Source organism: Juglans microcarpa x Juglans regia, chromosome 6D (assembly GCF_004785595.1).
Source record: "Juglans microcarpa x Juglans regia isolate MS1-56 chromosome 6D, Jm3101_v1.0, whole genome shotgun sequence".
Taxonomy (NCBI): domain Eukaryota; kingdom Viridiplantae; phylum Streptophyta; class Magnoliopsida; order Fagales; family Juglandaceae; genus Juglans; species Juglans microcarpa x Juglans regia.
The window spans coordinates 28,669,883-28,812,311 of NC_054604.1; the positions used below are offsets into that span (position 1 = coordinate 28,669,883).

The window sequence follows — 142,429 nt, forward strand, 5'->3', positions numbered from 1 at the left end:
TCATTCATAGATAAGCAAATTAATATCCTATAACCCCAATTTCACCCATTGCATTGTCTTCTCAATGAGAAATTCTATTTGCAGTTTTCACTTAGAGATTGTATATGCAGACCCTTTATTAAATGAGAAAAAATATTATTTTAAGAGGGACATTTTTGTAATTTAAAAAAATTTTAAAGATAAAATTATCTAGACTTACATTACAGTCCCCAAAATAGAGACTGTTTGTAGTATTGCTCTTCTCAATACCCAATAGAATTCTAAAAAAGTCAAACCTTTTTTACTCCACAAATAATCTGGAAATTATTTTAACTTGAGAAATGTTGTTCTTCTTTCACAATTAATTTTGTCATTATCAGTGATACCTGTTGGTAATATATTTTAAGTGACATAGTATTTAATTGATAGTCACTTAAAATTCTAATATTAATAACTATAATTGTGGATAAACAAATTTAAAATAAAGAATAGCAATGACATTTGTAACTTTGATAATTATATATAAAACGAAATCAATGGATCTTAATTTGGACATTAAGATTGTTGGATAATGATACAATAAAAAAAATGAAATGTATTTTTTTTTAAATGATATTTCTCATTTTTAATTTTTTCATCTCCATTGTAATATTTATATAATCTTCGTTTATTTTCATAACACATATCATCTTATCTCATCTAATGATTACAATTTTTTAAAATTTTTTTATAAAATAAAATAAATAATTTAATTTTTTTAAATTATAAAATAATAATAATATTAAAAAAATATATTATTTAATTTTTAAATTTTATCTTAACTTATAACATTTCATTTCATTTACAAAAATAAATTAAATTAAATAAATTCACTTAAAATACATTACTTCAATAAATATTACCTCATATATCTTAATTTATATCATTTCATTTCATTTATAAAAATAAATTAAATTAAATTAATTCACTTAAAATACATTACTTCAATAAATATTACCACATATATGAAAAATATTATAATATGTTGTACTAAAAATTGTGGCTAGTTTTCATTGGGGACAGTGACACTTGCACTCCGTTGGCCCAACCAAAAGTAGGTGGTACAATCGTAATTATGAAGTCGTCGGCACCCAAACCAAGTACGAACAAAGACCAAATTTACGAATCGAACAGACAGAGAGAGAGAGAGAGAGAGAGCGCGCGCAGAAACGAGAGGCAACTTCCACTCTCGGACCGTGCCTCTTCTTCTTCGTACCAACGCTCATACCGAGGCAAAGTTCACCTATTTTTTTGTTTGTTTTTTATTCTTATTGTATATTTTATCTGTTTGATTTTTGTTTATGGTGTTTTCTACTATTCTTTGCCTCCCCTAATGGGAACTTTTGTGGATGAGGCCAGGGAGAGAGAGTGTGTATTGCGAAGCAAAAGTGGAAATCCCTATTGGATTCTGGAGTTTGACCAAGGTTTCATCGTGACCCTGGTGAGACAAACTCTCCCTTTTTGATTGCAAATGTAGTTTGCGAGGTGATTTCTGTGTTTTCTCCAAAACAATCTTTTGCGGATTTGATTTGAATGCTATGCTTTAGAAGTTAAAGCCTTTGCAGGAGAGTCAATGGGCGGTTGTTATGCTTAGTCTCCGTAGTTTCGTCATATTTTTCTGCTGAAAATATTAGATTGCTGCAAGAGACCTATGCTGGGAAATTCTGTTCTCTAATTCACGGAGTCGAGAGTCTGAGTGGTGTTATATTTTTAGCTTTTAGTTTTTTTCTTGTTTTATCTTGAAAACATTTGTTCCATATACTGAATTTAGAACACAATGGCGAGTCTAAATTTTTTTTCCTATTTTTGGTGGGAATTAGGTTATAATGGGTTGAAAGCAAAATATGGGGAGTTACTCTGAAGAGGAAGATGATCAATTTTATGATTCACGCGAGGAGATCTCTTGTGTATCGGATTGGGGACTGGATTTCTCCGAGGACAGTAGCTCCGGTATTGGGCACATAGATAGTGTTTTGGGTAGTTTTTGGAATGAGATTTGGACTAAGAACCCGGAAAGTGTCCAAGAACGCCGACATAGATTCTTAAAATGGATGGGCTTAAGCTTAGATTGGGATTCTGTTATGAGAGAGGATTTGGGCGGTGAACCGGACTACAGAATTGAAATGGGTATTGATAGAGTCGTGGAAAACAGTGGGGCGGTACTGAGAACTTCAGGTTTTGAAGAAGGGTGTCCATTAAGTAAGTGTACCATGTCAGATGAAGTGTCACAGACGTTAGAAAATGGTGTTTCAGAAGATAGTATTATGTGTACAATCAGGAATTTGGATGATGGAACCGAGTTCCTTGTGGACGAATTGGATCACAATGGAATGCTTAGCAGACTACGTGAAGTGCGTTCCAATCGATCAGTGAGTTTTGAAGAATTTCAGAGAATTTTTGGGCCATCTCCTTTGGTTCAGCAGCACTTGCGGAGAGAAGTTGACGAGGCAAGATATCTGGTTAATGCAAAAAAGAAAGTGAAGAGGGATTGGCTAAGGACACTAGGTGCAGCAGCCTGTATTGTTGATACTGCTTCTTTAAATCCTGGTGATCTGGAACCAACATTAGAGATGGGGATGCGAAGAGTTCGGGTTCATCCTTGTAGAAAGCGTTCCAAGGAACTGTCTTCCCTTTTTGCTGGACAAGAATTTCTAGCACATGAGGGATCAATATTGACAATGAAGTTCAGTCTTGATGGGCAGTACTTGGCAAGTGCAGGGGAAGATAGAATTGTTCGTGTGTGGAAGGTGATTGAAAATGAGAGATCAGACAACTTCGATTTTCCAGAAATGGATCCTTTGTGTGTATACTTCACAATGAATAATCTTTCTGAATTGGCTCCTCTTGAGATGGATAGAGGAAAACTAGGAAAGATGGAGAAATTGAGGAAATCATCAGATTCTGTTTGTGTCATTTTTCCACCAAAGGTCTTCCAGATATTAGAGAAGCCTCTACATGAGTTCCAAGGACATAGTGGAGACGTCTTGGATCTCTCATGGTCCACAAAAGGGGTTAGTATAATTTGGAATTATGCAAGTATACTTGGACTTCTTCATCATCTGTTTTTACATTGCTAGCATATTGGATTCCTGAACTTGATGAATATTAAAGCCTTTTTCATCTTTTTTATGGTTGCCACAGTTTCTGCTGTCCTCCTCTGTTGATAGGACAGTTCGTCTATGGCAAGTGGGATGTGACAGATGCCTACGGATCTTTTCTCATAATAATTACGGTGAGTGTCTTGCTGATTGTTTACTAGTATCTTTTACATGTACTTTTTTAACGTTGTGGTTTGTGTTAGCTAATCTCTATTTTTTTAAGTAAAATATATTTTATTAATACGTGTAGACTAATAGGCATAGCCTAAGTACACAGGATTTGTACTAGAACATCTAGTTAAAAGTAGATACAAGAAAATTAGTTATGAAAAAATAGATACAAGTAGATCATGAAAGCTAAGCCGATTGAAATCCATAGCAATTGCCCGGAGAAATAAAGTGTTGAAAGAGGTAGATAGGTGTTCACTTTGTATAACTCCCGCGTACTTGGGCTACGCCTATTCTCTTCTATTAATAAAACTTTACTTTACCTATCAAAAAGAAATAAAGTGTCGAAAGAGAAACTTCTGAGTTCTTCCATTGAGTGTTCCTTATCTTCGAAGTTCCGGTCATTCCTTTCCTGCTAAATGCACCACAGTAGGCATGCAGGAATCATTTTCCATGCTGCTGCGATTTGCAGGTGTTAGCTATCTATATTGGTGTGATCTCAGTCTGTTCTCCCATTTTGGTTTGAATCATTCACACTAATCCTTATGTTTCTATGATTGATGCAGTAACATGTGTTGATTTTAACCCTGTGGATGATGATTACTTCATAAGCGGTTCAATTGATGGAAAAGTTCGCATCTGGGAAACTGTTGGCTGTAAGGTTGTTGATCATATTGATACCAGGGAGATAGTCACTGCTGTGTGTTATCGGCCTGATGGAAAGGTCTGGTGAATTTTGTGTTCTCTCTGTTTTTTTTTATAAGTAACGGATTATATTTTGTGTTCTCTTAACTTTTCACTGTGAATATTTAACATGAAATTCTCAAGCAACCAACTTTTACAGGGAGGAATTGTGGGCACCATGACTGGGAACTGTCGTTTTTATGATATCATTGGTATGTATAAGACCAGGCTAATTTTTAATTTTTCTCTCTTTTCTGAGCAAAATCTATTTCTCTCTCAATAGTGTATAATGACACATATGGTTATTAGTCTTATGTCTTGGATGGGAAAATGCTATTAGAAATAGCTAACTGCAGTAAACATGTTACACAAGACAGATGCTAATGCTTAAAAAACTAGACACTAACATGTACCGTTTTCTTTTCCTGGATATACCAAAAAAGTGGAAATATATATATATTTTTTAATCTCTGCAGCTTATTAAGCTTTGTAGTCTGTGGGTAGAGAAAGAAACAATGTTTGCACAAAAAATGAGATGTGAAGTTTATTTGGTTAACCCTTATTTACTCTTTTGTCAACAACTACATGATGGGATGGTTGACTCTATATCAGATTAAGGAAATGTTGCACTATTGATTATTTCTGTTATCTTTATTTTTATGTTGCTTATTAAGTTGTTTTAGGTATCGTTTGGATTCGAAGATGAGTTAAGATGGGTTGTGAATAGTAGTGAGATGAGTTGTGAATAGTAGTGAGATTTGTGAGTTAAAGTTGATGAATAATAATGAATAGTAGTGAGATGAGTTGAAATAAGTTGAGACGACTTGCGAATACAAACCGGGCCTAAGTGATCCATCATGAGTTTCTGGGAAACAAGAAGGGTTAAAATAGGAGAACAGACTGAGATCACACCAATATAGAGCAACCAACACAAACCACAGTGGTGAGCTAGTATATCTAAAAGATACAACCAAACAATTATCAAGAGGCTAGCCTTAACATTTCTAGCATTTTTTATTTTTTAAGATGCATTAGTGGCAACATGTAGAAATATTCATGTTTTTTTGATCGGCACCGGGTGTCCGAAAACAGCATCCCCACTAATCTTGGGATTGAACAAGCTCTCTCGGCAAGGAGTTTCCCACAAGTGCACCTCGGGTAATTCAAGGAGAAAATCCCCTAGTCCGATAGCCCTTAGAGATTGTTTGCACCCAAGAGGATTCAAACCTTAAAAATGTTCATGTTGGTTGTCGTGATTATTTTAAGTACATTGTCTGCCTTAAATCAATTGTTTCACTTCCCATCTATTGTTGAGACCAAGACATGGGATGATTTAGGAAATCTGTCTGTGCAGATGTGTGGACTAGGGTTTTGAAAACATGAAGAAGAAGAATAAGAGCGGTTTCTTTGGAGAGTTTATATTGGGAAATTCTGGATGGCGGTGCCCTTTCTGGTACTATCCTAGGCTAAGCTCCAAAAAAGCCAGCTTATGGCCATTCTTTAGCGAGCCTAAGCCACTGGAAAGCACTAGTAAGCAGCTTTGTAAGCCACTGTACGAGCATCCCAAAGTCCAGTAATCTCGACGGAGATTAGGATGAGCTTTGATGAATAAAAGAAGAATTGGTAGAAATCAAACCAATTTTCAGACAAAGAACTTTAAGGGCACTCTTCCTAATCCCAGTCTGAGATAGAATAAGATCCGCTGGGATGTTTGGGATTTTAAGGCTTGTTTGGCAGCTGTTTGGTTGAGGAAGTATGTGGGGTTTTATATTTTGAAATATATGGAGAAGGATATAATTTGGGGTTTGCAAAGGAGAAAAGGAGAGAAGTTTGTTGCTGTCCAGGGGCTATGTGAACTCATGTAAATGGTAATAGCGTGCCAAGAAGTAGAAGAAAAGGAGGGAGGGAGGGAGAGATTAATCAACTATTTGTCATTTGAGCAAAATCAATGATATTCTTTTTGATAATTTAAACTTTATTTATGCTTGAAAGAGGTGTTGCCCTAGTACACAAGACGTATACATGAGATACACCGTGGTAGAAAAAGAGAAAAGAGCATAAAAAATAGAAAAATCGAAATGAGCAAAGATCCAGTATTACAGGGCTTCAAAGAAGTCTTTGAGCTTCCTGTGTACTTCCGGTATACTTGGGCATTGCCTATTTACGTGGATTAATAAAACTTCTTACTTGTAAAAAAAAAAAAAAAAAAGGTCTTTGAGCTCATACACTATCTTCTCTCTATCTTCGAAACTCTGATTTTTTCTTTTTCTCCATATGCATCACAACAAACAAGACTGGACAATCTTCCACAATGCTTCGCTTTGAGAAAACACTAGTCACCTCACAACGCAAGAAAAGATATCAGTCTGACCCAGTTCTTCTACACGTGAACTAAAGGTGTCGGTGTGGTTTTGGTCCAAAACCGAAACCGCACTGACTTGCTGAAATTGGGATCATCTCGACCGAAACCGGCCGGTGAAGGAGAAGAAAACCGTCGAAGTCGGTCTCGGTTTTCTTCCAGTCGGTTCACTAGCGTCGTCGGTGGCAATGAGGGAGAGAAACACAGTGATTCACAACAAAAAACTAGAAATCTTACAACAGATATCATTGATCTTACAACAAATATCATTGATTCACAACAAAATCAACAAAATACAAAACAATAGGCAAATCTGTGAGAGAAAGAGAGAGGGAGAGAGAACGATGCCGTTTGCTGGAACTGGGAACGGTGGAGAGGGATGGCTGGAGGCTGGGCTCGCTACTGCTGAAGGCTGGGTTCGCTGCCTCTAGAGGCTAGACTTGGAGGGCTCGAAGATACGCCGCTGCCGTTGTAAAGAGAGAGAGAGAGATGAAGAATAAGAGAAGACGCAGGGATGGGAGGGGATTAAACCTAAGTCTGAAACGGCGTCGTTTCAAACTTAAGTTTAATCTTTTTCTTTATGGTTTCTATGAAACATAAGTGAAATGGCGTCCTTTTTTTTAAATATATATAAAAATATATATATAATTATATCGGTCGGTTCACCGGTTCAAACTGGGATCGAACTGGACCAATGTTGGTTTCTTCAAATTCCAATCGCATCCTGACCTGTTCTATCGGTTCTATTGGTTCTATCCAATGTGAGATTCTCTCTAAAATAGTTGTTTACACAAAGAAAGTCACTCTCAAAAGGTCCTTATTTAACCAAATGGTCTTCGATGGGATCGAGAGATCATTATAGGAAGATGAAATATTGTGGAATGATTTCACTTCAACCACCCTAAGTTTTGTAGGGGCCCAACAAAGCTTGACCTCACCACCCTATCTCAACCGAATGAAATACAAGCGATTCAAAACGAACTAATAAACCCCATGTTCCAATCTTGTGCCGCTCTGATAAAACTAGCATCTATTCCCACCAAGGGCGGTAGGTTGCCTTGTTGCACATGACCTATTTAGGTCTCCGTGGGAGCACCTTTTAAGGAAAACTATTTTTTTTTAATAAGAAGTAATTTTATTAGAAATGAATGTGTAGGCAAAGCCCATATATGCATGAAGTATACCAAAGAAAACACCTAAATACATTCTAAGAAACAAAAAGCGACAACAGAAAATCATGAACAGAAGCTCTGTTCATCACTAAAGTAGAAAACCAAAGCAATAAAGAGTGCACAAAAAAGTCCCAAAGTTGCTCCAAAGTACGCTGCTTGTCGTTAAAACATCGATGATCCTTTCCATCCAAATGCACCACGTAAGACACAAAGGAACCATCTTCCAAACCGCATCCACTTGAGAACAACGATGAAGCCCATTCCAACACGCAAGAAGACCAACCACTCTCAAAGGCATCACCCAAGCCAAGCTGATTCTACAAAAAATGCCATCCCACAAGCCCTTGGCACTTCACAATGCAAAAGTAAATGATCCACAGTTTCCCATGCTTCTTACACATGAAACATTAATCCATAACTATAATACCCCCCTCTTAAATTTTTCAACGTCAAAATCTTTCCAAGAGAGACAGTCTATATGAAAAAAGCAACTTTGGAAGGCACGTGAGACCTCCAAATGAAAAGTTAACAGCTTATGGTACTAGTGAACAGTGAAATTTTTGCTCCCCTTGGACTTCCAAACATCCTATCCCCATCATTACCATCAAGCCTCAAATTAATGAGTATAAAAAGCTGAAGAAAGCTGAAACTTCGTCAATCTCCCAATCCTGAACAGCTCTAATGAAGCAAACATCCCACTGAAGCGAGCCATTACGACGAACAAGCAGATCAGATACAGGGGCATACTGATCTGAAGCCAACCGAAAAATAGCCGGAAACACCCTATTGAGAGCTCGATCACCACACCAAATGTCAAACCAGAAATGGATCCTAGATTCCAACAGCATAACTAACATGGCGAGCAAAACTCTCCCAGCCCTTTCTAATGAACTTCCAAAGACCCGTACCATAAACCCCGTGCTTCATTAGAACACCAAACGTTAGGAAAACTATTAACATTCTCATTAAGATCAACAGAGAGCAAGTTAGATTTGGCCAGATTGATCTTTAAATCATAAATGGCTTCAAATCATAAGAACATAAACCTTATTTTGGAGATGGTCAGCATTTGCATCTTAGACAATTGAAGTGTCATATGCAAACAACAAATGAGAGATTAAAAGCTCAGCTGCATTCCTTGATCCCACAGAAAAGCCCATCAAGCTTATTTATAAAGACTTAATTGACTATCCCTTGACCTATTAGGAGTTGGACTTCTAATTTTACTATTAAACTACAGTTCCAATAAGGCAATAATAGACTAACCTGGATTCAAGAAAAAGAAAAAAACAAAACAAAACAAAAACCCAAGATGCTTTAAAGCTCCTCAGAAGTGCTGGACTCAACTCACTAAAATACCCTTGATTTACTGGAGTTGTGAAAAGCTCTTTATCTATCCTTCATTTCAAAACTAACAATAAGTTTTAAAATGAACAAGAAGTCAAAACTGATTCGACCCCACACTATTCGTGGCTCAATCTATAAATTCATACAAATCTCACATCCATTAGACATTGTGATGGGTTCCATGCAACAAAAACTCTATATTATCAAAATTGGGTCGTACAAAGTGACTTTATTTATTCTTGTTAAGCATGCTTTTTGGGAAATGGTTATGAAGCTCAACTTGAAAATATTGGGAGATGAGAATACTGAGACAGTTTCTGACCAGCATAATATTAAACATGTTACAGTAATTCCAATTATGTATGGAAAGGGTGAAGATACCCTCTTTTGGCCTTGCATGAAGTCAGTTCAGTATATGCATGTCAATTTTTTTTCCAAGGCTGCGTCAGATAAGATGAATTGGTTGATAGCATTCATAGGCTGAAATGCTTCTTGGTGGGTTTTTAACTGCAGGACATTGGTGCTCTATCAGAATCGTACATTTTGAAAATTTATAACCTCAAAAATATAGTTCTCTCTATGTAAATGGATATACTTATTTTGGATGTACCATTAATTTATGAATTCTATCTGGTTCGAAAAAGATTACGTCATCGAGTGCTAGCTTATCTTGTTTTTGTTTGGTTTCAGATACTCGTCTGCAACTGGATGCTCAAATATGTTTACAGGGCAAAAAGAAGTCACCAGGAAAGAGGATAACTGGCTTTCAGGTTGTTGAATTATGGTCATGTTTTTGTTGTATAATTCCCACTATCTTCACTCATTTATCTTACGATACTAACCTAATTATTACAACTTGACTTGTTAGTTTTCCCCAAGTGACCCGAGCAAAGTAATGGTCACTTCTGCTGATTCAGTTGTCCGTATTCTTTCGGGAGTTGATGTCATTTGCAAATCCAGGGGTAGGCTTTGTGTCTTTAGCAGAACTTGCACTTCTTTTTATTCTTCAATTTGAAAAGGTTCTTTTAGGTGCTTGGAAAACGCTTATTTTCAATAATTTTGCAGTGTAATCTGCATTTGTTGAACGCCATGTTTCTGATTTTGATGAGTTTGTGTTACTTTCAATCTTAATTCTTCTTTTGTCCTCCATTTTTAGGTATTCGAAATGCTGGAAGCCAGATGTCTGCTTCTTTCACCTTAGATGGAACTCATATTGTATCAGCAAGCGATGATTCAAATGTCTACATCTGGAACTTTACACACCAGGACAGGACTTCTTCTCGAGCAAGGACTGTTTGGTGTAGTGAGAGTTTCCAGTCCCACAATGCAGCCATTGCTATTCCTTGGAGTGGCATTCAAACCATGTCTGGAACACTTCTGTCCCCAAGATTGAGTGCAGATATTTGGGGAAGTAGTATAAAAAGTGGGTGGAAAGTCCGCAACTTGGATGAGCATTCAAGTGAAAACTTGAGTCTCTCTTCTCCCGATTGTTTCTCTCTTGGCCGTGGCTTTTTATTGGAGTCTTTACCAAAAGGATCTGCCACTTGGCCTGAGGAGAAACTTTCTAATTCAGGTCCAATAACTATTTCTCCTGCAATGTGCAAATCCGAGTACAAAATCTTGAGGAGTGCTTGCCAGAGCATGTTCAGTTCTCCCCACATGTGGGGTCTTGTGGTTGTGACTGCAGGTTGGGATGGGCGGATTAGAACGTACCACAATTATGGGTTGCCTATGCGTCTTTGAAAATAGAGTTTGGCAAGATGGTCGGGCCGTGCATACAGATTTGCAACGTGCTGTTGAAGATCCGAGGACAAGATTTGAAGAGCCCTTGCAATTCTTTAACAAGGAGAATCACTTGTCTTTAAAGTGCCCAACAACTGAAACAAATGATTCTTGCATGTTCTGTGGTATATAGATGACAGCTATATGGTTTTCTGAATTTCTTTTTGGGGGGTATCAATTATGGGCCCTCATAGATTACTAAGTGTATTATACTCCAGTCTGGGCATGCTATGTGGCAAAGCTTTTTCTGATCTGACTGCAGTCCAGCCTAGGTGTCAAAAGGAGCCTAAGGACTGCTTTTGTGTTGGATTCTAATATACAGGTAAATTATACGATTCTTTGATTTGTTTTTTAAGTAGTGTCGGTCCAAATTTATGGAGTTCCACGTGCTTTATGGTCTCCTAACTATGATGTATTTTTTAGATTGCTGGTTTTGTCACCAGCATCTCTGTGGTTTCCTTTATGGACCAATATCTTATAGAGTGATGTAGCTGAAATTTTGTTCATTGAAAAGTGAGTTTTTGTGAGATGGGAGCAACTTCTCTCAGCTAATTTGATTTTATTTGTTGTAATAATTATTGAAAATAAAATATAAAAAAAAACTATTTGTTGTAGTTCAATGTGGAAGGCATTAGGCTTAGTTTCTTTGTTCCTGCCTGGTGAGACCCAATGATTTCTTTGGCAGAGTTGATGTTTATTTGTGTGCGTGTTCATTAGGTAGGACCACTCAGATTGTCATGCCATGTAACCAAAAAAAGGGGGGGATGGTTAGTGAAGCTGTGGAGACAAAATGGTCGTTTCATAAGTCAATTATTTAAATGAAAAGTCATTCGAAATAATATTTCCATTAAAAATTGGTTAGTTATTGAGAATCTCCCAATGAAGAGAAAAGCTTAGGAGTTAGGACTCAATACCATTCACTGTTAAAATTATGAGAAATTTTATTTGTAGTCTCTACTTGGGAACTGTATGTGAAAACATTTTATTAAATGAGAAAAAACATCAGTTTAGGAAAGATAGTTTTGTAATTTTAAAATATTTTAAAAATAAAATTATCTAGGCTTGCATTGCAGTTTTCATTTAGAGATTGTACCCCAGCATTTATCGTATTCTCGAACTCTTGCAGCACTCTGCTGACACAGTTGGGCGCTGATAATGAAGATAGCTTTGGATGTTTACCAAGAAAACCATAAAAGTAGCCGTGTTTATAAATTATAAGATTTAAATCTTTAACAAGATAAGAATGGCATAGGACTCATGAAGTACTCAGAGATGTGTAGTCTTCCTTTTTAACTCAGTATTGAGATTGAAGCAGAGAGTAGGTTTAGGTATTGTTTGGATAGTGAGATGAGATATGATGATTTTAAATGAAAATTGAAAGTTGAATAAAATATTATTAAAATATTATGTTTTAATATTAATATTATTATTTTGAGACTTGAAAATATTGAATTGTTTATTATAATTTTATATAAAAATTTAAAAAAATTATATAATAATGAGATGAAATAAGATGTTGACTATAAAAAAAGTCATTATGACTAGTGGTTGTGGTTCAGATCCCGTACGTACTAGCAAAATAGGGTCTTTCCAAAGAGGAAACTGCAAAAATAATAAAAACTGCAGGTAGTTCAACTACCTTTTACCAAACCCTAAATGAGATTTTACACCATGGTAAGAGATCAGAGGAAGAAGAATGAGGAAAAAAGACAGACTGTAAGTCTGTAATCGAGGGCAGAAAAAAACATGTCGGTCCTCTCTGTTGTGGTTACTGAAGAAGTTGCTGTCACGTGTACAGAAAACACAATTAGGTAGAGTTTGGGTGAGTTAAGCATTCTCATTGGGTCACTTATTAGTTTCTCTAAAATAGTTAAAAAATTCACTTCCTAAAGTTTTTTTTCCAGATCTTTCAAAAATCTCTTACATCTCATTTCCTATCATATCTCTATTCTATTAAAATAATACATAATACTAGATATAGTCATGAGTTGTGTAAGCACCGCATACTCCTTTTGAAAAAGAGTGAAATTCACCATTAACAAATGAACTTTTTCAAGTGGATCCCATATCTATTCATTTTTTTTTCAAAATGAGTGTGCGACGCTTGCGTACTTTATGACTGTAAATATCATTTCTCTAAACTAATATTTCTCAATTCTTTTCTCATTACTTTTTTCTCTCACTTCCATTTACAAACTTAACTACCAACTATTTTATCTTTTTCATTTTGTCTTCAACTATCACCTTCTACCTAATTTCATAAACACAAATCTATTATTTTTTTGGGTACAATAATAGTTTGTTATTATTATGGTATTAAAAATAATATTTTTTTTAAATATGTGTATTTTTCAATGCAATGGTATTTGTAATGGATAAATAAAAATAAAGATTATGATTTTGTCCAATATATAACGGTAATATTTTTTGTACTCTATCTTATAGTAACATTTTGATTCACATATAACGATAATAGTTTTTGTCGTTAATTTAGCGGTAACACATCTTCTCATAGTTGCAACTGTATTATTTTTTGTCATTTATCCAACGGTAACACATCTTTTTCGATTTGCAACAGTAATATTTTTTTATCCTTTGTACAGCAGTAACATATCTTTTTCGAATAAACATTAATATTTATCTTTTTTCTAATGTTAATATTTTTTGTCTTATATGTAACGGTAAAATTTTTGAACTTTTTCTTAACTACCATGTTTTTTCAAACGGTTCCTTTTTTGTGTATAGGTAAGCATATAACATAAGCTCAAATGGCTGCAAAACGGCTGTCTTTGTGAAAGTTTCACAAAAAAATGACTATCCGGATTACCCTGCTATATCGAGCTCGCTCCATTCACAAAAGTTGTGATTTTACACATTTATCATATTCAATTTAACTATCATCACAACCTAATTACAGCCTGACCATCATTATAGCCTAATTTCACATACAACCCCAATGAAAACCTCTACTAAGTAAAGAATTAAAACTACAAAGAACAAAGTAATGACAGTGAAAAAAAGCAAATAAGGAATCAACATCAAGAACCAAAAAACCAAAGCCAACCAACACAGTAATAAGAAAGCAAAACGAAGTGTCAGCTTGTCCAAATAGAAAACAAAGAAGCGTATATAAGTAAAATTTTAGATCATATTGTTTCCTTATTCGATTGACTTCGAAGATCCAAAATCGTTACCAAAGTTTACAATTCACAAAAGTTACGATTTTTAACTCTGAAATAGAAAAAGTTACCAAACTTATTAATGTAAAAAAATGGCAAGCTCACTTGAATATATTACAGAACATTTATCCAAGCACATAAGCATGTGAAAATCTTCATAGAATCATACATGTCGAGTTAGATTGAATAAATTATACAACAATTACACAAAACTGAAATCAAACAAGCAGTACAATGTCAATGGTAAGGTAATTGACAGTGAAACAAAACACATTAGAGTTGCATGTGAATTTCTTCATAGGAATCAAATGGCAAGCTAGATTTACTAAATTAGACATAAATTTCACAAAACAGAAAGGAAAGGAAGCAATGAATCCGTATGGGTTGGTCACTGACAATGAAACAAAGCATCTGCTATATCAAATTCTAAGCACATTGAAATGCCAAAGCTAGATTGAATAGCAGAACACATAAATTCGCAAAATAGAAATCAAACAAGCAATGAATCTGTATGGAATGCTCACTGGCTGTAAACAAAGCAGCATGTCAAATTCGTAGCACACTAAAATGACAAAACTAGATTGAATAACAGAACACTTCAATTTCACAAAACACAAATCAAACAAGCAGTATTTCGTGATGGGTTACAATTTTTTTTCCAAAACCTGTACAAAATTCGCCATTATAGAAACTCTAGAGAAGCATACACAGAAACCATTTTGGTCTAGTGGGATAGGATTTTTGAGATCTACCTCAACATTCAACAATGGAGTTACAAAGACCCAAAATGGTAGAACACAAACGAAATCAAGCACAAAGTTTCTCTCAAAGTTAACGACATGAGAGACAAGGACTGTGTGTGTGAGTTTGTGAGAGATGAAATGGTTATCGTGAAGTTTTTGTGTGAGACAAAATTTTACATGTCGTGAAAAATGTTGGAGGGGTTGTCATTGATGGACGAGTGCGAGAGAGAACCGATAGCAACTACAGTGTGAGGGACATCGAAGACACGGGAGGGGAAGAGAGGGACGGGGGAAAAATACTTAAAAATGGAAAAAGGGAATGGGGAACCATTGTAGCAAGCGTAAACATCAACCCTAAAATAGAGAATCAGGTGGGAGGAAGAAATGCATGTTTTTCCCAAATCGCATCTGAAGATTTGGAGAAGAATAACGTATAGGGTACCGGATGTCAGTGCTCTTAGAACATCTACATCCGGCAGAGGATAGGGAGCTGAGTTGGCTGCCATATTTAATTTTTGACAAAAAAAAAAGGGCTGACTAATTTTGGAAAACTTTTGGGATTTAAACAATGACTCTAAATATGGAAAGTACTGTTCACAACGATGTGTAGGTTAGAATTGCATCTAAAACTAATTAGAATTGCTTACGCATTGCGTAACAAGGGTGCATGGCATTGTCGCCGCTAAGCAGCTTTTGTTGCATTTCTAGCTCTACAAATTACAATGTAGATGCATTTAACTAATGTAAGACCACCAACTTTTATTAATACACTTCAAAAGTCAATTTTTCATCTAACTTAATTTAAAGATGTTGTCTCTTTCAATCAATGCATAAGGTTTACTAATAATAGATCATTTTAATGAAAAAGTTATAGACTTACAAATAAATCGATAAAAAGCCTAACAATTTGATTTATAACAATAAATCATATCAATTTATGAATATATATATATATTTATAAAAAATATTTTTGTAAAGCAAAAATTTTTAATACAATATATATTATAAGAAAAATGAGAATTTCTACGAATTATTTGTAACAAAAATGACTATTTGTGATGAAAATATACTTAATTTGACAAAAATAGTCATTTTGACATGAAATAATTAGCAACAAATAAATAGTTTTTGAATTACCAAGTGTGACAAAAAGAACATAAAAAAAATCTATTCATTATTTATTTTCTCATCATCCTCTTATCATTCTAGCTATAACGTGGCTTTAGATGATAAGTTTACAAGTGAAATATAATAAATAGCTTCCAATCATCTAAATATCACATCATAAAAATGATAAAAGAATGATAAAAATTGAGATGATGAGTAACATTACTCAAATAACATCATTATAAATGAATTGTCGCATACCAGATTATGAAAAGAGTAATACTACATACAATCGTGAAGTGCACAAGTATTTTATAGTCGTTTTAAAAAAAATAAGATTTATTATTAATAAATTAATTTTTTTTATTAATTTTTATATTTATTCACTTTTTTAAAGTGATTATACGGTACTTATATATTTAAATTTATAATTATTATTTTTCTTGTGAAAATGATTCGTTCTCATTAGCCCAGTACCCGCCCGGGGGTGGGGCGGCGGAACTTTATGGCTCCAATGGAAGCACCATATGATGACGTGACTATATGATGAAAGCAAGCCCTCGACCCACTCCACGTAATATACATAATTTTTTAAATTTTAATTTTTAATTTTTTTTTCTCTTATTTTTAAATAAATGATAAGTAGAAAAATTTAATAAATTAAAAAAAAAATTAAAAAATTAAAATAAATATAATATGTAATGAATAGTATATAGAAATGATGAATAACAATTTTTTTTTTTTTCCTCGGAGTGGTTGAGATATTAATTATTGCATCGTAAGAAATTAAGCTCCATTTATTATATATGGTACTAGTTTTAATTAGGACCTATATATTCGCTATGGCCACTACCCGCACGTCTCTCTCTCACCCATGATCTCATCACTTTTTTTTTTTTGTTTAATGGCTTTTTCTCTTATTATATTTTTCATTTTACACAATTATTTAATGAAAAAATATATTTTTAATTTTTTTTTTTACTTGATGTGTTTGAATTAAAAAACATTTTGGTAGAGCATTGTGTAAAAAAATATTTTACTAGGATTCTATGTATATATCCCGGCCCCACATTTGTAACTTCTGTACATGTCTATTCGTTCAATACAAATTATGAGATTCTGTAGAGGAAAAAAAAAAAAAAAAAAAAAAAAAAACAACAGCACCGACAGAAACGTTATTTCCCGCGACGATTCCAAATTAAACGTTCAGTCAGGTTTAATTTTACCTAATAAAAATTATATGCAGAATGAATTTTACGTATTTTTTTTGTAGATTTTATTAATGTGATTGGTGCATATATCATTATTTTCTAATACAAAATAATTAGTGTAATGCTATCCATTAATTACGCATCATGCGATCGACCTGTGACAATTACATTAAGCACCAATTCTATAAAAAGAAAATGGTTCTAAAGCTAATTAATAATCTAAGTTATATATATTCCGAACCAATGGTACCATATCTGCATGGCATAGAATTAGGGGAGGGAGAGAAATGGGAAGAGCTCCATGCTGTTCAAAAGTGGGTTTACAAAGAGGTCCTTGGACTGCCACTGAAGACACTTTGCTCATTAACTATATCCAGGCTCATGGTGAAGGCCATTGGAGATCTTTACCTAAAAAAGCAGGTATTACTCTGAGTCAAGATCTCAAATACATGAACTAAGTACTCATGTTTCTGTGAATTTCTTACTTTGTCTGCATTTTTTGTTATGTATATTGAATATTTTGAGATAAGCATGCATGCAACTGCGCGCAATTTGAACTTTCAGTGTTGTTGTGATGATCTATACTTGGTTTTGTGCTTGGTCAAGGGCTACTTAGATGTGGGAAGAGCTGTAGGCTAAGATGGATGAACTATCTCCGGCCAGATATCAAACGAGGTAACATCACATCTGATGAGGAAGAACTTATTATCCGTCTTCACTCTCTCCTTGGCAACCGCTGGTCTCTTATCGCCGGAAGATTGCCAGGCCGAACTGACAATGAGATAAAGAACTATTGGAACTCTCATCTAAGCAAAAGGTTCAAGAACACAGGAAAAGTCAACCAAAACAACCAAAAAAGAGAGCCGAAACGTGGTAGATATGATGATCCCAAGAATCAAAAGAACCATAACCAAGACAGTAGTACTGCAAATAGGGAAACAATAGTAAAGACCAAAGTTCATCTGCCAAAGCCCATGAGGGTTTCACCACTTTCAATTTCAAGGAAATTTTATTGTAGTATGGATAGTATGGTAAGTGGCCGGTCGTCCAGTCATGCAGATGGAAACGATGAAATTTATCATGCTGAGATTTTGAAGTGTTGGCCTGATCTCAAAGATGTCATTAATGGTGGAGAGGAGGATCAGCTGGCTTCTGACAAAGATGGTGAATTTGCGGATAATAATTATGATGGCCGTGATCCAGCTTCATGCCAGATTTCTGAACCCACAAAAGATGATCACGTGATGCTGGACAAGATTTTCGAGGAATATCAGCAGCTGCTCAAAGCAGAAAATCAACTGATCTCTTTGGACTCATTCGTTGATTCCTTGTTGATTTGATTATTGTATAACAGTAATATATGTTTTGTCGAAGTAACTGCATGCTGCATGGGCTCCTTATTGATCTGACTGCAATAACAAGCTGTCCTTCATGTACGTGTTAGATTTTGGCTTATTATTTACTTAGATTATAATAGCTGTGGAGATTGAAGTGTTCTCGCTACCCTTCCCATCCTTCCTAGTAGTTTACACAAGCATTACTGGCATGCATTTAATGCAATAATATTACAGGTATTCAGTGCATTATATTCTACCATATATCGTGCATTTTTTTATTTAATAATTATTGGGTATGTGACTACTCACAACTTATCTTATTATATATATAAAAAAGAGTTTTTATATCCGGTTGAAAAAGTTGATCTCAACTCATTCCATCTTATCTAATTATTACAATTTTATTAAATTTTCATACAAAATATAATAAACAATTTAACATTTTCAACTCTAAAAATAATAATAATATTAAAAAAATAATATTCTAACAATATTTTATTTAACTTTTAACTTTCATCTCAATTCACTATCAAATCCTCGCCTTATCATACAAGTTTTGTCACGTGCAATAAATATATAATTAGTGGTTAATTTGTGCAAGATATTTTATACGAGTAATGGACAGAAATTAATGAATCACAGTTCATTGCATAATTAAAATGCTTGCTATGGACTAAAAGGGGCATCATGCATAATTAATAGTGAAGGGGTAAGTTCTGTTTTTTCCTCTCTCCTTGTGAAAAGTTCTCCCAAATCCCATCTCCTAAGATCCTCTCTCCGCCATCCAGAGGGCGATGGGAGCTTCAACTCCTCCTCCCCTATTTCCCTTCAATACTTTCCAACGTTGTCCACTGGGTTTTGTTCAACCTTTCCCTTTGTTTTCTAGAAATAGCATGGAGATGGGCCGATCTACTGATTTTCGGCCACCTTTACTATCACACGTGGCTCCACAAGACTCCCCAACTACCGATCTGTTGGCTTCTGTAAAAATCGCTTCCATTCAAGTAGCGTGTGAGATCCACGTGCCGCTACGTCACAGTGTTTTTTTTGCCGCCACGCGCGGTAGAAATGTGATCCGCAGCCTTGGATCTTGTAGATCCAACAAACGTCCTTTCATTAGCAGTGGCGCGTGATTCCTACGCGCCTTAACAGCCACTAACAGCTATTCATCGGCGTATCGGACCATCTGTCGGTTGCTATTTTCTTATGTTACCGCTTATCATAACCAAAGATTGCGAGAAAAATGAAGCGGGCGTCTCTTTCAACCAAATTAGACCAACAAAGTGCAGCACAACACAATCTACTACGACTTTTAGTGGTAGTAGTGTCATAGTCTGTTTATCAGATTGCAAAAAAAATCGCTTTAAGCGGCTTCCCTTAGTGGAAAATGGGTAGGAGCCATTGGTTTCAGATCCCTTTTTTTTCTCGTGTTGTATTAGCTAGTTTAAGGATGACTGTTGGGGACTCCCACCCTTTAAACTCTTGTATCTTATAACTGTTTAATATATATATATATATATATATATATATATATGAAGCTTGATTTAAAAAATACTAAAGGGGGTAACACATGCTTGCCCAACCAAGGACTGTATATCCAGTGGCGGACCAACGTTGGCCTTCCCCCCAAAGTTTTTTGAAATTTCAAAATGCCCCTTAAATTTTATTTATAATTCTATAAATATAGAGATTTTTACAAGTTACTATAAATTTTGCATATAATTATAAAAGCATAGTACTTGAACAAATTAATTAGGGCAACCAAAGCGTACTTATGAAGAAAGCTATGGATGACTACTGCTTCATGTCTCAACTACTGCATGTGTTATCGTGCAAGCTAGCTAGCAAGCTTGAGCGTACGTCTATGCGTAGCGTGTGACATAAATCAGTTGAGTTTTGAGCTCGATCGAGAATGACTTGATCAGCTGATTAATTAGACCGGGTTTTCTCTTTAAGATTGTGTTTGGATCTTGAACTGAGTTGAGTTGAGTTGAGTTTAGATGATAAAATATTGTTAAAATATTATTTTTTAATATTATTATTATTTTAAAATTTAAAAAAGTTGAATTGTTTATTATATTTTGTGTTGAAATTTAAAAAAGTTGTAATGATGAATTGAGATGATTTTAGTTACCAAACGAACTAACAAAGCTTGAACATGTTCATTCATGGGCCCATCATGATCATTAATTAACATCATCGATCTTCTCAATTACCTAATTAACCTACCGTGCAGCATGAGTTATGCGTACGTGTTTCATGCTAATGCATGCATGCAGCTACTTGACAAATAATAAAGCTAATTACTGATCATCTTAAAACGTACGGCTTTAATCCCATTTGTCAAAGTGATAGATCATGTTCATGTTAAAAGAAACACTATCTATCATTAATATAAGCATGAATATTCAACTTCATGCAGATTAGTTGTGTGTGTTCTGCAACTTTTATATGATCAGCCACACAACACGTATTGCCTTTAATTAACCTCATTCATTTATTGGGGTTGACAATTGCCACCTAAAATATGAATCCTGCGTTGCAATTCTAATTAATTAATTATTATAGATTACTGTTTTGGGAGAGGTAGCTGCTGAAATCTCCAGTACGTAGGTCTTTTATTTGTACTAACTGCATACGCGTTGTTGGGTAATTTTTCTGAGCTTTGCACAGTTGGTGAACGATTTGGCTTTTTGTCGCGTAGAAGTTATAAAAGCCATTACGGGCACATGAGTTGATGGAAGTTATAATTTCCTTTGATGCAATTGTCGGGAGGGGCGTTGGATCAGTCAGGCATTGAGAAACAAAGGAGATCAGCAATTCAAGGAAAATTATTATAAGATTGCTTCTTAGATATTGTTACATTTATTTGATGCCCTCTGCGTATTGATGTGGTAGTTCAGTGACAGATATCACTGTCTAGCTGACCGCGGGCAATCTAGCTATGTGAACATATTGATCTGTAAACATGTGTTTAAATACAAGGGTAAAAATGACAAATCATATATTAGTATGTGGTATAGAGACAATGAGTAACATTTCTCTTTCCGATTTATAATGGTCCGGCCTCAGTCTCAATCATCCCACATGCTGATTTCAAATCTTAACCAGGACCATACGGTAACAGTGGGAAACTGCAAAGGAGAAGCTACCCAACACGTGGTTGATTTTGAAAAATCTTGTGGCTTCAAACTTGGAATATCCCGATTGCTTTGGAGTTGTAACCAAGCATCTTGGTTTGGCACCAATATGCCAAAGGAAGGATGCTGGGACAGCCTTTTAACCTTTGTCATCGAAGCCAGAAACACAAATACTTCCCAAAAAGAGAAAAATGAATTCTATTGCACAATGAAAACTTGTAAGACGTATGCCTTTAGTTTGATATATCTAATCTTTTTGTTTCCAACATGATCATCTAATCTAACCCTGTCCTCAATTACATACATTTTTTTTTTTTGTTTCCCATCTTAAGACTATATACAAAGGGCAACTAGAAAATGAACATAAAACTCAACATCAAAATTTGGTTTGCATTCTCTTTAGTGATTACTGAGTCAAAAAAGTAAATACACTTTTTAACTTCAAAAGGGCCACAAGTCACCCCAGAGAGATTTGCGGGCCTGGTGATGTAATGTAGGATTCTTACTCTTTGTGATGACCAAACGCTCGAATGAACCCTCAGAGCAATCTCGTTTGGTTGATCGACAGATGTCCATTGTAACCTGCCTGCCCCGTCGAACAGATGGAAAGATAATCCTGCCCCATCCACCCCCAAGATCAGCAGAGGTTGTTTCTTCTTGTTCTTGTTCTTCTCCTTCGTCCTCTTCATGAGCATCACTTTCCATAGCATCAGAATCATAAGTAGATGGATCCACTTGTTCATATGGATTATCATCAGCTTCTTGTCGTAACTTAATTAGGTCCTCTATCAAGATCAGAAAAAAACCGTCAGAGAAATCAAATTCAAAATTCAAAATTTCCCAGAATGCACTCCAATACTGTGTATGCAAGTTGATAAACACATGCATGCTAGTAAATTAGTAATCACATCATAGCAAAGACAGGTTCTGATTGACATGTTCTGATTATGAAGTTCTTAGAGAGATTTGCATGAGAAATGCAGTGTCCAGATGTACCATATTCAATTTCAAGATCTTCTGGATTTCTTTTTGCCTGCTGCTCCTTCAATGTCTCAAACTCCGTGCCATCAAGAGGCCAAGGTTCCCTAATCAGATTAAACAGTCACATAAAATACTAAGGCCTTGAAGGAGCTGCAGGGTGGGCGACATATTAAAAAAAAAAAAATTTTGAGGAATTGGATTTGTGCAATTCCGTGTAGATATGCTCACATACAGATTATAGAAAGAACCTGTAATAATAATCAACTTGGTACAAAATTGTTATAAAACTTCCTTTCATTCTCAAGAAAAAAATCATTAACTAAATGGTTTATTGTGCATAAATATATGCATAGTCACCTTGGTCTTTGTCCTCGTCTGATAACAACAAAACAAAATTTCTCATCCTCAAAGCCACGTAAAGGTGGCTCCCCCTTGGAACGCTACAAAAACAGCCATTGATAAGAAGAAGAAGGTAACATTAGTGACATATTGATTCCCTTAATGCCCTCTGTTTACCTATTTTTTTAAAAAGAAAGGTATTGCTTCTGAGAACTAGAAGCATTGCATAAATAAGTATAAAACAACTTGCACATGGGGAGAGAACAATACAATTTGTCCATGTTCTCGGATGAATCTATAACAACTACCACATAGATCTTTATTTCTTACTGGTAAACAATATTTTATTGATCATAAGAATAGGCAAGTGCCCAAGTATACGGGACACATACAAGAGCAACACCAAAGCATGCTAGTTTAGTGATACAAGGAATTCATGAAACGTCATGCCATGAAAATCAATTACAATTGACCAATGGAGTAAATTATCAAAAAATAAGTTTCTAAGCTCATCCATTGACCGCTCTTGATCTACAACTACCACACAATCAACTTCAAATTAAAACTTGAGAAGTGCTAAGAAGATGTGTCCAAAATACGACATCTCATACTAGGAAAAAGTGAAGTGACAGATTGGCCCACTTATCAAATAGCTTAACTACGCAAAGGAACATAGGACTGACTTCCTAGTTTGTTCAAAGTTTCTTTCTCATTCACATATATTTAAAATGAGTAGCCACTCATATTGGGAATGATATGGTGCATAGAGATATCCAAGGATTTATCAGAAAAAAGTGGACACTTGAACAACTTTTTTAGGAAAAAAAAAAACTGGGAAACCGACTAGATGTGATGCTTGAACATGTGCCAACCCCAACATCTGTATTGACATTCAATTAATGGAAACCAAATAAATCTTTCAGGGGCAAAGAGTGTATAGCATAAAGATTATTTAGGGAGGAACCTTGTAGGCACGTTGTGAAGATGTCCTCTCCAAGCGCTGGACAAAATGACAGTATTTACTAGTTTTTGCCAATGGACATGGCCCATCATGAGGACACTGCATCAAGAGGACTTTATGAGAGAGAGAGACAGAGACAGAGACAGAGACAGACAGAGAACTATCATACTCACAGGAGCAACTATAAATGCACTACTTTTTTGAGCCACCACCAAGTCCTTTGAAGCTATGTTTGCAGCTTTAGATTTACGGCATTTCTAAGAAGTCATGAATATGCCACTATACATGAGCAGGGATTAAAAGAAGCACAGTATCAAATCGGAAACAAATGATTTCTGCAACAAATATTGAATAGACAACTAACTAGATGAGATCAGATTACCCTATTCTCCATCCATAATATATGAGATCGCATTTGAGATATGATGTTATATCCTTGCGGTGTTCCAGGCTCAACTAAAACCTGTTCACATTTGGATTTGAAGGGGAAAAAATGGAGAAAATTAGACTTGAATGCTGACAAAGTGACAAGTTCCAAAATAAAAACAAAATTAAAAAAAAAAAAAACTTAAGTGAAAAAAATTAAATTAAAAAACTCACAGTAATGTAAGATCATCATTGCCATTTATGTGCCTTGCATGCATTTTTTTATTTATAAGTAGGGTAAATTTTATTGATACGAATGAAATAGGCATAACCCGTGTACACAGAAAGTATACAAAAGAACACATAAATATATTCTAGAATCGATAGATTAAAGACAGGAAATCGTGAGCATTGTTTCCATTAAGCACAATGGCTGAAAACCAAACCAATATGTGCCGCCATGCATACATGAAATATGAAACTTTCCATAAGCCAGAAATCATACCAAAACATCCTGTGTAAGATCCCAAAGCTGGCGTACTACAGTAATTCTATCCTTCAGTGACGGTATCTCCCCAAGCACGTAGGACTTCACCCGAGTAAGGGACATTAAACATGAATTAGAAGCAGGAGATGGCCACATGTGATGAAAGATTACCTAAGTACAGTACTTAAAATACAAACATGCTGCTTCCTATAGTCATGCCAAGGCAAATACAAATAACTTGCTAAAACTTTACCAGGAAGAAAAGTTGAAGAATAGAACTTACAGCAATTACAAGGTCATGTTCTCTCTCTGACTTTTTGATGCTTTTAGCAAGTGCTTGAATGCTATCATAACCATGAATAAGTGGCAGGTTCTTCAGACCTATAAGAATTTTAACATATAAATCACAGAGTTTTGCTTGGGCACATGATCCTCTTAATTACATGAACTTCCAGGGAATCCTCTTTTGCTCTAGTAATATCAAAGAATTGGCACAAAGAGAAACCTAGTAAAACCACCTTAATCAAAAGAAACCCGCTTATACCGCCAACTTAACATTTTTTAGGAAAAATGTCAATTGAGGCAAAACTATTCAAGAATGACATTCATGGTTTCAGTACCATACTCTTGAGTCACCATCATCATTATTTTGTTATTTTTGATAAGTTAGATAATTTCATCCTCATCATCATTATTTGGAGATTTAAAGTTTCGAAATTGGAAGCAAAAAGAAATCAGGATCCATTAAATAGTAAGCAATATGACTACATAAAATACATAAAAGTTTTACACGCAATGCACACCTAGTGCAAATCGTTATGACCTATTCTGATTCATGATTTCATTGTAAGCTATTAAATTTTATTGTTATTCACTATGGGAATATTGATTTGTCATAGTTTCCAAAGCCGTCTTTGAAATATAAATAATATAATGATCTCAAAGAAACATCAACTATTCAAAAAGATACAAGCATCAGTTACCTAGTATGAGGCTCCGGCCGGCACGCTGCATTGACTGGGATGGCTCTACTAAATTAATTTTCTCCAGAGACTCTGGCCAGACTTCTCGCAGTGCCCTGCAACAATGTTTGTTCATGTCTGATGTCACCACAAACTCAGCTACTAAAGATGAAATTAAACTAATATGCATCTCATGCAGGTAACCATATTGGGAAAACAACTGAACGAGCTTTTCACCAGAAAGCTGAACCCGTTCCAGCACCAAAATCCAACACTCTAGCAGGAGAGAAACCCGGTAGCCTTCTACGAACCTAAAAAACAAAAGGCATACAGAATTATAACAGACGAGTAACTCAAATATTCAAATCCCAAATGCTTCATTGACTTCCAAAACAAATAGAACTCGAAACAACTAAAACCTTTCACCCAAATAAGCCTAATTCAACTCTATGACTCGGTTAAGTTCAGCTCTTAACTAACTTATAAAAAAAAAGTTCCGCTCTTAACTAGTCTCAAATAGAAAGCAGGTACGTAAGTATCAAAATCCAAACTTCCCTCCTCATTTCACAATTTTCTCAGCAACCAAACAGAAAAATGAAGAACCACAACTTTTTACCCGCATAACCACCCATTTCAATCAATCTTCTTTCTTTAACTCTGCACCACACGACAATATATACCTCCTTGAGAACCCGGTAACAAGCGGAGAACACGGCGGGCATTCTCGACGCGACGTAGGCAATGGTCTCATCGTCCCTGTACTTGAACCCAATGTCGCCGTAGGAGCTCTTGATCTTCCACCGCTGCTTTGACTGCTCCGAAGACTTAAGTGGGTCCTCTACAAGCTCTCTAGACGACGTCGTCACCAGCTGCGAGTTCACTTCCTTGATTGCATTGAGCGACTCCGACAGCCGCAGCACCTTCCTCGTCACGTGCGGCTCCTCTTGCTCTGCAAATCACACGCCCAAAAAACAATTAGATTCTAATTACAGATAAGTGTAAGTATTCGTAGACGTATCAGGAAATGAGTGTACCTCGAAGGTATTTCTTGATGGCGCGGCGGAGGTGGACGGGGACGACGAGGCAGCGCTGGGACTGTTTGGCAGCGGAGCGGAGGGCTTCAGGGGTGAAGATTTTTCGGGAGGTCTCGGGTAAAAAACTCGTCATTTTCTTGATGGGGATCGAGGAGTTTCTTAGTCCTTGGTGATGCTGTGAGAAAGAGCAGGTCTTTTTTAGCTGTTCTTGAATTCTCCTGGGTGATGGGCAGAGTAGAGTAGGGTTTTAGGGGTTTCGGGCTGGAAGAGGATCCGATATTTTATTGATGGGCCGAATATATGGTCAACCAAGCCAGGCTTGTTCTGTGATCCAGATTCATCAGCTCGACCCAAGGAATCCTAACCAAATCACAAATATCACAGGCCCGATTAAAGTTCACTTTTTTTTTTTTTTTAATCAGTGGGAAATTCAAACCATCACTTTCTTTTTTAAGAACTAATTATCACTTTTTCTTTTGTTAGCCTTCTTCAACAACCTTTTACTAGGAAGATTATTTCATAAATTTTAAGATTAGAATCTTTGAGTTTGATATTGGGAACACAACGAGTCTCTATTGGAAAGTTTTATGTTAAAAACTGCTACAGATTTATCACAGCTCAGAAGAGGAATTGCTTAGCAGAATCCTCCAATATGAGTAGGCAGCAGGGTCTATGGAAGACCTTGTGGAAGATGAGTGTACCCAATAAAATTAAAGTGTTTGCATGGCATGCTTGTAAAGAATGACATCCTACTAAGGAAAACTTGCTAAAGAAGCAGGTCATATTAGATGTGAAATGCAATTTCTGTTTGCATCCAGTGGAAGATCTTCATCATGATGTCATTAGTTGCATTCAAATTAGAGAATTATGGTAAGATTTTTTCCCTAATTTGGATAGTAATACGAGGCTTAAGGTCTTTGATCTGGCCTTGCAGCTTGTTAAGGGGAAGGAGTATAACAGATTGGGTTTATTTTTCAACTTGGCTTGGGGATTCTAGTATAGAAGGAACAAGATGGAGTTTGAAAAGTAAAGTTTGAGTTCAAGACATGTGACAAATTATGCTTTGGGTCTTATGAAAAGTTACAAGGAAGTTAAAGTAAAATCTCATGTTCAGCTTAAAAACTATCTCAATTGGAAACCACCTCCAGTGGATGTGCTAAAGCTTAACATAGATGGGACTATGTTTGGTGATCTTCATAAGGTAGGAATTGGAGTGATTCTTCGAGATGAAGTAGGAAATGTGGTTATAGCTGCAAGCAAGGTTGAAAATGAAGTTGAGAGTCCATAAACTATTGAACTGTTGGCTGTATTTCGAGGACTACAATTGTGTTCAACTGTGGGCATATCAAATATTATAGTTGAAAGCAACTGCTAGCTATTGGTGGAGTCCTTAAGCAAAATAATATGGCGGATTCAATTCTTGGTGTGCTTTTTAGAGAAGTTCAAAGACTTAAGAATTGTTTTGGTACTTGTTCTTTTAATCATGTGTATAGGGAGGGGAATATGGCAGCTTATCTGTAAAGCCTCAATAGAAGGGCCAAACCACATGATCTATACTCCAAAATGACTAGTTAATAATACAATTGGAGTCTCATTGAAACCTTATAAAGAAAAAGAACTTCTCCTTCCTAATCAATGTGGGATCTCATTCATCACCTAATACTTATCCTTATCATATTGGGTATCATATCATCAGCTTGCCCATAATGCTTAGAAGGTTGATAGCATTGAGATGTGGTGAAGTTGTATTCCAGACTTTCTTTCTCAAGCCATTTGGTTTGATAAATGTCTGTAATTGTTATCTTGAATGAAGTTTGTTGATTTCCTATAAAATAAAAAGGATCATTTTTTTTTTTAAATTTCATTTTAAGTGGTTTCAAATTTAGTTGATTTTAGTAATTTTAGTTGTTTATTTTATTTTTAACTTTTATTTCAATTTTATTCTTGGAAACTAACCGTGATTTATTATTATTATTATTATTATTAAGAAAAAAACTCATTCTATGCCACGGAGATCGTTTTTCTAAAGAAACCAATCTTAGGACCCGCGTATTGAATTTGGACAAAACTCCACCGATCATAATGGGATGAGTTTACCCTCATGTTTAGTGTTTTGACAATCTATGATTTATCCTCACCTATTCAAAAATGTGATTACAATTAAATAAAAAAAAATTAACATCCTCTGAAAATGGTAAATGACACATAATAAAAAATCATTATTTTTAAAATTTCATTCTTAAAGTTATTCGTCTCTTATAATCCAAATTCTCCAACTCATATCATTAAAATATATATATATATTTTCTCAAATCGGTGTGTAGAGCACACATAATAAAATGTTTACAAGACATAATTTAATTTAAAATATAAATTTTAAGATTTGAATCTCACAAATCAATTATTTCCATTAAAAGAATTAAATGGTGTGTTCTACGGAGAATTAGATAAATTACCATTAAAAAATAGATTAATTACAATTTGTTGTGATGATAATTGAGTATCACGCAAGAGGTACACAAACAAACAACCAAATGCTCTTTGATTTTCCTTTCCTCAAACGCGTGGCTCTTCCCATTCCCCACCCGCCGGAGCACGTTATAAGTAGGACCCCAAGAAGGGCAAAGATACTCTTCAAAACTCAACCACCACATGGTACTAATCGACCCCATCCTTCTTAATGCTCCTTTCTTTTTTCCTTTCACCGTCCATTTAGAAAACATATTTTCTTCCAAGAAACTAATATATCTGTGTACTATATCTGTATTATTGACAACAAAGTTAGGGTTTCCAAGCACTTTCCTTTTCCAATCAAAACCTCATTAACATCTCTCTCTCTCTCTCTCTCTCTCTCTATATATATATATATATATAGATATATATACAGCTCCCATAATCATTGTGTCATTATAGCAATGATCTAATCTAACACCAGCAATATTATTATTATTCCAACCCAAACCCATTTCATGATAAACCTAAACAACCTTAGCTTTAACATATATGGAGAGTTACCAATTAAGAAGCCCATATATATAATATATATATATATATATATATCTTTATACATACAAATGAAGGCTCATGTCTAATTATCTATACCTTACACAGATGTCTACAACATATATTTCTTGACCTAGATTCTAGTGTATATTTTCCTTTCTCTGTCTCTCTTTTTCCGTACTTAATCTTGCTCTACTCTTATATATATATATATATATATATATATATATATATATATATATTATATGCTTTTAAACTAGGGCGTTGAGTGGATCAAAAACTAATTTAGGGTCTTTAGAAACCATGATCTCGGAAGCAGACCATAGCCGTGCAGCTTCGGCTGAGTTGTATCCCAGTTTCGATGTTGAAGCTTCGTTGCAGTCGGCAAAGTACTTCCCGGACACATTCAAAAGTCTCGGATGAGTCGCCACGTAACAAGTCGTAGCAGCAGCCTACAATATAATACAGATCGCACCCCACCATCATACATATTATATACATGGTTTTCCCAGAAGCCACTGTAAAGCTAGCAAAGGGTAAGTTTTTTTGGAATCTTATAACATCTCCAATTGGCAATTACGTACGTACCTGAGGAATTGTCTTCACGAGCTTGGAAGCGAAGAAGAAAGCCAAATCTGCATATATATGTCAGAGAAATTCAGGAATTTTCAGACGAAAACAGTAAAGTTTGAATGTTTTGGGTTTTAAAAGAGACTGATCGTGATGATTATCTTCTTCAACCTGTGACTAGGCCTTCGCGTTCTCTAGTAAGTCCGGTTCTCACTATTCCCGGATGAACACAATTCGCAGTCACGTTGGCCTCCATTTGCTGCAAATTATTATTATTATTATTATTATTATAATAGTAGGTTCAAGAAATGGTTGTTTCAGGACAATCTGAACAAGAAGAAATCAAGAAAGAAAAGAACAAATATTCACTTTTTCCTTTAATTTGTTTTCTTCTGTCTTTAATAATACTTGATCAAGCAATCTCAACTATACCTTCAGCCTCCGAGCAAGTTCCTTGGTGTGCAAAACGTTGGCGAGCTTCGAGAGCGCGTACGCACGTGTCGAGTCGTAATGGCTGAATAAACCGAGGCAAATTATATACAGAAAGTCAAAAACCGAAGTTATTGTACTGTGTGACGACAACAACTTGTGTATACAATCGGTCTTATTATTACAGATAATTTACAGTTACCAATATTTCATTTTCCATATTTTTTTTTCTTGTTCTTCACCTCTTGTTTCGTGTTATCAGACCAAGATATCTGATCATGTCACCGGAAAACCAGCCGTGAATGCCCGAGGACACGTTCACTATCCGGCCTTGAACGCCGGTGTTTTTCGCCGTCTCAATCATTCTGTTCAGCAACAGCTTCGTCAACAGAAAATGACCTGCAAGAATTCACCGAAAAATATTTCGTTATGTTGGCTATAATTCATTGCTAAAATCTACAATATTATTGCCTATGATGTATTTTAATAGCTTACCTAAATAATTAGTGGCAAAAGTCATTTCGATTCCGTCTTCAGAAATTGCATGCTCGTGAGCAAACATGCCGGCGTTGTTTCTGAGATCAAGTACAAAACTGGGTTATTCCAGTTCAGTACTTACAGGCTGCCGACAAACTATGTAAAATGTAACGAAACCCAATAGAGAAAAAACAAAAGGAGTTTCTCTTCGATCCCTCTGTTTTCTCGGCAGGTATACAATATTCAAAGAAGAAAAGAAGGAACTAAAAAGAAGAAGGGCTTCTGAGGCACTTACATGAGGAGATTCAGAGGCAAATCGAGGGACTCGAACTCGGAGACGAAGTTTCGGACAGAACCAAGAGAGCTAAGATCGAGCGGCATGACAACAATCTCCGACTCGGGACACTCCGACACAATACGAGCCTTGGCTTCCTCGGCAGCCTTGAGGTTTCGAGCCGGGAGGACCAGCCTAGCCCCTCCCTTGGCCAGAGCACGAGCCGTCTCGGCACCGATCCCTGCCGTAGCGCCTGTGGTGAAAGTTGAAGCCCACAAAAATCAGAAAAACCACACGTTAAACGCAAATAGGCCTAGTTCACCGGTTGTGATGATTCGACGGCTATGAATGTGGGATGTGCAAAAAGATTACCTGTGATAATGGCCGTGACGGAGTGCAGATCGGAGCTGCTCTTAGTGACTTGCTCGGCGGTGGACTTGGAGCCGTAGCCGCTCGCTCCGACGGAACCTATGAGGTATTTCACGGTGTCAAGCATTTTTCTTTCCCCAAGTTTCTTAGTTACAGTTTGGTGGACGCTCGTCGTTGACCAAGGATACTGGTGTGTGTGGACAAAGGCGTTGGGACTGTCACAAAAACCCAGTACGTGTTGGGCTTATTTTGCAGTCTGGAGTATGTGCTATGCCAGGCTTCTTCTGCAGCCTACGCCGCTCTGCATTTACTCTGTTCCTCTGTATCCGTGCGTCTGCGATCAATCTAGAGAGGAAGAGAGAGATTGCAGGGACAAACGAAGGAAGGAATCTTTTTGTGGGATTTTATGATGTAGAGCTGGGTGGAGAATCCGTGAGAGAGAGAGAGAGAGAGAGAGGATCACCATCACATATATTTGTCAGGGATTGATTGGGATAAAATTGATGCATGATTGGGTTTAAAGCTGTTTATTAGTCAGTATAGTCCAAGATTAAGGTTACGTTTTAATGGTGGGAATATTTAAAAAGTGTTGAAAATATTTGTGAATAATAATAAAATAATAATAAAAAATTAATAATAGAATAATAAATAGTAAGTAAAAAGTAATAAATAGTAAAAAAGTAGATAAAAAGTAATAATAAAATAAAAAATAATAATGAAAGTATTTGAAATACTCTTGATATCCAAACGTAGCATGATTGATATGTCTGAATTTCTTGTTTAATGGTGTGGGTTTAAAGCTATCTCTAATTATCCGATTGTATTTTCTTATTTTAGAAAATACAAGGAAAATTATAAAATCTTGATAATCATGCTATAAAATCTTTAGACAACATATTAATTTTATAATATTTAATATATGGTAGTTGGTACGTATACATAAACATTTGTTTATATTACATCATCCGACTTGATGAAATAATTAAAAATAAAATTATCTATCACTTAATCCAAAGAGTTTCTTGATTCAGAAAACTGAAGATTTATTTGGTTCAAAAAAAGGATTCAGATTTTTTGAAAATTAATTTTATGTGGGACAGATCTTCATGAAAATATTACATTTTTATAATTATAAGGGATCTCATTTTTTTTTCAAAATAATTACGATTTTAACATCTTAAAATTGCATGTAACACTTCTTTAAATTATAAGAAAATATTTAAGTTAATAAATAAAAGTGTTAGATATAAATTGACTTGACTAGATGTAAAATGTTAGATTTACTTTAAATTAAAAAAAATTACAATCTAATATTTTAATCAAATTAAGTCAATTCAAGCGATCACTCTCGTAAAATCTCAATGCAAAACATCTTTCTTGAATTAGTAATTTTATTTAGGTAATATAATTTGATTTAAAAATAAATTTTAAATTTTATTAATTAAATTATATAATATAAATAATGTGTAAAAAATTTAAAATAACAATACATTCTTATAAAAAAAATGTTAAATTTAAGAAAGAATGGGTCTGTATCGTTTATTAGCCTAATTTATTTTCGTATATAAGATGAGATGAGTTGAGATAAAAATTAAAAATTAAATAAAATATTATTAAAATATATTTTTTAATATTATTTTTATTTTAATATTTAAAACAGTTAAATCATTTATTTTATTTTACGTAAGAATTTAAAAAAAATATAATTATTAGATGATAAGAATAGCTGTGAAAATAAATGTGGCGGTATTGTAGAGAACGTCGCTAGACCAGACACGGCTAAAGCAAAAAAACCACTCCGGTTTTGACCGTATCCATCGGAGCAACATTTACCCCACGTTTAGACGAATGAACAGCTTAGCATAATGCCGATCATGATACTGATTACTGGTAAATTAATGATCGGCAAACGTGGGACGATGGTTGGTTGGGAACGGGATGAGTCGGCGATTAATTAAATGGAAGAATCAATGTAGGACACGAGTGTCGAGGCGAGATGTAAGAATCGTCAAAGGGGAATTGCACGTGAGGGTTTCAAACTGTTCCAGATCGGTCAATCCCACGGCCTCGAATCTTGAATTTCGTCGGGATAATTAAGTTATTACACAGTCAAATAATTCCCAGTCAAACCCCGGATTGTTCCTTTAATGCCATTATATAATATGAAGAGTTAAGAGATAAGATTAATGATAAGCTTACATTTTATTTATAGTTGTTTTATTATTTAATTGTTGTTTTATTTTATTTTTTAAAATCTAGATTAAAAATTTATTGATCTTCTTGCATAATTTAAAAGAAAATAAATTCAATAAACCAATATAATTATATAATTTAATTAAAAACAAATTCAATTTTATAGAAATTGACTTAAAGAGTAAAATAATGTCAATTTTTATAAAATTAAATTTATTTTAATTAAATTGTTTGATTATGTTGGTTGATTAAATTTATTTTTTGCTAAATTATGAAAGAATGTCATGTTTTGAGATTTTTAGTCCAGATTCAAAAAGAATAAAAAAAGAAAAATAAATAAGTAGTAAAACATTAATAAAAGAGATCTAAAGATATCATTACCCCTAATAAAAGTAGGATCCAAACCAAGTAATAAGTTGATTTGCTAAAAGGAAAAAGAAACGATGTTTGACACTTTTATGTGGCCAAATGATCAAAAACAGTATTCAGAGTGAGGAGCTCAAATTAAAGCTATTAGACCAAATAATATAGTTATTCTTGATTAAATTAGCTAGACGGATGAGAAGCATTATTTGTAAATATGGATTGTATGATCATGTCTCTTTAAATATTTCAGTCATCAGATATGTAAATTAAAAGGTGTTTAGTACTCTAGAAGCTTGGTATATCCAAACAAAAGAAAACCCATTATCATAAATCTGAACTGAATTATATAAAAATATGTTAATTATAATCATGCAATTTTAATTAGGAGGGGTACATGAGTTCACAGAGCACGTTGGCTGTTCTTAGGCTATGTTTGGTTAGTGGAGAGATTTTCTCAAACTATATTATTATTATTATTATTATTTATTAATTATAAATTATCTACTATTTTTTATTATTTTTTATAAATTATCTAATATCACCTCAATATCTAGATATAATTTTTTTTAAAAAAAAAAAAAAAGATCAATAGGGCCTTTTATGACTAGACGAGCCAAAAGGAAAAAAGAAGTCACGAAATTTCAGCTTTTCGGAGCACTTGGACAGTAGCCGTACCACCAAGGGACCCAGTGAGGCTGTGACATCATATTCCTTCTTCCACGACTGCATAATTTATGGAGAAGAAAAAATTTAACTGCAAACGATTTTGTATATTAATACGTATATTTATTTAATATGATTAATTAAAAAATAAATTTTATTAAAAATAATATTAATTTAAATTTAAAATATAAAAATAATAATATTAGTATACAGATTAATATGTAAACTTACTTGAAACTCGGTGGAGATATATATAAGTTTGATCTCATTTCGTATTTGATGGTTTCTCTACAGCCCTTGCTAGTTCTATACTTTATTGCTAATAAATTGCTAATTAACTTTTGATACGAGAAATGTATCATCTTATCTCAATATTATAATTTTTTTATAAAAAAAATAATAAATAATTTATTTTTTATAAAAATTTTAAAATAATAATAATATTAAAAAATAATATTCTAATAATATTTTATTTAACTTTTAATTTTTACATCAACTCGTTTCTTTTGAACTTACTATTAAAACCATAACTAAATATACCCACGTTTTGGTATTTGGATACGATTTTTTAACACGCATGATTTCGAGATCAAACATCATTTTCACATATAGACCTACCCATGCATGGCCTCTCTCTCTCTCTCTCTCTCTCTCTCTATATATATATATATATATATTATATATATATACATGAATGCCACGAATATTTTCCTCTTAATTAGCACATGCATGGGAAACATATAGACCTACCCATAAGATTCCGCCAGGCAAGAACATGCAGATATATATATAGAGGCCAGAAGTACATGGGGTTTCAGATCGATCCTATCTGCTAGCGCCCGGCCTGCAATCCCAGTAGTTCATCAAATCCCTCACATATCAAAAGAGAAAGATCATGTGGACTTTATAGGGTTCTAATACTTTAAACTTTAAAGGACGTTATCTCTGGCCATCTGTAATAATCAGAAACCTTGGCCCTCCAAATTTCTCTGTCTCCCTGGTCGATCTGTTCATCTTCTATTTTGTTCTTTAGCCTTCCCCAGTACTACTGTAGGCTAGGGCACGAAAAAAATGTTCTTATCCTTTTCACACTGACACTAGCTTTGGCAGTCTTATGTTTTAATATCTGTCGTTTATCTTGTTGCTTGGGATCATTCTATAAAGAAGGAGAACTTTATTGTTCCAAACATAAAATTAGAAAAGAAAAGTACGATTTCGTTTTCGAGACATTATATTTTGATTGAATTAGTTCGTCTAGTACGTTCGTGCATGGTGTATTTAGATGATATATAGATACATCCCACTTGCTCACATTGTAGTCCATGCATGGAGATACATTAAGAAAACAAAAATGAAAAAATATATTCATTTCACCAAAAATTTTCAACCTTTTGATCGATCTGCTTGAATTGCATGGCCGGGAAAGAAAATATTTTTGTAAAAGAAAAATATATTCAGGCTCTTTTTTATTCGACAAGATAAGACATGTGACAGCAACAAAAGCTATGTTCGTCTCATTACACGCATAGGATACTCATGTTTTTCGTACAAGGTGCATGAAAACGCATGAAAAGAAAAGAGCATAATCATCCATAAAGCTGGAAAAAAAACAAATAACACTCAATATTGATCCGTAGTAACTTGTATAATAAAGGAGAAAAAGACGGCCGCAGGAGAAAATGGCTTCTTCCTTCACATCTTAATTACTCATTCTCCTCCGGCCTCCCCACCAGCTTGTAAGAGAGAGATCATCATCATCATGTAGAGGTTGGAAATTTTGTAATCATATCCTTAATAATGGATTTAACCTCTGCAGATCGTCTCCAGCTAGCTAGATAGATTCTCCAACCACCATTAATCTTTAACTTGCCATTGGCACACGGCTCAGTAAAGAAAAAAGAGTTGTCCGGGACGTGAATCTAGCTAGCAATATTGTTTGTTGAGTACAGCAAGGCTTTCGAAGGTTGATCAAAGATATTTAATTTTCCTTTTAAGTCCAATTAATTATACCCACAAAAATCATCATTATCATCATTCTAGTTGAGAATAAGAAATAAGAAATATATATATATATATATATATACAATATTCAATATTCAAAGAAAAGGACATGTTTGATATTCCACGTTAGCATGCAAGGAAGCTTAGGTCGAGTCAGTCCCACATATAAACCATGCATGCGTGTAACACGTGTTGTGCCATATATGCACCTAAGCGTGTGAAAAATTGCTCGAGCACAAAGAGTAGAGTTTGTACTTTTAGGATTTAATTTAAGCAACAACCAAGTCGGTATTAGTGTAAGTTAAAACTATAACTCGAATAAAGACATCCTTACTCCAGCTTATAAGATATATATATATATATATATATATAGAGAGAGAGAGAGAGAGAGAGAGAGAGAGAGCTTAATTTGTAGCCTAAAGTTCTTTCATTTTAATTTGTCTCCAATATATGGTACACCCCCCACCGTATCAAATATTGGATTTTGTTCGCCATTATCTTAATCAAAAACAGTACTGATCTCTTTTGCTCTCATTTGGGTGTTTGGTTCGCCAACTCTCTTTGACTATTAAGAAGCAGACTAATAGATTATGCTAAAAATAATTAATTAGGACGTCTAGTCATACTTTCTACCACCCATTTGCAGATCTATTTATAAAAAAAATACATTTCGTTAATATTTAAAAAATGGGTGTGATTTGAATACTAGGGTTCTTCAATGATTGCCACTATTTTTTATGGGAGACCCCAAGTCCAAGTCCTAAAGGGGGACCCTTTTCCATTCAATTAGGGTACTGGTTTATAAGGGATTCCAATATCTTGGTCTAATTAAAGTATTAAACTAATATTGCGCTAATGATATTAATCATCTTTCCACCTCCTTGCATGCTTTGAATATCTCTAAATTTAATGCATAATGGTGTGGCATTTTTTTAGTACTTTTCTTGTAGAACAAGGTTGTCATGAACCTCGCATTATCAACCTTTAGTTCCAAAAGAAAGCAGTCTCGATATAAATACATGAATTCTTTATATGAACTAAAAAGTAGCATTCCCTTAACCCAGTAGTGGGAAAAAAAAAAAGGATTGAAAATATATATTACAATATAAAAAACGAAGACGCCTCTTAAAATACCGAAAATTTGATCAAGATTCCTTTAAATCCTATTTCAAATTTTAAAGAATTCAAGTGAACAAGAGATAGACACATAAAATTATCAGCCTCACAATATTTATTGTTGCTCGATTTAGTGTATTTTCGACATCAACAAGTACTATTATAGAAAAAAAAATCTATTCATCATTCATTTTCTCATCATTTCATGATGTGACACTAGATGATATGTTCACAAATAAAATATAATAAATAGTCTCCAATCATTTAATGTCACATCAATATAAGATGATAAAAATTGAGATGATAATTAAGTAACATGAGCCCGTTTCTTTGTGTCATAAAACCGCTTGTTGAATTAATTTAATTGGGATTTTAGATAATAATTTCTCGTGCATACAAAACAAAACAAAAGAAATGAGTCATGGTGTCATCAGCTCGATCGCTGCATATAATTAGGCTTTTTAAGATCAGAATGATCTCAATCATCGGAAAGAGGGTCGACTAGTGTCATTGCTTAGCAAAAAGAAAGGGATCTATCAGTGAGCTGACCCACCACTACCCACTAATTAACAAGAAATTGAAATCTTTTTGTGAGGTAATGAATCCATAAAGATGCCAATCTATTGGATTATGAATAGCTAATTTGCAAATCTGGTCTTAATTCATTATGATTTACTCTTTAATTTGTCACTTCATTAGTGTGGATGTTGACATCAAAATTAATTAAGTATTCGGCATTGTACAAACTCCCACCATGCATTTCTAGCCATTATTGTGCAATCACAGCTCCAATTAATCAAGTCTTGATTAATCAATACGTACTTCTTCTTTTGTTCTGTACATACGTACGTAGTTAATCCAATATTTTTCTCTCCTAACGGAATCCTAATTGTTGCATCACGATTTTAATAATAATTAGAATTAATAGTCTATAAATACATGTGTGTGTGAAGAGTTTCATATGGTTTCTTATGATACATTAGATCTACTTTACAATAAATATAAATTTACAACCTAATATATCACATCAAATCACGTCAGTTCGTGAATTTACTTTTATATGATTTGTTTGTAAGTAAAGCATTTATATATATATATATATATATATATATATTCACGGAAATAATATTAGAGTTCACATACGAAGGTCATTTAAGAAAATTGACCATCTTTGAATCATCTTATGCACCAATTAAGAGTCCCACATATATATATATATATATATATATATATATATATATTTATATTTATTTCTAGTAACGAAGGATAGGGTGAGATCGTGAATTCTAATCGATCCTAGTCCCTACAGAGATGTTATCTTTTTCTAAAAATAAAAAAGAGAGGAAAAAGCCTGGCCTTCATGTAATTAGTAGGAGGGGTGACGCGTGCATATATATATGTGCTGCATGCAAAAGGAGCTACAAATACCTGGCCACGTTATACTCATCATGTTTAGATATAACCCAAATAAGATACGTTACAAAATCAGGTAATTAGTGCGAAGAGAAATGAGTTTTCCCAAAGGATAAATATGCCAAGGTCTCGTTATCTTTGGATGTTATTTCTGCCAAAGGTGAATTAGTTTCGATCAGCCAAGAAAATATCCTTCGGATGATTTCACCTACCAATCTAATCACTTCTAAAAAAAACAATCATGAACTTGAATTCTCCACTGTGAGTGAAGCTCCGATCCCGTGGAATTTCATGAATAAGTCTTGAGAACTTTATTCAGTCTTCACAATAGCATAAATATATATATATATATATATATATATATTTATAATATTTCAAGATTATGAAACAAAATCACTGGTATTTGTTGCTTTAAAGGTTTTTATCTGCTGGCTGGCTAGCTTCTTCCTATATGGATGATTAGCAATGTATCTTCCGGTCTTGAGGCCATCCAAACTCCTCCAAAAAAGCCAAAACGACTCCATTTGACCAGCCAAAACCAGTCTATATTGCAACATACCCAACAAGCATTTAGATAGATCAGAAGGAGAAAAAACACATTTTTTGAGCATTTCTTATGTAAGAGAAATATTCATGGTAGCAAACAATCCACATCAATGAAAACACATTCTTCCAAGAAAAGTTGAAGGCATGTTACCTGGGGTGCATATTCACCACCACCTCCAAATTCTCCACACTTTTCCACATCATATTTTTCATGCATTGTGCCCGTTTTCTTGTAGGCAACATAGTTGGTTCTGAGCCACCTCACAGCAATGTCTTCAGCCACTGACCTTGCTTCTTTTGATCCACATCTTGCTAGACCTTCAACTATCATGTGTTGAAGCGGGGCCCAACCATTTGGAAAGTCCCTGTAATGTAAATCTTATAAGACCGTAGACTACTAAATTAAAGAAAGAAGAACCCGAATATGCAAATGTTTCCTCCCTTCACAGAATCCCCCTCCCCCACTTCTTCCTTCTCTTTCTTCCTTTTCCAATGTATCTAAATTTTTTCTCGCATAAGATCCAGTCATGTGGAATTTAAAGCTGGTTACTAACCATTGTTGTCCTGAATTTGCCAAAGAAGTTGCTATCCCCGAAGGAAAAAGCAGGCCAGAACTTTGGAAGCTTTTCATGACTTTCTTCACCAGGGCAGTATCTTCAAATATATATAACACAAGAAAAGCAATCTTAGTATTATCAATGTGCAGCACGACCTAGTACTGTAGTATATATTGCAAAACTAATCTGCAATTGAAGTTCCAAATGTAGTTACATCCAAGAAATACACTATTAGGAACATTCCGTTAGTTTTCATTAGTGTGTTCAACTATCCTATCATGTTGCCTTATCTATATTAACTCCAAAAAGAAGATTCGGCTGAGCAACATGATCCCAGTGTGGACTAGGACAGCTGAGATTGTTTGGAGCTCAGGCTCCCATATAAATGTTCAACCAAGTCCTCAACGCAAGCCTATTAGCCGTGCTTGTACAGCCAGTTGCACTCTTTGGTCCCTTTGTGAGCCTAGCCCTGGTGGACATTAAAAGACAAACCTGAATAAAATGATTCAATCCATAAAGGAATGAAGTTTGAAGCGTATACATTCTGATTCTGGTTACAAGCTTCCCAATTTTGAGGTTCCTAAAAGTATCAAAATGAAGAATCAGGAGAACTGTTTAAGAACAAGTAACTGTCAGACGCTACAAACACCCCCAAGTTTTGCACTTTGCATTTAATCCTGTTCCGCAAAATTTAGATCAGGACTACCTGGCATGTGCTATCATTAAGCCAATAATCAAGCCATTGCCCCATCTCTGAATTCCAGAGAATAGATTTGAAGGCCTTCATTCTGGCTTGAGAAGCTTTCAAGAAGTGCTCTGCAGTACTCTCATCTCCAGTAACTTTTGCCAAGAAGGCAATGTCTAGTTCCATCTGAGTCAACAAGTACCATAGATAGTCATGTGAACTGGTAAAAAAAATTCCTAGGATTCTATGTCAAAGTGTTCCGAGTAATACCCTGAGTATGAAGGCATTTAAATCAACAGGTAAGACTGATGTTGTAGCCAACGTTGTGAGATCCGAGTGATTCCTGCAACAAGAAAACTAGTTGTTTAGAGCTTCAATCAATCAATTTCCAAATACCAAGTCGAATTAGACAAGCCAAGCATGTGGTCAGTGGAACATTATAGTTTTGATATTTGAATCTCATGAGACCGGGACAGACCATGTCTTTCAACTGAGTTTAGGTGAGCTCGTTTGCAAGCTCATTATTTGCAAGTATTTCCCTCACTTTTTCTTCTCTTCATTGGTAAATAATTGCGGGCTAGAATTCATGCTTACAACCATGAATGAGAACTCACTCATGAACCCTCTATGCTTTACCCATTGCTTTCATGAACCCTCTTTGCTTTACCCATTGCTTTCAGAACATCCCAAATAGACTAACTTCTTTCCACAAATTAGGAGAGTCATTGCTTTCAGAAGCTCCCCTTATTGGAATGTCGCTTGAATTTTGACTGATAAAACTTGAGCTGAAACTCTAAGCATTTGCATTAATGTAGAAAAGAATTAAACTAATCAGGATGGCGTATTATTGGACAGGCAAATTCTCAAGGACTAAGTACTACCTCATCCACCTTGTGCTAAAGTCCCAGCCAGATTCAGCGGTCGAGGCCACTTCACGGTAAAATTTCTGCTTTTCAGAAATATTTGTGATCTTGGAAGCAGATTGCTTGTCCTGTGAGATAAAAATAGGTCTCAGAACACACCTCTAGTGTTATCCAAGATTTATATATCCGACATATCTTATGCCAAGGCAAGTAAGCTGAAGAGAAGGACACACAGTGGTTGAAGATTCAGGCCTGGGTTGGTTCCACATTGCATAGTATCGATTTAAAGTGTGATTGTAAGATTGGGCATCTTGAATGGTCACCTTATGTATTTCTACAAAAACAGAAAAGTAAGGATTTAGAGAACCTTAGGCCAAGAAAATTAAAGCTAAGGAATAAATTCAAACATGATTGTAATCTGAACAATAAAGCAAGGCAATAGTGAGGCCCCTCTAAGTAACAATACCAGATCGTACCTGAACTCCAAAAGTGATGCTCTTTGACCAGAGAAGGGAGAGATTTTTTAACCAATTGAACATCTCCAGTCTGACGGTAGATTTCATGAATCATAGCACTCAGGAGAGGAGGCTGGCTGTGAAAGATAGCCCCCCAAGTTTGATTATAGAAGTAATTAAAAGGCAGAACAGCATATGAGAAGGAAATTTGCTTGCATGAGATTATATGTTTCCCCAACCCTCACCCCCCCCCCCCCCCCCCCCCCCGGCGCCCACGGAAAGGGATATTTATATAACTAGTGAAGAAGAGCACTACAGAAAACTTGAGAGTCAGATTATTAAGCCAGAATGAAAATGCATATTGTGTCCTCGTATCTTTCAATAACAGCTTGATTTACCATAAACAGAGAGCAAAAAATAGTTCAATTTCAGGTTTGGACTATAATGGACTAGGAAAATGTAGAATGTTGATAACCATGCAAGACTATAACATATAGATGACTTTGTAAGCTGTTAGACATCACATCCTCAAGTATAACAATCTGATTGCACTACTGTTTGCATTAGAATGGTTACGAGACATGAAGTGCATCATGTATCAACCTTTGTTGCCTATTAAGAAACTGCATGGCAAAGAACTATCTTTTCAATATATCATACTCAAAAATACAAACAAAAACGACAGTTAATTCATGTAAAAGAGCAAAAGCTAACGATAAGAAAAACCAAAATATTTAGTAGAAGTTGATAAAAACGTTATATATTCAATGAAGAAAAGAATAAGTATCATCAATGCGGAATACAGGCTACAGAATCACCAAAATACAGTAAAGCAACAGTAGCATAAAGTGAAAGAATAATCACCTTCTATTAGTGCAATAAGCCCTTGCACCATTAAGGACATGGCCATATTCTTCTATTAAGTGAATAAGATTAGTCACAATTGCTTTTGCAGTCGCATACATCTTACTTGCCAGCAATCCCCTGCACCACAGATATAAATCAACCTCGACCCCATTAGGGAATGCTCTGTAGAGATAATTTATGACCCAACAAGTTGGATGGAGAGTGAAAAAAAACTACCAAATAAAGAAGAAAAGATCATGTAGTTTCCAAATTGGACAGAACCAGGTGAAAAAAAGAGAAAGAAAACGACTCCTGCTTCTAATTTGGTACCAGCATTAGCAACTCCTTTGTTTTCACAACTCATCTTAATTCATCTCATCTAATCATTACAACTTTCTCAAATATTCACACAAAATAAAATAAATAATTCAACTTTTTCAAATCTCAAAACAAAAATAATATTAAAAAAATATATTCTAACAATATTTTATTCAACTTTTAATCTTAATTTCAATTCAACTCATCACATCTTATGTGCGAAAACAAAGCCAAAGGATCTTGATTGAGCATGCGATTCGGGAAAAAAAAAAAAAATGCAGAAGCTTTCTATGATTGCTTAGGATTGTAATCTGAATCACGAAAAGCACTACCTACCCCAGATAGCAAAAACTCAAAAGCCCGCCAAAAATCAATTACGTATAAAATTTTGGTTGGAAATTAAAAACAAAACACAGGAAAAAAAAAAAGAAAAAAAAAAGAAGAAGAAACAAAAATAAAGCTAACCTGATGATCCAGTAAGAATCCCAGTAATAGACCTCTCTAAATCGTGAACCAGGAATCACGACTGGCTTTGGCAGAGGGAGTAGAGTATGCAACTCCGGCCGCTTCAGGACCTCATCGGAGACTTTCCTACTGAGATTCTTCCACAAAGCATGCACCTCCAGAGCCCAGGCCCTCACCTCCGCATTCTCCACCTTTGGCAAGAAACCCTCCGGTTCCGGTACAAAATCAACTGGCTCAACGTACACCATATCATCCCCTGCACCCTCAAGGTACTTTTCCATAAACCCTTTTAGATCCTCGACTGAAATTGACAAATTTTCGGACTTTGGAAGCTTATCAAAAGCAGCCTCAGCCGTTGACAAGTCGAACTTCAGTGACATGTCAACGTAGGGCTTAGGGTCAAACTGTGATTCTCCGAAGGTGCTCAGAGCCGTTTCTTGGACACGCTCAAGGAAGTGTACCAAAGGGGTTGTGGGGATCACAAGGCCTGCAGTGTTGGAACTGCAATCTTTCAGAGATTCTGTGACACTCATGGTTGTTAGTACTCCGAAAAATATTGTAAAAGATATCGAACAGAAGTTTCTAAAGCTAAGAGCTTGAAAGCTCGCCATGGTAGAAGAAGATCGAAGGATTGCGATGCGAGCGAGAGGAAAGAGGAGCAGACATGGCCGAGTATGAGGACGAGGAAGAAGACAAGTTGGCATCTCGGAAAGGCCGGGCATTTTGGTAATGAAAAAGGTTCCGAGGTTGGACGGTTGGAACTGTTTGCGTTTATCTGCCGCATTGCTTTGGAGTCAACTGATGCATTGCCTTGGAGTCAACCGTCAATAATCAACTCTTTTTTTCTTTTATTTTTTCTTCTTGAATGGTCAAGATTAGTGAATGCTCAGTCGCCAATGAAACAAAGTAAATTAAACTAATTAGACTAACAAGTGCACGTAAATCAAAATTTGAAGATATTGAATTACAGTAAATAATAGTAAAATAGGCACAATAAACAAATAATAGTGTTTTTTCTCTTCATAACAAAAGATCAAAATCTTTCACGTCGGATTTTGATCCGACAAACGTGAAAATTTTTGTGTTGGATTTTTGTCTAGATTTTTAGATACAAAGATTGAGTAATACTAGACATAATTTTAAAATATAATTTTTTGTGTGGAGCCTAATTTTGTTATGTCGGCACAATTTGATGACTCGATCCGATAAAAATTTGTTCTAGTTTTTGAGTTGATTTTCAATTAAGCTTAAGTCATGCAGAAAAAAGTTGCTCCAATTCGGGCTTCGCCCATGGGAAAATTTTTTTGATCCAGTTTTAACTCTTGTATAGTCCGACGTGACCCCTAATTAGGGTTTTGTGCTAATTACTCTAATTAGGGTTTCACTATAAATATTGTATTTTTCGTATGGTCGTGCATGTGTTGCCGCATTGTGTATTCGACTTTTAAGAAAATAAGATCATTTACAATTCTATAAACGTAAGTACGTTACCGAACCACGTAAATCTTGTGTTCATGTGTGATTTTTCTCAAAACAATAATATTTGCAGTAGTCTCAATGTGTGCAAGTCATGCGCACTCTCTTTGAAAAAAATGGATAAATTTGTGACCCACATGAAAAGTTATTTTTTAATAGTAGACCCTACTTTTTTTTTAAAGAAATGCTCAAAACTTACATACTTTAAAATTGTATCTAGGAGAACAAGAAAACCAATCGAATCTTTTATTTACAAACAAATTAATTAATTGTTTTTATTTTGAACTCGTAAAAGAAAAATATTGAGTTATGTTATATACGGTTTTAGGGTATACAAATCTTACATACTCATTCGAAAGAAAATATAATCCATCATTAAAAAGATAATTTTTTCATGTGAATCTTAGATTTATTCATTTTTTTTCAATAGGAATATATATGACTTAGATATTATAAGACTATAAATATTATTTCTCATTATAATAGGATGTCGTCTCATCAAGATTGATAATACCTACCCATTTCATTTTTGAAGATTCAAAAGTAGCTATGAAATGTTGATGTCTTTGGACTTCCAAAATTGTCTAAATTATAAAATAAAATCGACAAACACATCAGCCTGTAAGATTATTTTTGTTGTATTCACGTGTAAGTAGTTCTGTTTTTATCCCAACACTGTCTCAATCAATGAAAAAGTTAGACCCAAATAAACATATGAACTAAATTATAAGAGAGACGTTAGGTACAAATCTTAAATACACAAGACTTCTGCAAGATTTTTGTAAAAATGTGGGGCTCACTAAAAAAAAAAAAAGAAGTGAATTTCTCACTCTATCAAATTATAATATTATTTGAGTATTTATTACTAGTCAAGAAATTTATTTGGACGGCTTAAATGTTGTAGGTTATACATTTTACATCGATTTATCTACCGTCCTAGACTCTAAAATTCAAAATAAAAATTTTAAATGATCTAAATTCAAAAAGTTAAATGTAACATAGTCTTAGGGAGGTTTGGATAGTGAACTGAGATGAAAGTTAAAAATTGAATAAAATGTCTTTAGAATATTATTTTTTTAATATATTATTATTTTAGAATTTGAAAAAGTTAAATTGTTTATTGTATTTTCTGTGAGAATTTAAAAAAGTTCTAATAATAAGATGAGATGGGATGAGTTAAAATGTTTTTTTTATCCAAACCTTCCCTTAAGCGTCATTGTTTTTTAAATGAGTTGAGATGAAAGTTGAATAAAATATTGTTAATTTTTTAATATTATTTTTATTTTGAAATTTCAAAAAGTTGAATTGTTTATTATATTTTATGTGAAAATTTAAAAAAATTGTAATAATTAGATGAGATAAATTGAGATGAAGTATGAAAACAAACGAGTTAGTATCATAAAGGAACTCTGATCTGTATCCGGAAAAAAAAAAAGTATCATAAAGGAACTCGAATTGCTAGCACATAGATAAAATCACAAAGCAAACCATCTGATGATTTCAAAGGTGAGACACAAAGTACGTACTGTTTCTCCTTGCGATGTCTTTAGCTTCTGTAGAGGTGATTCAGGTGAAGCTCTTTACTCATGAAGGTGTAGTACTAGGAATGGAGGCGTCAGCAATCAATCCTCTGGTCTTAGGGACATTCAAAATCTCAAACTCTTCGAGCAAAAAGCCAAAACAACTCCTTTTGACCAGCCACAACCAGTCTGCATTTGCAACGAAAGAAACCGATAGTGTCTCATTTATTGTGGAAAAAGGTCGTTTCTGAGCAGCGAAATATTCACATTAATCAAACCAAATAGTCATTTTGTGAAAGTTTATCAGGAAATGTAATTGAAAATAATTAAAATTTATATTGAAGATTTTGGTTGCACAAGTGCTACATACACACTACTCTTGAAAAAAGAAAAAAGAAAAAAGAGTAAATACGAGAGTTATATGAAAAGATTAATTTTTTAATAGTAGATCTCACTCTTTTTTAAGAAGAGTGCACGACATTTGTACAACTTATAACTGTATATAGCATTACTTTTCCTCATATATTTTGAGTGAGCACCTCTGATATATAAACCAATCTCTTAATTTTTCTTCACCCAACTATTATATGCAATAAAATAAACACCATTCGAACAAAGCAGCAGATTAAATGATCAGTCTCATATAAATTGTTCGTTGAAGACGATGATGCATGTATGCTAGTTCTATTTAAATCGAGATAAAAGAGAAATAATATGCTATGGTAAAGTGAATATACACGTAGATGCTACAAGGTGGAGTTGCATCTGCCAAATGGCAACGATGGATCTAATTAATTTCCTCACACCAACAAAACAACTACATAAAAACTATAAAGTGAAAAAGCAACGGTAAGAAAAATAAAGAAGATTTATTCAAATAAATAAATAAATAAAGAAGAGGATGGGAAAGAATTGACAGAGAAATCAGAAAAGTGGGAAGGACTATATATATATATATATAGTAAGAGTAGTACTTCTATGTACAATTCTCATTTGGAGATTGTATATACAAACTTGAATAATTTTATCTTTAAAAGCTTTTTAAAATTACAATAATATACCTTTCAAATTACAATAACTTTCATTTAATAAAATATATCAATGGATCTGCACATGCAATCATCATTTGAGGATTGCAAATAAAATTTTTCATATAGTAAATTCACAAATCTTGACCGTTAAAATGATATATTGCTTGATGTATTCTTTTTTTTTTTTAATACTTTTACTGTGAAATATTTAACATTTTTTTCGTGACAAAAAGGGTAAATTGTACATTATGTCCATTATCTTATGCTCAACAATCCAGTTTAGCAGTAAAATATTAACATTTCTATATAATCTTTAAAGTAACGTGGCTTCATCTAGTTCGTTAAATCTATTTTATAATAAAAAGTAATTTTATAATTTGACAAACCCCATCATGCAATATCAACTTGTGAGATTATTTTTAAGTAATCTATTTGTAACTAGAGTATTTCTTTTCTTTAAGTGCCGGGAAAGATCATCTTTAAATAAAGAGTTAGTCTACATATAATCTCCAAATGAGGACTGCTCATACAAGTTCATACAGTTATGTTTAAAAAAAATTTAAAATTACAATAATATCATTTTTAAAATGATGTTTTTTCTCCTTTTACCCTAATTCATCAATAGGATTACACATGCAACCCCTCACTCAGGAATGCAAATAGAATTTCTCTTAAATAAATGATTCAATTTTTAGTTCATATTAAAAGCAAAATCTTAAGAGAAAATATATTTGCAACCGTGAATTGTGCAACTGTCACGTAATCACTTTGAAAAAAAGTGAATAAAATATAGGATTTACATGAAAAAAATAATTTTTTAATAGTAGACCTCACTCTTTTTCAAAACGATTATAGGCGTTTACGCACTTTATGGTTGTATATAGAATTACTATATATATATATATATATATATATATATATATATATATATACACACAACCTATCGGAATACCGGCAGTGTCTACGTCATTCCATACTTTCGTAGGTTATGGCAGCTTATCAATATCTACAAAGAAAACTGAAAATTAAACCAGAAGACTGGTGAAGCCATCTCCATCGACCTCTGAGGCGGTTGGTAGTTGTGATTCAGTTACTTGATTAATTATTGTATCTTTTTTTTATTTTCAGAAAATATCTAACCGTAGCCGCACAATTCCTGATTAATGTTTCTAGAACTAGAAGGGTAATCATGTGCTCAATTTGTCATTTTGCTATTAAAATCATCTGGACAAAAAAACCGTAATTCGGGTGTTCAAATACAATTAACCTGAAATTCCGGATTATGAAGCGGAGAAGTAAATTAAGGCAGCATATGGGAGAAGAACTTGAACTCTAGGCTTCTTTTAGTAGAACAGTAGAGTTGCTTTGTAAGACCTTTTTTTTTTTAATTTAATTATTTTGTTTTTTGACTTGCAAAAACAAACAAAAACAAAAACAAAAACTGAAAGAAACTGCAGTAACTCCTACATATAAAAAGATTCCTAGAGGGAAGACCACTCCAAAGTCCTAACAATCTAAGACAAACGAGGGGTTCCAAGCTGGGGTTGTCTCAGAACCAAGTTCATGGAATTTTCTACTTCACAGCGAAGGCAAACCAAGGTTCGAGAGCCAAAGGCGAAAACCTTCAAGGAGAAGAGAACAAAGTTGTACATAATCCGACGATGCATAGCCTTGCTGCTTTGTTGGAAAGAGCATGAAGATTAACAAGGCTGGTAAAGTTGAGCACTTCATGTGCATGTTCCCCGTTTTATATATGGTCCTTTTAGACTAATAATAAGTAGCAATTGATGCAACTAGCAATTCTGAAGTGTATACATCTCCATGAGAGAGAGAGAGAGAGAGATGCACTAAATGTAAAATTTTGAAGGCAATGCAAAATTCAAACTTGTACACCTTGCAAATCTGTAGATGCATCAATTATTTTCTCTTGACTCGTTTTTCTACGTTCTCTTAAGGACTTTCTAGAGCAATACATATATGAGAAGGAAAGATTGTAGCTACCATGTTCTTGACTCTTTGAGTGTTTTAGGAATCAGAATGTTTTCAGCTATTACTCCTTGCCATAAAGAAAGTATTTGACATAGGAGCTAGCTCTTCTCCAGCAATTCTACTTAGACAGAGAAGTTAGAAATTGAACTTGTCTTTGATGATAGCTTATTTGAACTAAGAGTGCATTTGATATAAGAATGACTACAACTCACCAGATTGAATATGCTCTTTGCAACAAACTACTGCCATAAGTAGTGCATGATACTCTTCTTCTATACAGTAAGATCAGCGTGATACAGATTCTGGAAAGCAGCACCTTTATTTCTTCCCCTTTCTCAAGCGCAGCATTTCAAGTTTGCTTTCTGGGAAGAGTAATTGAATAAAGTGAAAGCAACCGTAGAAACTTTCAGGTGCCATTAGAAGATGTTTGAAGTACTGCAAACCTAGCTAATGAGTCCATTAATGGAACATTAATATTATCACCCCAAAAAGGGTTGAACTCTTTTCTTTTCTTCTCTTCATGTTTTTATCTTTGTCAATTTCTTTCTCTATATCAGAAACAAAAAGGATGGGGGCTGAAGCTTCCTAATCAATGCAAAATATTTCTCCTGGTGCAGTTATATTTTTAGCTCTATTATGTACGCATTCCTCTCCACCAACTGACATTATATAAAGTGGGGGTGATCAACACAAAACTCTTTACATAACAAATATGATAATCACATACATACAAAACATGCCATATATATATATATATATATCACAATATAGTATAACATAATATAATATAAAATCTTACCAAGCATAGAATGTATCGGCTTTATATTCTAATAACTAATGTATTCAAGTTGAAGAAGCAAAACAAACATGTTTATTTCTCGACAATAACGAGTAAAAGACTCCGAAACAAAGAACAAAAAAGGCAGCGAACTTCCCCTTTGCTGGTGGGATAGATCACAAACCAAAATCCCCTATATGAACCTTACAAGTAAAATACAATAAAAAAAAAAAAAAAAACAGAGAGAGAGAGAGAGAGAGAATGTCTTCAGCATTTGCTTCTTAATTTGTTCAATCAAGCTTTAGTCATCATCAATCAAGAATCAAAAGGAAAAAGAAAAAAGAAAACTTTTATAAGCAACAATCTGATCATGACCATGATCTGGAGTCCACCAACAAGAAGCTATAATTCAATTATTCGCGCGCGCGAGAGCGTCTCACAGGGCACATCAACGACGATAATACGTTAAAGAAGAAACCAAGTTCCACACCAACATAGAGGGAGAATACCGACGGCCGGAGAGGGAGAAAGAATCAGAAGGGGGGGTGCTTGGCGACATCGTTCTGGTCATCTTGGTCGCCGTGGTCGTAGTCGTCGTAATCGTCGTCGGGGTCGGTGGTGGAGAGATTGAGGTAGGAGAAGCGCTCGAGGGAGGAGAAGAAGTCGGAGACGACGGTGGAACCAAATCAGCTTGCCACCTGGTCCAGCGTCTCTCTCGATACCGTACTGTTGTTATTCTCCATTTTGGGAATCCGAAACCGCGGCGCTTTTGCAGATTCTATTCCTCTCCTCTTTTTAAATCTTAATAAACATATGACTTCTCTATGGAAATTCCAAAAAATAAAAAATATTTATTATCTGGAAAATAAAAATATTTTTAGTACGTGTAATTTTGTATAAAAATGAATATATTTTTCTAATTTATCTTTTTAAGGCTTCGTTTGGATTATCAACCTATCTCAACTTATCTCAACTTATCTCAACTCATCATTACAATTTTTTCAAATTTCAATATAAAATATAATAAATAATTCAACTTTTTCAAATCTTAAAATAATAATAATATTAAAAAATAATATTCTAACAATATTTTATCATCTCAATTCAACTCACTTCAACATCCAAATACAACCTAAATGAATAAGTTGAAGATGGTTTAGGTCGAGATGATGAAGTCGAATGTTTTCATTTTCGAAAAAGAAAAGCATAAAATCCAAACCTTGATTTCATGACGAAATATTTCTGCAGAACCTGATTTTAAAAAGTTTTTCTTTCATGATTTCATAATATCTAACATTTATCATTTTCAAAACAGAATCAAATGATACGATGAATGTCAAAATAATGGAAGGCATATTTGATTTATTAGTCCGTGTTGATAACAATTAACGACCTAGGTCGCGTTCAGAACTTAGATAGATCAATCTAATTTTAAATTAAACTTAACATTCAAACACTCAATTATCAAATCATTAAATTCATTTCAACTTAAAACCTCTTTATACGTGGGACTTACAATCATTTTCAATTTTCTCATAAATATATCTAAAACTCATCTTTGTTAGCATGAACATGAATTAGATTCTATTCGTCTTCTTTATTCTCAAGATAACCCCCCCCCCCCCACCCGAACCATTCTTAAGACCACCAAGTCCTCTCGAATGAGTTCTACTATAGAAGCTTTCAACATACACCCAGGACAAATCTTTCACTCACTGAGAAGTGAAAACCTATGACTAGGTTATCCTGAAGACGGATGCAACGGGAAGAAGTGGCATTTGGAAGTAACAGCCAAATGCATCTAAACTCATCTTAGGTGAGCAGTGATTTTCATAAAATTTACTCTTCCATCTTAACTCACTACTATTTATAAAAAACTTAATTGATCTTAACTCAGCTCAACATCTAAACAAAGCCTTAATAAATATTGCAAAGCAAAATAAAGAGATCTCACAACGTAATTTGGGTGCTACTACTCAGCCCATGAGCTTGCCTCCTCAAATTTTTTTTTTTTTTTTTTTTTTATAAGTAGCTTGCCTCCTCAAATTTATTACTAATGCAATTGCATTTTTTTTTTCTTTCAAATATTTTTTAAACATCTTTAGACATTTTTTAAAAATAAAAAAATACGCTACTTCATTAATAATAACATCCTCAACCATTAAGAAAAAATAAAATAAAATACATACACAATAACTTTGAAAAGACAAACTTATGAAACCAAATATCATTTTCCAAAATGCTTTACAAGCAAATCACATCAGTTAGTTTGTTTTTGAGTTATATTGTGTGCAATTTCTTTGTGAACCAAATACCTCACTTGAATAGATTTATGTCCTATTATTAGGGAGATTCAATTATTATCTTATTTCCAATCTTTTGATATTTTTCATGTTGAACGGCAGGGAAATGAGACGGCACATAAACTGACCATTCATGCAAGGGTTGTGGACAATATATTCTTCAATGGTGGTTTCATCCTCCTGACTTTATTCAATCTAGTTTAGAAGTAGAAGTTGAAAGCTGTCTTGGGGTGTAATGCATTTATTAAGTGTGATTCGTATTCATGTATTTTGATACACTTTGCTTCTTTATAATGAATGAAGCATTATTCGATTCTAAAAAAAAAAAAAGATTTATAGAATATAACTTCTATGTATTTAAAACCATTCCTTTGACGTACGTGGTGATTTCATAATTCTTTAATTTGAATTGATCAACTAAATAAATTACACAAGGTATAACATCATCAAAACCTTAAAAAGTATCAAAACCCAGCTTGAATAAATGAGTTAGAAGAACTCCAAAACGTTAAGAGAGAAAATTATCTAATTTCTGAGATATAGATGCCGTAGTGTTTGTTTTTGCTTTGCTTGTACCAAAGATTACATGCACACACGTTCTTGATAAAGATTATTCTCACATTTTGCCTTATGTAATGATAAAGAATGGCTCATTGAGGGCCTGTTTATCAAAATTCTAGCCAACTATAATATTATTAAAAAAAAATATTGTACAATCGAAATATATTTTCCAAGAAACCACGCCATCTCTCACTACTCACCCTTTCAGCAGAAGTTTCTCCAAATATTATAATATATTGCTATGTTTCTATAGTCTTCTGCTCACATCCAATAATTTTACTGCAATCAAGGTAACTTACACCTCCGAAGAGAATGAATTTGACCAGCTTTTCTATGAAGACTGCAGTATCTTCTTATAATCATTGAAGCTGCCATGGAATGGTGAAATCTTTCCTTTTGATACCACCCATAGTTCATCTACACTACCAGATATTAGGTGCTCGTCGTGGCTAACCTGCAATCAAGGAAAACACATACAAGTTCAGCGTCTAATTTATGTTCCATAAATTGGGCTTGTCATGAATGGGAATCATGAAAAGCCAGAGGTAATATACCATGAGTATGCCTCCTTGGAACAAAGCAAGGCCCTGAATTAGTGCCTCCACAGCATCCAAATCCTATATACATTGCATGAAGAAAACGAATCCCCAGTCAGTTTGTTGACATTTTCATTTGAGACAAAAGTTGGAATCAAGAATATTTCTTTTATTGTTTCGCCAGAAATACAGATCAAATCAATCAGATCTAACATCTTACATGATCAGAATTACAAATCAAAAGGAAATAGTGCAAAATGTGCTGTTTGGTGAGGTGTAATAAATCCATTGGAATGTTTACTTGTTGAAAAAAAAAAAAACGCCATTGGTATGTTAGAAATTATTGATCATTTTCCGTATATGAACAAGAGATTTGTAGCCAGCTTAGTAGCCATGAAGAAGTCCTCAAGTAGTTAAGCTCACACAAAATAAACCAGAAAAAATCTTGCAAATTTTATTCCCTAAAGCATCAATCTCCATCTGCTGCAAAATCCTAGAGTGGAACTTTTAGGACTTGCTTCTAAAATGAAGTTTTTTTTTTTTTTTCCCTGCTTCTAAAATGAAGTTTCCCCTCAAGAAAACGTATCAATAAAATTCAATTTATATCAGAGAAAAACGACAAAGGTTTCATACTGTAGACATGCGTAATAACCAACCATTTCATCATGTCTAAGTACATGTTTTGTGATAAATAAGAAAGACAACATATCCAAAACACCCACTACGCCAGAGAGAGAGAGAGAGAGAATGCGATCATAACATTGTGCTCCCAAAATGGAATCATAAAATTCTTGACTGTTTCAAAGTAAGTTAAAAAAGAAGCATAACTGGACAAAATGGAGTCTACATTGAGAATCCCATGGGTATACCAGTCTATCGCAACATTAGGCATAACAAGCAAAACTTGATCATGAGATGATCCAGACCGCAAATTAAGACTCATGGAATAGTAGACTAGTCTAGATCTTAAGGATGTAGTTTGAAAGGATGGGAATACTGCTTATTGCCTTTAGATTTTGGCCAAAATGCAAAGCCCTAGATATAAGTGCAGAAGGGTGATGAATTGGGATCCCACATTGTCTAGGAGGGAGATTTACTTCAGTCGTAACCATGACTAATCATCATGGTAAAGCTTGCACAATGATATACAAAATGATGTATAAAAAAAATAATTAAAAAGATGTTACAATGAATTGCATCATTATAAGATATTTTTAATTAATTCCCCCATCGAAAAGAAAAAAGATTACAAGGATAGCAATATTAATAATAAAAAATTAGAAAATTTCAACAAGAGTCAACTTCATTTCTAGGAAAAAGCAATGGGCTGAAAAATTCAAATATCAATTACAACTACATGTGACATCAATTAAATAACAACCCCTGCCCAAAAAAATAATCAAGTCAAGAGAAAAAGCTGAAAACTTACTAGATGATTGGACGGCTCATCAAGCAATATTATGTGAGGTTTCTTAAATGTTATCTTCGCGAATGCAACCCTGCTTTTCTGACCACCTAATATTTCATTCGGTGCAATTAGAGAGGTTAGTATTTCAAGAGCCTATTGGAAATAAAGAGTTTAGTATTTAGAAATAAAGAGTTTAGTATGTGCAATTAATAGATCATAATTGATAGTGGCTCTCTTTTACGTGATCGATAGGTTACGTAACACCCAATTGAGCTAGAACTCATTAGCACATAATTTAGATTGGCCCTGTGACTAACATCCATAATCAGTATTTAAGTTCACACGTCATTTTGCAACCATGCAACTCAACCAACCAGTTTTTCTTTTTCCTAATAGCCAACCAGTATTCAATACTTGAGGTCCATGTCAAGTTCTAGATCTAGAAGAACAATTCAGATCTCTACTAAAGTATCTTTTTCTATTCTTCAACATAAATAGTAAACGAAAAATACCTGACAAAGTGTACATCGGCTGAAGTGCAAGATTTCCAGTTACACCAAAAGAACCCAAATGAGCTCGGAGCTTCTGTTCAGGCACACCCTGCAAGAAGGAACCCTCAAATAAGAATATCGACTTTTCATTGCAATCATTGCTATTCTGAACAGCAAGATAACCACCAAAATATGTTTTGGATAAGAACTCTGGAGCATATAAGGGTAGGTCATACTCCACCATACGAAGGTGTCGTTTGGATAGAGAGTTGAGATGAAAGTTGAAAGTTGAATAAAATATTGTTATGATATTATTTTTTAATATTATTATTGTTTTGAGATTTGAAAAAGTTGAATTTTTTAATTTATTATATTTTGTGTGAGAATTTGTAAAAGTTGTAATGATGAAATGAGATGAAACACTTCTTGAATCCAAACTAGGCCTAAGTCAAACTCAATGTTGAACTCGGGGGTGGGACTAAATCTAAGAATTTTAACATTGACCTGTAATTAATTGAATAACAGTAATATGAGAAAATTTACCCCTGTTCTTAATTTCAAGTATCCTGTTAACAATGCCATAGACACTAGAGGAGGAAAGCAATTTGGTGTCTCTTTTAGTTAGATTGAATCTTTTGGACGCAAGGTTAAAATTTTTTTTTTCTTTTTTTTCATAAGTAAATAAGAATCTTTATTGAATAGGATGAAACTAGGCAATGCCCAAGTACACAGGAAATATATAAAGTGAGACACCTAATTACATTCTATTAAGCTGAAAAGAAGAAAGGAATTCATGGACATTCCCGCCCTTCAATACAATAGCAGAAAACCACTGTAAAAGAGAAAATATAAAAAAAATTCCAGATTTCCCCCACTGCACGCTCCTTGCTGTTAAAGCATCTATCATTCCTTTCCGACCATATACGCCACATTAAGCACAAAGGTATCATTCGCCACACTGCTGCCAGTTGAGCGCTATTATGCTTCTTGTTCCAGCACGCTAGTAGTTCCACCACACTCCTAGGCATGACCCAACTCAGCCCGGCTCTATTGAGGATACCATCCCATAACTCCCCAGACACCTCACAATGTATAAGCAAATGATCTATCGACCCCCCATTCCTTTTAAACATATAGCATCACTCCGTGACCATCATACCCCGCTTCTTCAAATTGTCAATCGTCAAGATCTTCCCCAGCGCAGCTGTCCAAGTAAAAAACACAACTTTAGACGGCACTGAGACCTTCCAAATACTCTTCCACTGAAAGAATGTGGACAGTTGGCCTGTCAAAACCTTATAGATTCCTTGTATCGCCTTCGTGGGAAGCTCACTATCCAGAAGTGAGTCAGAAACGATTAGCTCAGTTTAGTTCAGATCATTTCCCTATCCTTCTGGATATTGGGAGTATTCACAGGGGGCGTCGGTATTTTAAGTTTAAAAATATGTGGTTAATAGCGGAAGGGTTTGTAGAAAGGGTGGGTGTTTGGTGGTCTTCATATCAATTTATTGGTACTCCAAATTACATTCTTGCAAGTAAATTGAAAGCTCTGAAACAAGACTTGAAGAAGTGGAATTTGAAAGTTTTTGGCCACATTGACAACCAGAAGTCTACACTGTTGGAAGAACTGCAAGAGTTAGAGGGGAAAGAAGTATTGGGAGATACCTCGGAGGAGGTGTATTTGAGGAAGGGCAAGGTTATGGCAGATCTGGAGAGGGTTCTGTTGTCAGAGGAGACTTCATGACGTCAAAAATCCAGGGCCTTTTGGTTGAAAGAAGGAGATAGGTGTACGAAGTTTTTTCACAAAGTGGCTAATTCACATCGGCGCAACAATGATATTGAGTCACTTCTATCAGGCTCGCAAGTGCTATCTTCTCCCCTTGAGCTAGAAAACCATATTGTACATTATTACGAGACCCTTCTCACAGAATCGGTTTCTTGGAGGCCGAAGTTTGATTACCTGCCCTTTGAGGCAATTGGCTCGCCAAGTGCGAGTGTTCTGGAGAGACCGTTCGTTGAAGAAGAAATTTACAAGGTCATCTTTGGCATGGCTAAGGATAAAGCGCCTGGTCCGAATGGGTTCTCAATGGGTTTCTTTCAAACTTGTTGGGATATTGTGAAAGGTGATGTTATGCAAGTTTTCAGTGAATTTCACTCTTTTCAAAAGTTTGAAAAATCCCTTAATGCGACCTTCATTGCTCTCATTCCCAAGAAACAAGGGGCTTCGATTATTGAAGACTTTCGTCCTATAAGCCTGGTTAGTAGTGTTTATAAAATTATTTTGAAGGTTCTTGCTAATCGGCTTAGTCCAGTGATGGAACTTATTATTTCTAAGTCTCAAAACGTTTTCGTTCGTGGGAGACAAATCAATGTTTTAAATTTCATACCGTACCAGCCGGTACGGCCAAAATTTTTGGTTTCAACCGTCCGGCCGGTACAGGTACTATACCTGTTCCGTACCGGCCGGTACCGGTCGTACCGGCCGATATTTCAGCCTGTGTTTTTTTTTTTTTTTCGTTTTTTCAAACTACAAACTTATTTTTTAACCCCCAATTCAGACTAGACTATTTATAATTTATATATAATTTATTTATATATAGACTATTATTTTGGAATATAATTTTTATATATATTTATATATATAATTTATTCATATATCGACTATCCCGAAACGCTATCCCGAAACGCTATTCCGAAACGGTACCGGTACCGAAATATTTCATTCCAGTGCCTTGACCGGTACGGCGTCCGGTACGGTATTCAAAACATTGAGACAAATTCTTGATTCGGTACTCATTGCAAATGAGTGCTTGGACCACAGACTACAGGAGGGTGGTTCTGGTGTTCTTTGTAAGCTTGATATGGAAAAGGCTTATGATCATGTGAATTGAGAATTTCTCTTATACTTGCTTGAGAGGTGCGGTTTTGGGGCAAGGTGGATTTCATGGATGCATCATTGTATTTCAACTGCACGGTTCTCAGTTCTAGTTAATGGCACACCCGTTGACTTTTTTGATAGTTCGAGGGGTTTGCTGCAGGGAGATCCTCTATCTCCTCTTTTATTTGTTATAGTTATGGAGGCTTTAAGTAGAATGGTGCAGGCGGCTGTTGGGGGAGGTTTCTTATCTAGTTTTCAGGTGGGCAATGGTTTTGGTAGCCCTACTATCATCTCACACCTTTTTGTAGATGATACCTTAGTCTTTTGTGAAGCAAATGCTGGCCAGGTACAATCTCTACGAGCACTCTTACTATGTTTTGAAGCAGTGTCAGGGCTTAAGGTGAACCTTGGCAAGTCTGAGATGGTTCCCGTGGGTGAGGTTTCTAATATCCGTAGTTTAGCAAGTCTGTTGAATTGCAAGGTGTCCTCTCTTCAAATGAAATATTTGGGCCTTCCGTTAGGAGCAACTTTCAAGAATAGAGCTATTTGGAATGGGGTGGTGGAAAAGGTAGAGAAAATGTTGGCTAGTTGGAAACATGTGTATTTATCAAAAGGGGGTTGCCTCACTCTCATCAAGAGTACTCTCACTAACCTTCCTACATATTTTTTATCGCTATTTCCTATGCCTATAGGGGTGGTGAACAGGATGGAGAAACTCTTCAGGGCATTCTTATGAGGAGGCATGGGGGAGAAGAAGAAATTTCATCTAGTGAGATGGAAGACAGTATGTGTCTCAGTTGAGAAAGGGGGGTTGGGAGTGTAATTTGAGATCTTTTAATAAAGCTTTATTGGGGAAATGGCTTTAGAAATATCATTTGGAGGAGGGATCTTTGTGGAAGGAAATTATTGACGCTAGATATGGTGTCGCTGGGGGTGGTTGGTGTTCTAATGAAGTGAGAGGAGGGTATGGTGTGGGTGTATAGAAATTTATAAGGAAGGGATGGCCAAATTTTGTAAATCAAATTCGCTTTGTTGCTGGTGAGGACAATCGAATCAATTTTTGGAGGGATGTGTGGTGTGGAGATCAAGCATTGGAAAGGGCTTTTCCAGCTCTATATCGCATTGCAAGTAATAGGGAGGCTTCAGTGGCGGATGTGCGGTCATTTGCTCATGGGACGCATCAGTGGAACATTCTTTTTATTAGAGATTTCCATAACTAGGAATTATCTATTGTTTCAGATTTTTTTAGCCTATTACATTCTATGGGGACTTATAGGGCGCCGAGAGATAGATTGATGTGGAGGGCTTATGATCACAAGATATGTACAGTGAAGGCATATTATAACATCTTGACAACACAAGAGCATACTCTGTTTCCCTGGAAGAATATTTGGAGGACTCGTGTGCCTTCTAAAGTAGCTTTTTCTGTTTGGAATGCTGCTCTTGGAAAGATATTGACCACGGATAATCTGAGGAAGAGAGGATGTGTAGTGATGGATTGGTGTTATATGTGTAAAAAGAATGAAGAATCTGTGGACCACCTCTTATTACACTGTGAGATAACTAGGGTGTTGTGGGATGAGACTTTTCAAAGAGTTGATGTTGCATGGGTTATGCCTAGGAGGGTGGTGGATTTGTTGGGTTGTTGGAGGAAGATGCAAGGCTGTCATCAAGTGGTTGCAGTGTGGAAAATGATTCCGTTGTGCATTATGTGGTGCATTTGGTCAGAAAGGAATGCGCGATGCTTCGAAGATAAGGAACGCACAATGGCCGAATTGAAGAATTTTTTCTCCACACTTTAATGTGCTGGTTTTCTGCTATTGTATTGCATGGTGATAATGTGCGTGATTTCTTGTCTTTAATTTATCGCCCTTAGAATGTAATTAGGGGTCCTCCTGTATACTTCCTGTGTACAAGGGCTATGTTTATTTCTCTCATATATATAATATTGATCTCTTACTTATCAAAAAAAAAAAAAAAAATGACTTAACTGTAAATTTTTTCTCCCCATGTGAATCCACAACATACGGTCACCCTCATTTCCTCCTAACTTTACTGAATACAAGTAACTGTAAAAATCTGTCACCTCATCAAGTTCTCAATCCTGAGCATTTCTAGTAAACGTGACATTCCAAGTAACTCGTTGGCACGACACAAAACATCTGAAACTCCAGCTTGCTAATTTCCAGCCAAATTAAATGCAGCTGGAAAGGCAATGGAAAGAGGATTCTCACCACTCCAAGCATTGAACCAGAAACGAGTTCTTGCTCCATCCCCCACCTCAAACCTAATATGTTTTTCAAATGTGTTCCACCCCTTTCTAATAAATTTTCAGACTTACTCCATAAGACCCCTTACCCTTCTTAGAACACCATCCCCCCCCCCCCCCACTCAATACCATACTTATGGCCAATAACCTCCCTCCAGAACGAATTCATTTCCATATGATACCTCCACAACCACTTTCTTAGGAGTGCTTTGTTGAAGATGCTCAAGTTTCTAAACCCTAGCCCGCCGTTCGCAATCAGACAGCTCACCTTTTGCCAACTAACAATGTGAACTTTAATATCCTCCCCCATGCCACCCCACAAGAAAGTTTTAAACAACTTTTCGATTCGGTTTGTCACTCCCATCAGGATTGGGAAGAGAGAAAGATAGTAAGTGGGTAGGTTGGAAAGAGTGTTTTTGATAAGTGTTATCCTTCCCCCTTTTGATAGGTAGAGTCACTTCCACCCCGATAATTTTTTCTCAATCTTCTCTACCATCCCATTCCAAATGCTCTTTGCTTTAAACGACGCCCTCAAGGGAAGTCCAAGATATTTCATAGGGAGGGAAGCAATTTTACAACGCAACAACTCTGCAAGAGAGGCAATATTACTTTTTTTATAAGTAAACGATTGTATTAATAATGATAGGCATAGCCCAAATACACAAGATGGTTTACAAGAGATAAGACCCATCTAGGTCGTAGCAATAGAAACAAGAAAGTCATGAAAATCAAGGCCATTAAAGTCTACAGCTATGGCCCATAGGAATAGAGTTCTAAAAAATAAAAATCTAAGTTATGCTAGTTAACACTCCTTATCTTCAAACATCCGATCGTTTCACCCCTGCCACAGGCATCACATAATACATAAAGGTACTATATTCCACATAGCTTTGATTTATGGAATACCTCCTAGACGTGTCCAGCTGGCCAAAAACTCAACCACTGTGGCAGGCATTATCCAAGCTAACTCGGCCAAAAACATCATTCAACAACACTCTAGCAATCTCACAATGTAATAAGAGATGATCCACAATCTCGCCGGATTTCTTACACAGCACCAATCTAGTATAATCACATTGCACCTCCTTAGGTTATCTGTTGTCAAAATCTTATATAGGGAAGCTGTCCAAGTAAGGAATGCCACTTTGGGAGGCATCTTATTCCGCCAAATCCTTTGCCATGGAAACTGATTTTTGGGCGAGTGTGTGAAGGACTTGTAGAAGGATCGAACCGAGAATGTACCATTACCTGCAAGTACCCACCACAACGTGTAAACTCGTTGTCTACTCAGTTTCGCAGAATAAAATAGGCTAAAAAAATCCTCAAAGCTGCCAACTTCTCATTCTTGTGCTACCCTAGTGAAAGTGATGTTTCATTGGACTTGATCTCTCGATAACACCATGAGATCCGCCAGTGAAGCTTGATCACATGCAACACGAAAAACTGAAGGAAATGAGTCCTTCAGGGCATTATTTCCACACCATATGTCACTCCAAGATTTTATTCTAGAGTCCTTTGGTATGGCGAATAAAAACCCCCCACCCTCGTCTAATGTGCTTCCAAACTCCCACTCCATAAGTCCCACTCACCTCTCTAGTACACCACCCCCCCCCAAACAAACTACCATATTTGCAATCAACTACCGACTTCCATAAGGCTTCCAGTTCTATATTATATCTCCACAGCCATTTCCCAAGGCCCAATTGAAAATTTTCATATTTCTAATTCTCAACCCGCCAGAGGAGATTAGAGTGCATATTTTGTCCCAACTAACTAGATGGAACTTGAATTCATCCCCCACACCACTCCATAAGAAATCACGGTGAAGTTTTTCAATTCAAGCTGCCACACTAGCTGTAATTGGGAAAAGAGACAAGAAATATGTTGGTAAGTTAGAAGTCTTGATTAAGGTAATCCGGCCACCTTTCGACAAGTACAACTGCTTCCACCCTGCCAATCTACATTTTATCTTCTCAATCAATGTATCCCATATTGATATAGCCCTTGAGGCAGCCCCCAACGGAAGTCCAAGGTAATCCAATGGGAAGAGAGGAAACCTTACATCCAAGCGTATTGGCCAATTACCGAATGTTGCCAACACTACCAATTGGCACAAACTCTAATTTATCAAAGTTCATTTTCAAACTTGACATTGCTTCAAAACATAGTAGAAGTGCCTTTAATGCCCGAAGCTGGTTTTGGTCTGCCTCACAAAATACTAGCGTGTCATCTACAAACAATAAGTGAGAGATGTTAATAATACCCCTATTGGAGTCACCAACCGAGAAGCCTGCCACAAAGCTATTCATAAACAAAGCCGATATCATCCTGCTAAGTGCCTCCATAATAATGACAAAGAAGAGTGGGGACAACAGATTCCCTTGTCTTAGGCCTTGCGAACTCCTAAAAAAGCCAATTGAACTGCCATTTATCAAAACTGAAAATCTCGCCGTTGAAATGCACCATTTGATCCACAAACATCATCTCTCCCCAAATCTGCACCTCCACATTAAGTAAAGTAGAAAGTCTCAATTTATGTGATCATAGGTCTTCTCCATATCCAACTTACATAGGATCCTTGTAGAACCAAATTTTAGTCTGCTATCCAGGAATTCATTGGCAATAAGAACAGAGTTTAGAATTTGCCTACCCCTTACAAATGCATTTTGTGGTTTCGTAATGATCTTCCCTAATACCTCCCCTAAGCGATTTGCAAGCACCTTGAAGATGATTTTGTACACCCCATTGACAAGGCTAATGGGCCTATAATCCTTTACCTCTTATGCGAGGCAACTTCTTTTGACAAATGCAAGAAAATGCATTTCTCATTCCTGTTAGACTAAGGCCCCGTTTAGACGTTGAGCTGAGTTCAAACGAGTTGAGTTCTTTATAAATAGTAATGAGTTGAGATGGTGGAGTAAATTTTGCAGAGCCCACCTAAGATGAGTTTAGATGTATTTTGATGTTAAGATGTATTTATGGAAAGTTGAAAAAGATTGTGGGTCTCGCGTGTAAAGAGGTGTTGCGTTGAAAAAAAATTATGAGTCCCACACGTGAAGAGATTTTGAATTAAGGTGAGTTTAGTGATTTAAGAGTTGGGTGTTTGGATGTTAGACTCAACTTAAAATTAAACTATACTAAGTTGATCTCGTTCAGTCCAAGTTCCAAACGGGGCCTAAGAATTTGTCTAATCGAGACCAAGTCTAAGTATTAGACCACATGAAAGTACCCCCATGAGAGGAAGGTCCACCAGATTCAGATCAAAAATACACTGAAAATTCTATCATTACTAGTCGTAGCCAACTGTCTCTAAAACGTTCACTTGGGAACATCATAACATTAAAATACCACTTTTGCACCATGTAAGGTCTCACCAGCTATGTACTCCAACTATTCTTCCATAATAGTCTTTTGGTACTGTCTAAGTTCGGCCCATAGATACCTGCAAAAGCCCACAAGAAATTATATTCCACACTCTTAAAGGAACATGTCACTGTATACTCTCCTATGAAGTCCTCAAATTTCTCCACCACCCTTCTATCCCACATTACTAATACTCCTCCCGAAGTCCCATTTGATGCAAGATACACCCAATCCACATATGGACAGGTCCAAATACTTCTTACAATTATGTTTGGAATAGATTTCAGCATGGTTTTTTGTAAGCATACTATGTATGTCATCCACTAACAAAGCAAATTTCTTATGCAAAGAAGCTTGTTGGCCTCATTAAACCCGCAGACATTCCAAGACACAATTTTGGGCTTCATATAGAAGATATTATCTCTGTCCCTTTAGATCTATCTCAGCTTGAGCTGCCCTCATAATTCAACAACCACGGAAGTCTCTTTAGCTCTGTCTGTTTCTCAAACCCAGATTTCTTAAGCAGAATGCGACCCACCTCTATGGCAATAAGAAAAGCCATAAACTGTTCCTCAAAGCCCTCAAACTCCATCCCCACACATTGTTGAATTTCCTTCCCCTTAAGCAGAACCCAATCAGACACACTAGACTCGTTTGGTAACATGCAGTTCAAGGGTAAGGGCTCCCCCTCTCTAGTAACCTACTGCGAGTCCAACGGCATCCCCATCGCCCCCTCTGTGAAAAGGTTTCTACACTCCCACTCAAAATAGCCTTGCATCAAAATAAGCAATTGTGGTGGCCCATTAATATCTCCCTCGTCACTTCCAGAAAGGATAAAAGCATCATTGTGAGCATCATTGTGAGATTTCTTGGCTAATCATGTCTCGATATGCTCCTCCGGCTGTTGTGGAGCCTTTGCTAAAAGGGATAGAGCTTCCTTGATGTTCGGTGTCAGGGTCTGGCCACAATATGCCGGAGTCCCTAGACACGGGGGTAGAGAAAAGTCTAGCTCTCTTTCAAGAACTATTGTCGTCGGCTCCTCCACCACCGTCGGTACCCTCTGGGCCTCCTTCGAGGGTTCCTCGACTGGTTGCGGGGCTCCCGCCAACTTTTCCGACGAAGATGCAAGGCTCCCGCCGATAGGGGCCATGGGTCATCCCCTCCCCCTTCAAATTCTCCACACGAGTTGGGCCCCGAGTTTGTCCTTTCCCGAGTTATGCCCCACAAGTTGAGGCCCAAACAATTTACCCACCTTGCTAGGCCCACACGAGCTGCTCTGTCCCACCATGCTACTGAAGCCTTACTGGGTCCAATGACTTCCGAACCCAAGCCCTTTTTACGCTGCCCATCTGATGTTTCAATTAAGCCAGTTTCTTCCTCTCCCAGGCCCACATTAAGCCCACATCTTTTCAAGCCCACCCCCGATTCTCCTTTATCCTCTACGCACCATATCAGCCAATCTACTTTAAACTGGAGGCCTGCCAACTGTGCCTTCACGTCCATCAACATACTATGTACGTCCCCCCACTACCATGTCATAAGAAGGCCTGCCACCGCCACCATGCCAATGTGCAGTACGAGAAACTTTGCCAACACCATAGCCGTTGCCCTTTCTTGAAGCAGCTCCTTTCTGAGCTTCAATGTCGACGTCCCCTTTTCTTGTTTCACGGGGTTGCTTCGACATCAACGCCTCCCTATATGAGCATTTTTGCAGCTGAATCACCACAATCGATGGTCTTCTGTAGGTGCTTCTCCCTTTGTAAATAAACTCCCACAAGGCCTCCCCCATCCTTCTCTATCCGCTGCCCTCCTTTTCTTCAAGTATGAAGACAAAGTTTCGCCTACCACCACCACCGTACATGTCATTACATCCTAATTGTAATGAATGTTTGGAAATACTTGACCGGTCCTCATTGCTAATTAATGTTTGGAAAGTCGAGTCAAAGCCAGCTTCCAGGTATTTTATGTAAGTTGGATACAGAGAAAGCTTTTGATCATGTAAATTGAGATTTCTTGGTGCACATACTTGGCAAGTACGATTTGGGGAAAGGTGGTGCCAATGGATGAAGCATTGTATCACTACAGCCAGATTTTTTGTTTTGGTGAATGGCACTCCTAAAGACTTCTTTAATAGTTCTCGGAGATTGAGGCAAGGAGGCCCTTTATCACCTCTTCTCTTCATCTTAGTAATGGATGTCTTAAGTAGAATGTTGAATCTCAGGCTTCTCAGTAGGTGGCTTCACTCATGGTAATCTCTCAATTTCTCATCTTCTCTTCGCTGACGACACGCTGATTTTTTGTGAGCCAAATCCTGATCAAATTCGCTCCCTAAGAGCTCTCTTGCTCTGTTTTGAAGCCGTCTCTGGTCTCAAGGTCAATCTTGCAAAATCTGAAATTGTACAAGTTAGTGCGGTTGATAATCTAAGCGAATTGGCTGATTTTCTGGGTTGCAAGGCGTCATCCTTGCCTATGAAGTATCTTGGTCTCCCTCTGAGAACCCCTCATAAATCCAAGGCAATGTGGGATGGGATTGTCGAGAAAATCGAGCACAAACTAGCAGGTTGGAAGCGTCTTTATCTATCCAAAGGTGGCAGAGTCACTCTTATTAAGAGCACACTCTAATCTACCCACATATTCTCTCCTTATTCCCCTTGCTTGCAAGTGTAGCACATAGATTGAAGACCTTTCGCAATTTCTTATGGGGTAGTTCGGAGGACACGAAAAAATTCCATTTGATCAAGTGGGAAAAGGTATGTACACCTTTGCCTAACGGTGGATTGGGGCTTCACAACTTGAGAACTTTCAACAAGGCTCTATTAGGTAAATGGTTATGGCAGTATCACAGGGAAAGAGACATCCTTTGGAGGGAAATTATTGATGTTAAATATGGGAGCATACGGGGAGGTTGGTGCTCCAATGAAGTTGGAGGGATCTATGGCGTGGGTTTGTGGAAATTTATACGCAATGGCTGGGCAGATTTTCTTGCTAATTGTAGGTTTGCAGTGGGTAGGGGCACTCAAGTCAGTTTCTGGCACGACACTTGGTGTGGCAAGGTTGCTCTGAAGATCACTTTTCCCTCTCTTTTCAAGATTGCGTTCGATAAGGAAGCTACAGCTGCTGACAATCTGAACATCTCCAATTTCACCCATTGGTCAGTGAGATTCACTAGAGCAGCACAAGAATGGGAGATAGGAGATAATGCTGATTTTTATAGAGCGTTACATGCGCTGAATTTACATACTGATGGAGAGGATCGTTTGCTTTGGTCAGCCTCAGGGAACAAGAGCTTCTCAGTGCGTTCCTTTTACAAGGTATTATCGACACACCCCTCCAATGCATTCCCCTGGAAATGCATATGGAGGACTAAAGTTCCTTTAAAAGTGGCTTTTTTTGTTTGGCTAGCATCCCATGAGAGTATTCTGACTATCGATAAGCTAAGAAGGTGCGGCCTCTACCTAATAGACTGGTGCTTCATGTGCAAACACAACAATGAGTCAGCGGATCATCTACTCCTTCATTGCGAAGTAGTTAAGGTTTTATGGGATGATATCTTCACAAGGCTAGGTATGCCATGGGTAATGCCTAGAAGGGTGATAGAGCTATTGGCATGTTGGAGAGGAATCCGGGGTAAGGGGCAGATCATGATTACTTGGAAGATAGCGACTCTGTCTAATGTGGTGCACTTGGAACGAAAGGGTTTAGGGACTTTTTTTATCATACTTTATTACTTTAGGCTTCTTCTATTGTACTGAATGGCACTTCTTTCAATGATCTCTACGCTGAAAAGCAGCTCTTAGCTTGTATCTAGGCTCTTTTGTATACCCCCTGCGTACTCGGGCCTTGCATATTTTCATGATTTAATATATTTCTCTTTTTACTTGTCAAAAAAAAATGTCAAGGTGTAAATCTTTCCTCACCCAAAAGTGGATTCAAACCCATCCAAGAAGGGGAGAAAAAAATAGAGCAAATGGAGAACTTACCGGATAGCAACGCATCATATACAAAAGGGGATTTGAAGATAAGTCAAGCCCATCAACATGGTGCTGACTAAAAACAGCAATTCGGACCTGTGGACAAGAACAAAAGTCCTATCAGATCAAAGCAGATAAAACCAACTGCAATCTTGCAATTAGTTGAGGAGATGACCAATAGGCATTCTGTGTCCTTACAAAGAAGGTAATATAGATGAAAAGAATGCAGTTACATGTTTGAAACCTTTTACATGTTGTTTGTAATCTGAAATTAGTAAAATGTAAGATTGTTCTTTAATACTGGTCATACAAAGACAAAGATGCAAGGTACCTTAGCAGAACGGAAAACAGTCCCTGAGCTTGGTTGTAGTTCCCCTGCAATTAGTTTGAGTATAGTTGATTTGCCAATGCCATTGGGGCCAACCACTGCATAACGAATTGAAAAAGGACATACCGAATGTGAAATGAGGAATAACAATATACCAGATTAAAGAGTGCTTAGCAATGCTCTGAAGGGGCTTATTTCTTATACAATTACAAGTAATGCTTATATTTGCCTTTTCTTTTTATAAGTTATATTTGCCGTTATAAGAGTTGTCCCAAAAATTCAAAAAGAGTAACAGAGAAACAATGGAATGGCATTTCCGTTTTCCACCAGAAATACAGAACATTTTATGCATTAAAGTTTAAACCAAAAAGGCAGGTATCTATGAGATAAAGGGTAGGAACACAAGCATTCTTTGGGATGAACATACTTACTTGCGACACGGCTGTCTAAATCGATTCCAAAATTCAAATTATGAAACAATAAGGGCCCCCCAGGATAGCCAAATGATGCATCACTGCAATCACATTTAAGAAACATCAAAACAATTCAAAAGGCACATTATCTAACGGAGAGAGACCCCCTAGACTTCGGTCAAGAACTCTAGGGTTTAGAATGAGAGAGAAATAGACATATGAAGTGGGCTCCATAGCATTATTAGGCATTTAATGCTGCCCGAGAAATTCACTCGGGCAACAATAAATGTTCTGGAGTCCATTTCATGTGTCTTTATCTCTCCTGCTCTAGGCCCTACAGTACATTGTGTGCAGAGGCAAAAATAATAATAATAATACCAACTCTCTACATAATTAGAAGTTAGTTAAGAGTATTCAGTAATCAGTATTCAGCAGCGAATATCTACACTTCAATAATATTAAAGCATAGGATTTCAAATAATAAGAGTGGACTATAACCCATAGAGTTTTGAAAAAAATCTCTTTTCTTAATTGAGCTCAGCAGACCTGAAACTTATCACAGGGGGACCTGGTCTGTCATCTGGAGTTGGGAACTCAAATTTGTAGCTGCAAAAAAATATGTCAAATAAGTTTAACTATATATAGGTAAAAAGTAACCATAGAGCAAACTTTTTTTTTTATAAGTAAACCATAGAGCAAACTCATGGAAAGTATTAATTCTGCCATTGTAATTTAACCATAAAAGAAGAGCTGTGCATACTCGGGGTCATTGACAATTTCATCCATGTGACCCAACCGATCCAATGCCTGAAGAAAGCAACAGGAAATGCATATCCGTATGAGTTCTCTTCAGACACAAGATGCATATAACCAAGCTATATTTTAAATGACTAAGAAACAACTTGTCACACTAATTTCGAAATTGTTTTAACTGATATACACCAGGCCGAACAAAATGCATCAAGGATTCACAGCTGTCATAAGTCTCCAGCATTTGATTTAAAGACAGAAAAAAATAATAATAACAATAAGTACCTTGATTCTAGACTGGACAAGAGATGCCCTCTTTGCATTGTAGCGGAACTTATCAATAAATGCCTGCAATAGCAAAGAAAAAATATTTGCATGCAAATATAAGTTAATATGGTTTGGAAATGCCTTGGGGGGGAGGGAGGGAGGGAGGGAGGGAGCGAGGAGAGAGAGAGAGAGAGAGAGATTGATGCAATGGATTCTAACAATATAACTAAAATGACAGTGAACACATTAGCCCACAAACATAAACTCATACATTAATATCATTATAGAGGAAAAAACACCTGCATATGAGCTCTGGAACGTTCATTTGCCTCAATTGCTTTCTGTTGGTTCTTAAGCTGTTCCTCTCGCGTCCTCTCAAATATATCATAATTCCCCTTGTACCCAGTCAGTTTTTGCCCATGTAAATGAAGAATGTCCGTGACTACCTGAGAATGTCGTGAAGTTGAAAAGACACCTCAAACAATGTTTTGACATGTCACAGGTAAGTAACCAGATTAATTAGTAATTCTAATTTTTTCAATTACTACAGCAAGGTGTGATGGGTACTACCGTGTTCAAGAACTCTCTCGCATGAGAAACAACTATGACTGTCTTTGGCCATTTCATCAGGTAGGATTCCAGCCATAGGACCGCATGAAGATCGAGATGGTTCTGAATTTCAATGATTAAATACAAGTAAAAAAGTATGTACCATATCCTATAGAGCAGGATGAAAAATCTGGAAGGGAAAACATAAAATAGAACGCACTGTGGGTTCATCAAGTAGCAGCAAATCGGGCTCTACAAACAATGCACGAGCAAGAGCTATTCTCATTCGCCATCCTCCAGAAAACGTTTTAGTGGCCTTCTTCTGCATATCTGAAGAGAAACTCAGGCCCTGAAAATAGTCAAAAATTAGAACAATAATACCTCCTAAAAGAGCTGATAATGTGATATTAAAGCTAAAAAGAGGTTGTAGTAAATAAACTTTGTATAAGAGGAAAATTTGTGAATCAACACACACCAGAAATGGACACCGTGGCATAAATACATGTATGTATTATTGTTTTTTTTCTACCAGTCTCCCAATTGTATATTAATCAAGTTTCATTCACCACAAATAAGCAACAACCACTTGGTGCGCCCCGCCCCACCCTCTCTCTCATGCAAAACATACACGTAAAACACCACATCCCACTTATTTTTCTTATCCATCATCAACCCATACAGTAAACCAACTTTATTAATTTGGTTTCAGTGCTCAATCCTCTGATTAAGTTAAGGTAAAGCTGAATTTAGTTCTGATTTGCAGCTCCAACACTTTATATATCTGTTCAAGCTAAATTTAAGCAAGCATATTTAAAAAGCCACCAATAACACAAAAGAGTTATGAACTGACCGCAAGAATAGAGGCAGCACGTGACTCTGCAGAATCAGCATCAATTAAGTCGAGCCTTTTGTATATCTCCTCAAGCCTTTGTGAGATGGCATCTTTGTCAATCACCGTATCCAGATCCCCATTTTCCTTTACAGTTGCATCTTCAAAGTCCAACTCTCTCTTCAGGAAAACCACAAAAATTGTCAGCAGGGTCCACCAAAAAACATAAACCTCAACACAAGCGGAACAACAAAGAGGAGGCAGTTAGAAAGCTAAATCTCAGAACTTATGCAGTTCTCAAGATGAAACAGCATGTATTCAACCTGTTGGGCAAGCAGACTAGCTTCTTCTTCTAAAAGCTGGGTTCTCTCAACATCAGAGTTAAGAACACACTGCAATGCTGTAGTATCATCACCAACCACTTCTTGCTCAACATGCAGTATCTGACAGTTGTTAGGAATACCATCAATGGCATGCAAAGCCATGTGCCTAAGGAAGGTTGTTTTCCCTGTACCATTTCTTCCTACAAGGCCTACATCCAAATCGCAGTGTGTAAAAGCACAGATAAAAGCTATATATATAGATTGAATAGGTTGAGTTTGAAGATTTTAGAATGTCTCAAAATCTTTTTTTTTTCCCTATGATAAGCAAATTTGTCTAAAAATATTGAAGTGGATTATAAGGTGCATGTTCTCATGTGAATTTCATCTTTTTAAGGCATCCATGTGATGATAAATCTGATAATAAGGGTTTTAATTCAAAGATAAATTATATGGGAAGGGAAACCAAACGTAAACACACAATTCAATCACAAATTCACAAGTTTCAGGTTTAAGCCTAAATTCATATCCCTACGGAAACTTCACCAATTGGATGGGTAGGCACAGGGCAGGAGGTGTGTCATGGACAACACAAATCACTTAAATGGGACTCATCATTATTGTGGGTTCGATGGTAGCAAGAGACAAAAAGGAAATCACCAACTCAAACAAACATTTTATACGATTCTCTACACATGCTGTCAAGTGTCAACTAGCAGAATGAAAAAGTTATCAACAATGTAGATGCTAGAATAAATTTTAGTTTAAACACTCCACTGAAAATATGCATACTTTTTTATTCTTCTTACTCAATTTCAGTTTCCTTCTCCTCTCTTATTGGGACACTAAGATTTGTGAGTAACAGAAAGAGAATTCACCATAGTGCCTTCCAAATGATAGCGTGACTGAACCTTCCACAATGAGATCACGACCACCCACAGAGATATCAAAGTTCTCCAAATGGATATCCTTGACAGTTGGTCCACCACCTCTATCATGATTTACACATATAACAGGCATCCCTGCTCTTGTTGCTTCCATCTCTGCCAAATGCATTTGGTATTGTACCTGGATAATTAGGAGATAATACTCAGAACAAGAGAAAAACTAAATACCCAATTTGTTGGTCAATGTATGCCATCACCGAATAGGCTTAGCTCAATCACAGCCTCGATCTAAAAATATCAGCACTCAGCAAGGCTAAATGATGAGGAAAAAATACAGCCTTTACGACACCAAACTCATGCATTACCAATAAGAGCTGCAGCCAGGCATACTAGATCAAAAAAACCTCTTATTATAATAATTTCACCTCTCTTTGACGTTCCTCCTTCCGCTTGTCTCTTGCTTGCTTCGCTCGCTCACGTTCAGATAGCACAGGACCATCCATCACCTCAGGTTTCTTCTTCGGGACTTCCTCATCATCCATTCCCTCATTCATTCTGAATGGAGTTGCCAGGCTCCGCACAGTTGGTTTAGCTTTAACCAACCCATGCTTTCCAAACTTTTCAGACAATTTGCTGCAAACCTATCATAGACTTCCACAGACATTACAATAAGGCAAAGAAAAACATAGAGCTTGTTTCATGGGCTCGGCAAAGCAATTGTGCCAACAAATTAGATTTTAATGGAAGTTTTAAAAAAAACAGAGACACTGAGAAATAACTTAGAATCCAAAATTTTTAACTTATCTAACAACATAGAGCCTAAAATCTCAAATCTTCATCAGTAACCAAACGGGCGCCGAAAGCGGAAAAAAAACAATGCTTTAGCTGCGCAAACAATGTGAAATCCAGTATTCACAAACCCTAAGAGTTTCTTGTATCTTAATGCACTTTCCGAGCAACCAAACGGGGACGAAAGCGAAAAGCTTCAAGAGAAAAAAAGAAACTCTCACCGATCGACACTCGGTGAAGTCGGTGACGCATTCGGCGCTGACGAGGATCTCTCCGATGGCGTCGAAGGCGCCCTCACCGTCAACGCCAAAATCGAAGTCTTCGTCGGCGAGGACGTTGATGATGTAGTCGATGATTGGCTCATCCACGTCCTGGGCCCTAAGGCCCAACACCTCGTGCACCACTGAGCTCGCGACTTCCGTCATTGGCTCGACCTCCCAGATGACGGTTCCGATAGATAGATATATGAATATATATAGGGGGATTTCTTTCTTTTAATGGCAGAGTTTCGGAGCAACGAGAAAGCTCGGTTTTTGCTACTCGAGAGCTTCTCCCTCTAGCCCTAGGTGGAGACAGACGGTGCGAACGACGACGTTCGATCAAAGGGGACTGTTTGTTTGCTGTGTTATACAATCTCCCTCCCTATCTCTTGTTAAATTTCCCGGATATACGGATCCCGCGCATAGATTATTCCTGCAAGGTGTGAAATTATTGAAAAAAAATTCTATCCTCCAGGCGCATTGCTGTTTATAGAGTATATATAATAAGAGATTTATTATACATCAGATACTATTCACTCTCGTACTCAATATCTATAATTTTTTTATATGATGTGGAGATGTTTTTAATAGGATATGGGAGTATTTTTTATAAGATATTAGATGTGGGATAGTGAATAGTGATTAATGAGAATAATTTTTTATATAATAAAGTATTTATATAATTTAGTTTAATTTGAAAGATAAATTTTAAAATTTAAATTATATAAAAAAAATATATTATTTAAATAATGTGAATAATAATACTGATTCAAAAATAAAATAACTCAAATAATTTTATTATTTTGGTCCTTTGGAGATCCTTTTATAGTGATTTGGTTTATATTATGAGTGGGGGCATCAATTTTTGTACCATTCGGGATCTCGACATTTCCTACGCCCATGATGTGTTGAGCAAACCTGCAGTCTCAGATCAAAACCACAGTTCTTGTTCTTGTAAGGCAAAATACAAGGGATAAGTTTATTTTTTTATAACCAAAATGTGTTATTCGAATCATTATCCCTTGTAGCAGTTGTGTATCTTTCTCCCATATTAGTTCATGAATTATATGGAAATTTAACACAAGCAGGTATGATCCATCTCTGCAATTTCTTTTTCTTTACACGGGAAGTTTAAGAAAAGATAAAGCGATTAACCCTATAGTTACCCCCTTTGTAAGTTTCATTACAAAAACAATTTGCAAGCTTGGCGCAATCTTAAAATAATGATAATTTTAGAATTCATATGAAATAATAAATGTTTTAAATATAAAGATATTTCATAAAAGTTTATTTTTAAATTGACGTAATTTAACGTGGTATGTCATATTGTAGATTTACATTTATTGTAAAGTAGATCTAACATATTATTTAAATTCACTTCAATTTGTAAATTTATTTTTATAAAATCTCATTGTGTACGTTGCATTTCTAAAAAAATAATTTTTTTTAATTTGGCACGATTTTTTAAATATAATGCATGAGACTTATACACTTTAGAACTATATATAACATCAAAAATTCTATATACAACCGCCTTGCTTGCGTCCCCGTTGCAACAATACTGCAGCGCAAAGACAGAAGGGTCTCTTGTCTCTCCATTTCGCCCCACATTTTGTCTCTCTCTCTTTCTTTCATCTTCTTCTTCTCCCTTTTGTTACGATTACACTTCATCTTCGAGAAAGCCACATCCACCCACGAGCTCTTGTCACTTTCATCACTTTGTTTCACAAAAACAGCAACAAATACCGTCGAACCTACAGCAGGTCTCTTCTTGTCGTCATATCCACAAAACCATAGAGCCACACCCTCGAATCGACGAAACTCTTTTTTTTCCTTCTCCACCCAAATCTGAAATCTCCTTCCCACAAAAGCCCCAATAACCTGTTCAATACAAAAGCCACTCATCAACAAAAATTTTAAAACGAAATCTGATCAATGTGTGAAGAAATTCACCAAGAATGTTTGGTGGACTTGGTCTTCAACCAAATCACTGTGGTTTTGCTCTCTGGTTTCGCTATACAGGAGGGTGCATCACAGAATCTCTTTTTTGTACGATGTGACGTGGAATGAACGACGGCGACCAAAGATGCAGAACGACAACCAAAGATGGATTGTTAGGGACCTCGGTCAAGTCCCTAAACACTATGTTCTCCACGCCAATGGTGGTCTTGTGATGACTGAATTCTTGTTCCTCTCTTGCTTGGTTCTCGATCAATGGTGGTCAAGTTGACCACTTGGGTATGGTGGTGTTAGGCGTTTAGGCTAAGATGGGTGTATGGAGTGGTGGTAAGGGTCAAGGAATGGTATGAGGTACATAGGATGATGGGCGCACGGCACTAGAGAGAGCTAGGGTTGGCGCCACTTGGAAGATAGGGTTTAGGGTTTGGAAGGTGGTGATCGACGGCTAGGATTTGGGTTTAGTGTTTGGAAGATGGGAAGGTATGTGGTCGGCTAGGGTTAGCCGAAAAAGGCTAGAGAGTGATTCTAGGAAGTTGTTCCTAAAATCTAGGAACTCAATTTGGAAATGAGTTAGCCGAGTATGGTGAAGTGTTTGAGTCAACTGGGGTTCCTAAATTATAGGAGCACTAGTTTGGCAAGTGGAGTGGGCGGCTAGGTCAAGTCCAAATAAGGCAAGTAGTAGCCGAATAGGACTTTGCACCAAGGGGGAAATTGTGTTTCGGCTAGGCTAGGGTTTGAAGAGGCAAATCAAATATAGAAAGTTGACAAACAATGTGTTGGTCGACTTCTATGGATTGAATGGATTGGAAGGGCAAACTTATGAAGAACTTCAAGAATAAAATGAAGAACACTCAAGAACAAAAGCAAATACTTATGAACTTGAATGAACAAAGCATAAACAATAATAATCCAATACTTGATTCACGAATTGCACAAGAATTGAATAAATCTCATATATTGATAAACTCAATTTGGATTCACGAATTGTACAAAGTTGCAAATAATAAGATAAATGAATCACACTTATTCAAATAATTGCAAAGTGTGATTCTCTCTTTGGGATTCACGAATTTCACCCAAAAAGCCCAAGTGCAATGACACCGGTTTGTGATCTCTCAAACAATAGTTGTCCTTCTAGGAATTTGCCAAAAGATTCTAAAGCAAATGAAAGATGTCCTATTTATAAGTAATACAAATTTGAAACCCTCAATAGGTCCATTGAAAATAAATGAATAAATCAAATTAACTAAATAAAATAAATAACATGATAGTGGTCATGGACCAAGGCTAGCCGTGGTATGCATGGCCCATGATGGGCAAGTTGGTGCATGGTGGTCTTTGGGCTGGTCCATGGTCAGGTGGTGCGGCATGGCTTATTAATGGTGAGCCATGGTGGTGCACGGCATGGCCCAGGCTGGTGGCCTAGGCGCTGAGTATGCAGGGCATGGGCTGGAGCCATGTGCTGAATGGCATGCCTGGTGGGCATGCCACTGACCTGCTCTGCAAGGCATGGGCTGGAGCCGTGCGCTGGATGGCATGCCGTGAGGCATGCCACTAACCTCGTTGGAGTGTGGTACAGCTGGACAAGTGTGCGCGCTCGTTGGGTGGACTGGCAGTGCCGCACAAGGCATTGCGGCGCATGGGCATGAGCAAGGGCCACGCGGCCCATCAAGGAGCACATGGGCCTGCGCACTATGACTCACAAGCGCGCACGGTCCAGTGTTGCGCACCATGCGTGCGGCGCATGCCTGTGCGTGTTGCCGCGAGCATGGGCGTGCGACGCATGGCTGCGCGCGCAAGCAGGCCCTCACTAGCCTCGCTAGCCCGCATGCTAGGCGCCCTGTGTGTGCTAACGCGCGGGTCAAGGCATGCATGCATGCTGGGCGCCCCGTGCGTGTCACCCAATGTTTTGAATACCGTACCGGACAGCGTACCGGTCAAGGCACTGGAACGAAATATTCGGTACCGGTACCGTTTCGGGATAGCGTTTCGAGATAACGTTTCGGGATAGTCGATCTATAAATAAATTATATATATAAATATATATAAAAATTATATTCTAAAATAATAGTCTATATATAAATAAATTATATACAAATACATATATATATAAATTATAAATAGTCTAGTCTGAATTGAGGGTTAAAAAATAAGTTTGTAGTTTGAAAAAAACGAAAAAAAAAAAAAAAAAACACAGGCCGAAATATCGGCCGGTACCGGCCGAAATATAGGCCGGTACAGGCCGAAATTGAGGCCGGTATGACCGGTACCGGCCAGTACGGCCGGTATTTTGGCCGGTACGGAACAGGTATAGTACCTGTACCGGCCGGACGGCCGAAACGAAAAATTTCGGCTGTACCAGCCGGTACGGTACGAAATTTAAATCTTTGGTGTCACCCCACGAGCCAATGCATGCTTGTGGGCTAGCAAAGGTGCTTGTCCCCACCATGACTAGGGCATGTGCAGCATCTCTAGAGGCAACTCGACGTGGGGGTCTAACACGGATCCAACACACTACGGCGACCTCTTTGGTTTCCCTTTACAACATCCAACCCAAAGCAGCTCTTTTCATTCGATTTCCCTCCAACGCACTACAGTGATGAAAGACGGTTCCAACGCACGACGGAGACCTCTTTCAGTTTTGATCTCCCTCTCTGGTTTCGCACTAACGCATCCAACCCAAAGCAGCTTTCGTTAATCTCCCTTTTTGGTTTCGTTTTTGGTTTTCCCTCCTTTCTTTCACTTTTTTTTTTAATATTACCCGATGACGTGGCATGCTACCATGTCAGCCGGTGCCGCGGTGGGGACACATCTTGGTTGTATATAGAATTATTCAATAACAAACATGCTGCGGTCAAAATTATATAAAATATATTGTTTGAATTTCCAAACTTATAAAGTCAATTCACCCAAATAAACGTAGAAAGTTGCGTGACAATTTCTTTACGGAAAGGAAGTTGCCTCCATCGAGTCTTATAGAGGCGCTAAATGTCGCCGTTGAAAAAAGAACTTCGCTACAATAACAACTCTCGTAACGCTAGTTTCGAGTTCATTAGCAACAGCGTTTGTGTTATCGACTGCTTTGTCGTCACAACTCCAAAATATCGCCTAGCTAGTTCTATGTTTTATCCGTAAAAGGGTCTATGTTTTACCCGTAAAAGGGTCCAGGAACGAGGATTCTAACCCGTCGGGCACTCTGCTTCCCAAGTACTACCCAAGTCGTTGCTCAAAGGCTATAAAACTTTGAGCAGAATCCAATTCCGCATTGCACGATTTCTTCACAAACATCGGCAAGGTGAGCAAAAGTCCTAATCTTTTCTCATCAACCAAACAGAGCGTGAAAGAAAGTTCGGCCTTTTACACGTAATTCAACTCGCCAACGCTGGTTCTGAATTCTTCTTTCTTTCTTCCTTCTTTTGTGCTTTTAGTTGTTTGGTTTTGAGTTCAGAGAAGAAGGCAGATTCGAAATGAGGCTGTTGAAGGTGGCCACGTGTAATCTGAACCAGTGGGCTATGGATTTTGATTCCAACTTGAAGCACATCAAAGAGTCCATAGTAATGGCTAAGGAAGCCGGGGCAGTGATTCGGCTAGGCCCCGAGCTCGAGGTCACCGGTTATAGCTGCGAGGACCATTTTTTGGAGCTAGATACCGTTACTCATGCGTAAGTTTTCTCTGTTTTTTTTGGTATATGATAAAATTTGTGGACAGATATTGTTTTGTTTTAATTTGTCAAATGAACTGGTTATATTCATTGGTGTGGTAAGAGAGGTAAAAACAAAAGCTTCTACTGAATTTATATCAGAATTTTTATGTTTGCAAGTGGTTATATTACTTGAAGAAACATAAATAGAAGAGGGCGTTATTGAATTTTATGGATGAATGATTGAACGAATGAGACCACAATAGCTGTGTTCAGATGCTATAAAGCTTATTTTTCTGATTCGATTTATTTTGAATCTTGAAAATTTGAAATTCTGGAATCATTATTGTTTGGCAAACTGAGATACGAAAAACGCTTTTTTTTCATAAGAGGATATTTTGATTACTTCCTGATTGCAGTGTTTGATGTGCTTGCAGATGGGAGTGTTTGAAAGATATATTACTTGGTGATTGGACTGATGGCATCCTTTGCAGCATTGGTATGCCCATTATAAAAGGGTCCGAGCGTTACAATTGTCAAGTTCTGTGTTTTAACAGAAAAATTGTTATGATACGCCCGAAGATGTGGCTTGCAAATGATGGAAATTACAGGGAGCTTCGATGGTTCACAGCATGGAAGCAAAGAGACCAACTACTGGACTTTCAGCTCCCAATTGAAATTTCTGAGCATATATCACAGCAAACAGTGCCTTTTGGCTATGGATTCATTCAGTTTTTGGACACGTAAGTAACAAGATTAGTAGGTGTGGTCTTTCTAGGAACTTCTACCACCTGTTCCTCTTGTTTGTGGAAGGAAAGAGTAAGATTCCACTATATTGAAAATAAGGTTACAGGCCCCTCTTTATATAGATGATAATGCTCATCTATTTTAGGGATATTTACAGCTAATCTAGAAAGGAAATCAGAACTACCTAAAACTGAAAGCTATAAAACAGGAAACTTATATCTACAGATTTGGTAACAGACTACCAAATCTCCTAAAATCATGGGATAAGAAAAATTGATCTGTTAGCTATAGATCTCCTAGATATTAGCCCCTAATATTGCTAACAGATCCTTAAACATAAATCTCTCTATAATTCTACACTCCCCCTCAAGCTGGGCGGTAAATATTAATTAACCCAGCTTGGAACTCAGATCATCAAACACCTTTCTCGATAGAGCCTTGGTAAGGATGTCTGCTGTCTGAAGACATGTAGGCACGTACAACATCTTGATTATTCCTTCCTCTATCTTCTCCTTTATAAAATGTCGATCAATTTCCACATGTTTTGTTCTATCATGATGAACTGGATTTTTGGCAATGCTGATTGCTGATTGATTATCACAGAACATTTTCATAGGTTCTTCATCTGAAATTTTTAATTCCTTTAGCACCTTTTTTAACCAAATTCCCTCACAAATACCGTGTGCCATTGCCCGAAATTCAGCTTCTGCACTGCTTCTTGACACCACTGACTGCTTCTTACTTCTCCAAGTGACCAAATTTCCCCACACAAAAGTGCAATATCCTGAAGTTGATCTTCGGTCTTGTACTGATCCTGCCCAATCTGCATCGCTGAACACTTCAATATCTCTTCTTTGGTTCTTCTCAAAAAATAATCCTCTACCTGGTGTTAGTTTCAGGTATCTCAGGATTCTATACACAGCTTCCATGTGTTCTTCATTTGGATTGTTCATGAACTGACTTACCATGCTAACAGCAAATCCAATGTCTGGTCGTGTGTGAGATAGGTATATTAGTTTACCTACTAATCTTTGGTATCTTCCTTTGTCCACGGGTGCACAATTTTCCTTAGCTCCTAGTTTGATAGTTGGATCCATAGGAGTATCTACCGGCTTACACCCAAGCATTCCAGTCTCTTTTAAGAGATCTAGGACATATTTTCTCTGTGAGACAGAGATTCCCTTTCTTGACCTTGCAATCTCCATACCTAGGAAATATTTAAGATTCCCAAGGTCCTTGATTTCAAATTTTGCAGCTAGTAAACTTTTGATGGTGCAGATTTCCTCTTCATAGTCTCCTGTTAGGATTATGTCATCCACATACGCTATGAGGACAGCAAGTTTTCCTGCAGAAGAGTGTTTAACAAATAGTGTATGGTCCGTCTGACATTGAGAGTAGCCATGCTTCTTCACTACTTTTGTGAATCTTTCAAACCAAGCTCTTGGAGATTGCTTGAGCCCATATAGAGATCTCCTAAGTTTACAAACCTTGTTGCATGTAGTTTGTGTCTCAAATCCTGGGGGAATTTCCATGTACACTTCTTCAGTTAGGTCCCCATTTAGAAAGGCATTCTTGACATCTAGTTGGTGGAGAGGCCAGTCAAGGTTTGCAGCCAAGGATAATAAAACCCGAACTGTGTTTAACTTGGCTACAGGAGCAAATGTCTCCTCATAATCGATTCCATATGATTGGGTGAATCCCTTTGCAACCAGCCGTGCCTTGAACCGATTAACACTCCCACCTGCATTATATTTTACTGTGAAGATCCATTTGCAGCCTACTGGGCGTTTCCCGGTTGGTAAGTCAGAGATTTCCTAAGTTCCATTTTTCTCTAGTGCATGAATTTCTTCATACACTGCTGATTTCCATTCTGGTGAGCCGAAAGCTTCTTGTATATTATTAGGAACTTGGATGTTGTCGAGGTTGGCAACAAAAGCTTTGAACTTCGGTGACAATCCTTCATATGACACAAATGTGTATATCGGATGTTTTGTGCATGATCTTACCCCTTTTCTCACATCAATAGGAAGGCCACTGTCATCATTAGTTTCAGGATTAGTGTTATCTGGTAGATCTTCACTTGGTCTAGGACTTGAGTCAGACTCTTGGGTTTGCTCAAGAGATGCTTGTTGTTCCATCTCCTTTTGGTTCTTTCTCCTCCTTGAGTAGGTAATCAATTCATCACTCTTTGTTGATTGAATAGTGTCCAGATTTTGAGGTGTGTCCAGATTTTGAGGTGGATTGTTGGCTTGATCTTGAGTAGGAGGTTCTAGGAAGTAAGAAGACTCAAGGAGAGATTTTGAGGAGAAGTGATTCATGATTTAGTGATGGGCAAGTTTGGTCAGAATTATGAGAGACATGAGGTGATTCTTCAATATCCCAAAGCTGATATTCTAGGATAAAATGAGTCTCCCCCTGAATATCAGATTTGGGGAAATAAGGTTGTTGCTCAAAGAAGGTGACATCCATGGAGTGATAGAATTGTTTAGTGACCGGTGAGTAGCATTTATATCCTTTTTGAGTTGGAGAGTTCCCAAGGAAAATACATTTATGAGCTCTAGGATCAAGTTTGTCCCGGTGTTGTTGATGGACATGGACAAAAGCTGAACACCCGAAAACTTTGAATGGGATGGTGGAGATGAGACGAGTAGTGGGAAAGGACTGAAGGAGAATTTGACAGGGAGTCTGGAAGTTAAGAATCCGAGATGGCATCCTATTTATGAGGTATGCAGCAGTAAGGATGGCTTCACCCCAGAAATATTTTGGTACATGGGTAGAGAACATAAGAGACCGAGCCACATCAAGAAGATGCCGATTTTTTCTTTCAGCAATACCATTTTGCTGAGGAGTGTTAACACAGGAACTTTGGTGAACAATACTATGACTCATGAGATAATCATTAAGGCTGGAATTGAAATACTCTTTGGCATTGTCAGTTTTTAAAATTTGAATTTTTGCTTGGAATTGTGTTTGGATCATGGTATTGAAGGTTTTGAAGATCTGGTTTGCCTCAGATTTTTCTTTCATGAGGAAAACCCATGTGAGTCTAGTGTGATCATCAATAAATGAAATGAACCAGCGAGAACCAGTAACATTTTTTATCCTAGAAGGGCCCCATATATCACTATGAATCATGGAAAAAGGTTGAGATGCTTTGTAGGATCTGTTAGGATAAGAATTGCGAATATGTTTAGAGAATTGACAGATCTCACATTGAAATTCATTTGGTTTTTTACTATGGAATAATAAAGGAAACAACTTCTCAAGATACAAGAAATTTGGATGACCTAACCTATAGTGCCATAACATAATTGCACTATCATTATTAGACTGACTCACAGACAAAGAAACAGGACTACTGGACACTGAACAATCTGATTGATGAATTGCTCCTTGAGGAGGATCATTAACCTCTAGAAGATAGAGCCCCGAACACATCTTAGCACTGCCAATCGTCTTCCCCGAGTCCAAGACCTGAAATACACATAGATTTGAGCCAAATTTAGTAACACAGTTGAGATCCCGAGTGAGTTTACTAACAGACAGTAAATTACAATTTAATTTTGGTACAAGTAGAACGGAATCAAGAGTGATGTTCTCTGAAATTCGAACCGAGCCTGTACCAGCCACCTTTGAGAGTGAACCATCAGCTATTCGCACAGTTAAATTTTTATAGCATGGAGTGTAAGTTGAAAACAGCTTCTCATCTCCAGTCATATGATCAGAAGCTCCTGAGTCTATAATCCATGGACTGAGTCTCTCCTTGTTAGCATTTAGAGCACTTAAAAAATTACCTTTTTGTGCCAGGGATCCGGTACCAACTACAGTGGGAGCTGGTGCAGGCAAGGATTGGCTGAACATTTTCTGCAAGATCTCTATCTGTTCCTTGCTGAAGGGAGTTGGTTCAGGTGGAGGTTGTTCATCCATGGAAGCAAGGTTGCCTCGTCCTTCTTTGTCATTGGCAAACCGGGAAGGCCTCCAATCTGCTGGTTTGCCATGAATCTTCCAGCAGTTGTCCTTGGTGTGACCAGGACGTCGACAATGATCACACCATGGTCGCCCTTTCTTTGGTCTGTGATCGTTGTTGTTGTTGGATGGATTCCCTCTCACCACAAGTGCTGAACTCTCAGGATTTGTCACAGAATCTTGAGATCCCATCATGATCTTCTTTCGACTTTCCTCTCTCCGAACTTCTGAAAAAGCTTCTCGGATATTTGGTAGTCCTTCTTCCTCGTACTTCATCAAGGTTCTTATTTAATCCAATCAAAAATTTGTATATTCTTTTCCGTTCAATTATTTGTCTATACCTGATTCCATCATTCGGACAGCTCCAATTGTGCTCCTCGAATAAGTCTAGCTGCTGCCAATACCGATTGAGAGTGTTGAAGTATTGAGTCACTGTTAATTCTCCTTGGCGGAAGTCATGAAGAACACTTTCCACCTCGAATAATTCCGATGTATTCTCATTGTTAGAATATATTTCCTTGGCAGCATCCCAAATCTCCTTTGCTGTTCCATAGAGAAGAAAGTTTTCTCCAATGTCATTTGCCATGGAATTAATGAGCCATGACATGACCATATTATTCTCGGCATTCCATGCTTTGAACTTTTCATCCGTCTTGTTTGGTTTGGCAGCATCTCTGGTGAGATAATCATCTTTGCCCTTTCCGCATATGAACATCATTACGGAATGGGACCATTGGAGATAGTTGTTCCCATTCAGTTTGTGTCCTGTAATGGGCATGAGGTTACTATCATTGTTGGAAGCCATGGCTTCCTGATTGGAGGTGATTTGGGAAACGGTAGCTCTTGAATCACGTTTCCCGTATTTGGTCATATGAGGGAATTAGGGTTCAGAGATTGCTCTGATACCATCTTGTTTGTGGAAGGAAAGAGTAAGATTCCACTATATTGAAAATAAGGTTACAGGCCCCTCTTTATATAGATGATAATGCTCATCTATTTTAGGGATATTTACAGCTAATCTAGAAAGGAAATCAGAACTACCTAAAACTGAAAGCTATAAAACAGGAAACTTATATCTACAGATTTGGTAACAGACTACCAAATCTCCTAAAATCATGGATAAGAAAAATTGATCTGTTAGCTGTAGATCTCCTAGATATTAGCCCCTAATATTGCTAACAGATCCTTAAACATAAATCTCTCTATAATTCTACAGTTCCTTTTGTAGTTACATACAGTGCAAGTTTGGACTGGCATGTGCGAGTGTAGATATAAGAAATTGTGCCAGTGCACATAGCCCTTAATTTTTTTTTTTTTTTTTTTTTTTTCCGTATCATGATAATAGATTCAAGATTTCAATCCTCATTCTTCAGATGAAATTTTTCTTGCAGATAATTCCTTTAGACACACGATGTACTTCTATATATGTAAAAAAAATCCTTTATGCACCAAATCATCACCTAATTGCAAAACCATGTTATAAAAGAAGTTTTGGTGGGAATGCAAACTGCCGTAGTTTCCACATTATATTTGCCACTGTTGTATGCTTTTATGCATGTTAGGATGCATGAATAAATTGATAACTTTTGTGGATTTCTCACTTTATCAGACACTTATCAGACACTTGATGAAATTTTAAATTTCAAGCGTTTTTCCAATTGTTAGAGCTGTTGCGGCTGAAATTTGTGAAGAGCTTTTTACTCCTCTTCCTCCTCATGCTGAACTTGCATTGAATGGAGTTGAGGTGTTCATGAATGCAAGTGGAAGTCACCACCAACTAAGAAAGCTTGATATTCGACTCCGTGCTATTAAAGGTGCTACTCATACTCGTGGAGGGGTTTACATGTACAGCAATCACCAGGGATGTGATGGTGCCCGCCTTTACTATGGTACATACTATCTATTCTGGAAACTTCACTTGTACTTTTGTGTTGCAGTTTCTCTACTTTGTATGGAATACGTCCAGCTTTCCATTTTTCCAATCATGGACAGCTTAGCTTATGCTTCGTGCTTTTATTGGTTTGCCTCTTCTGCTAATCTCACTATTCAATATAGTTTTTCTTTTCTCCTCTTATGTGAAATTCATCTTCTCTTATGTGAAAATTTTCTTCTATCTAATTTGGTTAACATTTTACTCTCATAGATGGATGTTCTTGCATTGCTGTAAATGGAGATGTGGTGGCTCAAGGCTCACAATTTTCTTTGAAGGATATTGAGATTGTGGTTGCTCAAGTAGATCTAGATGCGGTATGAAACATCTTGCACTCCTTGTGTTGCATGTACAGGTGCATGTGTCTATGTGTACAGGTCCTTGTGTCTATGTAGTTTCTAAATTACTTTAATTGATGCACAAAAATACTTTTCCACTAGTGCATGAATGTGCAATTTGGGTTGATCACTTAATTTGCCGCTTGGAAAATGAATCATCCATTGCTGCTCTTCCTCCATCCTTAATGGCAATTATGTATTGAATCAACACTATTAAAGAACTTTTATATCTACCAATCACCCTTTTAATAAATGATTTATTAATGGTTTATTAGCAAGTTTTCCAATGCAAACAACTTAACTGGTCTGCTTTGGCATCTTGGATACTCATGCTGTTAGTCTGTTATTCATTCTATCAGTTCAAATTCGTGGCATTTCTTGTGATTTTAACTCTGTACTGTAAATATAAGTAATTGACTTGATTCACTAACCCGTTTGCTTAATGGCAGGTTGCTAGTCTTAGAGGATCTATTAGTAGTTTTCAAGAGCAAGCAAGCTGCAAAACCAAAGTTCCTTCAGTGGCAGTACCATACAAGCTTTCTCAACCTTTTAACATGAAGATGTGTCCTTCCAGTCCACTTGAGGTTGGTTCCTGGTCCAGAAAGGGGTCTTTAACCAATTCACTGCTCATGGGATCAAGGATTTACTAGAATTGAATGAACGGCATGTATTTAGTAGTCTTGTTTTGACTAGGATATTTTCTACAAATGAGTTAAATTTGGTTTTATAGGCGATTATGTAGTTTATGGGCAGCATTCTTTTAACAAGAATAAAAAATGTCAATTGTATGGCTGTTCTAACCACCAAGCTCTTACTAAAATTAACATGATTCAGATCAAGTATCACTGTCCCGAGGAAGAAATAGCCTTTGGACCCAGTTGCTGGTTATGGGATTATTTAAGAAGAAGTGGAGCTTCTGGTTTTTTGCTTCCTCTTTCTGGTGGAGCAGATAGCTCCTCTGTGGCTGCTATAGTTGGCTGCATGTGCCAGCTGGTTGTCAAAGGTCAGTGGTAGTAAACATAGCGTATCGATGCTGTAATCTTGTATTGTACATTACTTATTTCTCTTCTTGATCAACTTTCATTTTAAAAATTAGACGGGCTATATGCTGCGTTAGATGTTAAAAAGGACCATTATTTCAAGATGAATGGCTGGGGCAGGTGACTGTTAATAGGCTTTTGTTAAAGATTAGATCTATTATTTGTTATTCTTCCAATTTCATTTCTCATAATACCGTGTTTCAGTTAATCATACCTAAATTGGTCAAAAGTTAAAATGCTAGAAAGAGTTTCAATGAGCCAATCAGTGGCCAGGGCTATTTAATACCCATAGATGACTGAGTGCAAACTACAGAACTCAACTAGGTGTGTAAGGAAGTGAAGCTTATAAATATTTTACAAAGGGTGTATATGAAAGATAATAATTGTATGTTTATTTTAGCGAGGATTGGTAATATGAAGCTGTGTAACAGAAAGTACAGGTTGCTGTTAGGAGTCATCCCATTTTATGGAGAGAATTTGTGTTGAATTGATCGAGTCGATTTCCAACTTTCTCTAGAGCTTGAAACCATTGTTCTCGGACTGAGAAAGTTTAACTTTTGAGGGGTTCCAGGTGGTCACTTCCTTGCCTACTGCCTTAACTAATGGTGGGTGCAGCGGAGGCAGGAAGAAAGCTAGACATATCTTACAACCCAGAATCAAGTGTCGTAAGGTTTGATTATAAATCATTAAATGTGATGCACATTTGCATGCAGAAATTGCAAATGGAGATGAACAAGTCAAAGCTGATGCAATACGAATTGGAAATTACACTGATGGACAGTTTCCTACCGACAGCAGAGAATTTGCTAAACGCATATTTTATACAGTATTTATGGGATCTGAGAACAGGTGGGTCCATGTACACAAAACCAATGCTCTTATAGTTTTCATATGCTGTTGTAATTATGTTAACTTTCACGTTGAGCATTCCACGGTTAAGGACATAAGTAACAACTTTATCATTCATGAGTTCTTACTATAAATATTTTAAATTTTTTGCAGATCATAGATTTGACAACAAAACATTTTGAAGAGAAATTCTTTTTTACTTACAAAAAAAGACATTTTGAAGAGAAGTCCCAGAAACTTCTCATGTTGCTTATGTTTGAAATCACCATGTTTCATGGCTCTTGATAATCTTATTTGAATAATTCTTCTCATCGGCCACTATTCACTACCCCACACCTTATGAAAAAAAAAAACTGTTAGATGTGGGGGTGAATAGTGGCTGATGTATAGCAAAACCCATCTTATTTTTGGCTTATATTTCTCAAAGCCCATCCAAATATATCACAAGAAAATCCGATTATCATTGGCTGGTCCATTAAACATGTTACCTTATGAGCACCATCCTGGAGTGCATATGCATGCTGTCTAAAACCACAGGTTGTGATAAGGCTGCATGAGATCTCCAAGGACAGACAACTGGGATTTATTTCTTATAAATGATAACACAGAAAAGATTGTGATAGTAATGGGCTTACACCTCCAGACCACACAAATTATTTGCAGTAATACATGTGTTAAACACTGAGATTGTTGTAGTTCAATTCAATATAAATTAATTGTTGTCATGTCATCCATAACTGTTTAGTCAAAACAACAATTAATTTTGGTCGAACTTCTTAGTTTCCCTTGTTTATTGCGGCACATGTCACATTTCAAGATTCATCCACTATAATCCTAACGGGGTCTTTCTTTTCCTTGCAGTTCTGAAGCCACAAAATCACGAGCAAAGGTACTAGCAGATGAGATTGGCTCGTGGCATCTTGATGTTTCCATAGATGGGGTTATTTCTTCTCTTTTATCTTTGTTTCAAACACTTACAGGAAAGCGACCGCGCTATAAGGTAAAATATGCTGTTCATGGCATGCTTTGGTGCCTCCCAAGTATATTATTTGTTTTATGCACAATGATTTTGGTTCCTTGATCAAATATGATTTAATCCTATAGAGGGCTTGTATTTTCTTTTCTCCTTTTAAATTAGTATTTTTTTTGTTGGGGAAGGGGGCAATTATCTGGGATCTTGTGTTATGCTTTTCACGTGGTACCTTGCGTTTTACTTTACCTAAAGTAACAAGATTCAGAGGAGTAAGGAATAACGTTCAAGTAACTCTTCAATCTGGTTTTTATTTCCACAGGTAGATGGTGGATGTAACATCGAGAACTTAGGTTTGCAGAACATTCAAGCTCGAATCAGAATGGTGCTAGCTTTTATGTTAGCATCACTCTTGCCTTGGGTGCATAACAAACCCGGATTTTATCTTGTTTTGGGTAGCTCCAATGTGGATGAAGGATTGCGTGGTTATCTAACAAAGGTACTGTATAATAATATTTTTTTCTATATGTTCAATGGTGATCCATGTCTACGGAGTGTGTATATGATTTGCTTTTAAAAACAAATCCCCTCAACTTCTTTAAGTTTTAATTTCAACTTGTTGCCTGTATTTAAAACTGAGTTCGTTGTAGGGGATTTCTCTAATTCATATATATATATATATATATATATATATAATGTTATAGCTAACTATATTGGAACTCATGTTTATCTTTGATCTTATTCTGTTATATTTTAATTAAGTTAGATCTCCTGTGTTTCACTTTCATGCAGTATGATTGCAGCTCAGCCGATATTAATCCAATCGGAAGTATTAGTAAGCAGGATCTCCGGGCATTTCTGCAATGGGCTGCCACCCATCTTGGTTACTCATCCTTGGCAGATATTGAATCAGCTCCACCAACTGCCGAACTGGAGCCTATACGTTCTGACTACAGTCAGGTAATGGATTTTCTTTCATCCGCATACCTTTGTTTCCTGGTAAACAGAGTTGCATGATAGGAATAACCACAAAACATTCTTTGTTCCATCATAGTGTAACTGTCAGGATGTGTCCATCTTATAATTAGTTTTCTAGATTGTTTATATCTGCATTAAAATGTCCATCCCCCAATATGCCAATATAGATTATATGGACTGTCAACTTTGTTGTAGCAAAATCTTTGTAGGTTTTGTTATTAATATTATTATTATTATTATCAATACTCTGTGTCATCACCTAGTTGATAGTATGCTTTTGAGTGTGCTACTCTCGTTAATATTCTTCACTTTAACATATGCAAATTTTCATTCATATCCTTGGCATTTATCTCTGTCTTCTATTTTTGGGTCAAATCATCTGGTGTATTTTGGGTGGGTGTTTTTTTATGGGCTTTTTGGGTCATTTTGGGCAAGGTGTTTTCTTGTATACATTCAGTGTACTTGGTTTCTCCTTTTGATATATACAATATTTTTACTTATCAAACAAAATTTTTTTGGGTCAAATCATAAGTTGTGTCAATGCTATGTTTTTGCTTGGAAGCCTAATTGTTTGTTGTGTAAAACAGCTGGATGAAGTGGACATGGGAATGACATATGAGGAACTCTCAGCCTATGGAAGGTTGCGGAAAATCTTCCGATGTGGTCCAGTATCTATGTTCAAGGTCTGTTCTATGTCTTGTTATTCTTGCTTGCTTCAGAAGATAAAGGAATACTCTTTCTGGAGTGCCTCTTATTTGAGTTTTGTCTTTAAACAGATCTTTATGGGGATCTGTAGGGAAAGCAGAAATTATTAAACTTTATCCAATCTGCAATATCAAAAGAATGTATCTCCACTAAAACATAATGGCAATAGATAAAAGAATGGAGCAGTATAAGTTAAGCGTCTAAAAAATTGTTGCAGGGGCATGTTACCTGGATCCTGCAGTGTGAGATTGACTCGTTAAATCTCATTCGAGTTTTTAAGGTTCTACCATGAACAGTTTGTCGCTTTTGGTGTTTATTGGCTGAAAATTGTTATTGGCTGTTTGCAGAAACCCTCCCTTATGCTTGTTTTGGTGCCTTGGCATGAAAAGTAAATAAATAAATAAATTGACACCTCTGAAGGGTTGTGTTTTTCATTCTTCAGCTCACTGTTTAGATGGAGTCTTTTCACATATATGGTAGATTTGACACTGCCTCATTTTTAATTTTTTTAAATTTTATTCTTAGTTTTGGCTTTTCTCTGAGGTGGTTATCCATTATATAATACTTGTATACTTGGGCTGTGCCTCCTTATAATCTTTCTGTACATTTACTTGTTAAAGAAAGTATAGAACAAACTTATTGGATTAATGGTGTTGGTATGTGTTCAGTTTCTTTACATGCACTTTTAGAGGAAGGATGACTTGTTGCATTACTAATGTATTTGGTGCTTCGATCCTACCGCATTTTTGTTGCTCATTTAGTGATAAGAATTAAGAACTCCTCTATTTTCCATACTGTTTTCCTTGTAGAATCTCTGCTACAGATGGGGTGCAAGACTAACTCCATTGGAGGTGGCTGATAAAGTAAAACACTTCTTCAAGTATTATTCCATCAATCGACATAAAATGACTGTATTGACACCTTCCTATCATGCTGAGGTAAGTTGAACTCAAAAAGCCAACACCAAAATCATATATTTGTGCAGCTAGGAAACTTCTAGTAAAAATCTTCGGAACATTACACTTTTCCCACCAAACTACAACATTTTTTTGCAATTTGAGCACTAAACTACCAAGTTATCATAAGTATTAATTTACTCTCTTTAAGATCTAACCGTTGGATAAAAAAAAAAAAAAAGGTGACGTAACACAATCTTATGGTTAGATATTAAAGGAGGGGGCAAATTACAAGTGAAGTGGTAGTTTGTAGGGGAAAATGACAACTTTGATAGTTTGGTGGTCATGTTGCAAACGGAGTGATAGTTTGAAGGGTCGGTAGAGCATGATTTTCTTAAAAATCTTGTATTCTATATATCTAAATCCAGTAAGAGCTGACACTATTCTGAACTATATGCAGAGTTATTCACCAGAGGATAATAGGTTTGATCTTCGCCAATTCCTGTACAATACAAGATGGCCATATCAATTCCGGAAGATTGATGAACTTGTGCGAGAATTAGATGGTGACCAAGTTTCCATCCGAGAATCAGGTGACCATGAAAAATTGGGACCTATGTCACATGGTGGAGGTCTGGGAGTTGCTGCAGCAGGCTCAGGCAACCCAAATGTTGGTCTTTAATTGACATAAATACAACCTTACATGTGAATCTAATTGGTGAAAATTAGATATGTTCAATTTATTTCTCATCAAGCTGGGTTATGTAATTAAATTGTGACCTCTCAAATCCATATATCATGGATGATTGTCACCCCTTACACTCTTTATCAATATTGCCTAATGTGTGTATAGGCTACTCTGCATTCTTTCAAATAAAAAACATTCAAGCCATTCTCATTCATCTTAAAGCTAGCATATCATAGTTCTAGTTCATGTAGTTAATAACAAGTGGATTTGGGATCTAGTTGCCTATATATCTGGGTTCTATTCTTCTTCTTTTTTTCTTTTTCGACTCTCGAAACACATGCAAAAGAAAATAAAAGAAAAGAAAAGAAAAGAAAAATGAGACGCGGTTTTAAAAAGTGGCGAAAAAGACAGCTTAAAAGAAAAAATGGTGGTAAGAAAGAGAGAGAACTCTTCTTGAACTCAACCAAGAAGTTCGAATCAAAAATATTGAGCGACACATTGGGCGGGACTGACTGTTCTCCTTCCTTTCCCAATGTTAAAGGGCTTGTTTGGAAATAAAATGGAATCTCTATCTCATCTAAAAAATTTTCATAATACATTCTCAAATATTACTCAAATACAAATACTTTTCAATTTTAAATTTATAGTTTTTTCATCTAATCATTACATAATCATTACAATTTTTTCAATTTTCAAACAAAACACAAAAAATAATATAAATTTTTCAAATTTCAAAACAAAATTAATATTAAAAGATTATATTATAACAATAGTTTAACTTTATAATATTTTTATTTAACTTTTTATCTCTGCATTTCCAAAATCCCAATAAAATATTTTAACTCAAACTATTTTACTACTATTCGCAAACTATTTTATTACTATTCACAAAATTATAATAAGGTCTTATTTAATTCTCATCTCTGCTTTTCCAAGAACAGATAAGGTCTTCTTTAAATGTTTAGAACCATTTTGCTATTTATTTATTCATTTTTGAATGAAACATCTACTTTTATTCATGAAAATCAAGCAATGCATGGCATCTCATAATCAAACTCTGTTGACTATTTCCACAGGTCCATCCTCTATCAACAATGAAACCCCTCTAAAGATAAAGCCAGTTTAGCCAACTGGTGTGCTACCCCATTTCCTTCTCTCCTAATAAAGTGTATACTTCAGTTAGACATGGTTTTAAAGACAGATTTTACATCCTCAATAATATGACCATACCAGGTCCAATTTTCTACTGGGTTTCTTATTGCATTTACAACAACTTGTGCATCACCTTCAAACAAGACTCTGTTAAATCCCAACTCAGAACACAACTTAGCTGTTGTCCTCAGAGTAGTACTTTCTGCAACTACAGCTTGAGTCACCATTTGAAGTCGATCACAGCATGAAGCCATAAGCTTACCCTCACTGTCCCTAATGACTACTCCCACACCCATTCTCTGATTTGCTTCATCAATTGCTGCATTAAAATTGGCTTTAAGGGTTCCCTCTACTGGCTTCTTCCACTGTTGCTGCTCTTGCCTTCTTTCCCCACCACACCGTTTCACACTCTTACTACCCTGTGCCTCCTTGTATTCCTTTAGAGTTGATAAAGCAGTTTTAATAACCTGTGAAGGACTAATAAAATTGTCATAAAAAACTACTTTGTTCCGTCTATGCTAGATGCCTCTGAGTATAGTTGTAATTTCCTCTAGCTTATCCCTATCAAGATTGTGGCATTACTTATCCTACAACACCATTAAATCCCCTTCAGTCACCACCCATTTCTGCAATGCACTCCCTGCCTCTACCCATACACAGTTGCCGTTGGGCCCTTCCACAACACATGCATTATGGTTTCCTCTTCTCTTAAGCAAATAGGACAATTTACATCATCACTAATCCTCCTTTTAAATAGTAAAGATTTAGTTGCAAGAGATTCATTACCTGCTCTCCATATAAAATGCTTGGTTGCACCTGGGACATATAATTTCTAGATCTTCTTCCATCTTTCATCTGATTTCCTTGTTGTAGAACTTTCCCCCATCATCTTCCTTTTCTGTCTCGAGCCACATGGTATGCACTGTGAATTGAAAACTTGCCAACTTTACTGAAGTTCCATATTAACTTTTCTTCTGAACCACTGGTACTAATAGGTAACCTGCAAATCAATTTAGCCTCTTCACAGTTAAAATGTTCTTTTACAGTAGCTTCATTCCAGATCTTCAAATCTTCTATTATTAAGTCACTAACTCTTGCATCTGTCCCCAGTGAAGTTACAGGAGATTGAACACAGTAGGTTGATGGCTTTGGCAACCATTTTTGTCTCCATATATTGATATGCTAACCATTCCCTACACGCCATATCAGCCCCTCTTTCATTATATTTTTTGCCATCCACACACTTCTCCAAATTAATGATGGAACATTTCTTTGTTTGGCTGTCAATATATTTTCCTTACTGAAATATTTTTCTTTATAAACCCTTGCTACTAAAGATGTAGGATCATGTAAGAACCTCTAACTATGTTTTGCTAGCAAAACCAAATTAAAACTTTCTACGTCTCTAAAACCCAGCCCTCCCTTGTTCTTTGCCCCTTTCATATAATTCCACCTCTTCCAATGAATCCCCATCCTGTCTTGCTTATTACCCCCACCAAAACTTTGCCAACATAGCTGAAATCTCATTGCAAAGTCTCTTAGGAATTTTAAATACATTCATGGTATAAGTAGGCACAGCTTGTAAAACTGCCTTGATAAGAACTTCTTTCCATTCCTTAGACAAGAAACTATTTTTCCAACTATTTATCTTCTTCCATATTCTTTCTTTAATTCCTCTAAATGTATTATACTTGGATTTACCAACCATGGATGGCAAACCCAAATGTTTTTCAAAATTCCCACACACTATTGCACCTGCTGCATTCTTGATCTGATCTTTAACCCCTATACCAGTACTTGTGTTGAAGAAAATAGAAGTCTTGTTTCTATTTAATTTCTGCTATGATGCTCTTTCATACATCTTAAGTAATTTCTGCAAGTTATTCCATTCAGCTAGTCTAGCCCTACAAAAGATAACACAATCATCTGTAAATAACAGATGATTTATTCTTGGACCCTTCCTTGCTACTTTCACTCTTATTATCAATCACTTCTATTATGCTCTATTTATCAAAGAACTTAAATGTTTAGCACATAAAATAAATAGATAAGGAGATAGAGGATCTCCCTGTCTCAAGCCACAACTAGGCACTATCTCTTCACCTAGATTTCCATGTACAATCACCGAATATCTTATTGATTAAACACACAACATGATCAAAGAAATCAGTTTCTGCTTAAAGCCTAACTTCCTCATTAAAGCCTCAAGATAGTCTCATTCCACACAATCATACGCCTTAGACATATCCAGTTTCAAGGCCATACTACCCTAAGAACCTTTCTGTTTTGACTTCATAGTATGGAGAACGTCAAAAGCTACTATCATGTTATCTAATATTAACCTACCCGGTATAAATGCACTTTGATTACATGCTATTATATCAGGTAGTATTTTCTTCAGTCTATTTGATATAGTCTTTGAAACTATTTTGTAAAGTACATTACAAAGACTAATTGGTCTAAAATCCTACACTAACTCAGGGCTATTTACCTTTGGGATTAGAGCAATATATATAAAATTCAGAGTTGATGAAATAATTCCATTACTTAAAAGATCAAGAGCTACAGAACACACCCCATCCTTCAAAGTACCCCAATGCTGCTAATAAAACCCTGCTCCAAACCCATCAGGCCCAGGTGACTTTTTATGGGAACATTTGACTTAGTGCTTGTTCTACCTCTGTTGTAAACATACTGCCTAGTTCATCATTCATCTTATCAGTGACTTTAGTCTCTATAACTTCCAACACAGCTTCAATATCCTCAATTGAAGGAATTGATGAAGAAAATGCACCTTCAAAGCAGTCTCTAAAAGCCTATTCTATCTCTTCCCTTTCTGTTTGTACAATGTTAGAAACATCTCTGATCTGCTTGATATAACTTCTTCTTCTTTCAGTTGCACAAGCATGGAAGTATTTGGTATTCTTTTTCCCCTGCTGATACCAGTGCATTTTTGCTCTTTGCCTCCATCTAATATCTTCCTGCTCTAGTAAAATTCCCAACTCTCTTCTTAAAGTTCTTATTTTCTCTACATTTGCCGATTCTTCATTCAACTGCAGTTGTCTTAGTTGCTTAGTTTTTGCCTTTATCACACTTTCCCTCCCCTTAAAGGTCTGTCTGCTCCATCTACTCAAAGTTGAGCTATAAAATTCTAATTTTTTTCTGAACACAGCCTACTGTATCTGAAGTGTACACCACTTTCTTCCATTCAACCTCAATTACTTTCCCAAAGTCTGCCTCTAGCCTCCAACTGTTCTAATACTCAAACTTTCTTCTATGTGCAAAAACCTGGTTGTACCCCTTACTCGAATGCATAATTTTGGTTTGTGATCAGAATTACATGCTGCCAATATTTCAACTTTCGAATCTCTATAAAATTCTGACCAGTTGGAGTTGGCTAGCACCCTACCTAGCCTCTCTTTTGTAAATGAGTTATCACTATGGTTGTTACTCTTTAGGTATATAAGCAACCATTTCGCTACTAGGAGACCTTATCGGTTTTAAACATTTAAAGAGGAAAAATTAACTATGGTACTGTAACTACAATCCTCAAACCAAGTAACGAGGTAGTCTACGTACAATCTCGATTAGGGAACTGTCAATGCAAGTCCAGTTTAAGAAAATTTTAAAATTATAATAATATCTTCTTTAAAGTAAATCCCGGAAAGTGCTTTAAAATTTGAAGGGTCTTTTATAGAATGAACAATCACTTCAAAAATTGAAGAAGTGAATGATCACACGCGGTGAAATAGAAAAGTTGGTGTTATAATTAAGAGAACAATAAAATAGTAAACAAAATAAGAAAATGCCGAGAGGTCTACTATTTTCGTTGAGTGTTATAATTAATTATTCAATGAATAATTTTGCACCGCTCTTTGGTAGAAATGGAGCTCAATACAAAGCTCCAAAAATGAGTTTCAAGACCATTCACCTCATGTATGTGCAGAGAGCACACGCATGCATACAAGAATGAATTCAAGCAAGCAGGCAGAATGGAGAATCACAAGCAGACTATTGGGAAAAAAGAAAAAGTGTTTGTTTTAAATTTTAACATAAACAGGAACATAATACTAGTAAATAATAAAAAACCTGGAAAAGTATTCTCTTCACCCCCAAAAAAAAGCATGCGAAGTAAGGGAAATTCTTCTCCCGTAACTTCCCAACCATCATTAAAAATTACAAAGTCTCTTGCCTAAAAAAGTCTATATCCTCATATCCCCCACTTAGCTTAGCTTTTCCTGCTTTATCAGCAGTGCTCAATGAAATAACAAGATGTCTACAGCTCGTCATGGGGCTCCTCATCCTCCTCTCCCGATCCACCACCGGGGGCACCCCCTGACCTCTGATATACAGCAGTGATGATCGGGTTGCAAACGGCTTCCACCTCTTTGAGCTTCTCATCATAGTCCTCTTTCTCGGCGCTCTGGTTGTCATCCAGCCATTCAAGGGCATCCTTCACTGCAGTTTCAATTTTGTCCTTCTCATCAGACTCGAGCTTGTCGGCAAGCTTGTCCTTGTCGTTGATCTGGTTCTTCATGTTGTAGACGTAGGTCTCGAGGCCGTTACGGGCATCAATCTTCTCCTTCACCTTCTTGTCTTCCTCCGCAAACTCTTCTGCCTCACGAACCATTCGGTCAATCTCTTCCTGGCTCAGGCGACCCTTGTCATTTGTGATGGTAATCTTCTCTGATTTACCAGTGCCCTTGTCTTCTGCCTTAACGTTCAGAATACCATTTGCGTCAACTTCAAATGTCACTTCTATTTGTGGGGTTCCCCTGTTGAATCGAGGAATGAATTAATATCAAGTCCAGGCTAGAAGTTGATACAAACCCTATTAATAAAACATTTTAAAAAGGCAGAGAACAAACCTTGGAGCTGGAGGAATTCCATTTAGATCAAATTTCCCGAGATTCCTGCAATCCTTTGTAAGACTCCTTTCACCTTCAAAGACCTGGTTTCATAATAGGAGCATCCCAACTTTTAGATTAACAGTTCTAGAAAGCAACACATAACTAGGAAAATACTTGTCCATACTTCATGCGCTGGAAGAAAAATAAACAGCATGCAAGTACCATACCTGAATGGACACGGTAGTCTGCTGATCCTGGTAAGTAGTGAAAACCTGAGATTTCTTTGTTGGGATAACAGTGTTTCTTGGGATCAATTTGGTCATCACTCCACCAACAGTTTCAATTCCAAGGGTCAGTGGAGCCACATCCAGGAGAAGGATATCTGCATCAAGAATCCCACAAGACACATTGTCAGTGATGCCCATATAGTTCAGCTACATTATGGTAGCACCACCTCATGGATAACATAGTTGCAAACATAACAATTTGAAAAGAAAAGTAGTACCTTTGGTTTCTTCACCACCCTCTCCACTCAAGATGCTTCCTTGTACAGCAGCACCATAAGCAACTGCCTCATCTGGATTCACACCCTTGTTCGGTTCCTTCCCATCAAAATAATCCTTAAGAAGCTGTTGAACCTTTGGAATCCTCGTGCTTCCACCAACAAGCACAATTTCATCAATTTGGTTCTTCTCCAATCCAGCATCTTCCATAGCCTTCTTAACAGGCCCCATGGTCTTTCTGAACAAATCATTGTTCAGCTCCTCAAATCGAGCTCGGGTCAGTGGTTCAGAGAAGTCAACACCATCAAATAGTGATTCAATCTCAACACGAACTTGGTGTTGGCTGCTAAGAGCTCTCTTGGCACGCTCACTTTCCCTCCTCAGCTTCCCAAGAGCTCTGTTATCCTTGCTGATGTCCTTGCCATGCTTTTTCTTAATCAATTTGATGAAATAGTCCATAATTCTATGATCAAAATCCTCACCTGCAAGGAAATAGACCTTCCTTAGAGCACGAAATTTTAACTTATAGGAAGCTTAATACAAACACTTCCGTCTCATAAAAAAACAGATACTTGGCATTTGCGCTGCCTGCAAAATACTCCATCTGCCTTTCTTTTGATAAATAAAAGATACTGAATCAGTCAACAGTGTTTAGTACACAATCTCAAACCCTCTAGGGTTTGTTGCAGTCAAAGTAGTCAAATCACTCGAATAAATCAAGGGAGACAGGATAACTTTCAGATGGAATCAAAATTTTAAATAGACATCCAAGAACAGATATAATATACTGCTCCATTTAGTCCATGTCTTCTCTTACAGAAAACTTAACAACCAATAAAACAGTGGCTAAGAATATATGTTCTAACCTCCAAGATGAGTGTCTCCATTAGTGGCAAGAACCTCAAAAACACCATTATCAATTGTCAAGATACTGACATCAAATGTCCCACCACCAAGGTCAAAAACGAGGATGTTCTTTTCACCACCCTTCTTGTCTAGACCATAAGCGATGGCAGCGGCAGTTGGTTCATTGATAATTCTGGCAACATTCAGTCCAGCGATGACACCCGCATCCTTGGTAGCCTGCCTCTGGGCATCATTAAAGTACGCTACATGTTGGAACAAATAAAACTGTGAGTGCAACCGAAATTAACGACAGGGTTTGAGAAACTAGAAATTACTCTATACCAATGGAGTAAAAGAATTAGGTACACAGTTGTTACTTTCTTTACTCACCAGGAACGGTCACAACGGCATCCTTGATTTTCTTCCCAAGGAATGCTTCAGCTGTTTCCTTCATCTTAGTCAGAATCATAGCACTGATCTCCTCGGGGCTGAAAACCTTGGTCTCCCCATCCTTAATCTTCACTTGAATGTAAGGCTTTCCGTCCTTGTTCACAATCTTGTATGGAACAAGCTTCATGTCTTTCTGAACCTCCTTGTCTTCAAATCTGTCAATAGAAAAGGCTGTCACTACTATTTCCAAACAAATGGATATAATCCGAAATCAACAAGCTGAGAAGGATGAATTACTTTCTTCCGATAAGCCTCTTGACGTCAAAAATGGTTCTTTCAGGGTTGACGGCTGCCTGGTTCTTTGCAGCCTCACCGATCAGTCTCTCACTGTCAGTGAAAGCAACCCATGAAGGGGTGATACGATTTCCTTGGTCATTGGCTATGATTTCAACATGACCGTTCTTGTAAACACCAACACAAGAATAAGTTGTCCCAAGATCAATGCCAATGACTGTTCCCAATTTGGTCGCTTCCTCTTTCGCAATGGAAATTGCAAACAGACATCCTGCCATTTACCGTTTTTAATGTTAGTTACTAGTAAAAGGGCATTCCGAACATATTCAGTCTAGGAGGGAATTGAAGCAAAGAAAAATCATCATAAATATATTCAACTTAATGTGATATAGACTGCTCGACGTCTAGGTTTTAATGCCACGTTAATCATGGTGCAAGACAAACACAAGCACAAAATCAAACGCAAAGTTGTATATAAGTAATATGCGAACCAGGTTTCCTGTATTTTGAATACTACCACCTAAAATGTAAAATATGTATGCCCATCCCGGCATTGTTCCTTTACATGATTGTGATCATCATTAGTTTACACGATTCTGATAGGTGCCGATACCTACGAGAACCTGATGGATTGATTGACAACCATAATACACGGAACAGAAGTGCCTTCCCTACGAAACATATTATTACTAAAATTCAAGCAATTACGAATGTGATCTACAATTTCAGAACAGTGTATGTTTTCCCTTTATTAAAAATGAGAACAACGTAACGACCAATATTCACATAAAGCAGATTGAGATTATAAGATATAATCACTTCAACAGCAAACTCTAAGAACACGAAAGCACAGATACACAATAAACTGATAGGAATAAATCAACAAGTCCCCACTGCAGACTTAGCCAACCATCTCACATATTTATCAATTCTACGCTTCTAAGATCTCTTAAATTACCAATTTCCTATCAAACACCTCATCAAGATCCACTAAAAACACCAAAATCTGATCAGATCTAACGCCACGATCGTTTCGTCAACCTTTTCCGAGTCATTAAGTGAATAAAAAAACTATCAAATCAACTCGGCTCCACTACATTCCAACCAAACTGAAATAGCATACCAAAAATCAAAAAGGGAGAAAAAAAAGAAGCAAAAAACCAAATCAGATCTGAGCCATGAGAAGCATCAATTACCGAAGAAAACAATTGCCAGCACGACCAAAGAGCCGCGCGCTCTCCAAGAGCCAGCCATAAGTAGCCTCTTTCTCTCTCTCTGTCTCTCTCTACTCTCTCTTTCGCCTTTTGCGATCCAAATGGAACTCTCTCGAGAAAAGGGGTGTTCAAGCCGGGTCGTTCTTATGCTTATTTGCCTTTGCTTGGTCTCAGTGTAACCGGGCATGAGAGGTCTGAGCGTTTTTATAGAGTGGCTTCTGCGTCTAGACTCCTCCGATTTCTTCTACCGATCTGCACCCGTCTCTTACGCAAACCCAAGGCTATTTGTGAGAACATGTCATGCTTGGTGATGTGGACCAATCATGTTTCGAGGATGTATTCACCCGGCCAATGAGATTAGGTCTCGTGTTGGGACGATCTTGGCCGTTCATTTTTAGAATGGTGTTCCCACTCGCCTACTGCTTTCCTACATGAATTACGATTCTATCATTTTTATTCAAGACCCTTGATACGGCGGTCGTTCCGTCCCCTTTCATGAACGACAATCCGAGAATGGTATACACTATGCAAATTACAATGCTCGCCAACCCTTTTATATTAGAAGAACATTTGACGTATAAAGAAATTTTTTAATGTGTAACCCAGAAACTGGTGTGGCATGTTATAGTATTGAGCTTTGTTATTCATAAGCCGCACATCATAATTTTTTTTATTTTTTATTTATTTTTTAAATTATCTTAATTTTATTCTTCTTAAAATAATTGAATTATTCTACTCATCATCCATATATTATATATTTGGTAAGAGAAAAAAATTTAAAAATAACAAAAAGGATGGTGTGTGAAGCTTATGAATAAAAATTTTCTATAATATATTAGATTGTAAAACTTATTTTATTATAAAATAAATTTAAGGTATTACATTTAATTACATCAAGTTATAAATTTTATTTTTGAAAGATATATTCGTGAATTGAACACTTTTCACTTATTTTCAATGAGAAATACTTTAACCATAAAGGAATTACATAAAAGTAAATCCACAAACTGACGTTACTTAATACAATATGTCAAATTGTAAAATTACTTTTAAGGTGAGGTTTGGATAGTGAGTTAAGATGAGTTAAGTTAAGATGAAAGTTGAAAGTTAAATAAAATATTGTCATAATATTATTTTTTTAATATTATTATTGTTTTGAAATTTTAAAAAGTTGAATTATTTATTACATTTTGTGTAGGAATTTGAAAAAGTTGTAATAATGAGATGGATTGATATCAACTATGAATCTAAACGGAGCAAGTAAAGTAGATTTAACACATTACGTGAAACTACGTTAGTTTGTGAGTTTGTTTTTATGTAATTTCTTTGTGTCCGTATCAATTCTCATTTTCAATTGGTAAGATGAGTATAATCATGTCCAAGTATAATGACACAATGGAAGGTATATTGTTAAAGGGAAATTCTCATTGCAATATAAATGTAAGTGGCTACACAATTAACACAAAGTCTAAACTTTGGATTTTGTTCTTTGTGATGGACAAACGAAAAACAACATGAATATAGAACAAAATCATAAATCTAAGTATTGTCGTGAAAGAAGGGTGGAAAATATGGGGGGAAATAGATATAATGGGAATGATGAGTATAATTGTTGGATACAGCCTATCTAATGAGGTCATATTCGACACTTTTATATATCTTGATTGCCTTTTTTATAGTCAAATTGTCCATGCCAAGGTTTAATGCTCTTGACTGCCATTGCTTCCCCTACCAAAGAATCATCTGATGTGTATATAAATCCAAACATGAAAGATTTGTTTGTTAGAGCACTCACAATAGATTTTTCATCCTATTCTTTAAAATACATTATTAAAACTCATATTTTCTATTTTGCATAATGACTGTTACAATATATCATACATTAGCTTATCTATTTTTTTTCATATCATTTAAATATTATATTTTTTAATTGTTTTTATTCATTTCAAATATTTTTCTCTAAACTATCAATGATATCATCATATCTTTTGATATTTGTAATATCTCTTCATATACAATGTCATATAATTATGTTATATTTTAAATTAATCCAAATTTATAAGTTAAACTAAAATATAAATTAATTAAAAAAATATTATATAATGAAATTAATCAAAATTTGAGGATCCTTTCTTTTCAGATGAGAGTGTATATATATATATATATATATATATTTGATATTTTGTAATATGTAGCAATTCTAAAATATATATATATATATATTTGATATTAAAATTAATGTTGCGTCACTGAGGAGAGTAGGAGATACTGAAGTTATTTCATATTAAAATTAACGTTGGAGGTACATATCATTGCGTGAGAGACTAGTAGATGAGAGAGAAATCATTAAAGAATAATTTACAACTGTGAACAGTTGCCTAGATGTAGCGGTAACACTGTAGTCGAATGTAAATTAGAGATGAAATAGATAATCTATTGGATGTAACTTTTGGATCATTTTTCTCAAATCATACAGAAATAAGAGTTTTACATAATCGGTTGGGAGTGCTTTTATAGTGGCAAATTGCAATAGGCACCTAAAACTAATTTTAATGATTTTGGGAATCCATGGTTCTATTCTTAGAGTATAGATTTGTGGATAATTGCACATATTCAATGTAAGTAAAAATAAGGCTGCAGGACAGGTTTGCGTTCAACCTAGGCCTGTGCAGAAAATTTTTTGATTCGGTCCGGCCGCTAGCCCTGACTGATAAAAAACGGTTTGAACAAACTTGTGGGTTGAACCCGCTAAATGTCAATTTCGAAACTAACAGGTTTTAACAACTCCCCAAATCTCAAACCCTAGCTACCATCCCTCCCCATTTCTCTGCAAGAACTGCCCGCACGACTCTTCGTCTAGTAATAACTGCTGAAGGTGAATGAGGCATGGGCGTTAAGTGTGTTGGGATCGTAACACATGGAACCCGGCTAGATCGGCCGACAGTTCGCTCCACCTTCGCCATAAGTGAAATCTAGAGCCACCTGCAACTTCTCCTTCCCAACCTCACCCTTCACCACACACCAAGTATTCCCTGCCGAACTCATCGACACTCCTCTTGTTCTGCTGCTCATCGGTGGGGTCGTCATTCGTTCTTGGTCAGGTAGCGGTGACCCGTTGTCGTGGTAATTCTTCAACCCCTCCATGGTGAATGGTGTGTCGTAGACTTTCTACTCGTTCGGATAGAAAAGCTATAGTTTCGCTCCGACGTGGGACCGTTTTTCTGGTTCTCGTTGAACAGAGCGAAGAGATAGATGGTCAGATCCACTTTGGGTTTCAACGGGGTTCCTCTGCCAATCAAGATCCTACGGACCAGGTTTCCATTGTAAGCAGTGGCATTCTGTATCGATGCTCCTATCTCGTTCTCGTCTCCGTTGGAAGGCCAACCTGTCTCCATTACGACCAGTTTGATGTTGTTGTACTTCAATGCAAGACTGTAACAGCCATGGACGTCGTCTACGGCTTGAAGCAGCAGGGTAGAACCATCTACTGCTTTGGGGGCTAAGGAGGTTTGGGTTTCTATGATTAGAGATGGCTTAGAATTAGGGTCGTGTCTTGGTCAATTAAAATTATTTTGTGCGAAAGTGTGTTGAATCTCTCGAGATGTTATCTAAAGTCATTATTATAGATACTTGTTGTAGTTTGGTTTTCGAGAAAGTCTAAGAAAAGGAAAAGGTGGCATTGTTAAAAAAAAATAATAATGGGTTGATATGCACCGGGTTGGATTGGGTCGGTTTATGTTCCCTGGCTGCCGGGTCGGGCCCAAACACATACTAGATTGGTCAAGTTGCAGGCCTAGTTCAGCCCCCACCTGGGGCGGGCGGGGGTATTTGCACACATACCACTAGGGTGTAACCGGTCCGGTTTTGGACAAAATCTAGGACCGAACCGGTATGTATCGGTTTTTTATTTTTCAAAACCGATTACGCCCCGGTTACCCTTCTAAACCGGTACATCCGGTTTTATCGGTTTCCGATCCAGTCCGGTCTGGTCCGGTTTTCTTTTTTTTTTTTAAAATGTAAAAAATATATAATAAAGTGTTACTTCTTATGATAAAATGTTATTAATAATTTAATATATATATATATATTATCTTTAAAGCATATGATCAATTAAATTTTTATTTTTAAGATTAGACTTTTATTTTATAAATTATAATAACATTATTTTATATATAATTATATTAATAACATATGATCAAACAAATTACAAATGTTCATATCTAAGATTAACATTTTATATTATAATTTATAAATTATAATATGAAATTATTTCATATATGATATATAATTATATATTATATATAAAAATTTAATATATAATTATATATTATATATAAAACTTATATATATAAATATTTTGTATAATATATAAAATTAATTTATATATATATATTTTTTCCAACCGGTCCGGTCCGGTTTTCAATATAAGAACTGGTTCTGGACCGGACCGGTTCAAAACCGGACCAACCGGTCCGTCCAGTCCGATTTCTCGATTTTTCGATTTAAATTTACACCCCTACATACCACGAGTAGACTGGTTTTAATTTGCATGTTTGAAAGCCCGAGGTGGGTGCCAAGTTGGGCTTGCCCAACCATATATATATATAATATATATATATATATATAAAACAAAATTATAACTATAAATATCATCTTTTCTCTCTCCTCTCATTTCGAGCCACCATCCTCCCTTGCTCTTCTCTTCTCTCCTCTTATCTTATCTTCTCTTCTCTTCACCCCTCTTCTCCTCTCCCCCTTCCTTCCAAGATTTCACAACTCAGTGGCCACAATCATCTCCTCTCTCTCATTTTTCTTATCCTCCCTCTTTCTTTCTTCTTCTCATCCTTCTCTAAGTCGGCTTTTGAGTTCTTTTCGTTATCGTGGGTCACAACTCATGGCCAAGCTATAGTCTACAACAGCTTGGCCATAGGTCTTTGCAACTTAAGACCATGGTCTCTGCCATGGATCTACAAATTAGAGACCCACGACTACAACTATGGGCGACAAGTTTGCAAATTTTATGACTCATTGCCGTGACCATGGGCCATACAAATATGCCCATATATCTCTGAGGATATGTGCACAAATATGAAAATTTATGTGATTACTACTTAGTTTTGTTTATTTGTTTGGTTTGATATGTAATTTTGTAAGTTTGTTTTAGTTTTTTGCTGGGTTTGTGATTTTTTTTATTTTATTATTATTTGTAAGTTTGATTTGGGTTTTTTTTTTTTTTGGATTTGTAAGATTTGTAACTTTGCATATGCGATTTTGTTAGACTTTTTTGTAAAGAATGTGGTGTTGGACAGTGGTGGTGCTAATCCGTCCCCCGACATCTGGATGGCGACACTCACCTCGAAGGCCTTAATGTCAAAGAAACCGGACTCGAAAGGTTTCCATCTACCCTATCTTATAAAAACTATATTTATACGAAAAGAAATGCTTTAGATATAAAAAGATCTCAGAAAAATAAATTCACAAATTGATATAATTTGATGTGGTATGCTAGATTGTAAATTTACTTTTGTTATAAAATATATCTAATATATCATATGAAATCATATCAATTTATGAATTTATTTTTGTAATATTTTTTTGTATGACCGTAGCACTTCTCTTATACAAAAACTCTAAAGATGACTACATGAAACTTGGAATACCAATCCCATGCAACCTTAAACTCTCCACTCAATATAAAAGGACAACATCATAAATGCACAAATCTTGCATTCTCATCTCTAAAATGCAATAATAATAATTATATATACATACAATTCTTTATGCAATCACGTTTTAAATTGAAGAAATTTAAATTTCTATAAAATGATGTTATTTTTATAGATTATTTTATAAAAATATCACTTAGTTTTTTTTTTTTTTTTTGAAATAAACCTCATTGTATTCATATTCAACTTGTAACAAAATCCGTATACATTTTGTCTATACTCAATTGATCTGTAATGGCCTCAGGGCACTCCTCTACCCAGTACATATCATTATCCCCATATAAAGCCAGTTTAGCTAATTGATGGGCAACCTCATTTCCTTCCCTATGGATAAAAGCAACCTCCCACCTTGAATAGAAGTTCAGTTTCTGCTGCAAATTCTCAACCAAGTGACCGTAGCTAGAGTCATCCTTCTCACCACTGCTCACTGCATCAATGACACTCTTTGCATCACCTTCAAAGATGACCTCACCTAAACCCAGTTCTTCACAAAGAACCATAGCTTCCCACATAGCAATACATTCAGCCCTAAAGATCCCATAGCTCGCCTCTCTTGTAAGACATGCTGCAGCATAAACCTCCCCTCTGCAATCTCTAATAATCACCCCAAGACCCAACTTTTTAGTAGACTCTTTTATTGCTGCATCAAAGTTTACTTTAAGCAGCTGGCCTTCTGGTTTCTTCCATCCCCTGCCTCTACTAATACCAGCATTATCATCAGCCTAAAATGCATCTTCCCCCCCCCCCCCCTTTCTCGAGCCAGTTTTAAATCTTCATAACCTGATAAAGACATTTGTACAATGCTAGCCGGGTTCAAGAATTTATTATAAAAAACCACCCTATTCCTTCTATACCCTATGTTCCTCAAAATAAAAACTATTTTTTCTACATTTTCTGTTGTGAGTTTACTATGCACCTCCTCCCACAATTGGTAGAAACTCTTCACCCCTACACTCCATTTCTGTACAGGACTGCCTTGCTCCGCCCAAACATCAGTAGCAGCTGGGCATTCCTATATGGCATGCATGACAGATTCCTTTTCTCTCAAACATATTGGGCACATTGCATTCTTCACTATCTTTCTCTGGTATAAGTTTTGCTTTGTAAGCAAAATATTGTTTGCCAGTTTCCACAAGAAGTGCTTTACAGATCCTGGAACTCCCAGCTTCCAAATATATTTCCATATGACTTCGCCTCTACCAGCCTCTGAGGTCTCCCCAACCCTTTGCCTCCTCTCTTGCTGCTGTACATGGTAAGCACTCCTAACAGTATATTTTCCATCCTTAGTTAGGTCCCAAATTAGTCTATCTTCTGCACCCATAGGACTAATTGGCAAGGATAGTATCAAATCAGCTTCCTCCTCATCAAAAACCTGACTCACCAAATCCAACTTCCACCCAACCCCAACTTCATTTATCAACACCCTCACACGAGCATCAGCATTTATCCCATTCACTGGAGTTTGCACACACCCAGTCATAGTCTTTGGCAACCATTTTTGACCCCATATACTGATGGATTCACCATTACCAACCCTCCACCTCATTCCTCTCCTAATCACCCCCAAGGTAGACCACACACTCCTCCAAATGAAAGAGGGGAATTTACCCAGTGAGGCTTCAAGAATGGATGTGTCTTTGAAGTATTTCTCTTTGAAGATCCTTGCCACTAAAGAAGAAGGATCTTTTAGAATCCTCCATCCTTGCTTGGCTAGCATTGCCAAATTGAAGTCTTCAAGTTGTCTAAAACCCAATCCACCATAACTTTTTCCTTGCCCCAGCCTACTCCATTTCCACCAGTGAATTCCATCATCTTTTTTGTACTGCGCCCACCAAAACTTTGAAAAAGTTGCTCAATTTCCCCACACAACCTCTGAGGCAGTTTGAAAACACTCATAGTGTATATAGGGATAGCTTGTAAAACAGCCTTAATAAGGATCTCCTTCCCAGCTTTTGAAAGAAACACATTTTTTCAATTTTGGATCTTATTCCACACCCTCTCTTTAAGACCCCTCAAAGCATATATTTTGATCTTCCTACAATGGCTGGCAACCCAAGATACTTTTCATATCTATCACAAATACAAGACCCAGCTTCTCTGTAAATCTCACCTCTAACACCCTCCTTTGTGTTCTTACTGAAGAAAATTGAGGTCTTATGTTTATTTAATTTCTGTCCCGAGGCCTTTTCATAACACTCAAGGATAGCATACATACTTCTCCACTCTCCAATTGTTGCTTTGCCAAAGATCACACAATCGTCAGCAAAAAGCAAATGATTGACTCTTAAACCACCCCTAACTGCAGCTACACCCCTTATCACACCTTCCCTTTCAGCTTTCTTAAACAAATGGCTCAATCCTTCTGCACAAATCAGGAACAAATAAGGGGATAATGGATCTCCCTGCCTTAATCCCCTCGAGGGTATGAACTTTTTTCCAGATTTTCCATTGACCATAACTGAAAAACTGACTGTTTGGACACAAATCATGAGCAGCCTCGTAATTTTCTCACCAAAACCCAATCTAATCAGCATAGCTTTCAAAAATGGTCATTCCACTCTATCATATGCCTTATATATCTATTTTTACCGCCATGTTCCCATTTTTTCCTTTATGACTAGACTGCATTGAGTGAAGCAACTCGAACGCAACCATGATATTATCAGTTATGAGCCTATCAGCGATGAATGCACTCTAAGATTGTGAAATGACTTCAGGCAGTACCTTCTTAACTCTATTTGTAAGGACCTTTGAAATCAGCTTATACAAAACGTTGCATAAGCTGATTGGTCTATACTCCATCACCTCTTTGGGCATCTTCACCTTTGGTATTAATGCAATAAGCGTATGATTTAAGTCTGGCACCATATTTCCCCCATTAAGAAACTCTAGCACTGCATCATCAACATCCCTGCCAATAATGCCCCAATGCCTCTAATAAAACCCAGCCCCAAATCCATCATGTCCAGGAGATTTCCAAGGTGACATTTGTTTTAAAGCCTTTTCCACCTCTTCCCTTCTAAAGGATCATTCGAGTCCCTTCCTCATCTCAGTAGAAATCTTAGGCTCAATATCAGAGATGCACGCTTCAGTATCAATTTCAGTGGGCTTGTTGGATCTATACCCTTCTTCAAAATATTCCCCAAATGCCCCTTCAATGTCTTCCTGCTTCCTTAGAGTGCACCCTTGCATATTAGTAATTTCAAAAATTGTATTCTTTTTCTTTCTTTGGCTTGCACTCATATGAAAAATTTTTGTATTACGATCCCCTTGCTGCAACCAATGAGCCTTTGTTCTTCGCTTCCACCAACTGTTCTCTTGCTCCAACAGTTCCTCTAAATCTCTACTCATCTGCCTTATTTCACCAACTAGAGTAGGGCCCTCCTCTTCTTTAAGCTCTTTGAGTTTTCCAGAAAGAGACTTGCTGCGTTTGGGTACCAAGAGTACCTCAAGTACTCTCACTACTATTATTTACTTTATTATTACTTTTCACTTACTTTTTTACTATTCATTACTTTTTACCTACTATTCATTATTCTATTATTACTTTTTCACTACTTTTTTACTACTATTCACAAACATTCTCAACACTTCTCAGGTATTCTCACTATCCAAACGTAGCCTTAATCTCTCTCCCTCTCCTTGAATCCCATCCTGCAGACCACCTTCTAAGAGCCTGCCTACACAAGTTGAGGCCCCTTTGAACATTTGATAGCCTGCTTCTCTCCCCCTCATTCCTTCCCCAAGCCTCCTTTACAGTTTCACTGCACTCTCTTTCCTTATCCCAGCACATTTCATATCGAAAAAGTCTTTTATTTCTATCATTAATAGAACTTTCTCTAGAGTAAGACAACAAAATTGGTAGATGATTAGAACACCATGCTATTACAGATTCCACCTCAACCTTATTAAAAGTCTTTCTCCATACTTGGTTAGCAACAGCACGATCAAGCCTTTCTTTTACAAAAGAACCATCAGCATGACCATTGCTCCAAGTAAATTTATTACCCCTCCACCCAAGGTCACTCAAACCTCCTAGGGATAGAGCATTTCTAAACTCCTCCATCTTGCTCTCTCTCCTTTCATTTCCCCCCTCCATTTTTCACTTTGAGAGACCAGCTCATTAAAGTCCCCAAGGACACACCAGCCCACTCTAGAAGGAGGCTTTAACATTTGTAGAAGTTCTCAAGATCCCTTTCTTTTAGCAGCTTCTGGATGCCCATAGAAACCGGTCAAGAGCCATTTATGATGTTCCCCTTTGCACTTCACCCAGACGTTAATGTGCCATTGAGAAAAATTCCACAACTCAACCCCCTCCACATCCTTCCATAGCATTAGCAAACCACCACTCAACCCTCTCGGTTCGACCACCATACACCCCTCAAAACCCAATTTCTTTTGAATCCTTTCAACTTTCTTCGAACTCAATTTTGTTTCCATAATGAAAACAAAATCTGGCAGCTTCTCCTTTACAATCATGCAAAGGACTTGAACTGTTCGAGGGTTGCTAAGCTCTCGGCAGTTCCAGCTCAGGGCCTTCATAATTCCTGGCAGGGCTGCCCAGCAGCACCTGCCAATAATATTGGAGAGTTAATCTCTTTTAATGCTTGCCTCTGTTTTTTAAAACCTCCACCTTCTCCTTTCACCTCCATCCACATTTTTCCCCTCACTGGATACCTCTCCTCATTTATTTTTCCCACCTCTCTTGCTGTCCTCTTCCAAGACTTTTTATCTTTCATCTTTTTTATTTCAACACCTACCATTTTGGTTGGTCCCAAAATCAACTCAGGTACCTCCCTCACTAACCTTCCCTTCCCCATAACTTCTAGTATTTCAGTCTCTGCCTTCCTAGGCAAATCATACCCAACTCCCTCAGCTTCATTTTGCTCATTTACCATTGTTTGTTCCTTCATACACCTCCATATAGCCCCACCTATCCTAACACTCCTCACCCCCACGTCACTTGACTCTGACTCCTCTACATCAGAGCCTTTAGAATTTGGTTCTCCTTCAGCACTACATAAGCAACACTTGCCTCCCCTTTTTTTGATCCACCAAAATAAGCTGCCCTTTCACCAAATCTCTCCTTCCCCCCTTCTGATTCCTTCTTTTTGGTCCCCCTTCAGCCCTCAGCCAAGATCCAAATTGATCCTGCGCAACCTTCCCAAACCCAGCCTCGTCATCCTTCTCCCTCGAGCATCCCTTTTCCCCATGAATCAACCACCCACACTTAAAACAAAGTCTGAGAAGTTTCTCATATTTAAGATCAACCCAAACCTTATGGCCATTCACCATAATCCATCTACCTCTAACAGCAGCTCTTTTCAAGGGAATCTCCACCCTAACTCTTAAGTATTCCCCCATCCAATACCATCAGTGGGAACATCAACCTCCATCAGCCTACCTAATGATTTGCCAATCACACTCCCCTTCGCCTTTGTCATGCAAATCATTGGTAGATTATGGATCTCGATCCAGAATAGTTCACTCTCAAACTTCCACTCATTTGGTTGAGTAAAAGCTTCAAACGCCTTGAGTGCAAAAAGATGGTTATCAAACAACTATGGTCTACCATCTAAAACCCTCAGCTTATCAGCCACTGAACAGAACGAGATAACAAATTTATTGTCACCTACCTCCCGAAATTCCGCTGGTTTGCTGATTCCCCAAATTTTCCTCATCGTGGCTGACAACGTTTCTCTTCCAATCATCCTTTTCATAAAGATCTTCCCAACAATGCTCCGTTCCCCACACTCCCAGACCTCCTCCTCGTTATCCTCTCCAACATCAACAATCCGCCTCTCCTCCTCCGAGAGTTTCAGCTTCTCCCACTGATCTTCCAGACTCTTCATACCACTCCCATCAGGTTCCTCCATGGAAACCAGACTCGTATCTTCCTCACAGTTAGTTATAACTGTTTTTCACCATCTCAGTTTTCTAGAGAGAAAACGGAGAGGAGACTCTCGCTATACAAAAAATAAAAAAAAATATCATTTAGTTAAAACATAATTGTATAAATGTTTGTGGAAAGGGTGTACGTGTATAGTTTTCTAAATTTTATAAACCGCTATTTTTTACTTGGGCACAAGAGCTGCCCATGAGAATCACCCGCATCTAGATTTTTCAGAGACAAACAAAATAAAATGTAACAGTACTGACATTGGGCTCCTTAAAATTCATCAATTTTTACTCAAAATCATATTTTTCTATTTCAAACTTCATATATCTCACATTCTATTATTTCTCTCCTTTATTTAAATAATATTTATTTTCACATTTTTTAACTACTCAGTTATTTGTCTTCCTTTACGGTTTCAACAATTCATCTCCAACGATTTAAAAAGAACTCTAAACTATTATCTATTGCATACGATAATGCTTTTAAAATATGTAATTTTTTAATAATAATATTTTCAAAAAAAAATATATATATATATATATTTTTTTTGCCAAAATGACCAAGTTTTAGGAAAAATCGAATCATCTCATAAGTAACATTTTTGTCAAATTCCAAGGATATCAAAATTTAACATTTTTAATAGTAATATTTTTTTTCCCATTTTCTAATAGTCATATTTTCAACTTTAACCAAATTTTGTCTTTTATTTTAATGGTCAAACTTTTAAAATCTTTAGACTTTTTCATATTGAGATGAATTGAGATATTTTTAGATGTGTTGAATAAAATATTGTTAGAATATTATTTTTAATATTATTATTATTTTGAGATTTGAAAAAATTGAATTATTTATTATCTTTTGTATGAAAATTTGATAAAGTTGTAATTATAAAATGAGATGAAATGTAAATTGTGATGAGTTGAGAGTGTTTCTATAATCAAACGGAGCTATAGTCTGTGTATAAACAAGTGGACTCGGTTTTCTTAACACAACTTTTATTTGTATTCATATAAGTTTATTGAGAGTTTTTTTTTTTGAAAAGTTTAATAAAATAATTTTTTTGGGTTGATAAAATATTAATATAAATAGGTTTGAGGAGATAGAATAATGAACAATTTTAAGAACATACTGTTTATAAACTTAAATTTATTATCTATTTTACACGGTCGGATTTGAAATTATTTTTGTCCAAAATTAATTACTTTTTCTCGTATTTTGATAAATTCGTGACGACCCGGATGTGGATGGCCTAATTCAAGTAACTCGAATGATTAAAAATATATAAATATAAAAGAAAATGAAAAAAAAAAAATATTCTTTTGAATTCATTTAAATTTTATCTCGCGTTTGAACTGGTTTGAATTGTAATGGTAACGGTGATAATAATCCTCGGACAACCACACCCACCCACACCGACGCAGCCTGAAGTCGCTCATCCAACCAATCATAGCATCCCCTCCGCAAATCAAAACTCGCGAATCGCACTGGCCCCACTACTCGGATCAATCGCCACCCTTCATTAAACCACGCTCCCACGCTCCTTAATCTCGCGTGGTAGCACCTGAAGACCAATTAGAAAATTTGATCGTTTTTTCTTTTGGTCCCCAGCTTTACATTGGCGTTTCTGCATTACCCTCACCTCTCTCTCTCTGCTAGGGTTTCAGACTCGCCGCTTCTTCTTCTCCTTCTTCATCCTTCTTCCCTATCGGATTGATCACTCGCGAGCTCGGTAAGAACTTTATTCAATCTCATACGAAGTGTCGTGTGCTTTGATTACAGTCCGAAATCCCTGATCTGAAAAAGTTTGATCTAGGGTTTATCTGTGTGGTTTTGTGGTGAGTTGGTTTATTCTCGTGATCAGAAGCATTTTTATGTGTTGCACTGCTTTTTTTAATTGAGTGTTCTCGAATTAGTTTTGCTTTCTTCGGTTGGTGAGAAAAGTTTGGGGAAAGTTCAGATTTTGGAAACTTAGATATCTGATTTTTCGGTCCGGTAACCCGGAGAAACAAATCCACACGAAAGCTTGCGGTTTACCTTGTTTGCTTTTTCTTTCTTTTTGGGTACGCTACTGTGCCCTGATGCTTACTTCCAGAGTGATTTACTTGTGGAGAAATTGGGAATGACCATCTAAGACGTGGTTTTCCTTTGTATCATATCGTTTACTTAGTAAACAAACAGAATGTTGGATTTGGATTCACTTCAATTTTGATCGCGGTGATTTACCGGGTCGGTTTTTTTTTTTTTTTTTGGGGTTCTTATCGGTTGTGACTTGCTGCTGATGTTCACTGAAGGCATGCAAAGAGAGCTGGTTGGTGTACTTTTATTGGGGTAATAACGATCTTTTTATCACGCATATCGAGTAACTTCTTTTCAGTAATTATTGCTGCGATATCGTGGGAACTTTTTGGAGCTGCTTCAATCTTTGTGGCTCAACACTTAAAAATATAGAAGAGTATGTGGAGTTAAGATAGAAAATATTTGTTTCCTCATTTGCCTCACCAGAAGTTCTAGGTCTATAAATGAAGTTCAAATTAGCTTGTGTTTGTTCCAGCTATATTAGAAATGGAATTGATTCATATAGAAGTGTCGGGGGGGTTACCGATTTTATTGGCATATGGCTGTTGCGACACTGTATGGACGGTGTAATAGGTCTTGTTTTGCATTTTCTTTGTAGGAAAATGTCTTAATTTCTTCACGTTCTCTGCAAGAGCTTTTTCGTAACTTCAGTTGAGTCTATTAGTGGTCTTGATTTCTTATATTTTAATTCTTTGGCCATGACTGTTTTAGTCTTTCTTCTTCTGATCCTTCTTCTTCTTCTTCCTCCTCCACCACGCATATATTTTAGTTATTTGATTTTGTTTCAAATTAATATTGGTTAATAAGTTAAGGGTTTAGGTTTACTTGACAAGTTACTTTGAATGTGTTTTTTTTGGGTTTAATGTATGGCTGGTATTGGATAACATATAATTATGTCTTATTATGGATTCAATTTGTTGACCCCAGATTCAAATGGCAATGGAGGTCACTCAAATTCTTTTAAATGCACAAGCAGTAGATAGCACTCTGCGCAACCAGGCAGAAGAAAATCTAAAACAATTTCAGGAGCAAAATCTTCCTAGTTTCTTGCTTTCTCTTGCTGGGGAATTATCCAATGATGATAAGCCTGTTGAGAGTCGTAAATTAGCAGGTTTGATCCTCAAGAACGCCTTGGATGCCAAAGAGCAGCACAGGAAACATGAGCTTGTGCAGAGATGGTTGTCATTAGACACCTCTTTGAAGTCGCAGATCAAAGCATGCTTGTTAAAGACGCTCTCTTCTCCTGCTCTTGATGCTCGATCAACTGCATCTCAAGTCATTGCAAAGGTTGCAGGCATTGAGTTGCCCCATAAACAATGGCCTGAACTGATTGGAACATTCTTGTCTAATATTCATCAGCTTCCGGCTCATACCAAGCAGGCAACACTGGAAACTCTTGGGTACATTTGTGAAGAAGTTTCCCCAGATGTGGTAGAGCAGGACGAAGTAAACAAGATACTTACTGCTGTAGTTCAGGGTATGAACTCTTCCGAGAGTAACAATGATGTCAGGCTTGCTGCTACTCGAGCTTTGTTCAATGCTCTAGGTTTTGCTCGGGCAAACTTTTCCAATGATATGGAACGTGATTACATCATGAGAGTTGTCTGTGAGTCTACTCTTTCGCCAGAGCTGAAGATTCGACAATCTGCTTTTGAGTGTTTGGTTGCTATATCTTCGACCTACTATGAGAAGTTGGCCCCTTATATTCAAGATATCTTTAACATCACTGCAAAGGCTGTGAAAGAAGATGAGGAGCCAGTCGCGCTTCAAGCCATTGAGTTCTGGAGTTCAGTGTGTGATGAGGAGATAGATATATTAGAGGAATATGGCGGTGAATTTAGTGCAGATTCTGATGTTCCCTGCTTTTACTTTGTTAAGCAGGCTCTCCCTGTTCTTATCCCCTTGTTGTTAGAGACACTACTTAAGCAGGAAGAGGATCAGGATCAAGACGAGGGGGCTTGGAATATTGCAATGGCTGGAGGTACTTGCTTGGGCTTAGTTGCACGGACGGTTGGAGATGATGTTGTTCCGCTTGTAATGCCATTCATTGAAGAGAACATAACAAAACCAGATTGGAGGCAAAGGGAGGCTGCTACTTATGCCTTTGGTTCCATTTTGGAAGGACCATCGCCTGACAAACTCATTCCGCTTGTTAACATAGCCTTGAACTTCATGCTTACTGCTCTAATGAAAGATCCAAATAACCATGTGAAGGACACTACTGCTTGGACTCTTGGAAGAATGTTTGAATTTCTGCATGGGTCAGCTTTGGAGACACCCATAATTACCCAGACAAATATTCAACAGATTATTACTGTTCTGCTTCAGAGCATGAAAGATGTACCGAATGTTGCTGAAAAAGCATGTGGTGCTCTCTATTTCTTGGCCCAGGGTTATGAGGATGCGGGGTCTTCATCTTCTCCACTGACTCCCTTCTTCCAGGAAATTGTTCAAGCTCTTCTCACTGCGACTCACCGAGAAGATGCTGGAGAGTCACGCCTCCGCACTGCTGCCTATGAGACTTTGAATGAAGTTGTGAGATGTTCTACTGATGAGACAGCTCCAATGGTACTGCAACTAGTTCCTCTCATTATGATGGAGCTCCACCAGACTCTTGAGGCACAGAAGCTTTCATCTGATGAAAGGGAGAAGCAAAATGAATTGCAAGGCTTGCTCTGTGGTTGTTTGCAGGTCATTATACAGAAGCTGGGGTCAGCGGAGCCAACGAAATATGTCTTCATGCAGTATGCTGACCAGATGATGGCCCTCTTCTTAAGAGTATTTGCTTCTCGAAGTGCCACAGCTCATGAGGAGGCTATGCTTGTCATTGGAGCTCTCGCCTATGCAGCGGGTGCTGACTTTGCAAAATACATGCCTGAATTTTATAGGTATTTGGAAATGGGTCTTCAAAATTTTGAGGACTACCAAGTTTGTGCCATTACAGTTGGTGTAGTCGGGGATATATGCAGGGCGCTGGAGGATAAGATATTACCATACTGTGATGGAATAATGACACAGCTCCTCAAGGATTTGTCAAGCAATCAGTTACACCGGTCTGTGAAGCCTCCCATATTTTCATGCTTTGGTGACATTGCTTTGGCAATTGGGGAAAACTTTGAGAAGTACTTGATGTATGCTATGCCCATGCTTCAGAGTGCAGCAGAACTGTCTGCCCATATTTCTGGTGCTGATGACGACATGTTAGAGTACACCAACTCTCTGAGAAATGGAATTCTGGAGGCATACTCAGGGATCTTCCAGGGATTTAAGGGCTCTTCAAACACGCAGCTATTGATGCCTTATGCACCTCACATTCTACAGTTCTTGGATAGTTTGTATATGGAGAAGGACATGTAAGATATGCTGGACTCTTTACCTCAATTTTCCATTTTATCTTTGTTATCTGTAAATTACAATGGGCAGTTTCTGACCTTCTTATGTTTTTTCTTTTAGGGATGATGCGGTGTCTAAGACAGCAATTGGGGTCCTTGGAGACCTAGCTGATACTCTAGGTGGTAATGCAGGTCCCTTAATTCAGCAATCTGTGTCAAGCAGAGACTTTCTAAGTGAATGTTTGTCGTCTGATGACCATTTGATTAGGGAATCTGCTGAATGGGCCAAGTTGGCCATCAGTCGAGCCATTTCTATTTGAGGCTACTGCTACTTCATATAATCTACTTGCATGCAGTTGGGTGTGTTGAGTCGGGGTCTGGGATTGCATACATACAATGAGTCAGGACGTCCATTTTTGGGAGCCAGATGTTTGGGTTGTTCGGGTGTCAGTATTCTCACCCAGCAGCGCGAAGTCACTTTCTGTAATTGTCTTCATTTTAGTTTGTTATGGGAGGAATGTGATACATTAGATCCCATATCACACCCTGCCTCATCAGACGGGCTTAGTTACGGTTGTTCCATTTGTTTGGAGTCGATGGTGCCGGAGTTAGTTGGGAGTTGGGTTGGGGGTACTCTAGCAGCAATGTAAAAGCCTGCATTTTTTTTTTAGTCCTTCGGCCTTTTTTTTTTCTTCCCTCACCAAAATTGGGTGTCTTCAAGTATTGCATTGTTACATGTTAATTTTCATGGAGTTTTGCTGTATCTTTTGCCTGTGCTGTACTCACGCATACTTGGTCATTATGTGGGATTTGTGAGAACAGCATGATATTAGCTTCATATCATGCATTGGTCATATTTCATCATTATTCTATTTACTCTTAGCTGTTTCTTCTTTCTTCTCTGTTCTGTTCTGTTCTTTTTTTTTTCTTTTTTTCTTTTTTCTATTTATAGGCAAGGTTAGCATTTTATAGATAAATTAAAGGATTACAAGACACAAGTTTTAGTGGGGTGGAAGTCCTCTACAATCATGTCAAAACAAACAGATATATCACGTAAAAAAGAAAAAGAGGGATTTAGAGTCAATTAATTGGCTCTCACCCATGTCTCACTTGGAGATGTCGCTTCAAGTGGTTTTTATATAGTCAGATAAAACAAATTATATTATTGTGACTAAAAGCTGCAGTAAAGGGAGGTGTGATACTGTGATGCTTCTTGTTGGTTTGGACTGGCTGGAAGAAATTGTCATACCCATTTCACTTGATCTGGAAAGCGAAAACATAAGATAGTAGCATGAAACAAAGTCGAGTCGCTGGTGGAGGACTAACACAAGTTGTGACACGATGCGTGCAAGTCATGTGTTGTCGTAGGAGTGAAACAGAGGGTTAGATTTGGAGGGTCCAAAGCCTTTTATGTTAGGGAGGCCACGTGTGTCATCAGGAGCAGCTCCAGGATGTGGTGGCGCGTGGTTGTTGCGCACCACATAAGCCGCTCATGCGACGAATGCGTCGAGCAAAAGAGCAGAATCCTTTTTCGAACTTGAAGATTGACGACTGAAGATACAGAAAAGTGGCGCGTGTTGGTTGGAGAACACCGAAAGACAGGAGATCGACTCGTTTGGACGCTGTGGAGAAAAAGTAGAAAATGGAAAAAATTGACAAAACATGAAATGGGAGAAAGCTGCTACGGCTGGCTACGGCACTTCAGCCCCCCTTATCTTAGTGAATGGGCTGGAATTGCAGAGAACGAGTGAAGGGTATTTGTTGCCTGAGGTAGAGATAGAGGGTATTTGTTGCCTGGGGTGAGGATTTCTTGCCTGAAAAGAAGCTTTTTTTTATTTTTCTCTATTCAGAACATGAGATTAACTTGTTTTAAAATGTTGAACTAAATTGAGATAATAAAATATTATTAGAATATTATTTTTTAATATTATTATTATTTTAAAATTTAAAAAAATTAAATAATTTATTATATTTTATATTAAAATTTAAAAAAATTATAATAATAAATTTAGTTTCTAAACGAAGTTATATATTTTATTGGAGCGTTTATTAGATCCCTCATTTCATACTCTATTTTCTTTAATTATTATATTTCCTGTAGCCATGGAAGCGTTGTGACAGAGATATTTTCTCATTGATTAGGCAGGTCCATAAGAAACGATATGCACGCGCCCATTGGCACCCCTATTTTGTGTGCGTGGGAGAAGGCTTGGATGAAGCGGCTCAGCTTCCAATGGAAAGGCCATTCCTTTGGTTTGGTCGACGTGTGTGTAGTACCTGTCAAACGTATTCCTCAGTTCCTGTGCCCTCATGCCCTGTCCCATCTTTCTGTTCCATTTCTTGTCCCTTTCGTTCACATCATTCAAAATCATTTCGGCCAATTTATCATTTCATTTTAACAATCCAAAACCCACGTATTATTTAAGATACAAATCTTATGTAGTTTTATTTTTTTTATATTTTTTCTTTATAGTGAATAAATAATAAGTAAAATAATTTTTTTAGTTTAGAAAAAAAATTAAACATAACGTATGGTACAAGAATAATGAATAGAATAACTTATTATTTATATTGGTTTTGTCTAGATGTTGAATTCAATTCATCTTAATTTATTTTAATCTAATTATTAATTTGATCTATTATTTTTTTAATTTTTTTATAAAAGGTTAAACATATTTTAATCTATTTTATACATTTAAATATATATTTTAATTTATTTATATTTAAATACATCTTAATAAGATCCACAAAATTTTATTATTTATAGATCAATTCAGATCATTTGAGATTTTTTCAATATTCAAATACAGCCTTTTTTTTTTTTGAATAAAGCCTGATCTCATTAAAAGTCAAACTTATAACATCTCAGTAGCTACAATTGAATGAATGCACATCGGGCATTCTTTAATATCATATAGATTTACAGAGAAATTGAGAGCTGGTTTAGCTAGATAGTGTGCAGCCATATTAACTTCTCTGCACGCATGTGATCCTGTCCATTGATTGCAACTGTTCCATATTTGTCTTGCATCCTCAATCATCATTCCCCCTTTGCTCCAGTTGGATCCCTCCTTTTGTAGGATATCAATGACTTGTTTAGAATCCCCTTCCAATATTACCTGTTTCAAACCAATTTCCTTACAAAAAACTGCTGCTAAAAGGAGACGATGAGCCTTAGCATCAAATGGATTTTCTGAGATTACGCGTGATGCCTTGAGTGTACCTATAACCTGACCATTGTGATCTCTAGTGATTACTCCCATCCCCAATCTCCCTGTATGAACACTCAAAGCTGCATCCCAATTAGTTTTATAGATGCCTATTGCTAGTTTTTGCCACTTTAGTTCTTTTTGATTACTCGGTATTAGGTTGGTTTGGTGGGACTGGTTTGCCTCATGAAAAGAAACCACCTCAATTTTTACTGTTTGGGATATGCTAGTGGGATGCCCGAAGCCTTTACCATGTATAAATTCGTTCCTTTTGGTCCATATCCCCTTTAATGTTACAGCCACCTCTTCCAATTCATTTTGATCTAGTTGCTGCACTAGACACATCCATGTATTGAAGAACAAATAATTTTGGTATGACATCTTCTGGACTTTGATGCATCCATTACTCCACACATCCCTTGCAGTTGAGCATCCCCATAGGGCATGGCCTAATGTTTCAGGTTCTATTCTACATATTGGACAGAAGGGATCTGCAATGACTTTCCTCCTCTTCAAATTGGCACAAGTGGGAAGGGCTTCACTGCAGGCTCTCCAAACAAAGAATTTTACAGCAGGGGCAACCTTCATCTTCCATAGCCTTTTCCAAACATCTTTGTCGCTATGCTTTCTCGATGCTTCCCTCTCCATTCCTGACTCCACACTCCTCTGGTAGTGGTAACCACTTTTAACTGTGTACTGTCCATTGTTGGAGAATTACCATATCATTCTATCTTCTCTTCCTCCTAAGCTAATGAGAATGGATTTGATGGTTTCAATTTCCTGGGTTGAGAACATCTCCTGCATGAGGTCTTCATTCCATAATTTCAGGTTGGGGTCTATTATGTCACTCACTGAATTACACCATACATCATTGTCTCTCGGTGATGAGATCTGGAAGGAGGGTAGTAGTGTTGAAATCCACCTATCCCTCCAAATGTTGATGCTGGTACCATTTCCCACCCTCCATATTAAGCTTGTTTTTAACAACGATAGGCCTGCATGGATGCTTCTCCAAACATAAGAAGGTCTCGAACCCAATTTTGACTCCAACAGACCCACCTTAGAGAGATACTTCTGCTTGAAGACTCTTGTGACTAATGAGGATGGATCTTGTAGCATTCTCTGGATTTGCTTTGAAAGCATGGCTAGGTTGAAGCTATGAAAGTCCCTAAAACCAAGGCCCCCTAACTCCTTAGCCGAGCTTAGTTGTTCCCAAGTTATCCATTGGATCTTAGAGGTATCTTCATTATACCCCCATTAGAATTTTTTAAGAAGTTGATTCAGTCTCCTGGAGATGGAGGCTGGCAGGAGGAAAATTCCCATTGCATAAGTTGGGATAGCTTGGAGTACAGCTTTAAGAAGTATTTATTTACCTGCATTTGAGAGGTGCTTTGTCTTCCAATTTACAACTCGAGCCCATGTTCTATCTATTAGGGAATGAAAAGCTCCAATTTTTGTTCTCCCCACCATTGCAGGTAAAAGATAGAGACATGAAATATAATTAACATTACACATGACGTTATAATCATATGTATTAGATATTGAATTTTTCAATGTGTCCTATAGTTTTTAATTATTTGAAGTCGTGGGATTGATCAAACTAATCATTCTATCGAAACTGCATCTTAAAAAGTTGGAAATGTTAATATTGTAAGCCATTTAAAAATGAGAAATGATTTTTATAAATTTTAAAAAGATAAATTTTGCACGCAATTTCTTTGTAAAAGAAGTGGATTTTATTTTTAAAAAGTGTAAAAACATTTATTATTTTTTAGTGATATTTACTTTTTAATAATAATTTTGTTACGTACAACCGCCCATGTGAAACCTTGCGTAACCGGATGACGTAGTTTTGATAATTTGTGTTTTTAGAGAAAAAGAAAACCGAGAAGACATCTGACTAGAAGAAGGATTGAGATCTTTTTCCTTCGACTTGCAAGTATCTTCTGCAGACTTGACAAATTTTTTTGTCAGCTCATCAACCTCTTTCTCTAATTTATTCAGATCATCCTTGGGGGCATGTGAATATAATTACTTAACTATATCCATTGCCTTCTGGTGAGCCCTTCTTGTACTTTGCCTGGCATCTTCACAAGACTTGGTAATTACCTTACGTACAGCCTATACATGCTCTTTCGTCAATGATGGAATAATGGCAACAAAAAGCATTAAGGTTCTTGTTGTGGGAGGTATTGGATATTTTGAGATCCTCGGAGGAGGATCATGACGGCAAGTTTAGCCCGAGGCTACAAAACCTTTGTTCTTCAGCGGCCATAGTTGGGTCTTGACGCCGACAGTGGAGTAAGAATTGAAGAACAACCAAACAATTTTATTGAGTTTTATGAAGTACACAAAAACAGAGTTTCTAGTACTCTGTAAAACTCTCTCAATTTTTTTTTCTTCACTATTTGAGATCTATCTCTCTATATCTTTCGATGCATACACTCCTAGTCTATTTATAGGCAAAGCTTAAAAGTAAAAAATACAGCTGTAGTTTTCAAATCAAATTTGAATTCTTCTTTTGACCTTTGACATCTATGGACTATGGCGGTTCCCAGCTTGATTCATGGCTAAGTATAAAAAGCTGGAACATTGTGGATAATTCTGGAATCAATGATTAATTTCCAACAGGGTGTTCGTGGGTTCGTGGAGACCACGAAGACTGACTGTGGAGAAGACGAAGAATGGGCTGTGGCAGGCTGCGGCTTCGTGGGGCGATGACTTCGTGGAGAAGACGATGGGGCTTCAGATAAAGGAATTATTTTTTTGGTGGGAAATCAAATTGATGGAGGCAGAGTAGAAATGTTAAAAAAAAAATATCAAAAGAAGTGTCCGGTTACGCCGGGGTTCCCAACTCGGTTGTAAGTATAGTTTTTCTTACTCTTTAAAAGTTGTGCTATTGTGCCGTCCAAAAGTTAATGCAGGGTTTGATGCTAGTTGATTTTTTTTTTTTTAAATGTTAAGAAAAAAAAACACTATTGTACTGGTGAATAATTTTGTGAGTCATGCATCAAATTCTCAGTGACAATCAGCTTATACAGCTCTTGTTCACTCCCAAAATCACAATCAAATGGATTTCCCTGATTAAATTTGGAAAAAAATTGTAGAAAATAGATATCCAAGATCGATTAAAACATTTTCTCCAGAAAGTCATGTATCAAATTCTCTCCACAAAGGTAAATCTTAAAAAATTCATCCCAGTTGAGGAAAATCAAGATCTCTGTCCATTGTACAAAATTGAGGAAGAAAACTTGTCCCACTTGTTTTTCAATTGCCCTTTTTCAAGAATACTATTGAGATAAGCTAGATGGCCAATAAACATCTCAATTTTTGCAAATCTTCTCATTTATAACTGGGTTTCAGTCATCCTTAACCCCACAAGGAAGCTAGGAATACCCATGAAGACACCCATTCTTTTCAAATCTTCGATGTCCTTGCCATGAATAACATCTGGTTCCTCAGGAGCCAAATCACTCATGGTGCTCCTTGTCCCTCCATTAACTGGTTTGTAACAAAAGTCACACAAAAATTCAAGGAACACCTCACAGTATAGAGTACAAAATCTACCCAGTAGGAACCTGAGTGGCAATCCCCACTAGCAGGAATTTTCTCACTCTCATTCGATGTAGCTGTTAGATAAAATGGAAGCTCCATAACTACATTATACAGATATGACAAAGGCACTCCAATACAAATCCAAATGTAGGTGAAGCATCAGCGGCACTAATGGCAGTAAACGAGGGAGCAAAAATAGGTCTTAAGAGGATCATCATTGAAGGGGATTCGGTTCAAGCAATACTACCATTAACAATCCGCAAGCTGCAACAGACTGGGCAATATAGACAACCATTAGAGACATTCAACAACTGCTTAGCAACATCGATCAGTGGACTGCAAAAAAAAAAATTCATCGATCACAGAATTGATGTGCGCACAACTTGGCGCAATGAGAGTTTTTAACCAAGTGTATGGAAGCATACCTTTAAATTGGATTCCTCAATGTGTTTTAGATTTTCATAGTGGTAAAAATCCCCTATTATTGTATAATTAAAATGCTATAAACTCACAGGTTATGTTTTATGTTAATGAAACTTGCATAAAAAAAAAAAAAAAAAGAATAATTTTGTGAGTCGGTGTAATTATTTGGACATACAACCTTTCGTTATTTTTAATCAATTAATTACTATTAATCTCTATTTAGTATTTTTATTTATATAATGTGTGAACCATATATGTCATTTTTAATTAATTTTGAGAGCAATAAATTTACAAACTGATATAATTTTATAAAATTTATTAGATCTATTTTAAAATAAAAGTAACTTTATAATTTAACGTATTACATCAAGTCATATTAATTTATAAATTTACTTTTGTTAACCCTTTATACTAAAGTATTTTTCATTAATTTTTATCTAAATATATTTTATAATTCCAAAAAATATAAATTCACTATTTAGGATTTAAGGAAAAAAAAATTATAGAGAATCTGCCAATCTGGATAGTGGAGACCACTAACCTCTTCGGAAAGTAACCTTAATTCGTATCTCACTCTCAAACACAGCTCTGCGGATAGCTACATAGGCCGTGAAATTCCTTCAATGGCGATCGCATCTCCCTCTACGCCAAGTTTCTCGGCCTCCTTCTGCTGCGCTCGTTCTAAATCCTCTCCTTTTTCTCGCTTCTCCTCCGTTTCCTTTGCTCACCGGGTGATCCAACCCCACCCGCTAGCTCCTCGACTTGCCGTCTCTTCCCGGCTCAACTCGTCCAAGCCCTCCGGTCCCGGAGGCTCCGTTTCTCCTGACAACGGGGACCTCCACCAGTATGAGCTCTACCACAAGTTTTCCCCGCAGCGAAGGAGGCAAGGACCGCCAGTGTTTGTCACGCTCCCCGTGGATGCGGTTGGCCCCGCCGGGAAGTTACGAAGGCCCAAGGCCATGTCGCAGTCTTTTCGGGCGCTCGTGGCGGCCGGAGTTGAGGGCGTGGTCATGGAGGTATGGTGGGGCCTGGTGGAAAGGGAAGAACCTAGGGTTTACGATTGGCAAGGGTACTTTGAGCTCGTGGCGCTCGCTAGGCGGTCCGGTCTGAAGGTTCGGGCCGTCATGGCTTTTCATGAGTGCGGTACTGGCCCCGGCGATCCTTACTGGTCGGTCCCATCTCCCATTTCATTTTTGGTTGATTTTTATGCTTATATTTTAATTTAGTCTTTTCCAATTTTCAATCTGTGGCTTAATTTATTGCTGTTGAAGATAGTGATATTCTTTGTACGGATTAGGTTACGAAATTTTTGGCGGAATAGGATTTTTAATTTTCGCTGTATCGAGTTCTTAAATTCTAACCAGTTTTCAGTTAAATGATTCAAAATTTGCGGCCTCATTCGCATTACTTAGTGTGATATTAATGAATTAAAGACTCTTAAGCTTAAATCGATCACGGAGTTTACTTCAGATGTTGCTTCTAATAATAAACCTTGGCAGTCTACTTTAAAGCCGCAAGACAGAATGGCTTTGAAGCTTCAGGTCTCGTTTAGCTAGTTAGATTGCTTCCTCTGAAATGAATTCAGCGCCAGATTTTTTCTTATCCCCATACTTGCTTAGGGGTATGTGTCTATACATACATATATACAAATACACACACACACACACACATATAGTCATGCTACACAGAAGCCCCACACTCTGCACACCACTTAAAAAATATATGATTTTACTTTTTTATCCTAATATGAGGAGTGTGGGATTTATGTTTAGAATTTTTCATATATATATATATATATATATATATGTCATTCCAATATTCATTTGCTTGGAGATCAGGTCGCAAATTGAAGTATGCTTTTCATATTCTAAGAACCTTGTTCTGTTTGATCTTCTCCCCGTCCTTGTTGATGGCTGTAATGCAAGGAATGACTATATTGATATAGCCGTTACTTAAAACTGTAATAGCTAGAATGATGCCTTGAGATGTTAATGTATCAAATAGTGCAGGTAAGGACAACGGGGCACTGATTGCTTTGCATAACTGGAGAGTTGAGCCATTTTATGAATTTAGTAACCTAAAATGTGTTGCGTAGTGGTCAAGACAGGTGGTGCAATGCCATATCTTCTCGAAGTTCGTCATAAAACTCGAAGTTGTTTTTTGCCACTTGTTATGGGCATTGCATCAATGGAACTTGTTTGGTTGATCTCATTTGGTAATTGGACAGTTTCTGCATGTTCAGAATTTCATGCTCGAATTTATGCATTTTTTTTTTTCTCTTTTTGAGATCATTTATGTCATCAGTCTATCATTCTGAGAGGAGGTCTTCAAGTCCTTGTTGCACGAGCTATAGATATTTCGTTTGATAGTAGGTGTCAATATGATGATTCCTTGTTAGTCATTTTCCTGTTTTGTATTTTTTTCGCGGCTCTTATCTGGTGTTTGGTTGATATGATTTAAATTTTTGGCGGCGTCGTTCTTGATCTATTTCTTCAAATGCTGTTATCTATGGCCACTAACTCTGAAACATGTCCTTATATTAAAGGATTCCCCTTCCTCTATGGGTAGTTGAAGAGATTGACAAAGATCCCGATTTAGCATATTCTGACAGATTTGGAAGAAGAAACATGGAATATATATCCCTTGGTTGTGACATTCTTCCTGTTTTACGGGGCCGATCACCAATTCAGGCATATACAGATTTTATGAGGAACTTCAGAGAAACATTTAGACCATTTCTTGGGGTTATCATAACTGTAAGATGTTACCATGAAAGCTTGACATAGTCGTATAGGTCCCTTGAAACCAAAAAGGTGCTCAATATACTGACTATTCACTTGGCAGGGAATTCAAGTTGGGATGGGTCCTGCTGGTGAACTAAGATACCCTTCATGCCCTTCCCAGAAGCTACAATGGGCTTGGCGCTCACGTGAACTTGGAGAATTTCAGTGCTATGATAAGGTATCCAGAAAGTTCAGCTTTAATTACAAGCTTGTTCTTGAAACCTCTAGCTGTAACTTTAGCTATTAAAAAAATCTCTAGCTGTAACTGGAGAAGATTGGACACCCAGATTGTATGTTTAAGATTATATCATCAACTGTCGTATTGATTTGATTCATTTATTTTTTTTCCCAAATTGCTCTTGCCAGTATATGCTTGCATCTCTGAATGCTTGTGCACGAAAGATTGGGATGCGTGAATGGGGAAATGGGGGCCCAATAGGTGCAGGCAACCTAATGCAGAATCCTGAACACACTGAGTTTTTCAGAAGTGGTGATGGATCTTGGAACACGCCATATGGTAATTTTTTTCTTGAATGGTACTCAGGATTGCTGCTGCTGCATGGAGAGAGGATATGTAGAGAAGCTGAAACTATTTTCAGGGGTACTCAAGTTAATACATCAGCAAAAGTGGCTGGGATCCACTGGCATTATGGCACCCAATCCCATCCATCAGAGTTAACAGCTGGCTATTACAATACTTTAAACAGAGATGGATATCTACAAATTGCTCGCATGCTTGGTAGGTATGGATTTTCTATGTGTTGCACATGTTTTGAAATGCGAGATACAGAAGAAAAACAGATGAACCCAGACAGCAGCCCAGAAGGTTTTCTTAGACAGCTTCTCTTGGCAGCTAGGGTATGTGATATACCCCTAGAAGGTGAGAACTCTGCAGCTGGTTTGGATGATGATTCGTTTCAACAGGTGCTAAAGATGTCAAAGTTGTATTCGAATGGTCTAGAAAAGCCCTCCTTCTCATTTAACTTCATGAGGATGGACAAAAACATGTTCGAATATCAGAACTGGGTTCGTTTTACTCGTTTTGTGAGACAAATGTCTGATGCCAATATTTTTGGATCCAAGCTAGGTTCGGGAGGTGATATTAACCTGTCTTCCATGTTGGATGCTACGAAAGATGGACTGACTTTTGCATATTCTTAAACAAGATTCATCTCTTTGCACCATCAAGGCGAAAAAAGAAAAATACTTCTACCCCCATTTGATGTTAATTACTTATACATAATTTGATGAGCCTTGATCCAGTGGTGTGAAATGTGTAGTGATGCCTTATTTTTCAAATTATTTTTTTCCTAGTTTTTTACCCCTGAGAGCTATTTTAGTGTATCATGATACATTATTGCCTTCCCATATTTTTTAAAATGGTGGGCTTATTGTCAACTTATGCTTCTTTGTACTTGACTGTGGCATGAAGATGGTGACTTTTGTTGCTCTCAATAATGTCATGCTTTCACCACTTAAAACAAATGTTGCTAGTAAGGGAAAGCACTTATAGAATGGAATTTTGTGTATCTCCATTGTATTCTATTCTTTTTAAGCTCATTTCATTTAGAAAGTCATGGGGGAACCGATCAAACAATGATCCACTTCCCACCTAATTAGTTGAACTACACTAACAACTCAGAAATTGCAATGAGAATATATACTTTCAACAGCAGGCAAGAAAGTGGGTTATTCCCATTGTGTGTGATGGTTTCCTGCTCCATGAATTTTAATAGTAGCATTTATATATATAGGTGCTAATTGTTTGGTGTTTTAAATATTATATAGGTATCTGATATATTATCATGACTCTGCTTCCATGTAACATGACCCACACCAGTAGGCAATTCATCCTCATAATCCAGCTCCACCAATTCCTGTTGGTCTTTTGAGAGCCAAAACCTATCTGTAGGCCCTGATAGAAATGATACTGCTTTAGTTTTTAGGAGCCATAAATCCTTTTGGATTAGATACATATATTATACTCATTTCTTTTTGTCCATACTATAGGTGTAGATGGAGCTGTTCATAAATTATTAATACATAGAGCGAAAAAAAAGGCATGCTGATCTTATTAGCTTAATCAATTTGTGTGTTGTGTGTTCATCAGCTATGAATATGAATAGCTTTGAAGGGGTGGCAATCCCCTCAAAGTGCGGCACTAATAAAAAATAGGTCTTACAATAGTGATTAGGCGTTTAATGACGTCCAATTAAATTTTGACTCATTTTATTTATTTATTTATTTATATCACTTTCCTCTTATCATAAATTACTCCTAATAGTTAGAAATTAGACGAATAATTGTAGGTGGGGGTGGATATTGAAACTTGGGTCGTGCCATGGCTCATGTCATCATCGATAAGGCTTAGGTTGACAAGATTGCGAGTAGAAGCCAAAGCAGAAGATGAAAAGATTGGGCCATGCAAAGGCACTGAGAGACAGCTATTAATTTCCATCCAAATTCAAAGTTGCTATCAATGGCTTAAAAGTCAATATTAGGTTCGATGCACAGAAGTAGTTTGTTTAAATTGACTTTGTGGCCGTGATCTCAGTAATGGCTACTGTTTATTCCTCATCATTCCATTCCATTCCATTCCACACAGCTTTTTGATGGGAGTGCGTGCATGCAATGCACCATGAAAACTTCTCATTTTTTCACCCTCTCCCACCTAGAATAAGCACACCTCCCCCAGTACCATGAATCGGCCTAATGGTCAAAACTTTTAATTTGTTCTCATCATCTTCCTCGTACTTACTCTTCAATATTGATATTGAACTTTCAAGGTCATGATCAGCAGATTCCGTTTCTTTTCCTTTTTACTAGAAAAGAGAAATATAAGATCAGGAAATTAGAGGTCATGAGGGCCTCAATATTAAACACACACCCAAAATCATAGATATCTGTTGCAGATCAAAGAAATCTCACAAGAATTAGGCACTAGAAGCTAATCAGTACTGAATGCAAGCAGGAACTACATGCATGCAGTACTTTTCGTCAGTGTTGATCAGTGGCAAATTTGGGTCATTCCTATATAAGTGTAAAATCGTGTTAACGGATCATATTCATATCGTATCAAAGTATAGACATTATACTTAATGGGTCAGCACAAACACGACCCGTTGAGGATTTCGTGTTAAAATTTTAAATACGAACACGATACGGTAAGATAACGGGTTGACACGACACGACCCGTTATGACACGTTAATGAAATTGACTCGACCCGACCCGACCTGCTCCAACCCGTTTACGTTAATGAGTTAAAAAGATACGAAATGACACGACACGACCCGTTTGACCTTATTATAAATATTTAACTATAAATAATATCTATAAAAAAAGAAACAAAAATTAACTACAAGTTTAAAATTACAATCTAAACAAATATGATCCACACACATTGTAATAATATATTAAAATTACATCTCAAATATAATAAACAAAACACACATAGTAAATATATTAATGTTACAATCCCAAATATAATAAAAACACAAATCTAAACAAATTTAGAGCTTGAAAAATGAGGTATAGCGTCCTCTAAATCCTTGCCCTTGTTGTTCTCCAACTCCATTACATTTTCGGTTAACTCGTCCAATTTAACTTCTTTTTGTGTTTCTATTAAAAAAAAGACTTCAATAAAATTTTATATTACTAAAAAATTAGTCATTTATTCAATAAAATAAAAATAATATTACCTTACTTCTCGCCATATAACTAATCTCTAGTGCAGACTAATGCTTCAACAATATCTACTTTTAGTGCACTCCTAAATTGATCAATGATACGCTCATCAACACTAAAAGTAGATTCAAATGCAACTGTAGAAACTGGAACACTCAAAATGTCACGAGCCATACGAGCAAGATCAGAATAACGAAATTCATTTCCTTTCCAAAAGGAAAGAATGTCAATATTTGCATTTCTATCTGCCCTAGGTTCATCCAAGTAAAGATCCAATTGACTTTTTTTCATATGGGTAGAAAGTTCATCAGGTCTAAATGCGTCAAATTCCTGTACACGAAAAATATATAAAAATATTTCAAGTCAATATGTGATATGAAACAACAATATAGTATAAATCATTAAACAAAAAATATTATTTGATATTACCTGCAATAAAAAATTATCATATGAAGAATGACTTTCCTCTCTACTAACAGTACTATCAGAAGTTGTGGTAGAATATGTCATTGTGGGAGCACTAGAAGAATCATATTCCATGAAAAGAGATGACATTTTGCTCCGAACATTCATATACTCTATGCAACATTCTCCATAAAGTTTTGTATAAGAAAAATCAACAAAATGAAGCTTGTATCGAGGATCCAATATAACTGCTATAGCCAATAACACATTGAACTCAGATCAATATTTCTCAAACTTAACAAACATTTTATAACACATTCTCTTCATGTAATCATCTTCACCCTTAGAGTGCCGCTTTAATGTAAAATAAATCGAAAATATAGATGGAAAGTAGAGATTGGCTGTAGGGTATTTGATCCCAGAAAAATTACAAGTGACTCCATAAAAAACTCTCAATAAATCGTTAATCTTCTGTACTATTTTCCACTCAGATATTGATGGACAATGCTTACAATTGGAATCAGTTAACTCCAAATGAGTAAAGGTACGGCGATATAAAAGAGCACTCCTAAGCATAAGAAAGGTAGAATTCCATCTAGTGGGGACATTCTGTCTTAACCCTTTCTTGCTATTCAAAAACATTTGATTTGTTAAATTTGATTTGTTTGCGATCCTTTGACATACTGCTACTTTCACGAACTTTTTGGATAGCAACATCAATCTCTTTTAACCTATCTTGTACTACCAAATTCAGAATATGAGCACAACAATGAAGATGAAATAACTCACCATCACAAAGAAGAGCTTTCTTAATGTTCAATTGAGTTCTTAACAATTCTACTGAAGCATCATTAGAAGAAGCATTGTCTAAAGTTAATGCAAAAATCTTGTGTTGAATTTTTCACTCACATAGCAAATTATAAATTTTTTCAGACAAATATATGCTATTATGTGGTGGTGGCATAAAAGAAAAGTTCAAAACCATTTTCTGTAGAACCCAATTCTTATCCAGAAAATGTGCTGTAATGCACATATAACCATTAGTGGTTATAGAAGTCCACAAGTTAGATGTTAGACTAATTCTACCAGGAGAATCATTTAACATGCATTTAATCATTTTTTTATTCTCGATGATACATCTTAACCAAATCAGCATTGACAGTATTCTTAGAAATAACTGGAACATCTTGACGCAAATATTGCAATAAAGATCTCACCCCCGAATATTCAACAAACAGAAAAGGCAGTTCATGCTTCACAATGACAGCTACTAAAATTTCTCTCTATTGTTCAGTATCAAATTTAGGAATGCTTACCTAAATATTTCCACTTTTTTGTGATAACATCATCTGATCAATATCTTGTGAACTTCTCCTAGGGCATGTGTCAATGTGACGCTTCATATTTTCGATTTTATATTTGCTCGCTGCTATGTAAGTAATTTCACACATCTTGCACTTGGGTTTGTGACTTGCCATTATTGATCTCAGAATCAGGAACCATTTCAAAAAAGTCTACACATTTGACCGTTTCTTTCGTTTTGCTTTAAATTCCTCATTTTGAAAACTTTCTGAGTTAAACGGGTCCAAATCAATCAAATTATCATTTTCACTTGCTACCGAACTCATCTGACAACAAACAACAAGAACAAATATAAGCAGTATAATATTTGTGAAATGAAAAAAAAAACTGCAATTAATGCGAGTAAAATGATACATCATAATATTTGCTCCTGCTCCTATTTTTAATTAATGCAAGTATAATTAATGCAAGAAAAACTTCAAGTCTTTGCGCTTTTGAGGGAGCCATTAAAAAACAAAATGTTGTCAAAGGAACATTATTTGTTTCCATCTGGATAGAAGAGGATTGGATTGGATCAAGCTGTTTATCCCCAAATAGAGAAATAAATCCAAACAGATTAAAGCCTCACTGATCTCAAGCATATTCCCAAATTATATATATGACTGATCCTGATAATTACTTTCTGAATCGAATTTCCCCTTACATAGATGATAGGAAAAAATAAATATTTCTTATATAATGTTCTATGCGGTGGTATATATCATGCACTCATGGTTAATGTTGCTTTCAAGCTAGCTTTTTGTTTCCTAAATGGTTAATGAAGATATAGTTTCCTCCATTAGAAGTAACAAACAAAATTGACACTCTAAATTGCTTCTAAAGTTGCTCTTTATCAGCAGAACATAACAGTGAATTTATTCTCTCTAAAAAAAAACTGATACTATCATACTGCCCGTAACAATTAGTTTAGATCGATTCCCCAGAGAAAAAGAAGAAAAACAATTAGAAATGCACCAAAAAATAACTAAAATATTGCAGACTGTTGAATAAAAAATTTTCATAGCTCTATTGGACAAAGCATATCCAGCTAATGTAGGGTACTGGGAATTGGGGGCTTGCAAACTGTGAGTGAATATCCCCGCTCATTTTACAGAGCATTTGCACTTAGCCTATTCATCTTCTAGTGTGATTCAGTTTATAATTCAGAGGTGTTAGCGTCAACAAAATTCAGAAGTATAATATTTATTATGCTCTTATGCACTGTGAAACTCGTTATTCAGAAGTATAACAAAATTTCGAGGTGTTCTTGGACATTCTATCAAACATATATTATGCACTACAGATCTCTTTGTTCAAAGGTACCTTGCCTCTATTTGGTCACTGAAATTTTAACAAGCCTCTATTACGCTCTTATGCAAGCCAAACAACCAACAATTACAACAAGCAAAATAGTCTCCTCTCTGATGCCCAAACCCCCTAACAATTACATCATGAAAATTGAACAAAATTGTAAAGGTAATATTCTTACAGTGGGCGGCGCGGCGTGGCGACGGGCTTGGGAGATGGGTGGGCGACGGGGCGCTGGCGGCGGGCAGTGTGATTCCGTGGCTTTAAGTCTGCGTGGGCGACTCAGCGTCGCAGTGAAACCGGAGGGGGGCAGCGTCATTGTGAAGACTGAAGAGAACTGGAGGGTGGTAGTGACGCGGCGTCACGGTGAAGAGGAGTGGAGGGGGGCGGCGTGGTCGCGGCGACTCAGAGTTTTTGAAGAAACACTGAAAGTGTGAAATGTAGGGGGTTGGGGGAAGTGTGAAACGCGAGGGGGTGGGGGGGGGGGGGTGGGGAGGAACTTAGAATTTAGGTTTTTTTTAGTTTTAGGTCACAAGGGTATAAGGATAATTTTTATTTTCTTAACGGGTCATAACGAGTTGATTTGTTAGTGACCTATTAAGTAATCGTGTCTTAACAGGTCAACCAGTTTTGATCCGAACTCGTTAATACTCAACCCTAACCTATTTTTATTGTATCGTGTTTATATTGGATTAACGGATCGTATTATATATTGTCATTCCTATATTCCTATTATCATCTCAATTCTGTCTATCAACACAATGAAAGGGGACACGTACGTCTTTATTGAGGGAGCCAAAGCGACACCAATCGCCATCTATGGAGACTGGATTAGCTGGCTCCTTCATTAACAGCCAAATATGACGATAGATCAGATTAAGATCATTACCAATATATATATATATATATATATATATATATATATATATATATATATATTTCTTTTTTGAAATTCTATAACAAATTAAATAACGAAATTTCATCGTCTTAATTGTGAGCATGCAAGTAATTAATGTAGTATGTCGTTGCTTAACAACATGCAATTATTTACCTACTGAAAAGACGTTTTCGTTCACTTTTTTTTTTTTTTTTTTCCTTTTTCCATGCACCTCTTCGATCTCAGTGTTATTTAATCCATTGATCAGAATGCATATATACTAAAGAAACTAGAACCTTTAAGCGAAAATGACAACATGCAATGAGTTCTTATATACATATATATATATATATATATATATATATATATATATATATATATTAGAGGCCCGAAAAGTACCATAGTACCAGAGAGAACAATTAATTATAATATTGAAAGAAACACAACTATAGAAGATTAATATAATCAGAAAACCAACTACTTGAACTCAAATTAAACAACTTTTCAGTCTGTTTCTGATCAATATCTATGGCGTCCTGAGAGCCTGAATCTTCCTTAATTTTGACAGCCCCCTATTTGTGTGTGTATATATATCCTTTTTTTTTTAATGTCGGAAAACTTCTTTAAATAGGGATCTTCCGACTCACTCTGCATAATAAATTTCGATCGCACCACATTCTCGAAAAATTTTCTACATGAAATTGATTACATCGCTTCGGGGTCATTCATAGGTATAGAAATAAGTCCTGTCAAATAGAGTTTTTTAGTAGGCCTTACTTATTTTGTCTGCCGACAACTTCAAGTTGCATATACAAGCATTGGAACGGAATCTTCATCATTCAACTCTCCTGAACAAATTAGCTGTACAACAACACTTACATTATCCACAGACATTCCTCCAGCTGGAAGGTGATTTAATTTAATTTAATATCTGTGATCGATGATCATATTCTATTAATAATTCCCAGATTAATTCACAAGTGCGTGCATTCATAATGATTTCATTTGCAGAATAATAATAATAATAATTTATGTTTGCCTCTCGATTAATTCATGTTGATATAGTTGGGTGTTTTGTACTGTATATGATGATCTCAAGGTGCACTATATATATTGAGTAGGACGTGAGTGCATGGAGACTTTTAAATTGAATGCTACCTAACAAGCTGAGAAAGTACTGCCAAACTGCTGGCCCATGGAATTGCAAAGGAGACTGAGAAAGAAGATAGATATCAATCAAAGGGGGAGGGATTGAATTCTGAAAGGTGTGAGTGAACAAAATCATCCCACGATCACAATACTGTTGCTTCTGCAGATAAAAGAAGAGGCTGAACTTTTGATACCACATATATAATTGAGTGCAGTTGACTTATTTGAGTTTGTGGACAATGGGTGTTGCATTTTTTACAATTATTCCACAAAGCTGTAGGGGAAGTTCATCATGACAGGCTCTTTTGGCTACACTCTCTCCCACTGAGAATATAAACCATATATACTTGAATCCACCCTCAAACCTAAATCGCAACTTGATTAACAGCAAGAGGGAAATCAGCTAGCAATGCTTTCTTGGATCAAGGCCTTTAGCCTCATCCTTCTCCTGCTCGGCCTGGGTTCCTCATCTTCAGGTAAGTAGGTTTCACAACATAAAATAATTCCAAAAAAACATGCATAGAGCTGGCCGGGTTAACATAGATTTTCATGTTTCTTCCTTGTAGGCAGTACTGCTGATCATGGCCTCAGAAATGGAATGAAAATGAGTACATACTCAAGCCTGGAGGTAAGCTTAGCTAGCTGCAGGCATGGAAGTGCATATATATACGTACCTCTGCTCTTTATATACGAGTTCAAAATAATCACCTCATGGATGCCATACTTTTCAGGCAATGATCCAAATGAAGGCGAGAAAGCTTATCCGAGTTGATCATACACTGTTGGATAACTTGGATTATCAAGATCCAATTGCCAATCCTGCACATGAACCGAAGAAAGGCAGCCCTGGAGGGAAAGGATGAGGCAATATTCCTTGATAAACTCGACGCTCGTTTTACGGCCCTTAATCTTTTGTGAGAATGGTGTCGCTGATCAAGAGAGATTTGAGATGCATGTGATCGAGTCTATTTTGAAGGGTTTGTCGACATCTATATATATATATATATATATATATTATATAGCTGTGAATGGCATGAAAATTTTCTTGCCCTAAAAGTACTTGGCCATAGAACGAGTGCTTATATAAATTGTAGTCATGAACACATTGAAAAAGAATGAAGAGATAAATAAAGTTTGGGTCGAAAATCATTTGCATATATGCAGTACTTTGGGTTAATCTCAGAACCTGAGTCTCGAGGTTTGACAAATATGGAAGTCTTTAATCATCTAAGGAAGTGATTTTTCTATTTGAACTTGAAGGACGTACGTACCTGAATCTAAAGCTCTGCTTCTAAACTTAGTTTTGGGGAGAGAAAAAGATCCAATTATTTCAGCATTAATGGTCCTAAAATACAGTGCGTGCAAATTGAAACCAGGCCATCGTTCAAGGATCAACTGATCAGAAATGGTGAAATCTCGTTCAAATGTTATATATATATCCTGAATTCACAGTTTGACCGACAACCATGGAACTATGGAAGAACTGTACGTGATATTGAGAGACACAATGGCTTATATATAAACGCCTTAATTAATGCTTGTTTTAATGAAGCATGCAGTTTAAGCAAGATCAGTCCTGTAGAAGAATGATCCAGATCAAGATCAAGATCAAGATCAAAGAACTCTCTTTTGGCATCTTAGGCTTGGATGAGAGGTCTGATTCATGCAAACTATGGATTGAAATGTTTCACCTATATCAAATGATCAACCTCAAACTCAGCTTATAACTTATTTATATATTTTTCCCATCCTTTATTTAATTAGCTCAAATATATATATTTATATATTCAATATTAGTACAATCTTGATCGTTAAAATTTCTAATTTTTTTTTTTTTTTTTTTTTTTATGAAAATAGACTTCATTTCATTCAATGAATTCAAAGTTATAGTTGTAACTAATCAATACAGGAAAAACCCAAATTACCAGCCAAACTACTCATCTGTTAGGGGGTCCCCACCTCACAAATTTCTTTGTGGTAGACATTGTCTTAACTTCTATAAACTCTCTCCTGACAAACGTCAGAAAGAAAAACGCTTTATAAAAACAGAACTAAACAATCCCCCTCTTCCAAAAGAGGCGAGGTACTATATCATTATACCATTCCATTAATTTGACTCCATCATTCCATTAATTATACCAATATGATCTCTTTAATCTCCTTACCTTGTGTGGCTAGAGAGATTGATCCCTCTCTCTAGACTGGCTCCTATTCCTATACTTGCTTGTATTCGGAAAAAAAAAAATTTTCATAAAACATTATAATGTATTCTGGAAATATTTTCATCCTATCACAATATAGTGCAAACTAAAGAGATAGAGCCGGGTTTTTGTAGGTAATATTTAGAATATTTGTCATAGCCATATATATAGTTCTTACTAACATGATCAATTTGAGTCTCGTGATCATTAGTTTGCTTGATTAGATCAGATAATGCAATATTCACGTACAAGATGAATATTAATAATCAGATTAATATCCTTTAGGGTTCTTTTTTTGCCTGTAGAATATATAAAATCATGTTTAATCTCTCTTAAATTATAGCACTAGATTCCTACTAAAATCACCACCCATCCAAATGTTAGGAGAGTAAAGAAACAAGCCTTCTGCCAAGAGTTATGTCATATATAATACTTTCGTCACATTGTATTGATGTCACATCCAACACAATACACACCACACAACACAATTTTTCTTTTAGTTTTTTTTTTAAATTTCTTTTGGTTTTATTTCAGTTAAATTAATTGAATTCTTCTACTCATCATATTCCTTACACCACATACTTGCTAAAGAAAAAATAAAAAATAAAAAATTTATATGCTGTGTGTGGTGTAAGAATAATGAGTATAATTTTTTCTTTCTTACTAGGACTGGAATTACACAATGCTCATGATCTTTAATGACTATAGTTATTAAGTATTAATTTATTTTAAACTTGATTATTTTTAATGATATTAATTAGTATATATTTTTAAATTTTTTTAATTTAAATAATTGATTTATCAATATGACTGAAAAAAATCAAATAGTGGATAAAATATAACATTTCTTTCTGGTAATGATATCCATTATCCAACATTACGTGCGAGAAGATTTCGGATGTGTATGGATGATGAAGTGAGTTGAGTTGAGTTGAGTTATGATGATAAAATATTGTTAGAATATTATTTTTTAATATTATTATTATTTTGAAATTTGAAAAAATTGAATTGTTTATTATATTTTATATTAAAATTTAAAAAAATTATAATGATGAGTTGAGATAAATTGAAGTGAGTATAGTAACTAAACAGACCCTTCATTCTCATTGGATGAGAAGGACCATTCGAGGTGAATACTGAATGTTTGGAGGACTAAAAGGATAAAAAGAAAGAAAAAGATACGGAATCAAAATCCAGTTAAGCCTCTGGTTTTTGCTTTTAGAGGAAAAGATGGAAACTCAGCATCGGAGTCTGTTGAGTTGACGATCCAACCCCCACCCAACCCTTCCTTCCTTCCAAACTCCCAATTTCTCTCTTTAGCCGAACCACCAAAACTACCATTTTGTTCTTTACAGAGCCACTCGGAATTCTGAAACCTCCCTCCCACTTTGCCAGCCACACACAGACTGTGACATCTCATCTTCTTCCAAAGTTCCCACTCTGCTTCTGAATAATCAGTATCCATGGCTTTGTTGAGACTTCAGACTGCTGAACGAAATCTGTTCTAATCCTCTCCTCCACTACTACCATTGCTTTCCCTCCTCTTATCACGCTCTCTCTCCGTTTCTACAAGTCACCGCCTCTCGCTTTTCCCACTACTCGTACGATTGGCGGTCACGATGCCCGGCCTGGTATCCGTTAAAACACCGCCTGACTCTGCGCCGCTCCGTATCTCCGTCCCCGATGCCCATACCCCACCTCAGAGATCCGAGCCCGTTAACTCCAAGCCTCCTTCCCCGCTCCCCAAGAGGCTTCCTTCTCCTTCCCCTTCTCGATCTAAATTCTCTCCCAGGAAGCCCCCGCCCGAGTCCTCCAGCCCCAACCCTAAACCTAACCCTGATCTCAACCCCAATTCCCAGTCTGCTCTCGAGAACCCGGATCTCGGCCCTTTCCTCCTCAAGCTCGCTCGAGATGCCATTGCGTCCGGCGAGGGCCCCGTCAGGGCCTTGGACTACGCTCTCCGCGCTTCCCAGTCCTTCGAGCGGTGCGCTCCGGCTGACGGCGAGCCCAGCCTGGACCTCGCGATGAGCCTCCACGTTCTGGCCGCGATATACTGCAGCCTGGGGCGGTTCGACGAGGCAGTGCCGGTCCTGGAGCGGGCGATCCGGGTCCCCGACCCTCCGAGAGGTGCGGACCACGCGCTCGCTGCGTTCTCGGGTCATATGCAGCTGGGGGACACATACTCGATGCTCGGACAGGTCGATAAGTCCATCCTTTGCTACGAAGAAGGGCTTAAGATCCAGATCGATGCCTTGGGGGAGTCCGATCCGAGAGTCGGAGAGACTTGCAGGTTCGTTCTCGCCTTTGTATGTTAGAGAGCTTATATATATATATATATATATAGATGGTGTTTTCTTTTTCCTTCAAAAAATTCGTTTAAAGCCAATTGGCTATCATGTGCTACAAATGCCGAATTTAAGATCTTTCTAATCCTATTCGGAAAGCGTAAATGCGA

The 142,429-nt window shown here is 36.6% G+C and overlaps 13 protein-coding genes and 1 long non-coding RNA gene across 19 annotated transcripts in view; 7 read left to right on the plus strand and 7 right to left on the minus strand.

Annotated features, from left to right (window-relative positions):
* Nucleotides 1-1,101: 1,101 nt before the first annotated feature.
* Nucleotides 1,102-11,248, plus strand: LOC121234798. Of its 2 annotated transcripts, none has more exons than XM_041130899.1 (8): nt 1,102-1,250; nt 1,839-3,029; nt 3,160-3,250; nt 3,851-4,008; nt 4,129-4,180; nt 9,537-9,616; nt 9,715-9,808; nt 10,003-11,248. In XM_041130899.1, the coding sequence occupies exons 2-8, from the start codon at nt 1,863-1,865 to the stop codon at nt 10,587-10,589; spliced, it is 2,229 nt and encodes a 742-aa protein (XP_040986833.1). In that variant the 5' UTR covers nt 1,102-1,250; nt 1,839-1,862; the 3' UTR covers nt 10,590-11,248. The 2 variants fall into 2 exon arrangements, with proteins under 2 accessions (XP_040986833.1, XP_040986834.1); XM_041130900.1 differs by lacking the exon at nt 1,102-1,250 and adding an exon at nt 1,276-1,459.
* On the plus strand, nt 4,196-5,946 carry LOC121234799. The gene is made up of 2 exons (XR_005934451.1): nt 4,196-4,651; nt 4,817-5,946. It is a non-coding gene; the product is annotated as an uncharacterized LOC121234799 (long non-coding RNA).
* Nucleotides 11,249-17,017: 5,769 nt separating the features above from the next.
* LOC121235146 (transcription factor MYB1-like) lies at nt 17,018-18,447 on the plus strand. Its single transcript, XM_041131418.1, has 2 exons — nt 17,018-17,288; nt 17,475-18,447. The coding sequence occupies exons 1-2, from the start codon at nt 17,156-17,158 to the stop codon at nt 18,206-18,208; spliced, it is 867 nt and encodes a 288-aa protein (XP_040987352.1). The 5' UTR covers nt 17,018-17,155; the 3' UTR covers nt 18,209-18,447.
* Nucleotides 18,448-21,519: 3,072 nt separating this feature from the next.
* LOC121235145 (methyltransferase-like protein 17, mitochondrial) lies at nt 21,520-26,704 on the minus strand. Its single transcript, XM_041131417.1, has 12 exons — nt 26,476-26,704; nt 26,122-26,390; nt 25,679-25,752; nt 25,463-25,557; nt 24,763-24,860; nt 24,498-24,581; nt 24,009-24,089; nt 23,800-23,883; nt 23,630-23,725; nt 22,684-22,766; nt 22,342-22,430; nt 21,520-22,130 (listed from the first exon to the last, which is right to left on the minus strand). The coding sequence occupies exons 1-12, from the start codon at nt 26,606-26,608 to the stop codon at nt 21,787-21,789; spliced, it is 1,530 nt and encodes a 509-aa protein (XP_040987351.1). The 5' UTR covers nt 26,609-26,704; the 3' UTR covers nt 21,520-21,786.
* Nucleotides 26,705-28,910: 2,206 nt separating this feature from the next.
* LOC121268809 (short-chain dehydrogenase TIC 32 A, chloroplastic) lies at nt 28,911-32,100 on the minus strand. 2 transcript variants are annotated; one of them, XM_041173074.1, is made up of 8 exons: nt 31,601-32,100; nt 31,250-31,481; nt 30,973-31,052; nt 30,720-30,876; nt 30,481-30,562; nt 30,220-30,307; nt 30,067-30,113; nt 28,911-29,236 (listed from the first exon to the last, which is right to left on the minus strand). In XM_041173074.1, the coding sequence occupies exons 1-8, from the start codon at nt 31,722-31,724 to the stop codon at nt 29,231-29,233; spliced, it is 816 nt and encodes a 271-aa protein (XP_041029008.1). In that variant the 5' UTR covers nt 31,725-32,100; the 3' UTR covers nt 28,911-29,230. The 2 variants fall into 2 exon arrangements, with proteins under 2 accessions (XP_041029008.1, XP_041029007.1); XM_041173073.1 differs by lacking the exon at nt 28,911-29,236 and adding an exon at nt 29,727-29,930.
* A 7,491-nt stretch (nt 32,101-39,591) lies between these two features.
* Nucleotides 39,592-44,875, minus strand: LOC121234897 (probable trehalase). Its single transcript, XM_041131033.1, has 12 exons — nt 44,085-44,875; nt 43,320-43,439; nt 42,477-42,592; nt 42,234-42,334; nt 42,019-42,128; nt 41,408-41,480; nt 41,159-41,323; nt 40,945-41,032; nt 40,450-40,549; nt 40,047-40,260; nt 39,723-39,892; nt 39,592-39,689 (listed from the first exon to the last, which is right to left on the minus strand). Exons 1-11 carry the CDS (start codon nt 44,804-44,806, stop codon nt 39,809-39,811), a joined length of 1,893 nt encoding a protein of 630 aa, XP_040986967.1. The 5' UTR covers nt 44,807-44,875; the 3' UTR covers nt 39,592-39,689; nt 39,723-39,808.
* An 8,871-nt stretch (nt 44,876-53,746) lies between these two features.
* Nucleotides 53,747-74,416, minus strand: LOC121234407 (ABC transporter F family member 3). Its single transcript, XM_041130339.1, has 18 exons — nt 74,012-74,416; nt 73,427-73,642; nt 72,993-73,182; nt 72,118-72,326; nt 71,816-71,974; nt 71,186-71,314; nt 70,987-71,088; nt 70,716-70,862; nt 70,435-70,497; nt 70,160-70,206; nt 69,946-70,005; nt 69,418-69,500; nt 68,990-69,084; nt 68,668-68,754; nt 56,199-56,286; nt 55,708-55,793; nt 54,297-54,359; nt 53,747-54,196 (listed from the first exon to the last, which is right to left on the minus strand). Exons 1-18 carry the CDS (start codon nt 74,213-74,215, stop codon nt 54,074-54,076), a joined length of 2,151 nt encoding a protein of 716 aa, XP_040986273.1. The 5' UTR covers nt 74,216-74,416; the 3' UTR covers nt 53,747-54,073.
* A 4,704-nt stretch (nt 74,417-79,120) lies between these two features.
* LOC121235218 (glutamine-dependent NAD(+) synthetase) lies at nt 79,121-92,960 on the plus strand. Of its 4 annotated transcripts, none has more exons than XM_041131520.1 (14): nt 79,121-79,372; nt 79,458-79,670; nt 80,087-80,392; nt 86,028-86,251; nt 86,506-86,609; nt 87,080-87,214; nt 87,465-87,633; nt 88,384-88,519; nt 89,381-89,519; nt 89,812-89,988; nt 90,282-90,449; nt 91,055-91,150; nt 91,982-92,110; nt 92,529-92,960. In XM_041131520.1, exons 2-14 carry the CDS (start codon nt 79,477-79,479, stop codon nt 92,748-92,750), a joined length of 2,199 nt encoding a protein of 732 aa, XP_040987454.1. In that variant the 5' UTR covers nt 79,121-79,372; nt 79,458-79,476; the 3' UTR covers nt 92,751-92,960. The 4 variants fall into 4 exon arrangements, with proteins under 4 accessions (XP_040987454.1, XP_040987453.1, XP_040987455.1 ...); XM_041131519.1 differs by having other exon boundaries at nt 79,121-79,304; nt 79,438-79,670; XM_041131521.1 differs by having other exon boundaries at nt 79,121-79,304.
* A 971-nt stretch (nt 92,961-93,931) lies between these two features.
* LOC121235506 lies at nt 93,932-94,763 on the minus strand. Its single transcript, XM_041131853.1, has 2 exons — nt 94,695-94,763; nt 93,932-94,375 (listed from the first exon to the last, which is right to left on the minus strand). Exons 1-2 carry the CDS (start codon nt 94,761-94,763, stop codon nt 93,932-93,934), a joined length of 513 nt encoding a protein of 170 aa, XP_040987787.1.
* Nucleotides 94,764-97,924: 3,161 nt separating this feature from the next.
* LOC121235219 (endoplasmic reticulum chaperone BiP) lies at nt 97,925-102,254 on the minus strand. The gene is made up of 8 exons (XM_041131522.1): nt 101,988-102,254; nt 100,795-101,062; nt 100,498-100,712; nt 100,128-100,370; nt 99,264-99,743; nt 98,986-99,140; nt 98,777-98,859; nt 97,925-98,683 (listed from the first exon to the last, which is right to left on the minus strand). The coding sequence occupies exons 1-8, from the start codon at nt 102,190-102,192 to the stop codon at nt 98,185-98,187; spliced, it is 2,148 nt and encodes a 715-aa protein (XP_040987456.1). The 5' UTR covers nt 102,193-102,254; the 3' UTR covers nt 97,925-98,184.
* Nucleotides 102,255-107,913: 5,659 nt separating this feature from the next.
* Nucleotides 107,914-111,797, minus strand: LOC121235507. Its single transcript, XM_041131854.1, has 4 exons — nt 111,397-111,797; nt 110,456-110,642; nt 108,793-109,553; nt 107,914-108,427 (listed from the first exon to the last, which is right to left on the minus strand). Exons 1-4 carry the CDS (start codon nt 111,795-111,797, stop codon nt 107,914-107,916), a joined length of 1,863 nt encoding a protein of 620 aa, XP_040987788.1.
* Nucleotides 111,798-115,199: 3,402 nt separating this feature from the next.
* On the plus strand, nt 115,200-119,914 carry LOC121234288 (importin subunit beta-1-like). The gene is made up of 3 exons (XM_041130171.1): nt 115,200-115,359; nt 116,634-119,059; nt 119,160-119,914. Exons 2-3 carry the CDS (start codon nt 116,640-116,642, stop codon nt 119,356-119,358), a joined length of 2,619 nt encoding a protein of 872 aa, XP_040986105.1. The 5' UTR covers nt 115,200-115,359; nt 116,634-116,639; the 3' UTR covers nt 119,359-119,914.
* Nucleotides 119,915-126,732: 6,818 nt separating this feature from the next.
* Nucleotides 126,733-130,523, plus strand: LOC121234729 (beta-amylase 1, chloroplastic-like). The gene is made up of 4 exons (XM_041130805.1): nt 126,733-127,393; nt 128,771-128,981; nt 129,070-129,186; nt 129,375-130,523. The coding sequence occupies exons 1-4, from the start codon at nt 126,849-126,851 to the stop codon at nt 130,167-130,169; spliced, it is 1,668 nt and encodes a 555-aa protein (XP_040986739.1). The 5' UTR covers nt 126,733-126,848; the 3' UTR covers nt 130,170-130,523.
* A 10,674-nt stretch (nt 130,524-141,197) lies between these two features.
* LOC121234310 (protein KINESIN LIGHT CHAIN-RELATED 1-like) overlaps nt 141,198-142,429 on the plus strand; it is an 11,104-nt gene continuing 9,872 nt past the window's right edge. Inside the window, exon 1 of the mRNA XM_041130206.1 lies at nt 141,198-142,264. Within this exon, the coding sequence (XP_040986140.1) occupies nt 141,594-142,264 (671 nt within the window). The 5' untranslated portion in view covers nt 141,198-141,593. The remainder of the gene's footprint in view (nt 142,265-142,429) is intronic.

Excerpts from the sequence above, each read along its gene's own strand:
- LOC121234798 (XM_041130899.1), top strand. The coding sequence starts at position 1,863 with ATGGGGAGTTACTCTGAAGAGGAAGATGATCAATTTTATGATTCACGC. Across the intron at positions 3,030-3,159 it reads TCTCATGGTCCACAAAAGGG|TTTCTGCTGTCCTCCTCTGT; the intron begins GTTAGTATAATT and ends TGGTTGCCACAG. Across the intron at positions 3,251-3,850 it reads CTTTTCTCATAATAATTACG|TAACATGTGTTGATTTTAAC; the intron begins GTGAGTGTCTTG and ends TGATTGATGCAG.
- LOC121235145 (XM_041131417.1), bottom strand. The coding sequence starts at position 26,608 with ATGACGAGTTTTTTACCCGAGACCTCCCGAAAAATCTTCACCCCTGAA. Across the intron at positions 24,582-24,762 it reads AACATGACCTTGTAATTGCT|TCCTACGTGCTTGGGGAGAT; the intron begins GTAAGTTCTATT and ends ACTCGGGTGAAG. Across the intron at positions 22,131-22,341 it reads AGATCTTGAAATTGAATATG|AGGACCTAATTAAGTTACGA; the intron begins GTACATCTGGAC and ends TGATCTTGATAG.
- LOC121268809 (XM_041173073.1), bottom strand. The coding sequence starts at position 31,724 with ATGCTTGACACCGTGAAATACCTCATAGGTTCCGTCGGAGCGAGCGGC. Across the intron at positions 31,482-31,600 it reads CGTCACGGCCATTATCACAG|GCGCTACGGCAGGGATCGGT; the intron begins GTAATCTTTTTG and ends CTTTCACCACAG. Across the intron at positions 30,114-30,219 it reads ACGCGAAGGCCTAGTCACAG|ATTTGGCTTTCTTCTTCGCT; the intron begins GTTGAAGAAGAT and ends ATATATATGCAG.
- LOC121235219 (XM_041131522.1), bottom strand. The coding sequence starts at position 102,192 with ATGCCCGGTTACACTGAGACCAAGCAAAGGCAAATAAGCATAAGAACG. Across the intron at positions 99,744-100,127 it reads TGGAGACACTCATCTTGGAG|GTGAGGATTTTGATCATAGA; the intron begins GTTAGAACATAT and ends ATTTCCTTGCAG. Across the intron at positions 98,684-98,776 it reads GGAATTCCTCCAGCTCCAAG|GGGAACCCCACAAATAGAAG; the intron begins GTTTGTTCTCTG and ends TCGATTCAACAG.
- LOC121235507 (XM_041131854.1), bottom strand. The coding sequence starts at position 111,797 with ATGGAGGAGTTTAGAAATGCTCTATCCCTAGGAGGTTTGAGTGACCTT. Across the intron at positions 110,643-111,396 it reads TGTAGGCAGGCTCTTAGAAG|GGATGTTGATGATGCAGTGC; the intron begins GTGGTCTGCAGG and ends CATTATTGGCAG. Across the intron at positions 109,554-110,455 it reads TTACAAATAGAGTTAAGAAG|TACAAAAAAGATGATGGAAT; the intron begins GTACTGCCTGAA and ends TGGTGGGCGCAG.
- LOC121234729 (XM_041130805.1), top strand. The coding sequence starts at position 126,849 with ATGGCGATCGCATCTCCCTCTACGCCAAGTTTCTCGGCCTCCTTCTGC. Across the intron at positions 127,394-128,770 it reads GGCCCCGGCGATCCTTACTG|GATTCCCCTTCCTCTATGGG; the intron begins GTCGGTCCCATC and ends CTTATATTAAAG. Across the intron at positions 128,982-129,069 it reads TTCTTGGGGTTATCATAACT|GGAATTCAAGTTGGGATGGG; the intron begins GTAAGATGTTAC and ends TTCACTTGGCAG.
- LOC121234407 (XM_041130339.1), bottom strand. The coding sequence starts at position 74,215 with ATGACGGAAGTCGCGAGCTCAGTGGTGCACGAGGTGTTGGGCCTTAGG. Across the intron at positions 71,315-71,815 it reads GTGCTGCCTCTATTCTTGCG|GGCCTGAGTTTCTCTTCAGA; the intron begins GTCAGTTCATAA and ends GACTATTTTCAG. Across the intron at positions 69,085-69,417 it reads TTTAGACAGCCGTGTCGCAA|TGGTTGGCCCCAATGGCATT; the intron begins GTAAGTATGTTC and ends TTCGTTATGCAG.
- LOC121235146 (XM_041131418.1), top strand. The coding sequence starts at position 17,156 with ATGGGAAGAGCTCCATGCTGTTCAAAAGTGGGTTTACAAAGAGGTCCT. Across the intron at positions 17,289-17,474 it reads ATCTTTACCTAAAAAAGCAG|GGCTACTTAGATGTGGGAAG; the intron begins GTATTACTCTGA and ends TGCTTGGTCAAG.
- LOC121235218 (XM_041131520.1), top strand. The coding sequence starts at position 79,477 with ATGAGGCTGTTGAAGGTGGCCACGTGTAATCTGAACCAGTGGGCTATG. Across the intron at positions 86,610-87,079 it reads CTCAAGTAGATCTAGATGCG|GTTGCTAGTCTTAGAGGATC; the intron begins GTATGAAACATC and ends GCTTAATGGCAG. Across the intron at positions 90,450-91,054 it reads TACGTTCTGACTACAGTCAG|CTGGATGAAGTGGACATGGG; the intron begins GTAATGGATTTT and ends TGTGTAAAACAG.
- LOC121235506 (XM_041131853.1), bottom strand. The coding sequence starts at position 94,763 with ATGAAAGATGGAAGAAGATCTAGAAATTATATGTCCCAGGTGCAACCA. Across the intron at positions 94,376-94,694 it reads GCATTTTATATGGAGAGCAG|GTTATTAAAACTGCTTTATC; the intron begins GTAATGAATCTC and ends AGTCCTTCACAG.
- LOC121234897 (XM_041131033.1), bottom strand. The coding sequence starts at position 44,806 with ATGCCCGGCCTTTCCGAGATGCCAACTTGTCTTCTTCCTCGTCCTCAT. Across the intron at positions 43,440-44,084 it reads GATTCTTACTGGATCATCAG|GGGATTGCTGGCAAGTAAGA; the intron begins GTTAGCTTTATT and ends TCTGTGGTGCAG. Across the intron at positions 42,593-43,319 it reads GCTTATTGCACTAATAGAAG|CCAGCCTCCTCTCCTGAGTG; the intron begins GTGATTATTCTT and ends TATCTTTCACAG.
- LOC121234288 (XM_041130171.1), top strand. The coding sequence starts at position 116,640 with ATGGCAATGGAGGTCACTCAAATTCTTTTAAATGCACAAGCAGTAGAT. Across the intron at positions 119,060-119,159 it reads TTGTATATGGAGAAGGACAT|GGATGATGCGGTGTCTAAGA; the intron begins GTAAGATATGCT and ends TTTTTCTTTTAG.